Source organism: Malania oleifera, chromosome 1, assembly GCF_029873635.1.
Source record: "Malania oleifera isolate guangnan ecotype guangnan chromosome 1, ASM2987363v1, whole genome shotgun sequence".
NCBI classification, from domain to species: Eukaryota; Viridiplantae; Streptophyta; class Magnoliopsida; order Santalales; family Ximeniaceae; genus Malania; species Malania oleifera.
Genome location: NC_080417.1, coordinates 116921534 through 117065712, shown reverse-complemented (window position 1 = coordinate 117065712; position 144179 = coordinate 116921534). Strand labels below are relative to the sequence as shown.

General features: G+C 36.8%; 1 protein-coding gene and 1 pseudogene across 2 annotated transcripts; one reads left to right on the top strand and one right to left on the bottom strand.

The window, feature by feature from the left end:
- Positions 1–34961: 34961 nt before the first annotated feature.
- LOC131148425 (leucine-rich repeat extensin-like protein 7) lies at positions 34962–37234 on the top strand (annotated as a pseudogene).
- A 797-nt stretch (positions 37235–38031) lies between these two features.
- Positions 38032–108015, bottom strand: LOC131164107 (exocyst complex component EXO70A1). 2 transcript variants are annotated; one of them, XM_058121075.1, is made up of 11 exons: positions 107648–108015; positions 107416–107511; positions 101757–101962; positions 96325–96570; positions 69921–70059; positions 69635–69847; positions 56803–57008; positions 52192–52389; positions 52002–52101; positions 38460–38713; positions 38032–38383 (listed from the first exon to the last, which is right to left on the bottom strand). In XM_058121075.1, the coding sequence occupies exons 1-11, from the start codon at positions 107804–107806 to the stop codon at positions 38266–38268; spliced, it is 1935 nt and encodes a 644-aa protein (XP_057977058.1). In that variant the 5' UTR covers positions 107807–108015; the 3' UTR covers positions 38032–38265. The 2 variants fall into 2 exon arrangements, with proteins under 2 accessions (XP_057977058.1, XP_057977066.1); XM_058121083.1 differs by lacking the exon at positions 96325–96570 and having other exon boundaries at positions 107648–108005.
- Between the last annotated feature and the right edge of the window lie 36164 nt (positions 108016–144179).

Here is a 144179-nt window from a genome sequence, read left to right as displayed (position 1 = left end):
TACAGTATAAGTAATAAAAACCACCACCATTTCCATGTTACTTAACATATCAGTATTTTAGGTAACTATTCAAGATACTTCTAATGTACATAAGTATATTCTCTATCTCTTTAAATCTATATATACATAATAATAACTGAAAACTTCCCTGTGGATAATTGTGAGTCGTGATTTAACCCCTCATGACAGGGTTGTGCGGCCTGTAGGCGGGATCTACCCTGGCTGGCTGACCAGGGTAAACCACTATACTCCCTCAGTCAGATCGACCACTCCTCGACCCATATCTGATGGGGAGCCTATCCACGTAAGGGCACGATCGACCTACTACCACGCATTATCTAAATAGGTGGTTGCACTCTGAACTGAAATATCTGTAACTACGGTACCGTGCTCTGTAACTGTATGGTCCAACAGAGTCTGATACTATACAATACATCTCTATATACAACTATCTGATTTACCATGATTCTAAAATAACTGTATTAACCATAACACTAAAATAAATTGTAACTGTGTCAACTATATTTCTGAACTAAACTGTAATCAGTAGGTCATGGTACTGGAAACTGTATAATCATGGTACTAAAAACTACATAATCATGGTATTCTATAATTACTATAAAACATATCCACTGCTATATATTCTGTAAAACATACCCTAAAAATATTGTAAAACATGTTTATGTACTATATTTATATTCTCAAACCACACAGTAATTTAATACATAATATTCATAATTAATAAACTGTATAAAGTCCTGCTATAAATAATATCTTGGTAAAAATATACATTTCATACTGAAAATCATTTTAGAACTACCTAGCATATCACATTTCCCTTACCTGATTTCTGCTAAAATCCCCCTACTGAGACGGGTCCTACACCCGCAGGGCTCTCCACTCAATACTCTGAAATCAACCTTCACCAGAATAGAATATCAATATTTCTTTGCTTACATAATTTTCTACAACTGCCAGAAGGCCAAAAATCGACTAAAAGGCCTTACCCTGATTCTGGGAAGAAATTCGACTTGATCCCACTGACGATCCGCCCCAGCAAACTTGAAGAGAACTCCACCAGGAGTATCGTGGTGGCCTCAGATCGTCGATCCGGCAACTGACAGAACCGAAATCGGAGAGAGATGGAGGAGGAGCCGTAGAGGAGAGAGAGAGAGAGAGAGAGAAAGGGTTTCGGCTGAAATTTCTGCGTAAAAATCTGAGTTAAACACTATTTATACTACGGCCTTCATCGACGAGCCACGTCATCTCATCTTTGAGTCCTTAAGTAATTTCGTCGACAAACCTTACTTCCTCTTCAACGAATTTCAGAAGGTCTAATACCCCTCTCGGTATTTTTTCGTTGACAAAGCTCGCCCTCGTCGACGAGGTCCTGCTGTACCCTTGTCGATGAATCCCTTGTATTCATTGACGAGAACCAAGGAAAAAGTTTTGGGTTATTACCCCCCAATGTGCAATGTCGTCGACGAACGCTTACCGCCTCCTTCTGTTTCTGTTTCCTCCCCCCCCCCCCTTCTTTATTATTTAAATACCATTATTCTTCGGGTCATTACATTCTCCCCTCCTTATAAAATTTCGTCCTCGAAATTTACTATCTGTATTACCTTTTATCATCCCATAAAGGCAAATGGTCTACTTATTTTATTACCTGCCCTCACTTATGGCGGAGGAATACCGTGGTTACATGGGTAGTTCTGGGAAATTACAACTATAAAACAAAATTTCTCCCAAAACCAAAATACTACCTAACTTATACTCTACATTACAATTACACTAGACTCAACAAAATAAAATTACCATCCTAGCATATAGATCAATACTATAATTCATCAAACAAGTGGGGATATTTCCGTCTAATTTCATCTTCAAGCTTCCATGAGGCTTCTTCAATCGCGTGGTTTCTGCATAGAACTTTTACTAATGGTATCTTTTTACTACGCAATTCTTGTTCTTTTCTATCTAAAATTTGTATTAGAGCTTCTTCATATGCTAAAGTCTCACTGACTTCTAGTTCTGCATGGTTAATGATATGGGAAGGATCTGGGACGTATTTCCTTATCATGGAAACATGAAATACATCATGAACCCGAAATAAAGATGGCGGTAAAGCTAACGGATAGGCTACTGACCCAATCTTCTCAAGTATCTCAAATGGGTCAATAAACCTACGGCTCAACTTACCCTTCTTCCCTAATATCAAGATCCCCTTCAGTGGAGTTATTCTTAGAAATACATGATCACCCACTTCAAATTTCAGTTCTCGGAGGTGAGTATTCGGGTAGCTTTTCTGCCAACTCTGCGCTGCACTGATCCTGTCTCGAATAAGTCGGACTTTATCACACACTTGCTAAATTATCTCTGGCCCCAATACTCACTGTTCACCTACTTCATCCCAAAAAAGAGGAGATTGGCATCTTCTACCATATAATGCCTCGTAGGGTGTCATGTCGATGCTAGTCTGATAACTGTTATTATAAGCAAATTCAACTAGCGGCAAAGACTGAATCCAACTACCACCAAAGTCTAGCACACAGGCACGAAGCATATCTTCTAATACCTAGACTGGTCTCTTAGTCTGACCATCGGTATGAGGGTGGAAAGCAATACTGAATGCTAACTGAGTCCTCAAAGCCTCCTGCAGACTCTTCCAAAATCGTGATGTAAAATGAGGGTCACAGTTTGAGACTATGGATACCGACACTCCATGGGGTCGAATAATCTCATGTATATAAATCTTTGCTAACCTGTTCATAGGGTAGCTGACTTTAATGGACAGAAAGTGCGTTGTCTTTTTCAACCTATCAACAATTACCCAGATGACATTCTGACCATGCGGCACCGGCGGTAGCCTCGTAACAAAATCCATGGATACGTGGTCCCACTTCCATTCAGGAATGAAAAGTGGCTGCAACTAACCAATCGGTCTCTAGTGCTCAGCCTTAACCTGCTGGCACGTCAAACAATGCCGCACAAACTCTGCTATTTCCCTCTTCATGTCATTCCACCAGAAATAATCTCATAGATCCCTATACATTTTCATACTGCCAGGATGAATAGTGTATATAGATATATGTGCCTCTTCTAGAAACGTCCTTCTGATGCTGACATCTGCAAGCACACACAATCTGGTGCAAAATCTGAGGGGCCCATCATCAGCAATACTGAATTCCTCTCCCTGACCATCCTGTATTCTGGCAAGAACCTCCACTAACTCTGGATCATCTCTCTGAGCAGCTTTAATTCTCCCATACAGTGCAGGTGGTATCACTAAACTGGCGACAAACACCTAAGGATCATCCTTTACTAATTCCACACTGAGTCTTTCCAAATCCATTTGAATTGGATGCTGAACTATTGCTGCTAGCTATGCTATATTTTCTGATTTACAGCTCAGTGTATCAGTTACCACATTTTTTTTACCAAGGTGGTAACTGATGGTGCAGTCGTAATCCTTGATGAGTTCTAACCACCTCCTTTGGCACATATTCAACTCTTTCTGTGTAAAGATGTACTTTAGGCTCTTGTGGTTAAAAAATATCTCACACCTCTCACCATAAAGGTAATGCCTCCAAATCTTCAGTGCATGTACAAACGCAGCTAATTCCAGATTATGAGTAGGGTAGTTCTTTTCATATTCTTTCAACTACCTGGACGCATATACTACCATCCTACCATGCTGCATCAGTACACAACCGAGCCCTTTCAAAGACGTGTCACTGTAGATAACATAATCATCACCTCCCGATGGAATCGTCAGCACTGGTGTAGTGACGAGCCGCTGCTTTAATTCCTAGAAGCTCTCCTCGCACTCTTCATCCCACACAAACCTGGCATTCTTCCTGGTCAAACGCATGAGAGGTCCTGATGAAGCTGAAAACCCCTCAACAAATCGATGGTAATAACTTGCCAGCCCCAAGAAACTTCTGACTTCCTGCACATTCTTTGGCCTGACCCAATTCACTACTGCATCAATCTTGCTAGGATCCACTGAAATACCGTCTCTTGAGATCACGTGGCCTAAAAATGCAACTTTCTCAAGCCAAAACTCACACTTTCTAAACTTGGCATAGAGTTTCTCTTCCCTGAGTGTCTGCAGTACCTACCTCAAATGCACCTTATGATCCTCAAAATTCCTCGAGTACACCAGTACATCATCAATGAAAACTACTACAAACTGGTCTAGATACTGGTGAAAGACTCTATTCATCAAATCTATAAACACAGCTGGGGCATTTGTCAAACCAAATAGCATAATGAGGAATTCGTAGTGCCCATACGTGGTCTTGAAAGCTGTCTTTGCTACATCCTCTGCTTTTACCCTCACCTGATGATAACCTGATCTGAGGTCGATCTTGGAATATACCCGTGTACCCTAGAGCTGGTCAAACAAATCGTCTATACGGGGTAGAGGATATTTATTCTTAATAGTAACCTTGTTGATTTCTCTATAATCGATACACATCCTCATAGACCCATCTTTCTTCCTTACGAACAACACTGGAGCTCCCCACGGCGATACACTAGGTCGAATAAACCCCTTTTCCAGCAAGCCTTACAACTGTTCCTTTAATTCTCCCAATTTGGTTAGAGCCATACAGTAAAGAACCTTTGAAATCGGTGCAGTCCCTGGAGGTAAATCTATAGGAAAATCCAGCTCGCGTACAGGAGGTAACCCAGGTAACTCATCTAGAAAAACATCTGGAAATTCTCGTACCACTAGGGTGCTGTCAATCTTCAATTCATTTTCAGATACTTCTTTCACAAACGCTATAAACCCCTGACCTCCATCCAGGAGTAATCTGCTCCCCTGCACGGCTGACACCAGTTGCGTTGGAACACGTACCCGTGAACCAACGAATCTGAATTCTTGCATACCAGGGGGTCTAAAAATTACCCCTTTCTAACAACAATCAATGTTGACGTGATTGGTAGCCAACCAGTCCATACCTAGGTTTATATCAAACCCACACATATCAAATACAATCAAATAAGCTGGTAACATTTTTCCTTGAATTTCTATCGGATAGCCCCTAAATATCCTCTGACATCTGATCACTGACCCTGATGGTGTAGCTACTGAAAGCACTATATCTAATGTCTGGGTCTCACTCTCAGATAATTTAACATAAGATATAGAAATAAAAGAATGAGTAGCACCCGAGTCAAAAAGAACAATAACTAGATATGATAAAACAATAAATGTACCTGTCACCACATTTGTAATAGCCTCAGCATCACCTGGTGTCAGAGCGTATACTCGCGCTGGGGCGACATTCCTCTGCTGGCCACCACGAGACATCTATCCTCCCGAGCTACCTAATGTCCTCCCTGATAAGGCTTGGGAGCTGGGACCTGGTCTGGCTGACCTGGGCATTCACGTACCATGTGGACGGGTCTCCCACAGCTATAACATACACCTCAACCTACCTGGCATTCCCCCAGATGATGTCTCCTGCATGTTTGACACACCGAGTAAGTCAGCGTACTTCAATTCCCACAAGGTCTTGTCGTCTATCACTAATTTCTCCTATCACGACCTCCTCTCCATGGACCCCTACTGGAGCCAGCCTGAAAACTCTAAGACGTCAGCCTCTTCCTCAAATTATGAGCTGCTAAACCCCTCTGCATACCACTCTCAATGACCGCAGCTCTGTCTACAACTTCCGTGAATGTCTGAACCCTGAAACCAATCACCTGCTCAAACAAGTTCTGCCTCAGTCCTTCTTCAAAATTCCTTACTTTTTCTCTTCATCAGGTGCTAGATGTGGAGCGAAACACGACAACTCCATAAATTGAGCCGCGTACTGAGATACGATCATTTGCCCCTGTACCAGATGCATAAAATCTGCTACCTTCACACTCCAAACGATAGCAGAGAAATATCGCCCGAAAATAGCTCCTTGAATCGATCCCACGTTACTGGCACTGGAACTGGCCTCTGCACATCTATCAATCGCGTTAATCTCCACTAGCGCTTCGCATCCGCTATCAACTGAAATGCTACAAATACTACCTTTTGCTTATCCATACAAGGAAGCACTGCCAACAACTCTTCGACGTCTTGGACCCAATTCGCAGCTACAATCGGGTCATCTCCTCCAGCAAAGGATGGGGGCTTCATCCGCGTAAACTACTCGATCGAACAGCCACGCTCCCCAGAGCTCCTAGCCATCTCAACCATCACCTGCTGAGTGACACTACGCAGTATAGCATCTGTATCTCCTCCACCTATGCTGGAAGGTCCTGACCTATCCTCCCCAGCATTCGTACGACTGCTTCCTGGGTCCATCCTAAAACAAGAAACACATTTAAGTACCTTATCTCCTATATAGACCTACCCTATACCCATTCATAATTAATTACCTTCCCTGACCTTAACTCAATATCCAGTTCTATCACCTAGATACACGACCCAACAATAGTTTACTATGGTTTTCCTGAAATCGTCACCCCAGGAAAAACACATAAATCACCATGGAAATCCTGTAAACAAACAACCGAACAAACCTCAATCCTTTCCTATACTCTGTTATTGCTTCTGCTGCACTCTAAAGTCTACAAAACCTATCAACCTAGGCTCTGATACCAAATTGTAACGACCTACTATTTAACTGGGTTTATATATATTGTAAAAATTACAATGCTCTGATACCAAATTGGATTAAACTCAACCATTAACCTAAACAGCGAGAAGTAGAAATCAAATAAACATAACCGTATATAATTATATACAAGACCAGAGTGCTAACATGTTTCCCAAAATATACATATATGACTATCTCCAAATATCCTCAACTGGTGAGGGATATACAAAAATTCTCCCAAAAATATACTCACTCTCTACTAAAAGGGTAGTATTGAGGCCCCTCTATTTGCGAGCCTAGTCTGCTCACCTACCTGGATCACTTGAAAAATGTTAAAGTAACGGAATGAGTCAACGCTTAATAAGATGAAATATGTTATTGCTAATGTGTGGCAAATGAGTTACAATACTATGAAAATCTGTTGCTATATAATCATGTATAATTGGATCTTTGAATATAGTACAAGTAATAAAAACCACCACCATTTCCATGTTACTTAACATATCAGTATTTTAGGTTACTATTCAAGATACTTCTAATGTACATAAGTATATTCTCTGTCTCTGTAAATCTGTATATACATAATAATAACTGAAAACTGCCCTGTTGATAACTATAAGTCATGATTTAACCCCTTATGATAGCGTTGTGCGGCCCGTAGGCGTGATCTACCCTAGCCGGCTGACTAGGGTAAACCACTATGCTTCCTCAGTCAGATTAGCCCCTCCTTAACCCATATATAATGGGGAGCCTGTCCACGTCTGGGCATGATCGACCTACTACCACGTATTATCTAAATAGGTGGTTACACTCTGAACTAAAATATTTGTAGCTACGGTACCGTGCTCTGTAACTGTATAGTCCAACAGGGTCTGATACTATATAATACATCTCTATATACAACTATCTGATTTACCATAATTCTGAAATAACTATACTAACCATGACACTGAAATAAACTATACAACTGTATTCTAAACTGAACTGTAATCTGTAAGTCATGGTAGTGGAAATTGTATAATTATGGTACTGAAAACTATATAATCATGGTATTCTATAATTACTATAAAACATATCCACTGGCTGTATATTCTATAAAACATACCCTGAAAATATTGTAAAACATGTTTATGTACTATATTTATATTCTCAAGCCACACAGTAATTTAATACATACTATTCATAATTAATAAAATGTATAAAGTCCTACTATGAATAATATCTTGGTAAAAATATACATTTCATACTGAAAATCATTTTAGAACTACCTACATAGCATATTTCTCTTACCTAATTTCTGCTAAAATCCCCCTACTGAGACGAGTCCTACATCGGTAGGGCTCTCCACTCAATACCCTGAAAACAACATTCACCATAACAGAATATCAATATTTCTTTGCCTACATCATTTCCTACAACTTCCAGAAGGTCAAAAATCGTCTAAAAGGCCTTACCCTGATTCTAGGAAGAAATTCGACTCGATCCCACCGACGATCCACCCCAGCAGACTTGAAGAGAACTCCGCCATAAGTTTCGTGGTGGCCTCAGATCGTCGATCCGGTGACTGACAGGGCCGAAATCAAAGAGAGATGAGAGAGAGAGAGAGAGAGAGAGAGTTTCAGCTAAAATTTCTACATAAAAATCCGAGTTAAACACTATTTATACTACAGCCTTCGTCGATGAGCCACTTCATCTCGTAGACGAGTCCTTAAGTAATTTCGTCGACGAACTTTACTTCCTCATCGATGAATTTTAGACGGCCTAATATCACTCTCGGTATTTTTTTCGTCTATAAAGCTCGCCCTCGTCGACGAGGTCTTGTTGTAGCCTCGCCCTCGTTGACGAGGTCTTGTTGTACCCACGTCGATGAATCCCCTATATTCATTGACAAGAACCACGGAAAAATTTTTGGGTTATTACCCCCAAAGTGCAATGTCATCGATGAATGCTTACCGCCTCCTTCTATTTCTATTTCCTTTCCCTGCCCCCCCCCCCCTATTTATTATTTAAATATTATTATTCTTCCGGTCGTTACATAAGGATTCAACCTTCCGAGGGTATTCTATCTGTTTTGTATTCCTTCAAGAAATTATTCAACGGACTAAATTAATTCTTCAATCTTCTGAAGAAATTCTTTAGTAGACTGAATGAAATCTTCAGTCTTCTAGTAATGTACCTCAGTCGTCTGGACAAACCATTTTTTGGTTTTGAATTTTAGTTTTCAAAAATTATTTTTACTCTCTTACTTTCATTACTTATAAAACATTTTCTGGGGTTTGAAATAAGGTCTCTAAGTCCATAATTACCCCTAAAGAGCTTCAACATATTTCACAAGATATTTAGACATGAAGCACTTACATCAATGTTCTTAAAGTCTAAGACTCTAGTCTTCAAGTCTTCCATGATCTATTTTGCTTTATATCCCTTTTGACTTAAGCTTGAGTTAGTTTTAATTTTTCACAAGCACTTTATTCATGTTGGTGTTGCTTGAGCTTCTTTTGGATCACTCTACATATGAATGTGGCTTTTTAAGTCATTGAACTTTCCATTGCTTTTCTTTTGAACTTTGTTTTTCCTGAAACATCACCACTTAACCAACACATATTAAATCATCATTTATTTGTTATCATCAAAACAATATTGAAAATTCGTGTTAGTCCAATAGCTATGACAAAGGTCGTCAAGCCACCAAACTAGATAGAAATAATAATTACTTGTTCAACATCGCTGAGGAAATTTCAAAGTCAAATCCAAAAAGATTATAACTCAACACTTAAAAGGTGGGAAACCCTAAAAAGTTGAAAAAGGTTTGGATCGAAGACCCAAATTGTCGAAAGCCTAGGAAGACTATATCGACCTAGCTTCCAGGGCATAGAAGTTGTATAGAGGAAATTATATTGCATAGGCTTTTTTGAAATTACATACCCAAGTAGTAACTAATAAAAGACCCCTTTGCTTATGTGACATGAGGAAAACCCATAAATGGACAATAGTATATCTTGTGATACACCTTGTGAATGCGACTTAATGGTTGATCTAAGAGGGTATCAGCTGATCAAAGGAAAGTAAATCGAACTTTGAAATAATAAAATTGAATTCAAGTCAACAGAAAATCAAAAGGTTAAGCAGCATAAGGGAAGGACAACTTTAACCAATTTCAAAGGCAACCATCCAATATCCAAGAATCGATCGCAATGGTGTAGAAAGTCATAAGAAGGTAGTGTGGGGAAAAGGAGTTTAATATACCTTATTCTGAAGTTCGTAAGCAAGGTTTGTCAAGATTTCGACTCCAAAATTTATAAGATTGAAAACTAAGGTGTAGTCCCAAGCGGGGTGAATTGGGTTTTAAAATTTTCCTTTTACTTCTTTAAATGAATTCTTAACCTCTTTTAATTTTTTTAAAGACTTCAATCCACAACCACACAATTCAAGTAAACAACCAAATAAAACTCAATCAAACAAAATATATTCAATCAATCAAGATGCAACAGTTTTGATAGATTTAGCTTTGTTGTATGTAGCCTTGAGTATATGATTTATATTCACACCCTATAGTGAATGTGAATTTAAACCAAGCCCTATATATATGAAATCATTCCTTCAATGCATACCACAACTCAATTCCCAAACAACTCAGAATTTAAATAAACTCTTTAGTTAATATTTCTTTGGGTGTTAACCAACCAACATACTTCCTTTTGAGGTTTCCACAAATTTTTTATCAACCAACATACTCCCTTTCGGTTTCTGCAATCCCAAATTAAAATTAAACTTTAAGCTTATTTAACTTCAAAATTATGTAGTTTGTATAATTAAGAAAATTAAATCATCCACGCAGTTTATATGTGTTGAATTGTAAAGAGAGTAAGGGAAAGAGAGAGTGAGACCGAGTTTTTACAAGGTTCGACTTATCCCCAACCTACGTCCTTGCCTTTGGCAAACCATGAAAGGATTCACTAAACCAGTTCCTTTGCAGGGCAGAACAACACTGTTACACACACCTTCAGTAGGCTAGAGCCTGCCTCTTCAAGTGATATCCCCTCACTCGATCACTCCTTCAATAGGCTAAAGCAACACCTCTCCAAGAGATACCCCACACTTAGCCAACAATCCAAACAATCCTTAGAGTCATTAATTTACAAGAAAATCAAAAAGAATTTATCTGTACAAGAAACACTCTCTAAAAAGAGCACGTTAGTACAAGTTCAACACTATATACTTCAATGTAAAAATATCAGTATGAAATAGAATGAACCTCAAGTGTAGAATTCACCAAATTCTTTCTTAGATGAAAATTAACAGTTGAAACTCAGAGTAGTAAGGATCAGCACTTCAGAATATCTTGGCAGAAGAGTTTTGCAATGAGTGAGTAAGAGAACTTTGTAAGAACAAAAGTGCTTTCAGCTTATCAATTAGATTTTTCAATTCTTGGTGTGTTTTGATTTGCAAAATCATGTATTTATAGGCTTTCAAAAATGTTTTCGTGTTGCCCAAGTTTACTTGGAGTATTTCCCAAGTTTTTAAAAATTTTGGGGTACAAGCAACTAATATTTAAACTTTAAAACATTTAAAATTTTCGACCATTAACAATGTACAGATGTCTGAGGTATCGGGTTCAGACGACTGAAGTTCCTTAATGCTTTGAAAATATTGAACTGGACATAGGGTCAGACGTCTAATTTTGCGGTTCAGACCTCTAAAGTCCTGGGTTTATACGACTGAAGTCAGGGTTCAGTCTTCTGATGTGCTTCTGCCTGTTTCTAAGTTTCACCAATAAATCTTCAGACGGCTGAACTTAATCTTCAATCTTGTGAAGTAATTCTTCAAATGACTGGGCTTAAACTTCAGTCTTCTAAAGTTGATACTCTTTAGTCTTCAGGGCAGTGACTTCAGTCTTCTGAACAGTTCATTTTCTAGTTTTTTATTTTTAATTTCCAAAATCTGTTTTGCTCTCTTTCATTGTTCTTTTATAAAACATTTTCCAAAGTTTTAAAATAGTTCTCTAAGTCCATGTATTACCCCTAAAAAGAGCTTCAAAATATTTCAAACAATATTTAAATATTAAAAATACTTACATAAAGACTTCTATGACTTTTCACATTCTAGGTACTTGAGTCTTCATGCTTTGTCTTTCTTTGAGCTCTCCTACTTTGCTTTTCTTTGACTCTTTTGACTTCTATCTTTTCTTTGGATTTCAACAAATCATCCATGTCCTCATTTTCTTCAAGCTTTAAGATATCATCTTTAAATTCATGTTTTGACTCTTTTAAGTTTCATTTGATCCTTGTGAACACTTTGACCTTACTTTCACATATGTGATCCTTGTGAGTTCTGAAATATCACCACTCAACAAAAAATGTTAAGTTCCACTTGTTTGTTAGCATCAAAACAAGATTTTAAGCCTTGTAATGTCAGCAATCTCCCCCTTTTTTATGATAACAAATAAGGAGCAAAAATTTGAGTACGCCTTAAAATGGCTCTCCCTTTCAATGAGCATCATCTTAACAATATTTGCAATCTCTAGGTCATTTTCAAAAATATTTTCACATATCATGCTCATATATCAAAATCACATTATTCAATATCAATATCAATCAATATCAAGTACTTCTCCTCCTTTTGATATATCATTTCAATAAACATCATTTTAACAATATTTGCAATCTCTAGGTCATTTTTAAAAATATTTTCATGTATCATGCTCATATATCAAAATCACATTATTCAATATCAATATCAAGTACTTATCCTCCTTTTGATATATCATTTCAGTAAGCTTTCAATTTTTAATATCATACTCAATTTTTGCCCAAAACTTCTCCCCCTTTTGACATCAATCAAAAGGAGTAAGATATCAAGTAAAACATTAAATATTAAGGCTATGAGCAACCATAAAAAGTATAGAACTTTAAAATTCATCATGCACATGAATTCATGATACCAATTGATTATTCCATGATACCAATTAATCTTTTAAAGTGTGACACCAATTAATAATTAGGAAAAAAATTCATAGTATAGGCAATAAGTCATAATACTCCCCCTGAATTTAATACATTCAGATTTGATACCAATTATTCTTTTAAGTTTATTATCCATGCTTTAAATATTAATTCATATTCTTTATGTTCTCATGGATACTATTATCAAATGTCAATATCATATTAATCATCATTAATGTCATATCATGCTTATGTATATAATTATGCTTACCAATTGAGCTTTTTAAATGTTGATACCAATTACAATATTCATGGATATCAAAATTAGTTTATAAATACCAAAGTTAATATCACATCAGCCATAGCTCATGGATTCTAAGAATACTAAAATTATATCTTTCATAGCTCATGGATACCAATATGAAGAGCAACACAAGACAAACAAATTTATTCACTATTCATCATTAGTGTAACGACCTGCTTAATTAAATGGATTTTTTTTTTCCATACTATAATACTTTACATGCTCTAATACCATACTGGGGAAAAACCCAATCATAAACCTAAGCAGCGAAAAGCATAAACTGAATAAACATGTCCATATCATACGATATCAATACCAGAGTGCTACTATGTTTTTCCCAAAATATACACATATATCTGTTTTCCCAAAAATTTCCTCAACTATACTGGGATGTACAAAAACACTCCCAAAACATACCCACTCTCTGGCAAGGCACTACTGAAGTCCCTCTATTTGCGAGCCTGGTCTGCTCGCCTACCTGGATCACCTAAAAAATATATCAACACTAGGATAAGTCAATGCTCAGTAAGGAGAAATATGTTATTACTAGTGTGTGGCAAATGAGCTATTATATATATCATGAAATCTGTTTTCATATAAGCATGAATAACTGAGTACAAAAGTATAGTACGAATAATAAAATACACCACCCCTTTTCCCTATTGCTTAACATAACAGTATTATGGTTATAATTCAAAGTACTTCTAGTGTACATAAGTATGGTCCCTGTTTCTGTAAATCCGTATGTATGTAATAATAACTGAAACTGTTCCCTGTGGCTATTTGTGTGTCATGACTTGCCCCCCTTATGATAGGATTGTGCGGCCCGTAGGCTGGATTTACCCTGACTGGCCAACCAGGAATAAATCACTAAACTCCGTCAGTCGACTTGCCCACCTCAACCCATATCTGGATGGGGAGCCTAACCTCTTTAAGGGCCTATGTGGTCGACCTTACCATGTATTATCTGAATAGGTGGTTGCACTAAATAAGTAACATAGTATTTATAGCAACGGTATCGTGCTCTGTAGCTACAAGTCCAACAGGGTCTGATATCATAATATATATATATATATATATATATATATTTGATTTGTCATGATTTTGAAGTACTGAAATAATCATGATGCTGCATAAACTGTAACTATAATTCATACGTAATACTAAGAACTGAATAATCATAATACTGAAGCTGCATGATCATAATACTGAAATTCATGTAATCATGGTACTCAGATCCGTATAATCATGATACTAAAATCCATAAAATCATGATACTGAAATTCACATAATCATAATACTGAAATTCATAAAATCATGAAACTAAATTCGTAAAACATATCCCCGTACCATATACATATTCACAACCCACACCATACTAAATACATAATTTTCGTAATTAAATAAACTGTATCATATTTTAAGAAATGCCTAGCATAGCATATTTCCCTTACCTAACTACTGGAAAGCCCCTAGGGAATACAAGCCTAACACCCACAGGACCTCCTACAAAACACCCTGGAACCAACATATGCCAGAACATAATATCAGTATTTTTCGTCTATATCACTTCCTATAACTATCAGAAAGCCAAAAACTAGCTAAAAAGTCTTACCCTGAATTTGGGATGAAATCCAACTCTATTTTCCCGACGATCCGCTCTGGCATATTTGTAGAGAACTCCGCCAGGAGTGTCGCGGTAGCTTCGGATTGTTGATCTGGCGATTGGTGGGGTCGGAATTGAAGAGAGAAGGGAGAGGGAGACGTAAAGAGAGAGAGAGAGAGAGAGAGGAGAGAGAGAGGTGCGGTGAAAATGACAAAATATCCCGATTTCCCTCCTTTTATACTGCCAAATTCGTCGACGAGACATGCCACCTCGTCGATGAGTCTTTCATAAAATTTTTCGATGAATCCCTGTATTCGTTGACGAAATTCAGAGCAGCCGGATACCCCTCTTGGCATTTTCTCGTCGACGAAGCCCTGTGTTCGTCGACGAAATTCTGAAGACATTCATCGACGAGACCCTGTGTTCGTCAACAAAGTTGGGCAATTTCCTGAAATTATTTTTATTCTCCAAAATGCAATGTCGTCGACGAACGCTACGGCCTCCTTCTGTTTCTGTTTCTATTTCTCTCTCTCTTATTATTTAAATACTATTATTTTTCGGGTCACTACAATTAGCATACATGGTTAAACTTCGTATCAAAATTCATGCTTATGCACAATAATATCATGCTCAAAATTCATACTTCTTATGATTTAGCTTCAAAATCATGCTCAAATTTACAATATAGTGAACCATACATTATCAATATGAGTTAAGTCATGATTATACACATGTAATATATGGCAAATTAGCACAACATTTATTTCATTTTCATTTTCTTTGTAATATTGCTCAAGTTGTCTTCAAGTATCTCTCATTCTTAAATGTTTCTTATTTTGTTCAAAAACTTTTCCTTAATCAAAATATTCATGTAATAAGCTTTGATTTTTGCTTTCTTTTGATTCCTTAAGAATTTTAAAACTTCTTTTTTATTTAATTTAAGCTTGTATGATTCATCCAATGATTTTGGCCAACAATGTTATTTTTTTGTCTCATACAAGGCTATTTATCTAGGCACCCATATCATTTTGGGTCTGGTAGGTTTCATAAGTGATGTTTCTTTTATTCTCCATACTTGTTTAATTCTTACATCCTTTCTCTTTAATGGACATTCAAACTTTATATGACCCTTTTTCTTACATAGGTTGCATATGGTGTTAGTGTAGGCATTAGAAGATGTGCTAGCATAATCTTTGGATGCTATTGAAAAATATCATATGTAAAGATTATTTTTCTTTTTATTTTCAACCCCATTAAATCCAATGTCTTCTTTGTTTAATGACATCCTCTGTGAGCCTATCATTTTTTCAAAGTTTTCCTTTTCTTTTTATGAAGTTGTAAATGATCTTTTCTTTATCTATAATTTGATTTTTGAGATCATTATCTCAATATCTTTCTTGTCATCAACTTTATTTTGCAATTTCTCTAATTCTTGAGATAATTTTCTAATTTTATCCTCTAATTCAAAAATATATATGTCTTTTTAATAGTCCTTTTTAATGAATTCTTGTTTTCTTGTTGTTTTAACAAATACACAAGAACTTAATTTCTTTTATACAATCAACAACACAACTATGTAAACATCCAAGTAATCATTCAATCATCCAAGTAATCATTCAACCAAACCCATCAACCACAATTTGAAAGTAAACAACCAAACCAAGCACGATGTTCAAACCAAACAACCAATTTATTTGCCAAGTATAAGTTAACTGTAGCACTAATAGATTGATGAAAGATTCAGCACTCTTTGGAATATAAACACAATCCACTCAATGACAAACTTTAAACCATTCAATCACAATATAACTTTTGTTGTCAGCCTTGAGTATATAAATTTGAATCAAGCCTTGTAGTAAATGATAATTTGTGTTTGCTGATGTAAAGCCTTGTATTAATTGATTTGCTTAATATGATGTGTAATATAAAATCCAATACTCTTTCCAAAATTCAGAATTAAAATAAACTCTTAGTTAATTTATATTTGAGATGTTTAACCAGGTAACGTACTCCCATATGGTTTCCGCAAAATATGGTTTAACCAACGAACTCCCTTTCGGTTTCCACAACCCAAATCAAAATTAAACCTTAAGTTTATTTAACTTCCAAATTATGTAGTTTGTATGATTATCAATTAAACCATCCATGCAATTTAAATGTGCTGAAAATAAAGAGTAAGGGAAAGAGAGAGTGAGACAAGATTTTTACGAGGTTCAGCTTATACTCAGCCTACGTCCTTGCCTTTGACAAACCACCAAAGGATTAACTAAACATTTTCCTTTAATGGGTGGAACAATACCTTTACACACTCCTTCAATAGGCTAGAGTCCGCCTCTCCAAACGATGTACCCTCGTTCGGTCACTCCTTCACTTAGGCTAGAGCCCGCCTCTCTAAGGAACCAACAATGAATAATATATAGAAACACAATCACACATAGGTAATTATCAAAGACATAAAGCACACGATGCAAGAATTTATGTGGTTCGGCAATGTGCCTACGTTTACAGGAGCAAGCGACTGAATTTCACAATTAATCATCAAAAAAGGGTTATAATATTGTTTATATGCTAACCCTACACGTACAAAAAGACTTAAAAAGTTCCTAAAATATCCTTATAGCAATCCCTGGAGGAAAATTCTCTAAAATCTCAAACCTACTGATCTTCCAAATTCAGAATTTGAAATCTGCGCGAACTAAAACCGTCGACGATTTCAGGCAAACTGTCAACAGTTTTCTCCCGATGATAAACTGATGAACAAACCATCGATTGTCTTCTTCCTGCAGCTCAAATCCTTATTTTCCTCACTACGCTTTCCCTGTGCATGTGTTCCACTAAATATGAGCCACATACTCCAACACATGTGTTTTTGCCTAATTTTGACCATCCCAAGTGATACGAAGCTGTCCGAAATGGTTAGAATGTTTTTGGTGATGTATCAAGTTTTGCACACAAAAATCGAGACCAAAACTAATTTTCTGTGTTTTTACTATATTTCGATTCATTTTTGATAATTTTTTACCATCCCATGTGATCAAGAATGGTCTAAAATGGTTAGGTCGTGTTTGGTGGTGTGTCAAGTTTCATGCACAATAATCGAGAATGGAGTCGTTCCTCTATGTTTTTATTGCATTTCGGGTCTTTTTTTTTTTACCAATTTTGACTTCCCCAAATAATCCAGAGTCCAAAATGGTAGGGGCACTCCGGGGAGATTTTGGATTTTTTACACAAAAATCGAGAAACCCCCCTATCATTTTTTAGACTTCTCATTTTTTTTGCTATTTTTGGGGCTTTCATATTTTTCTAGAATTTTTAGGTATTTTTTGGAGGTCCCACTAGTCTTTTCCTTCATTTTGGTAAATTATATTTTTTTCAAAAAAAATATATATTAATCAATTACTTAATTAATTTTTTAAAAAATGAAAAGGAAAATCAATAGTCAGCACACACGTGCGCACATGTTGTTGTCCATGCATGCACGCACGTGACACGCACGTAGACACCCCCTAAAATGGCATCATTCAACTAAACCCCTCCCTGAATTTTTTTAAAATTTACCTTCCAAAATGACACTGTTTCATCCCTTTTATAGGTGGAAAAGGCAAATAAAAGACAATAAATTAGGAAAGAAAAAGGAAAAAATAAAATAAATAGATAAATAAAAAGGGTTGGCAAGGGGGTGGTCGAACATGGGACAAAAGGAAGGGAGAAAGAAGAGTTTTTAATTTTTTTTGTATATATTTATCTTTTTTTTTTGGTTGAGGGATGGGGATAGGAGGCCATCATGGCCTGAATAGGCAGGTAGTTAGAGCTGACAGCCACTAGAAAAGCCTGGTGAAGCTAGGTGTCACGGGCCGACTATTTTTACACCTTTGTGAAAGGACCGTGCGGTACTAGTTAAAGCACTTTTGCTAAACTAGCCAGCCTATCGTCTATCACAAGTCATCCACGAAACACTTTCATTAGCATTCATATGAAAGCAGTAAGCAATTATGAAAGCAGTGGCAAGTAAGCAGTAAACATTGAAGCAACGCAATTCATTAACAACACCTTTTTTTAACATTGTGTGTTTAGCGAGGGAGGCAATTAAGCTAAACACGTTAACAATAGATAGTGAGTTTTACAATATTGATGAACACTCATCCTCTCCTAAAGAGCTTTATATGCAAATATCATCTTGGAACTAGGAAACATCAAAGTGACCGAGGAGTCATACTGTCTTATTTGGCATACAGAGAAACAAATATTAGAAAATAAGCCTACCCTAGCATTTGTATGATGGAAACTCATCCCAAACGCATGAGACAAGTGGTCATAGGCAAGCATAATGCCCTAAACAAGATAGGCTCGTGAAGCTCCCCCACTTATGCGATCGACATCCTCGTATACTTTGAAACTAGGTACACTTTAACTTTGTCCATGAATAGTTGCATATCTTCCATAGAAATCCAGCTAATTTCTTTATCACCAAGGTCATTCCCTTTCACTAAGAACTCTCGCCGCTTCTTCCTTGATGATATGAACTTTATGTCTGCAAGGATATCTTCAACTTCACGTCTATTAGGTTTCACTATCTTCCCCCCTGATCTGTCCACTCCTTCATCTACTTATAAGATTTCTCTAGATATTTTTATTCAATCTCTACATTTTGTCTCCATTCTCGGGTGAAGATGGATGCCATGGGACTCTTTTCTCTGTACGACTCATCCATTGTGTGAGGTAACAACGGCTGCTAGCCTGTAACAAGCTTAAAAGGGCTCTTGTTGGCTGTTGAGCTCCTTTGGGCATTGAAACAAAACTAAACCACATCAAGTAGTTGTACCCGATTCTTTTGGTTGTCGTTGATGAAATGGTGCAAGTACTCTTCCAGTAGCCCTCTAAATCTCTACTTTTGTTTATCTGTCAGTCAATGATAACTCAAAAAGATGTCAAGATGTGAACCAAGGATTTTGAAAAGTTGTGTCAAGAAGTTGTCAGTGAATATTGAGTCTCAGTCACAAAAAATATCTTGGAGAACACCCCAATATTTCACAACATTCATAATGAATAATTGTGTCATCTCCTTTGTCAAATAGTTCTTGGGTGCGGTTATGAATGATACATACTTCGAAAACCTATCTGTAACCACAAGTATAGACCTTGCATCTCTCACTCTGGGCAGGTTGGTGATGAAGTCCGGTGAAACACTTTACCACGATTTGGATGGTACTGGTAGGGGCTCCAATAGCCCTACACTCTTCCTCTTCTCCACCTTGTTTTGTTGACAAGTGAGACAAGTTCAGGTATAATCAACCACATCATCACGCATGTGCAGCCAATAATACCTCTACTTCAGGAGTTTTTTCATTGGAGTCACTCTCCGCAAATACTCCTCTACGAACTTCCTGTAATAGTTGGTAATGCCAATAAATGAACACAACTCCTTCACTATCGTTGGGATCTTCCACTCTTGAATCGCCCTTACCTTCTCCATACCCCTCTGGATATGACCTTGCTCAATCACATAACCAAGGAATTTGATGCTCTGTTGAACAAAAGAGCACTTCTCTTTCTTCATATACAGATTATTTCCCCTCAACCTGTCGAACACCTTCCATAGATGCTCTTCATATTTCCTCTAAAACAACACCAATGCTCCCAATGGTGCTTTTAAGGGCAAACATATCCTGCTTCCAACTCATCAAGTTGTTTCCCCGACTTTATTAGCTCTGAAGGCACCATCTGATGTGGCACTGCAGCAGGTGGTTTCACTCCTAGCAACAACTCGATCTCATGCTCCACAGCCCGTCATGGAGGCAAGTTATGACACATCTTATCCAACATCACCTCCTCGTACTCATCCAACATCACTTGGATGGTTGTAGGCACCCGCTCTTGGCCTACTTCTTCATCTACCACCACCATGGCTATACATGTCTACTCACCCTTTCTATATACCTTCTTGAGTTGCATGGTTGAAAGGAACTTCCCATCATCTCCTTTCGTTGCAACAACTTGCACCATGCACAGGTAATCTCCCATCAGACACAGGGAACCAGCCTAAGGCATCAGCACTGCCTTCGTCCCCCTCAGGAATTACATTCCCAAAATGACTAAAAAGTCATCTAATGGCACCATTGTGAAATTCGCATGACCTTCCCACTGTCCAAGCTTCACAGTTACTTGCTTGACTACTCCCAGAGTAGGCTAGGCTACAAAATTAATTGCTCTCATGCATCTTATATCATTCTCCAAGGATAAGTTGAGTCTCTATGCTTCTAGTTGTGAAACAAAATTATGAGTAGCCCTGGTATCCACCATAACGCAAGTACTCTTCCCATTGATCCTTAAGTCCAAAAACATCAGTCCTTTTGCTCATGTAACTTTCGGTACTTTTTCCTGCTTCTCCAATGCGTTCACCTATTACATTGCATCCATCCTCGGGATATCATCCTCTTCCTCATCGCTTTCCACTACCTATTCCGAAGTGGAAGCTTGTAAGGCATTGAGTGCTCCCTTGTGTGGGCACTCACTAACTCTATAAGGGTCTCAACACAACAAGCATAAAATTTTACCTTTTCCATTGGGTGTGTAGAACCTTCGAGATGATGAAGCTTCCTTTGAGGTTGATGCCTTATAATTGGCTCCCCCACTCTTGGGTTTGCCCTTCTTGAAAGACTTTCCACTATTTCCCCATCTGTCAAACTCTTTGGACGAAGCGAGGTTATCACCAGCGTAGTCAGTCAAGCATTCCAAGGCAGTTTGTGCGATAGACAAGTCTTGAACTCTTTGCCTATGAAGTTCAGTTCTTGCCCACGGCTTCAATCTCTCAATAAAATAGAACAGCTTGTCCTTCTCCGACATGTACCTGAAATCCAACATCAAAGCAAAAAATTGTTTCACATTTTCCCTGATTGACCCAATATGCTTAAGGTCTCTCAGCATTTTCCTAGCATTGTAATCAACATTCTCAGGAAATAATTGGGACTTAAGCTCTCTCTTCATGTCTGCCCAACAATCCACAACACAGCTTCCATTTTCAATTTCATTGTACTTGGTACGTCATCACAGTTTGGCATCACTAACTAAGTGTATGGTCGCAGTATCCACTTTCACATGTTTTGAGACCATCCTCACAACACGAAAATACTGCTCCATATCAAACAAAAAGTTCTCCAACTCCTTGGCTTCACAGGTACCCCCATACATCCTAGGTTCTAGTACCTTTGTCTTGCTAACTTTCGAAGTGTTGGAGTTCCCCATAGCAAGAACCATCAGATTTTTCTTTGCATCCAAATCAACCATTCGATACTACAAATTTTCCACAGTGTGGTGAAAGTCCTCTAACATTTCACCTATCAAACTTGCTTGATTCTTTTTTGATCCCATCACTTTGTTAACAAGTCCCCACAATTGGGCCATCTCATTGGCCACATTGTTGGTTGTTGTCTCAACCTATGCTTCTAGCCCGTTGATTCTCTCAACATTGTTTGGTGCCATGGTCACTTACCAAAGCTTTCAAAATCCCATAACAAAGGTAATTGAATTCACGTAGCAATTAACCGAGCTTTGATACCATGTGTCACGAGCCGACTATTTTCACACCTTTTTGAAAGGATCATGCGGCACTAGATAAAGCACTCTTGCTTAACTAACCAACCTATCGTTTACCATAATTCATCCACGAAACACTTTGGCATTCAATCATATAAACTTATCCTAACATCTACATGATGGAAACTCATCCCAAACACACGAGACAAGTGATCATAGGTAATCATAATGCCCTAAATAAGCTAAGCTCATGACAAGGCCATGCAGAGGGGAGGGGGAGAGAGGGAAGGAAGAAGAAAGAAGAAGAAATGGAGGAAATAAAAGAAAAAATAAAAAAAAAAAAAAAGGTGCAGAGGGCCTAAAAAACAACACAATTTTAAGTACTTCTTAAAAAAATTTCAGGGAGGACCTTAGTGAAATAGCCCCATTTTGAGGTGCTCCTTACTCCGAATTTTTATTTTTATTTTTTATTTTTTTTAATCTCTGGATGAAATGGCACCATTTTGGGTGGAAACCATTAAAAATTGTTGGGAAGGGCTTAATTGAACAATGTGTTTTGGCACCATCCACCCCCCCCCCCCCACCCCCCCCCCCCCCTCCTTTTTTTTTTTTTTCCAAAATCTAGAACCAAAACAACATCATTTCAAGGGGTCCGTGCGCATGGCGTACACACGCATGTGTGGATGACCGTTGACTCCCTTTTAAATTTTTTTTTTAAAAGCTAATTATTTATTTTAATATTAATTATTTTTTTTTTAAAAAGTAATTCACCAAAATAAAGAAAAAGACACTCAGTTCTAGTCTTGATTTTCATGCGCAAAACTTGAGACATCACCAAGCACCTCCTAATCATTTTGGACCACTCTGGATCACTCATGATGGTCAAAATTAGTAGAAAACAAATAGAAATATAGTAAAACACAAAGAATCGGTTCATATCTCAATTCTTGTATGTGAAATTTGAGATATCTCCTGATACTTCCTAACCATTTTGGACCACTCCAGATCACTCAAGGCGATCAAAATTGTTTAAAATGCATGAAAATGCAGTAAAAACATAGAGAATCGATTGGTCTCATATTTGTGCGCAAAACTTGAGACATCACTAAACACTTGCTGACCATTTGGACCACTCTAGATCACGCAAGATGGTCAAAATTGAACAAAAGTGAACAAAAATACAATAAAACACAGAGACTTGACTTTAGTCTTAATTTTCATGCTCAAAATTTGAGGTATCACCAGATACCTCCTAACCATTTCGAACCACTTCAGATCACTTGGGATGGTCAAAATTGGTCAAAAATAAATATAAACACAATAAAATACAAAGAATCAATTTTGATCTCAATTTTCATGCTTGAAACTCGAGACATATTTAGACACCTCCTAACCATTTTGGACCACTTCGCATTACCTGGAATGGTCCAAAATGTTCAACAAGAATGAAAATGCTTCACTATGCCAAAGTTAAATTGAGATACTAAAAAAAAAAAAAACGAGGGGGGTAGTGGGAGGGAAGTGAAATGCATCCTGTGTTTTTGGTCAATTGAGACCCAGACAAAATATGTTGTCAACCTCTATTATTAGGATAGACATTTCATAAACCAAACTAACCCAAGTTCTTGATGGTTGCCCTCAATTTTAGTTTATTCCTTGATGACTATTTCATTGGGTTCATATACAATTATACACTATTCTTGATATTTTCAACAAACAAAAAGGAAAATGGGGAATATCTATTTTGGATTACTAAGTTTTGAATTTGGTACATATGCAAACATTTCGTATGAAAATGCCTATCAAAATCTATACAATTAGCAGTTATTGTTCTTTTTCTTTAGAGAATATTACTACCTTTAGTTGAATTTAAAAAAAAAATAGCATATCATATTGAAAAACAAGTGTGGTAAGCTATTTTTTGTAAAGAAAACTTGAAATATCTTGAATCATGTGACAACATCAGCCAATTACATAAATCCATGAATTTTATTTTACTCCTTAAAATTAAATCATTAAGAAAATTCTTATTCAATAGCCTAAACTCCATGTCTCTATGTCCTTCTAATGGCTTCAACTTAAGTCAAAACACTACTTACTAAGGCAAACATTATTCTCCCTTCAACATAACCAAACACATTCTGCTAACTTGTGCTCCAACCAACTTTCAAGAATATAGTCATTTTCAATACCATCATTTTCATCCATGCAACTCATATATCTCAACATCCTTATCAGTTGTATTCATTCACTACACTTATTGTGCCTCAACCACTCAACATTCTACCATGTGACAATTAGTTTTTCACACGTCTAATAGGGATTCTCATTCAAGTCCATTATACTAAATCAACCAAAAAAGATTCTAAAGTTCAAAGTTACATAAGTGACATCTCTCTTTACTACCAAATATGGAAGGTCAAATATTGGTGTTTCTTGAATCTTGATCATAATGTTAGTCTTAAATGTCCATTCTAACTTCCTAAGTGATACAACATATATTTTAACGTCTATCACATCCTTTGAATTTATTAACTATCCCTTAGTTCATCTATTGAAAGTTAAAACTATATTGACAGTAAAAACACACCCACTATAATAAACTATCTTGTGCATGCCCAACAAACTCATCTTTGTCAATCATAAAGGTAGCATACTTCAGTATAGAAAAAATGAAATAAAATAATCATCAGTACTCAAGTGTTTAAGATGTTAATTAGAATTCCACTTAGCTCTTTAAAAAAAAGTTACTGATTGAATTTCCAATCAAGAATATACTAAACATACAATATATCTAACTAGAAAAATCACTCATTCAAGCAATACAATTGCTATAATCCTTAATGTTATTTAATTAACATGAATTTTTAATTAATATGAATTTTTTTAAGACTAGAAAAAAATATGAAATAACATGGACAAAGTTAACGCACCTTTTAAGACGTCCATTGCCTCAAATTCTTAAACTACACTCTAACACAGTAACACTTTTTAGAAAACATCATGTGTTTCTATATATAGTTTGATCTATCAAGATATTAATGTTGCACTATATACTTCTATGTAACAAAGCGCCTATTTCATTAACCAAAAAATTGAAAAATAGAGAAATTAAAAAATACATCAATCAAAAAAACACAATCAAAATGCCAACATAACAACACTAACAGTAAGGAAACCTTCCTAGATTTGCACCACAAGGACTAGGTCCTATTCCTCCTTGACCCCGATCTTGGATCATTTGTCTATCCCTTGGTCTTGGCCCCTATTTATTGCCAGTTCTGGCCTTTCTTTTACTGATATTATACAATTTCTTAGACTGCACAAGCTCATGCCCCTTATTTTGTGCCTCTTCCTTAATCATTGTGCTTATCATGCTCTTAAATGAAGAATCTAAAGTTGAAGAAGATTTAGAAGAAGGATTTCTACCCTTGGCAATAAATGCTGAAGACTCTATCGAACACAATCATCTCCCACCAATGAACCCTCTTTAGATTCACTGTTGGCCTAAGGAGCAAAAAATTGACCTAACAAATTAGCAGATTATCCGAGGCTCTTCAATCTATATATAGCATCGTCTAAACCATTATTTATATTGGCAACTATAGCTTCAAAGAGATTTCTGGAATAATCCCTTTCAATAAATCATTCACTTGATTCTAAAATTAATGGATGTATACTTTTATCAAGTCTCTATTGCTGATCAAACTTAAGCTACTACATGCATTCTCACCCGATACAGATCAGTCTTGCATATATCCATTGATCTATCTACAGAAAGTTGGTCAAAGTGTTTTGTGAAGCTCATAATCTATAGGAAACTTGAAAGAATCACTCGCATTTCTATGGGCTAGCTTCACCACCAACCTTGTTTCTATATGGTTCTTCTATCATATCTCAACCATGATTAGAATTGAAATTTTTAGTAATGGATTCTTCAAACACTAGTAAAGTGTAATTGTTGGGCTCAGAAAATATACGAAATTCTTCACTGAAATAAGGCAATTTGAATATGTAACTTTCCATCACCTTAGACTCAGAAACATTAATGAATAGATTTAATGAAGAGTTAAAACTTCGTAAAGGAGAGGAAGTAGTCAAACATGGCATTTGCTTCGCGCTACATTTTAAGTGATATGGACTTACTAAAATTGACACTTGATCTTCCTTACAATCTTTCATACATCAATTTTATCCTCTGCTTCTCACCTTATCGTGTTTTCTTGGAATAACAGTTGGTTTTTTCCAATTTTTTCTTTAATTTTTTCATTGAAAATATTAAATTAGACAGTGAATATGCATTTGGATATGCCAAAGCATAAATAAGAGTGCACATACTAGTGCAAATTTTGACGAAAAGCACAAAGATACTTTATTGCTGATGTTATTGTAATTCCCATCTTGTGTGATGCACTTTCCCACATACAAATTAATGAATTTTATATTTTAATTGAGCTTCGTTTTAGAAGAATAGGTACACGTACAACATGCTAATACAACTAAATGAAAAAGTAAGTTTTTTTTTTCTCTAAGTTTTTGTTTTCTTTCTTTTGTCTGGTGTGTAATAAAGAATTTGATTCCTTCATATTTTGTAAATTTTTTTTGTAAATTCAAGTCCGCAACATCAAAATAAAGGTTAGGTATAGAATGTATTACAATCTCAAATATACCATCATAAGATGGCTCACCAAGGTAAAGAATGCAAAAGAAACATAATTCCTCACAAAAATCAATTGAAACAATCGAATACTCAACTATGAGCTACATGTATGTTCAAGGTACCATTTCAATGTACATAATATCATTTATAATCCTACAGTTTATAAATTAAATGTTCAATTTTTTTCTTGCAAACTTGTTGTTACTTGAGGATCTTTGAACTAACTATGAGGTCTCAAAACCTGATTATGTACTTGAGCCAGACCTTCATGGCTTCATCTTGAGAATCACTAAATCATTTTAGCCAATTTTGTGCTATCAGCAAAAATCTCAAACAAGAAGATTTTTCAGATTTGTGGAGAATTATAGTTGAGACATTTGTTTTATCCAATATTTTAACAAGTGAAAATAAATTGTTCAATAAAGGGCTGGAAATTAGAGATTTTCATGTGAATGTATGCAAGTCTTAACTCAAGTGATTGAATACAAAAAATATCAACACGCGCAACACACGTGCACTTACTACACTAGCAATTTGAAAAAGAACCAAGGCTCTATTTGGCTAAGGAATATTTTTTCTCAAAAGTAATTTCTTTTTTTTTTTTTTTCCCTTTGGTGTTTATGCACACAAGAGAAAAATATATTTGAGTGAAAAATATCTTCCACCAAAATGTTTACAAAGAATGACAACTCTTTAAAAAAAAAATTTTAAATTATTGAAATTTCTTTCATCCAACAAGATCAGAATTTAAGCAAGAAATCAATTTTTATACATAAAAAATTTTAAGCAAAATAAATATATAAGATTGTTTTCTTTAAACATAAAAAGGCAATACTTTTTGAAACTCCCACAGTCGCTCAATCTAAAAGCGATCACAAAAATGTAATGAAAAATACAAAACAACCTAATTCTTTCATTTGAAAATTAATAATTTATCCTGATTAATTGATTGATCTTACTATACAATGTCAGGAATTTTTATCAATTAATTTAAAATTTGAATATATATATATATATATATTATTGACCTTATAGGTCATATCCCATTTTAATTATGATAAATACTTTAGTATTTAATGTCTAACAAGTTTGTGTGCAAGATCAAATTGGATGTATCATATGGTGCACATGAAGTTGAAAGAAAATGAAGACCCAAAAGCTCTTGTTGTAATTTATATTTCATTTTATTAAGGGTCTATAATATTTAATTAATAATGGTCTGTAATAATTAATGCATTGCATGCATAGTAGGACAGATAAGCTTAAAGACTTTAAACTGACCATAGGACCCAAAATATTGAATGAAAAGTCCCCCATAATCTTAGAATTAATTATCATGTGAATAGGGGTGACTTCATAAGAAGAATAAGACTGAATTGCACAAAGCTGGTGTGTTCGGTCGACCGAACCCCAACACACAGAGCACTTCGGTTAACCAAACCTCTCTAGGGTCAATGGTTTGACCAGTTGGTCGACCATCCTTAAAATGAGCGTCAACGCCCTGGTCGACCGAACTCCTAGTTGTAAAATGGTCCGATAGACCAAATGTTCAACTTTGGTCAACCGAACTTAGCCTGATCGACCAAACCTCGAAGGTTCTAAAATCGCCTCAAGTCTGGTCGACCATCTCCTTAGTTCAAATACACCCTGGTCGACCGAACTGAGCAATCAGGTCGACCAAACCTTAAAAATGGTCAACTGACCCTCTCGGTTTGCTCGAATTTTACCGAGGTTAAAACGAGGTTAATTTTTATTAAACCTATTTAAACTTTTTCAAAAATACCAGATAGGTCCCAAACGGTTATAATTCTTGAGGTGTCTATATATACCCCCTCATTTGCATGGATTAGTAACCAATTAGCAAATTCTCTCTGAAATTCAAAAACCCTACTTCTCACATTCAATCTCTCCTCTTATAATCTTACTCATCCTCATTGCAAAAATTGTTTAGTAAGAGTGTTCTTGTGATTATCGTATAAGGCTTACACTCTTATCTGTTCTATTTGATTGAGATTTACTTTTATTTGAGAGTAAGCTTAGAGTTTTTCTTAGAGACTTTGTCAATAAGTCTTCCTTAGGAAAACTCTTTAGAGCTTGTGAGTTTTGCATCATCATTACTATACTCAAGAGCTTATATTATATTTTGTTTGTGAAATAATTTTTGCAAACTGATTTCAAATATCTCTTGTGCTTACTTTTGAGAAAAATATTTTTGAGATATTTGCTTGAGTACTAAAGATCTTTGTTGCTACATCTTGTGTTTGATATTATTATTTTGACACAAAGATCCTAACACATATACTTTCACATTCTGATTGGTATATTAGCATTACATTTGAGAGTAGATATTAAGACAACATTGAGCTTATCATATCCTATCATACTGTAGTGTGTTGATTATATTGGTACAAATCTGCTTGCTTGAGAAACATATATTTTGTACACAAATTGTATTATGAATCTGTTGTATTCCAGGCGTGGCTTGAAGGGGTGATAATCTACCCCGGAATGATTGTATAGGTTGAGGTCAGCCCCGTTAATTGACTTGCTTGTATTAGGTGCCGCTTCACTTGTTAAGTGAGCTGTAGTGAAATCATTGTGCTTGTGAGCCAAGGCGGGGGACATAAGCAAATTTCCCGACCCTCTATAACATATCTGGTGTCCTACTTGATTTACTGTGCATGCTTGAGTAATTTATTTACGCAATTTAATTTCAGATGCATTAATTGATTCATTTTATTATTTGCTTCAGATTGACCCCAGGGTTGTGTAATACTGGTGCTGGATATCTAACCTAGGAGAGAAAAATTTTAAAATACCAATTCACCCCCCCCCCTCTTGGGATTATAGTAAATCCAACATATATATATATATATATATATATATATGTGTGTGTGTGCTATATAAATAGTATAATACTCGAATCGTTTTCAACACTCTGTCCTTAATATCTTTGCCAAAAAATTTTAAGAAATAAATCTCTCATTTTCCTTTCCTTATCCAAGGATCAGATGGAATAATGATGTCCAATATTTTTTTCCTTTTTGCCCGCCAAACATAACCTAAAAACACCACCACACCACTAAACCTGGAAAAATAGATAAAAATCTATTAATCCGATCCGCATCCGACCCGTTTTAATCGACTCATAATCAATCGCTTATTAAATGAGTCGAATATGGTTTTCAATTTTCATATCCGCCTCCTTAGCAAGTGGGGTTTGTTTTATTCGGCGGATTTCCGCCAAACCACTTAAAAACCCATTACTAATTAACCTAACCCAAGTGAAGTGCCCACACCCCACTGCCCAAGTATGGAAAGCCTTGTGCACCGACGGTGCCCACGCGGCCCATTATTTGTGCCAAGTTTTCACAGCTTATGGCCAGTAGCCCACACAGCCACAAGCAGGATTCAGGAAGTAGCCCCTCTCAATTCTCAAATCTTAGGTTTCACCTTCATAATTTTCATTGTTTTAATTTGCAAAGTTCAAACTATCTGCTTCAATGCTTCTGCGCAGCCACATCCCACGACCCACGGCCACTGCCGTCGCCGACTGCCACCAACGGCCACGATCCCACAATTCCCTCGCAGCCTCGCTGGCTCACCCAGTCTTCTGTCTTCCCTTGCGGCTTGCGGCCTCACCAGTTGTCCTCGTCTCTTGCCAGTCATGATTTCCTCGCGGCCAGCGACCTCATCCAATGACTTCAAAGTCCAATTAGTCAATTTTTGGTTTGCGTTCTATTGTATCTCTTTTCTTTTACTCTTTCTGAATTTTTTTTTTTTTTTAAATATAGATAATGGAAATCTACACCTATTTTGAGCTTTTGGTTTTCATTGCATTAGTTGCAGGTTAAATGGTTAATGATATAAGTAAATTTTTATTTCTAATATTATTTGATCTTGAGAAAAAATATAATGGAAAATACATTTTTTTTCTTTATCTCAAATAAAGTTCTTAATTCAAATAGGGCCTTAAGAGTTTTTTTTTTTTATAAATGAAATTTACTGAGCTTTGCATTGTGTTAAAAATGCAATTTGAATACCTCAATCCCCCATTTTTTTGGGAAAAATTTACATGAAATGATGAGATTTATTAGTTCTTGTGGCAAACACCCATTTATGAAATTATTTACATCCATCATTCACACAATCAATTACATTTTTTTTTAAGAAAAAAACAACTTTAGTTAGTTGTTTCTAGCTTGTAAATTTGATGCAAGTTTTTTCTTATTTTTTTTGTGCAGTCAAATTTTAATATAAATATTATGGTCATTTGACTCATTATGTTAAATATAAATATAAAATGAAAATATTTAATCCCATTTCTTAATTTTTTGTAGTGCATTACAAGGATTTGGAAAAAAAAATATCTCGGTCAATAGCGAATTTAATTGATCAAAATGATGAAATGAGTGAAGTTCAGTTGCTATATTCATCAAACATAGAGCTCACAAAAGAAACAACTCCACGGGTAAAAAGAGTTGGGAAAAAAACATCTAATATTTGGACATATTTTGAGTTGATTGAAAGTGGAGATAAACAATATGTCCAATGTAAGTATTGTCCTAAGAAATATCTCTACCATAGTAAGAACTCTAGGACATCAAACTTATATTGTCATATAAAAAAATGCATAAGAAAGAAAAACAATGATCTGAAACAAATGCTAATGAATAAAGAAGATGGAAAGTTGTCTTTGCATACACAAAAACTTGATTAAGCTATACAACGTAGGAAGTTGGCAATGGCAATTATGAGACACAATTTGCCCTTTTCTTTTGTTAAGTATAAAGGAATTCATGAATGGGCTTAGAATTAAATCCAGAGACAAAATTTGTGACGAGAAATACTACAAAAGCATATGTTATGAGGATTTTTTTCAAGAAAAAAGAGCACATTCATGAACTTCTATTAAATAATTCTTGTAGAATTTCTCTTACTTCGGACTTATGGACTTCATTAAATACTGATGGTTAATTATATTTAATTGCACATTTTTTGAATAAAAAATTGGAAGTTTCAGAAGAAAGCGTTAAGTTTTTCAAACATGTCTCCTCCACACACTGGCCTAGCACTCAGTAACAAAGTCATAGACTTATTGGTGAATTAGGGTATAAACAAGAAACTATTTTCCTTAACATTAGACAATGCTACATCCAATGACTGTTTTGTAGAGTTTTTGAAGTCTAATCTGAACTTGAAAAATGCTTTGGTAAGGGAAGGAAAGTTTTTTCATGTTCGTTGTTGCACTCACATATTAAATCTCATTGTTCAAGATGAACTAAAATTATCTCATTTGACTGTGGACAAAATAAGAGATTATGTCAAATATGTGATTCACAACATCGGAAGTTTAGATTTCAGGAATGTTGTGAAAAGGTGAGAGTGTCACGTGTGAGAGGATTTCACCAAGATTGTCCTATTAGGTGGAATTCTACTTATATGATGCTTGAAAGTGTTTTGTACTATAGAGATGCTATTTGTCAATTCAAGTTTAGTGAGAAGAATTTCAAGTTTTGCCCAAATGATGATAAAATGGAAGGAAATTGAGAAAATTGCTTGTTTTTTGAAGGTTTTTTATGACTTTACGAATATTTTTTCTTGGACATCTTATCCAACTGCAAATTTGTACTTTCAAGGAGTATGGAAGGTACAAGTAACTTTACTTAATACGGCATTGGGTAATGATGTCTTTTTAAGGAATGTGACTAGTCAAATGCAAGGGAAATTTGACAAATACTGGTCAAATAATAGTAAATTTTGACAATGGCTATTATTCTGGATCCTTATTTCAAGATACGATTTGTATATTTTTGTTTAAAAGAAGTGCAACCAATGTCTTGGAAAAATCGAGTAAACGACATCCAACGTGAGATGCATTCTCTTTTGATGAGTATGTGAAGCACCACTCCCCTTCGACTTCTAAGAAAATGTCTTCCTTTGAAGCAACTACTATTCATGATCATGGTCATATGACACATATATATGACACATATTACAACATCAGTTGATGTGACACTAAAAGTAAGATGTTTTTTTAAGTACAACTTTTATTTTACTTTTATTATACATCTATAAAATCTTTATATTTCTATTGTTATTTACTTGTTTTTAGGGTTTCAAAACTTTTGCTAAGGAAGATGAAGAAACTACAATGTCAGAACTAGAAATATTTTTTAGAGAGCGAATGGTAGATTGGATAAAGAATTGGATATTTTGAACTTTTAGAGGAGTTATGAATATGAGTATCCAATTCTTTCTCAAATGGCAAGAGATACCTTATCAATTCCAATATCAACTATTGCATCGAAATCAGCAATTAATATTGGAGGAAAAGTGATAAATATGTCATGTAGTTCTCTTACGCCTGATAATACTGAAACTATCATTTTAACTCGTGATTGGTTGTATAGTCGAGGAGGTATGCTTATTTAATTATATTTCTATGTTATTATAATTACTATGTATTATGCAATATTTATTTATTTATCTTTTGAATTTTGAATGCAGTTTTGTAGATGAGGAAGAACTTGCTAAAGATATTGATTAAGTTTAAAGAGTAGGTCATACCTCATTTAGTGTATCATCTTGCTCTGTTTGACTTTATTTGAATATTACTACACTAGCACAAGCTGCGCAGATAGTGCTTTTATTTATCTTTGAAAATTATGCCGTTAATAAATTATTATTTATTTGTTATTTTAACTTGCAGTGTTGAATAAATTATTTGTAAATATTTTTTTCCAGATTAATAACTTGTAACTTTTGAGATGCTAATTAATAAGTTCAATTTATGTTATTCTATTTATAACTTAAATTATATTTTAAATTCTTTCATAATAGGCACACGAGGAGTAGAAGATGAAAGCTTTGATGTCACAAATGAAAGCATTTCAATTAATTTAAAGCATTCAAATGATTTTGAAGTTATTTGAATGATGGATTGAGATTTTTTTTTTTAGTTTGTTGATAGTTTTAATTTGAGAGATTCACATGATTTGAAAATAATTGTATTTAAAGAAATTCACATACTTTAAGAACAGTTATAATATTTAGATTTTAGATTCACACGAGTCACACGGTTTGAGTTTCTATTTTGAGTTGGATTGGGATTAATTTATTATATTTTATTACTTATAGTTTTACTTGCATGAATCAAAAGTTGTTAATTAGTATAAATGATTGAATGATTGATATGATTACTAAAAAAGTTAATATAAGCTATCGTATACAACTTAAATTAATATGATAAAAAATAAATTATTAATAAAATTATATTTGAGAATGACGGATTATCCGTCCATCCGCCATGAATTATTCGACCTGAAACCGTCTAATTCGCCACTTAAACGAGTCGAATATGGATTATAATTTTTTCACCTGATAATCCATCTTATCCACACGGATAAACCTACCCAATCCACTTTGTCGGGTCTACACACCACACACCATGTGAAGGCGGAAAAAATAAAATAATGGAAACATGAAGGCAGGGAAGTCCATTTAAATTATAACGGCACAGGATCTGGAACCCCCACCAGAGAGTGACCCATTTCCTGTTCCAGGCCCAACCCCCATTTCCAAATTTAAACACACTACGGTGACATCAAAGGACATTGCCATCCATCCCGACTTAAACGCACCGGCCACGTCGATTCTCAAATCCACAATCAGCGTGCCGCCGCTCTTCTGACGCTGGGCCATCTCCTGCGTGCTCCCTGCCTGCAGCTCCGGCTTATCAGCCGGCGAGGCCCTTCTGGGGAACTGCACATGGATCACATCGTGCTTCCCTCCTCCCAACCGAAGAATTTCGGAAGGAACCCCCACCGCCTCCGCCTCCGAAAGGAGATTGATCCCGTTGTAGATGTAACAGTCAACTTTCTGAACGAGAATCGTCGGCCGCTGTATATTGGGGTTCAGCGCAATTATGTCGGCCTCCCAGCTGGCGTCGTTGACGGCGGAGAGATTGAAGTTGGAGACGGAGAGAGATTCCAGCCGGAACGCCGGCGGACGCTGGTCCTGAAACATGTCCCACAGGATGACGCTCGCCAAGAAGCTGAGGAACACCACCAGGCATATACCATAAAACAGACGGTCCCCACTGGCAGGGCTGTTGCCGAACCGCTCGGGTGGGTCTGGGGGTGCGGCGTAGGTCGCCGGCGGCAGGGTGTAATGGTAGCTCGGCGGTGGTTGCTCCGGTGCGGCCCTCGGCGGATCTTCAGCCGAAGAAGCCATGGAGAGAGAGAGAGAGAGAGAGAGAAGATGAAGGTAGGAACCAAGAAAATGCGCGGCTACGGTGATGGGGGGAATGTAAATGGGGCGGAGGGGAAGGCCTATATGCGACCGGAAAGCTAAAAGCGGCGTTTGGGTTGGGAGCAGCTGGATGCGGTAATTGCTTTGACGGGAGGGAGAGAGACCGTTGCTGCCTAGGAATAAAAGGTAACTGAAAATGAGGACTGGCAGTTAGTTTATAACGGGCTTTGCTGCTGTTCTTGGAAGAAGGGGGGTGCTGAGCTGGAGCCTGGAAGGGAGAGGTGGCAACTTGGTCGACGACGGAGGCAGCATTGGATTAGCTGGTTTTGTACACATCCCAATCAGAAATATTGCATATTTTAGGTTTGGAATTGGGATGGACATGCACCCATTCCCAATCACTCCTGGTGAGAGGTCAATGGGACACGTGCGTCATTCATACTCCCATCTACAAACCTTTGGCCCAAGTAGACCTGATAAAGCGGATCGGATCGGATAATCAGTCACGGATAAGGCGGATTATCAGGTTAAAAAATCATAATTCATATTCGACTCGTTTAAATTACAGATTAGGTGGTTTCGGGTCAGATAATTCATGGCGGATGGGCGGATAATCCGCTATTCTTAAATATAATTTTATTAATAATTTATTATGTATCATAATAATTTAAATTGTATACGAAAACTTGTAATTAGTCTGTGTATTAATTTTTTTTAGTAATTATATCAATCATTCAATCGTTTCTATTAATTAACAACTCTTGATTCATGTAAATAAAATTGTAAGCATTAAAATATAATAAATTAGTCCCAATTCAACTCAAAATAAAAACTCATACGTGTTATATAAATTATGGTATTTTTTTAGTAAAAGGATATTAATATATATTGAAATGCATATTACGAAAAGATAAAACAAAGAAACAAAACTATAAAAGAGCTACAATTTTACTATCATTAATTAGTCTAAAATTTGTACAAACAACATTTTTTGGCCCATGAACACTTCACCAATTGCCAGTCAACACTTTTTGCGTAATAGTTAAGACCCCCCCAACTGTTTAGTACAATACTGATAAAATATATCAAAATATAATCAAAACACATTAATGAAGACCAATCAACCCCACCATTCATCTTCTATCTTCAATGCTGCAGCCGTCTTTGCCTAATCCTACAAGCGAAACCATCAAGCAAGCTTCTTGTGCCCTCACCTGATCAAAATTCTTCTGGCTTTTCTCTTCCTCCCAACAACCATAACACAAGCTGCTGTGAGTGTGGGTGGTGGTGGTGGTGTCAGCATTGGCATTGGCATTGGCAGTGGCACTAGTGGTGGTGGTGGTAGTGGTGTTTGGATTGGGGGAGGAATTGGCAACCCAACTCCATCTTCAGCAAAGCTTGAAGATGCTTATAGATCTCTCCAAGCATGGAAATATGCAATTAAAGAAGACCTACTTGAGGCTTTAGCCACCTGGGTTGGTCCCAATGTGTCCTCTTACAAAGGGGTCTTCTGTGGAGTCAAACAAGCACCACCGCCATCGCCGGAATAGATCTCAACCGAGAAAATCTCCGGGGAACTCAAGTAAATGAATTGTCTCTGCTCAGAGACATGTCTCTTCCTCACCTCAACAGCAACAGCTGCTTCGGCACAGTCTCTAAAACTTTCACGGACCTCTCTTCCCTCCAAGAATTAGATCTTAGCAACAACCTCCTCTCAGGTTCTTTCCCCACGACAACCCTGCTCATGCCAAATCTCGTCTACTTAGACCTCAGATTCAACAGCTTCGCAGGACCAATTCCAAAGGACTTATTCAACAAGCACCTTGATGTGATCCTCAATAATAACCAGTTCAAAGGCCAAATCCCTTCAAACTTAGGCAACTCCCCTGCTTCTGTCATAAATCTTGCTAACAACAGATTCAGCGAGAGCATCCCATCTAGCTTTGCTTACTCAAACTCTAGTGTGAAGGAGATTTCATTCCTCAACAACCAGTTAACGGGTTGCATACTTGCATTCCAGAGGGAGCAAGGTTCTTGATGAATATGCAAGTGCTAGATTTAAGCTTTAATTCGCTGACAGATCATTTGCTGGATTCTCTGTCCTGCTTAAGCGACATTGAAGTGCTCAATTTAGGGCACAACAAATTTGGTACTGGGCTAGCCTGGGAGTGGCTGGCCAAGGGGGGCTGGAGGGTGTGGTCTGCGTCCATTATCCGTGTGGTCGTGTGGGCTGTCTGTGTGGCATGTGGGTCGTGCAGGCACTGGACTCTAGGCACTTTGGCAATGGGTTGTGGGCTATTGGGCTTTTATGGGTTAATTGTTATAGGCTTTTAGCGGGTTTTGCGGATATCCGCCGGATAAACCCGACCTGACCCGCTAAGGAGGCAGATATGAAAATGGAAAACCATATTCGACTCATTTAACAAACGGTTGATTATAAGTCAGTTAAAACGGGTCAAATGCGGTTCGGATTAACAGATTTTTATCCATTTTGTCAAGTCTAGGCCCGACCCGATCTGTAACTTGGAGCTCCAATCTAGTCCAAAACATGACCCAGTTTCCCTGGTAGGTTAAAAATACCAAGGGCAAGCATTGCTTCCTGATGCCAAGAGCAAAGGCAGCGGCAACCTTGCCAATTTAGAGGAAAGGGTTCCAAAGAATTACTGTTGACCTCGAGCAAATGAGTTCCAAACGGTTACTGCAGTTCACTTGACTCTTAACGCAATAGACTGGTCCTATTAGGAGAACAATTAAGTGCAAATAAACAGCCTGCCTTAAAGGGGCATCCTTACAGTTCCAACCATAATTATTGAAGCCTCACTGTATTTGTGTAGCCATGTAAAATGTATAGTACCATTGATATTCCACTCGTGCTAAACTTTGATGAACTTCACCGAATCTCCTTGCAGTCATTGTGCGTGGTATGGTAGTAAAAGTGGAATGCAACAACACTGTCACACTAGATTAATTTATTTGCAGAAATAAGAAGTCACCAAATAAGCCATAATTAATCCATTTCAGTTACTAATCTCTATGCTAACATGAGTCAAATTTTGATTCATGGTCTAAATTAATAAGTAGAAACATCTCAATATGAATTAAAGAATAATATTTATTATGAACAATCCCAGTTAGAACTATAAATAAAAAATTTATTATAACCATCACTGTTCTCCAACCCACAAATTACACATGTGGATGCTAATTTAATAAAAATGGAGCCAGGAAAATAGAAATGCAACCTTAACTCAACATGTACACACTCGACCACCTATTCTTTAATCACATCATTATACAATAAATAAATTAAATAAAAAAAATGTTGGCAAAATTAAGTTTCAGACCAAAGAATTCCATACAAATATTTACCGCTTTGGTTCGCTCCAGGTCTTCCCCTCAAAAAATTCGCTCAGCATGCGCTCAAGATCCTCTGGAGCAAATCTGATGTACTTCTGGGGGTTTTTCCCATTCTCGATCATAGACCTGTAAAACCCATTTGCATAATCCATATAAAAAACTGAGGATTTACAAAGAAGAAAAGATACCACACAAAACATACCCAAACCGTTTGATAAAAGATCTGTATGCAGGCAAGAGGACTTCAGCGACAGCCAGCCTTAAAGACTCTCGCAACTCGCTGTCAGGAACAGTCCATTGTGATTGCCTTTGATGAAGCTCCTCAAACTGGACATTAAAAGTCTTGAATCTGTCTTTTACCATTGCCCTTGAAGCATTGCTACTCCCGCCATCACCTCCCATCCCACCACCGCCACCTGATGAAGCAAGGCCCTGGATAGTAAGACACTGCAAAATCTGCAAAGAAATGAACATCAGCTGCCTAGGATGAAGTTTAACTCCATAAAATTCTTTTTTTGATCAGTAAGGGTGAGATTTGTATTTACAGGACACCAAGGGGCGCCTACCCAATGAACAAAAAACCACCAAAAGGTCAAAAGAAACAGAAAACACAATTGAATAATGGAGGTCTGGTGTAAATTCCAAAAATTCAATACGAATGGGTATGCATAGTCAAATTCTTTTGCTTCTGTACATTTCCTTAATTCTCCTCAAAAGCCCTCCTATTTCTCTCCCTCCACATGTGAGAACACACACAAGAGGGCCAACACCCAAATCCTGTAGAACTCCAGGGCCTTTATGTCCTTGCATATAAGTTTCAAGCAGAAGAGAATATGACCAGAAAAAAGTCACATCACCTGGTTAACTTTGAACCACTTCAAATGCATCAAAATGTGGCTAGGGCTCTCCCCTACGGCTTTGTACATACAGCATCCGTGAACAAGCACACCTCTCCCATTCTCACATCCAGTTGGTTGATCATGCTTTTATTCCACATAACCAGGACACTCCCACAGTGCCCCTTACTGCAATGAGGCCCACCCCAACCTTTTACCTCGTCAGATTAATCAACATCTAGGTAGATATCTTCCAACTTGATTTCCTGAAGGCGTATCACTTCCCACTTCCATCTTTTAAGACAACCTTCAATCACCACTCTCATCAGGATCATGTAATACTCCTAGCATTCCAAGCTACTATTTGCACTTAATAGGCTTTCCAGTGCTGCTTACTCCACTGCTACTACCACAGTTTCCTCTTTACAGCCACTTCACGAGCAACCCAATGACTTTAACTCCTTTCCTTCTTGTGTTTGGGGCTCCTGCCCCTCTCTTCGCAGTTCTCCCTCCTCCTCTCATCAAAGGCTCCTTTTTTGTAGCTAGAAATAGACAAACCCAAGAATTTTCCAAATCACTTCAGTAAGTTATTCACTCATTTCAACAACTCCCAATTCTGTAACCAGATCCTCTTCATTCCTTTCTACAATTCCTTTACTGGGATCCACTGGCTGCAGTGAGATGCCGCCAGTCTAGCAACAGATCACTTTTTCCCTTTTCCAATTCCCTTTTTCAAGTGCAAGATGAACAACTTTCTTTGACGGCATCTCAAACAAGAACAAAGTCTCGCATATCTCCAACACACTAATGCTTGTTGCAGCCTCCCAGGGCTTATTCAGCCATCTTCTACAGTTTTACCTCCTCTCTTCAGACTCCATCCTCTCCCAACAAACCTGCCATCTCCAACAAGAACAAAGTCTCGCATATCTCCAACACACTAATGCTTGTTGCAGCCTCCCAGGGCTTATTCAGCCATCTTCTACAGTTTTACCTCCTCTCTTCAGACTCCATCCTCTCCCAACAAACCTGCCATCCAGAGAATGCCCTAGAACTGAACCTTAGATAGACACAATCTAGGCTCACTCATTATATCAGCTGAGGCTTCTCAGTGTCTCACTTTCAGCTCATCAGTGTTCCTTACGTGCAGCTTCCTAAATGATCCTCCTGATCAAAAGGAGCTTCCAAACCCACTTTTTCACAAATTCTTTGAATGCTTTCTCCAGATGCTTCTTCGAGTGATTTGCATTAACTCATCAAAGCTATGCAAGGTAACGCTATTCCCATTTCATCCTTTCTAAGCTTTCCAAAACTCCTAAACTACATCTTTTTTTTAATAAAAAAAAATGTATTAAAAAATAAAGAAATAAAGGAATAAATGAAGAAGAGAGATGACAACCTAAACGAGGACAAGATATCCTCAAAAAAATAAAAATGAAGGGGAAGAAAAATTAAAACCTGACAAGAATTAACCAAGAAAAAAGACCCTTTTAAACCCTTTCCATTGTCGTTACCAAGCACTTCAAATTTTCTCTTACCTCTGGCCCTTCTTCAACTTACTCCTTACATAGTTGCTTTTTATCCATTACATCATCCTCAAAAACAGAAATCCCTCCAGTCCTTCCATTGGAGATGATGGCACATCTGATATATCCACAAGTAAATCAGATGTGTCAAAACCATATCCATACTTTTCCCAAAATTCATCCAAAACATATTTCCCAACCCCCCCCCCCCCCCCATTTATTCTTCTCCTTACCTTTGCTAACCCCATCATCTGCAGGACCCTTCCAAACATTTGGATCTTCTGTAATACATAAATTACCTTCTGTATTTCTCCTTAAAAATTTTTTTTGTTATCCCACCAGAATAATCTTGCTTCTCTTCAAATCTTCTCATTTCAACACACATCTTTACCACTTTCTGATGAGCATAATTCTTCTTGGCCCTAAACTTATCAGAGTTGGCTCTTACCAATAGATTTTTCCCTCAAAACATCAATTTTACAATGAATCTCATCCACACAAGCTTCATGGTCCTTAGTAAAAACCCTTTTTCAACAACCGCTGCTGGAGGTTCACTTGTTATTCTCTCCTCACCCCAAATTTCTTCCCCAACTTAAGGTACAGAAACATCAACCATACTCCCTAAGTTGTCGATTCTTGCCCTACAAAACTTAGTTGATGTGTGTTGCTTGTGACAAGGAAGTAGCTGACTGATCTTCTCATTTCAACTTACCACCATGATGAGCATAAATCTTCTTGGCCCTAAACTTATCAGAGTTCATTCTTACCAATAGATTTTTCCCTCAAAACATCAATTTTATGATGAATCTCATCCACAGAAGTTTCATGGTCCTCAGTAAAACACTTCTTCAACAACCACCACTGGAGGCTCACTTGTTATTCTATCCTCACCCCATAGTTCTTCTCCCACTTAAGGTACAGAAACATCAACCAGACTCCCTAATTTGTTCGCAATTCTTTCCCTTCAAGACTTACAGGATTGATGCGTGTAACTTGTGACGAGGAAAGACTGATTTTTTCCAACTGTTAAAAGGAAGTATTTGGGTTCCATGACTTTATGCTATGGTATGTGGTTCTTGAGCATGTATTACTCCCCCTGCACATTAACTGAGCTAACTTTCGCCCCACCTTGCAAAGTTGGAGGAGGATATTAGGCCTGCTTTGAAGAAATTAATTTGACTGAAACCATGGGGTGCCCATTAAATTATTTGGATCAACCCTTGCAAAGAAGATGTGCTATCTGAGCGCACTCCCAATTCCAAAAACTTATCTATGCAGTTAGTTTTATTCACCACTCAAAATTGATTTTTTCCAAAAAAAAAACATTAACAAGTGAAACAATCCAATTTGCAGAAGGCCGAAGACAAGTCGCAAACCCATTTTGAAGCTGATACATTGATCTAATCCACCAACTCTTCATGATCTCCCCCCTCCAAATGAACAAAACCTCCTTCAAAAACCTTTTTCAGGCATAGACTGGAAGTCTTTCTTTTGATCCACATAGATTTGAGGAGATTCTCCTCAATAACTACCTTTGATAACATCCATGGAAAAAGGAAGAGGAAGGAACAAGCAGGAGAGCGAGAAAATGAGATAAGAGACATTTTTTCCTCTTTATTCTCACCAAATTTATATTCCAAACACTCTGCGCCCTCCTTCCAGCCTAAAGCCACTAGGTTCCAGGATTTCTCTTCAAAATTCTAGTTTAGAATTTCTACATCACAAATACCATGTCACTAGCAAATAATATACACTTTTCAAAGTTGCATTTGGTTTGTGAAATCCAAGAATGTCTCATGGGAATATTCTTGTTTAGTTCATGTTCTTGCATATACGGCAATGATGCCCACCCTGTTTGTTTTGTTTCAAATGAAAATCCTATAATGGATTTCAATAAGAGTACAAAGATATCCCTTGACCAATGTATAAAATAACATATGATAATATTCCTATCTTCATAATACTAGTAAATACGCCATGTGCATTGCACATTATTGCATGTGAATAATTTTATGTAAAGATACTTCTATGTTTCTTGAAAATGTTTAGATATATTTTTCAAACAAATTAATAATATATTGTAAAAATTTTGTGATTACACAAATATTAAAGTATAAATATTTAAAGGTATTTATAATAATTTATATTTTTTCAAAACTAAAGACACAAACATAGACATGAGATAATATTATGACACCACATAGATACTAACACACGAAAAATCTTTAAAATATAGGATGTGATATGACATGAATGCTCTAATTGATATTATAGGAAATATTAAATTTCAATATTTACATATTATATGTTATATTATAAATAAAAATTTAATGAACACATGTACATTTCCATTTTTTACATTTTAATAAATGAAAAAAAGGGGGGGCAACTGGTGCACAAAGCTCCTGCATATGCAGGGTCGTGGAACATGATGGGTCTATAATATAAAGTCTTACCTTGCATTACTACAAAAGGTTGTTTCCACGCCTCAAACCCATGACCTCTCTAGGTCACACGGCAACCACTTTACCATTGCACCTAAGCTCCCTTTCTTTTAATGAATACATATACATTTCATTTTCTTAAGCTAACGGAGGAAAATGCTCTCAATTGGTGAATTAGAAGGATTCACATAGTTGACCGACTTAAGGCTTGTTGCTGTTGTTGTTATTGTTGTTGTTGTTGAATATAAATTCTTCCAATGAAAACATCAATAAATTTATCACAATTTCTAAATTGTGATTTACTACCTAAAATGTTTATAATTATTATATTTATTTACTTAATGGTCAATTAATGAGTTTTAGAATTTTCAAATAAATTAAAATTTTTATTTGGAGGTATGTCTAGATCTATAATTTCATTTATAAAATTTATCTTTTAGAATTTATATTATTATTTATCTAAAATGAAGTTAGCCACTTCACAATAATTTTAAAAGAGATAAAAATTATACATATTTTAGTTTGGGATATTCCTTCAATATGATGAGTGATATAATATTAAAAGATAAATTAAGAAATGAACATATTCGAAATAAGTTAGGCATAGCACCGATAGAAGATAAGGCAAAGGCGGCTTATATGGTTTAAGCATTTGAACATAGACAAATTACTATATCAATAAGGAGGAGCAAGCTAGTTGTTGTAATGGTACTAGAAGAGGAAGAGGTAAACCTAAAATAACTTGAAATGAGGTAATAAGGCAAGATTTAACAGCTCTCAATAGTAAAAAAAAAACGCCCTCAATCGCATGAATTGGTGAATCTAGCCAACCCCACATAATGGGACTTAAGGTTTGTTATTTTTTTTTTTGGGTAACGCCGGGTATCCACAGCCGTCAACGCGCGTCCGTTTTACGGTCCGCACGCATGTCACGGGCTAAGCTTGTTCAGGGCATTATGCTTGCCTATGACCGCTTATCTCGTGTGTTTGGGATGGGTTTCCATCATGTAAATACTAGTGTAGGGTTATTTTCTAGTATTTCTTTCATTGTAAGCCAAATAAGGCAGTATGACTCCTCGGTCACTTTGATGTTTCCTAGTACTAGAGTGAGAATGGCCTAGAAAGCTCTTTAGGGGAGGGTGAGTGTTCATCAATCATTGTAAAACTCACTAGCAATTGTCAACGTGCTTAGCCTACTTGCCTCCCTCGCTAAGTACAACATGTCAACGGAGGATTTGTTAATGAATTACGTTTGCTTCAATATTTACTGCTTGGTTGCCACGGCTTTCATGAATTGATTATTATTTCTGCTGCTATCTGATTGAATGTTAATGAAAGTGCTTCGTGGATGAATGTTGGCAAACAAAAGGCTGGCTAGTTAAGCAAGAGTGCTTTAGCTAGCGCCGCACGGCCCTTCACAACGGTGTGAAAAAGGCGGACCGTGACATTTGGTATCAGAGACAAGTCGGTGACACTTGGTGAGAGCCCAAGGTTGAGTTGCTACGTGAATTCGATTGCCTTCGTTGTTGGGTTTGGAAAGCTTTGGTAAGTGACCATGGCACCAAACAATGCTGAGAGGATCAGCGTGCTGGAAGCACAGGTTGAAGAGTCAACCAACACTATGGCCGCGGAGGTGGCCCAGATGAGGGAACTTGTTGATGAAGTGAGGGGATTACAAAAACATCAAGCAGGTTTGATAGGCGACATGTTAGAGGACTTTCGCCACACTGTGGAAACTTTGCAAGCCCGGATGGCAGATCTGGATGCAAAGGTAAATGTAATGGTTCTTGCTATGGGGAACTCCAACACTTCGGGAGTTAGCAAGACCAAGGTGCCAGAACCCACGACGTATGGGGGTGCCCGAGATGCCAAGGAGTTAGAGAACTTCTTGTTTGATGTGGAGCAGTACTTTCGCGTTGTGAGGATGGCCTTAGAACAGGCAAAGGTGGATACTGCAACCATGTACTTGGTTGGTGATGCCAAACTGTGGTGGCGTACCAAGTACAGAGAAATTGAAAATGGAAACTGTGTGATTGATAGTTGGGCAGACTTGAGGAGAGAGCTCAAGGCCCAATTCTTTCCTGAGAACGTTGAGTATAATGCAAGGAGAAAACTGAGAGATCTCAAGCATACGGGGTCAATCAGTGAATATGTGAAACAATTTTCTGCTTTAATGTTGGATATTCGGGATATGTCGGAGAAGGACAAGTTGTTCTATTTTCTAGAGGGGATGAAACCGTGGGCAAGAACTGAACTTCATAGGCAAAGGGTTCAAGACTTGTCAACTGCACAAGCGGCTGCAGAGCGCTTGACAGACTACGCTGGTGATGAGACCACTTCGTCCAAACGGTTTGGCGGAGAGGGAAACGGTGGAAAGTCTTTCAAGAATGGCAAACCCAAGAGTGGGGGAGCCGACCCTAATTCATCAACCTCACAGGAAGCTTCGTCGTCTCGAGGGTTCAACACACCCAATGGAAAGGGGAAGAGTAAAATTGAGTGTTTCTTGTGTCGAGGTCCTCATAGAGTTTTTGAGTGCCCTCACAAAGCATCACTTAATGCCTTACAAGCTTCCATTGTAGAACAGGCAGTGGAAGACGATGGGGAAGAGGATGATGCCCCGAGGGTGGGTTCAGTGCGGTTGGTGAACGCATTGGAAAAGCAGGCAAAAACACCGAAAGTTACACGAGCAAAAGGGTTAATGTTTGTGGACTTGAGGATAAATGGGAAGAGTACTCGCGCTATGGTGGATACGGGAGCTACTCATAATTTTGTTTCGTAGTTGGAAGCAGGAAGACTCAACTTATCCTTAGAGAAGGATACAGGACGCGTGAAAGCAGTTAACTCTGTAGCCCAGCCTACTCTAGGAGTAGCCAAGCAAGTGGGTATAAAGCTTGGACAGTGGGAAGGTCATGCGAATTTCACAGCGGTGCCATTGGATGACTATCCAGTCATTCTAGGAATGGAGTTCCTAATGGGGACGAGGGCAGTGCTGATGCCTTCGGCGGGTTCCCTGTGTCTGATGGGAGATCACTCGTGCATGGTGCAAGTCGTTGCAACGAAAGGAGACGAAGGGAAGTCCCTTTCAGCCATACAACTCAATGAAGGATTGGGTCAGGGTGAGCAGACACGTCTAGCCACGGTGGTGGTAGACAAAGAAGTAGGCCAAGAGCTAGAGCCTACGACCATCCAAGCGGTGTTGGATGAGGATAAGGAGGTGTTGCCGGATAAGCTGCCTCACAATTTGCCTTCACGACGGACTGTGGAGCAAGAGATCAAGTTGTTATCAGGAGTGAAACCACCTGCTAAAAGGCCATGTTGGATTGCGCCTAGAGAGATAGTAGAGTTGGGGAAACAGCTTGATGAAGTGGAAGCGGGATGTGTTCGCCCTTCCAAAACACCGTTGGGAGCATCGGTGTCGTTTCAGAGGAAACATGAAGAGCATCTACGGAAGGTGTTCGACAGGCTGAAGGGAAACAGTCTGAATTTGAAGAAGGAGAATTTCTCTTTCGCTCGGTGGAGCAACAAATTCCTTGGTCAAGTCGTTGAACAAGGTCGTATCCGGAGGGGTATGGAGAAGGTAAGGAGGATTCAAGAACGAAAGATCCCCACAACAGTGAAGGAGTTGCGTTCCTTTCTTGGCCTTACTAATTACTGCAGGAAGTTCGTTAAGGGGTATTCGCGGAGAATGACTCCAATGACAGGACTACTGGGGAGGTATTATTGGCCGCTCACGCGGGATGATGTGGTTAATTATACCAAAACTTGTCTCACTTGCCAACAAGACAAGGGGGAGCGGAAGAAGTATGGTACTTTCATGGCCGCACCAAAGTACTGTTCGGCAGAGGGGACGACACAATTGTTCCTTGTGACTATTGTGAAACTTTGGGGTTTTCCCCAAGTTATTATTTGTGACCAAGATTTAATGTTCACTGACAACTTCTTGACAGAGTTTTTCAGGATATTCAGGTCACACCTTGACATCTCTTCGAGTTATCATCGACAGACAGACGAACAGATGAAGAGATTTAGAGAGCTACTAGATGAGTACTTGCGCCATTGTGTCAATGACAACCAGAAGAATGGCGTGCAACTACTTGTTGTGGCTCCGTTCTGTGGCAACGCCCAAAGGCGCTCAACAACCAACAAGAGCCCTTTTGAGCTTGTTACAGGCCAGCTGCCACTGTTACCTCACACAGTGGGCGAGCCGTACAGACGAAAGAGTCCCAGGGCGTACAACTTCACCAGTGAAGGGAGACAGAATGCAAAGTTTGCCCAAGCCTATCTGGAGAAAGCTTTTGAGCAGATGAAGAAGTGGGCAGATCAAGAGAGAAGACCGCAGTCTCATGTCAACTGCCTCAAGCCATTCAACGCCAACACTAACGATCTGAGCAGAAGTCAGTCAAACAGCAGAGTTGAAGACAGTGCAACCTGACAGACATGATGGTGAAGAGATCCTTGCAGACAGAAATTTCCTATCCTCAAGGAAGAAGCGGCAGAAGTTCCTAGTGAAGTGGAAGTGCCTTGATGATAAAGAAATCAGCTGGATTTCTGCGGAAGATTTGAAGCCATTCGTGGACAAAGTTGAAGTGTACCTATCGCCAAAAGTCTACGAGGACGTCGACCGCATAAGTGGGGGAGAATGTCACGGGCTAAACTTGTTCAGGGCATTATGCTTGCCTATGACCGCTTATCTCGTGTGTTTGGGATGGGTTTCCATCATGTAAATACTAGTGTAGGGTTATTTTCTAGTATTTCTTTCATTGTAAGCCAAATAAGGCAGTATGACTCCTCGGTCACTTTGATGTTTCCTAGTGCTAGAGTGAGAATGGCCTAGAAAGCTCTTTAGGGGAGGGTGAGTGTTCATCAATCATTGTAAAACTCACTAGCAATTGTCAACGTGCTTAGCCTACTTGCCTCCCTCGCTAAGTACAACATGTCAACGGAGGATTTGTTAATGAATTACGTTTGCTTCAATATTTACTGCTTGGTTGCCACGGCTTTCATGAATTGATTATTATTTCCGCTGCTATCTGATTGAATGTTAATGAAAGTGCTTCGTGGATGAATGTTGGTAAATAAAAGGCTGGCTAGTTAAGCAAGAGTGCTTTAGCTAGCGCCGCACGGCCCTTCACAACGGTGTGAAAAAGGCGGACCGTGACACACCGGCATGTGACTAATCCCACGCCCTGTAGCAGGAGCCCCACCCACCACAGAGAAGTAATTCAGGCGCCCGCTGCAGGAATCGAACCCGGGATGCCAGGATTAGGCTCACCTCGTGAAAGGAAATCCCGGAGTCCGCCCTTGCCAACTGAGCTCAGCCCTGGGGGCGACTTAAGGTTTGTTATTGTTGTTATTGTTGGTGGTGGTGGTGTTGTGTATGCCTTCAATATGTTTATTTTATTTTTTAATCAGATTGATTTTTTTGTACAAATATTAAACTATTTAGAAATTTTCTAAATGTAAGTTTATTTAATTTTTATTGATTTGGATTTTTTTTAGAAATGACTTGTCTTACTTTTAAAAGAAAATAATATTTTTGTTTACAAAATGATTTACATTATTTGTAAAACACACATACACAAACATTACTATTTTTTTTCCTTGTATTTTCTTTATTTAGGTTCACACGTTTAACTTATCTCAAAACAGATTTATTTATATTGAAATATTTGGTAAAGTGGAAGACGTCATCACAATGATAGGTCTATCCCTCTATTTATAAGATATGTGAAGTACGCAACAATAACCATAATATTCCTACTAACTCACACTTACTAGCATAACAATAATACTTAATAATGCTAAACAACCAAAATAACAAGTAACACTCCCCTTCAAGCTGGAGCATAGATATCATATGCTCCTAGCTAGCCACACACAAATTTAACATGAGCCCCACACCCCCCACCCCCCAAAAGGCTTTAGTGAATAAATCAGCAAGTTGGAAATTAGACTTCACATAGGTAATTGTAATGAGCCTATGTACACATTTCTCTCGAACAAAGTGACAATCAAGTTTAGCGTGTTTTTTCAACTCATAGAAGACTAGGTTGGAGGTAATATGAATAGCAAATTGATTATCACACATCAACTATGTAGACCAAGAATGTGAAAATCCAAGTTTTCCAACATGTTCTTCAACCAAATAAGTTCACATGTAACATGATTCATAGTCCTATACTTTGACTTAACACTTGACCTAGCCACCACAATTTGTTTCTTACTCTTCTAAGAAACTAAGTTACCACCAAAAAAAGCACAGGAAATTGTGGATTTTCCGTTTAACGGTAACCCAGCCCAATCAACATTTATATATCCCTAAGTGTGCCCTGATCCCAATATAAGTGACCTCTCCCAAGTGACCTTTGAGGTATCTCAAGATGTGAATGACTGCATCCCAAAGACCTATTCTCAGAGAATCAAGAATTTGGCTCACAACATTTGTCGCAAAAGAGATATTCAATCAAGTGATTGTGAGATAATTTAAGGTTGAACAACAAATCACCCATATCTAGCACTCAATTACTATTAGGATCCATGGGTGCATCAACAAGTTTGGATCCTAGCATCCCAGTCTCATCTAAGGAACAAGAACATACTTCTTCTGTGACAAAATAGTTTTTGTACAGATCTGAATAATTCTATACCCAAGAAGTATTTCAATGGTATCAAATCATTTGTCTAAAGCCTAGTCAGTAGAAAATGCTTTAAGCTCTAGACACCTTGACCATTATCACCAATAATCACAGTATCATCCACATTCACAATAAGCATAAAATCCTACCACATCAAGTGTAACGATAAAATACAAGGTGATCCTCTGCACACCATTGGAGACCAAACTAAAGTACTATAGCACTGATTCAACCAAACCATGCTTTGGGAGACCGCTTTAGACGAAACGATGATTTCTTGATCCAACACACTAAGCCTAACTGCGCCTGAGCAACAAACTCAGGTGGTTGCACCATATAAACCCACTCTTGAAGATCACTCTATAGGAAGGCATGCTTTACATCTAAACAATGCAGAGCCCTTTGACAATTAGTGCTTATGGAGATGAACAAAGGCAAGTTAGGCGTCCAGGGAGAATGTGTCTGGATAATCCAAATCGTACAACTCACTATATTCCTTAGCAACGAGGCAAGCCTTCAAACAAGCCATAGAACCATCGTAATTTATTTTCACAATATATACCAACAACCAACCATAGACTTATCAGGAAGGTATATAAATTCCAAAGTATCATTATCCTATAAAGCACGCTTGTCTTCAACCTTTGCAATCCTCCCTCTAGAGCGGACCAGGGCTTCAAAATCAGATTTAGGAAGAGAATCATAGACAAATTACTAATAAAACAGTAATATGAGGGTGACAAGAAATCATAACAAACAAAGTTAGAGATGGGATGTTGTGTGAACACATGCTTTTACCTTTCCAAACAGCAATGGGAGCATTAACATTGCAGGAAATGGGACAAATCTTACAAGGAAACCAAAGGCATTACAGCAAAATCTTGATGGCCTCAAACTAGGACAATCAAGGCAACGAGAAGGACTCAAACTACATGAAGATGCAGGTGGATGACTAGGCGAAGATAAGAAGCTAGAACTAGTTAGATTAGGAGAGGAAGAGACTTGTCTAGATTAGAAGCACTTAAGAACTCAAAATAGCATGGTATAGACACACAAAGAAGGTAACATATACAAAAAAGAAAAAAAAATGGCACAAAGTAGGACTATAACAACCACATCCCTTTTGAATAAATAGGTAGCCCAAAAAAGTACATTTTTATGGCATGAGGATCCAACGTATCTACCTCGGGGGTTAATTGACGAACAAAGGACATGCACCCAAATATATGAGGAGGTAAAGAGAAGAAAGGAGCATTTGGAAAGACAGTAGAGTAAGGAATTTTGCCACCAAGAACAAAGGATAGCATTCTGTTGATAAAAGAACAAGCAGTGAGTATAGCATCACTCCAAAAAATGTTAAGAACATGCATTTGGTGAATTAAGGTACAACTGACTTCAAGGATATGTCTATTTTCCTCTCAATAACTCCATTTTGTTGTGGAGTCTAAGCACAAGTTGACATATGAACAATACCATACTAAGTCATGAGTAGTGAATTGGGCACTAAAAAGTATCCAAACAAGTAAATCAAATTGAGTCTTTGTTTCATAACAAAAGGCACAGAAGCTACGAAATAACTCAAAACAAACATGAAAGCAAGGTCTCAAATTTGAATTTCAACAAAAATTTCAAAGCTTCTAAAGTACAAGAATTTCAATGGAAATTTCAATTTTTGATGTCAATTTCGATTTCGATTTGAAAAATCAATGGAAATTAGTAGTAACGCATGGAATTCTTTTATGAAACTTTAGAAATGGTTAATAGACATAATAACTTAAGTTTTACGACTAATAGATTATAAATTAGATACATCTATATAATATATGAGGTGCAGTAATTGTAACATAATATGTGTACTATTGAATAATTGGGAAAAAGACAATCTCACTTCAAACAAACAAGATTTTGCATCTCCCAGCCCAATCCACTCCACCCCCCACCCCCCCCCCCCCCCCCCCACCCACAAAACAAAACAAAAACACAAAGAGCCAACCCTGCATTTTATCGTCTCATCAACTCCTGCGGTTAAAACAATCAGAACAGGCCAGCACACCCAGTTCAAGGAAAAGGGAAAACATAAAAAGAGGAGGGAAAGATGATAGTAAAACATGTGGCCAAAAAAAAGATAACATTCCAAAAGCAGGAGAGGCACGGAGCACATCTCCTGGTCAAACAGAATTTGGGTTGGGAAGAAAATGATGTAGATAACATAATATGGAAAGAAAGATAAGAAATAAGAATGAAACGATAATAATGGATTCAAGCACCACCATGAAAAATGAGCAGCCAAGTCAATAGAAACAAACCTTTGACCAAGACACCCTCTTATACTGATTTGCATGCTGCTGCACAATCCTCCGGTGTATTTGCACCCAGTCATCCCCAAGCAAATCCTTGGCTTCTGACCTAAAAAATAAAAATATTAAACAAAATGCATTCTAGCATATACAATACATAATTAAATCTTTACTAAAACAAGCACAAAATATTACAAACCTCCGGACAGATCTGACAATATAGTGAATGTTGTTCATGAGAAATAACTGAGTCAGTGCAGAATCCTTATATTGCTTCGATTTCCCATCCAGGTTATTCTGGAGTGCCTGCATTATCCTCGTTGTTACAGATGCCAACTGGGCATCTGCATCACCTTGATCAAACTCTTGGAAAAGTTGCCTCAGTGTAGATTGATAGCTGTACAAATTCAATACCCATATTCACCATCATTATAGGCCAAAGAGACGGCAACAGATGCAAAATTAAGAGGAAGGGGGTGCCGGCACCCAGAGCAAGAAAAGAGACACTAAAAAATTAAAACTTGGAAACATAATCCACTGAAAATAAGGATGTACCTACCCTAGTAAAAATAATTAAAGGAAAATCAATTGAAGACAAAATTCAACTTCCTTGTCCTATACTAGACAACTCAATGGTTTAATAAAAGATTCTATGTTGGGGATCTTGGGTTCGAACACTAAGATGGTGTGGGGAGGATTTGGGAAAAGAGGGATGGACTACACACAATTGTGTTGCCTGTGTACCCCAGGCCTGATGGGCCAGCAAATATATAGCCCCAAATACAGTAAGAAATCATGCATTAAAGTCAGCAATGAAGAGACACTATAAATGGCTATGGGAAAAAACAATCTATTAGATGTATCCTTTCTAAAGGAAGTAACCTTTCTTCAGGAGGGATGTTCATTCTTAGTCTTTGGACCAATCAGGTGTGTCTTCTTGAAAATATTTTTTTGAATCTCTGATTTGTTCCAACTCTCCTTTCCTGCCCTATTCTACTATTTGGAAGGCCAAGGTTACCCCTAAAATAAAAGCTTTCACTTGGTTGGTTATACTTAATAAGATAAATATTAATAACTTGCCCCAAAGCGACGCGCCGTGTCAGCGCCCGGGTACGGTGTCAAATATGCGAAGGTTCCTGCATCATTCTGGATGTGGACAGGTAAAGACGTTAGTTCAGGAAATTAGGATTAGATTAGCAACTTGGAATATAGGGACACTTACGGGTAAAAGCATGGAAATTGTGGATACAATAATTAGAAGAAGAATTAATATAATTTGCCTTCAAGAAACTAAGTGGGTGGGGGAGAAAGCTAGAGAAATCGATAAATCAGGATTTAAACTTTGGTACACTGGAAAAGAAAAACATAAGAATGGAGTAGGCATTATTATAGACAAAAATTTAAAAGATAGCGTTGTACATGTAACTAGAATAAGGGATAGAATTATAAAAATCAAGATGGTATTAGGACAAGAGATACTAAATATCATTAGTGTTTATGCTCCTCAAGTTGGCTTAACAGAAAATCTTAAAGAGAATTTTAGGAAAATATGGATAGTATTATACAAGGCATACCAAGGACTGAGAAAATATTTATAGGAGGAGATCTAAATAGACACGTTGGAAGAGATAATAAAAATTATAAGAGGATACATAGAGGATATGGATATGGATATGGAGACAAAAATGAGTCAGGGGAGATGATCTTAGACTTTGCTATGTCATATGATTTTAATATAATGAATACTTGCTTTAAGAAGAGAGAAAAACACTTAATAACCTTTAAAAGTGGACAAAATAGAAGTCAAATAGATTTTTTTTTCACTAGGAGGGTAGATCGTTTATCATGCAAGGATTGTAAAGTTATTTCAGGTGAAAGCCTAACCACACGACATAGAGTCTTAGTGTTAGATATATGTATTAAAAAATGGAAGAAAAATGATAAAATAAACTAGTGTAGGAGAACTAAATGGTGGAACCTAAAAGGAGAAAATATAATAAAATTTAAAGATAAAATTATCAAAGATGGGGATTGGACCTTAGAGGATGGGATAGATACAAATACTCTTTGGAATAGATTAGCTAATTCTATTAAAAAGATATCAAAGAGATTTTAGGTGAATCAATGGGAAGATTCTTGAATAGCAAAGAAAGTTTGTGGTGGGATAAAGATGTACAAAAAATCATAAAGACAAAAAGAATTTGGTATAAAACGTGGTAAAAATGTAGAAATAGAGATAACTTTGAAAAATATAAGGAGGCAAGAAAAGATGCAAAAAGGGCCATTAGTGAAGCTAAATATAGATCATTTAATAGTTTGTATGATAGATTAGGTACAAAGAAGGGGAAAGAGATATATTTAAACTTGCTAAAACTAGAGAAAGGAAGAGCAAGGACTTACGAAACGTAAAATGCATAAAAAGTGAGGATGATATTGTCTTGGTTAAGGACGAAGATAATAAAGAAAGATGGTGAAGTTACTTTAGTAAGTTGTTTAACAAAAACCAAATAGAAGGCTTAAACTTAGAGTTGTCAAATGAGGAAAAGACTAAAAATATAAGATTTATTCGCAAAATTAGAGTTAACAAAGTTAAGTTTGCTCTAAAAAAGATGAAAAATGAGAAAGCTATGGGACCAGATAACATCCCAATTGAAGTTTGGAAATGCTTGGGTGATAACAGAATTATATGGTTAACTAATTTATTTAATACAATTGTAAAAACTAAGAAAATGCCAGATGAATGGAAGAAAAGCAATTTAATACCTATATATAAAAATAAAGGAGATATTCAAAATTGTAATAACTATCGTGGAATTAAACTTATGAGTCATACAATGAAACTATGGGAAAGAGTTGTTGAACAAAGATTAAGGTTAGAAACGAAGATCTCAGAAAATCAATTTGGTTTTATGCCTGGGAGATCTACCACAGAAGCTATTTATCTTTTAAGAAGATTAATGGAAAAGTTTAGGAAAAAGAAAAGGGACTTGCATATGATATTTATTGACCTTGAGAAAGCATATGATAGGATACCTAGGGAAGTTCTATGGTAGGTTTTAGAAAAAAAGGGGTTGTAGGTATACCAATGTCATTAAGGATATGTACGATGGAGTAATGACTAGTGTAAGGACTATAGACGGAGAAACTAGAGAATTTCCAATTACCATAGGTGTACATCAAGGATGTGCTTTGAGTTCTTATCTTTTTGCTTTAATGATGGACCAATTGACTAAGAGTATTCCAAAGGAGGTTCCATGGTGTATGTTGTTTGCAAATGATATTGTATTAATTGACGAAAGTAGGGATGGAGTAGAGGCTGAGTTAGAATTATGGAGAGAAGCTTTGGAATCTAGAGGCTTAAGGATAAGTAGAAATAAAACAGAATATATGAAAAGTAATTTTAGTAATGATAGGAAAATATTGGAAACAAAGTTAAACTTGATGATGAAGAAATAAATAGCACTTGTAAATTTCGATACCTTGGATCTATTATGCAAACTAAAGGAGAAATTGAAGATGACGTAATGCATAGAGTTAAAGCAGGTTGGGTAAAATGGAGAAGTGCTTCAAGTGTGCTATGTAATCGTAGAATACCCTTAAAATTGAAAGAGAAATTTTATAGGACAGCTATAAGACCAACTATGCTATATGGATCGGAATGTTGGGCGACGAAGAAACATAATATCTAAAAAGTAAAAGTTGCCGAGATGAGGATACTTAGATGGATGAATGGTATAATATTGAAAGATAAATTAAGGAATGAACATATTCGTGGTAAGTTAGGTGTAGTTCCTATAGGACGACTCAGATGGTATGGACACTTGCAACGTAAGCCTTATAGTGCACTTGTGAGGAAGAGTGACTTAGTTACTGTGGGGGGCAGTAGAAGGGGTAGGGGTAGACCTAAAATAACTTGAGAGGAGATAGTGAGTAAGGATTTAATATCCTTGAATCTATCAAAAGAAATGGTCCATGATCGCATAAATTGGCGGAAAAGGATTCATATAGCCGACCCCACTTAGTGGGACTAATGCTTGGTTTTGTTGTTGTTGTTGTTGTACTAATAACTTGATGCAAATTAGGAGACCTTTGAAGGGTCTCTCTTCCAATGTATGTGTCTCTGTCACAAGAACTCTAAGACAGCTTCTCATCTTCTTTTAGCAATGTGAATTTGCTTGGAAGACTTGGAATATGCTTTTTGGTATTATGGGAGAGAGCTGGGTACGCCCTCCTTCAGTGGATGAAATGTTAGATATATCCTTCATAGGCCCTGGTAGAAGGAAGGATAAGGCAACTTCATGGAAGTGCGGATTTTTTGTAATTTATGGGGAATATGGATGGAACGTAATACTCGGATATTTTCTAGGAAAAAATTAAATTGGATCCTGGTTGGGGTACTTGGGATCACTATGGCATGTTGGTTATGGATTTTTTCCAGAGGGAGCAAGCTTTCGGGAGTTTCAAAGAGATTGGAGGAACATGCTGACTTGATGACCTCTTCTCTCTTGGATGTTTTTATCTGTCTATTTTTGGATTATCCCCAATTTGTCATGGGAGATATTCTCCCCATTGTAAACTCTATATCTATTAATGAAATCTTCTTTCGTTATCAAAAAAAAATTCTATTAGAAGCAAAAGAACATATTACACGATGCTAAATCCACAACTACTGTTACTGTAACCTTGTCAAAAAAAAACTACTACTAGAAGTTAGAGGCAGAGTATTAAAGAATTTAGGGAAGGGGGAGTTGAGGGGGTTGACTGTATAAGAAAAGAATCAGCAAAACGTGGAAAGCAAAAACTGACTTACTCAAATAAGAATTTCACATAGTTAATTACGTAGCTAGTCAAAGGATGGACAGTTCCATCAAGGACAGCAGTTTTTGTGGCATCTTTTTCAACTGCTTCCACAAAATCGCCAAAGGTCTCTTGAGCAGTCTGTGCTAGCCGTTTTGTCAAAATCATTGCGGATTCCCTCATTTCAATGCAAGCTTTAGATCCAAATATTGTTTCAATCTGTAATTAAACCACTCAAAAAGAAAAGAGGTAGAAATCAATCAAACCACATCAATTGTTTCTTGAAAAATCAAATAGAAAACAATGAACTAACAAGCAGGTAACATTTCATGGTTTTCAGGAAAGTCTATGCAAGAAAACAAGACTATCATGAAACCATCTGTCATTCCCTGGAGGTAGATAATAGTCGCAAAATTTGATTGAACTCAACAGCTGTCCCACATGATTTTCAAGTTTTCTTAAACTTCTTCCACTATATTACAACTCAATGAATTTTTCAAAATCAACACTCACCCACCAAACAGAAATTTTACCTGTTGGCATCATTCATTTATTGATAAATCAAAACAAAACCCATAACTGTTTAACGAAAGCACTCAACATGCATGCATGAGCTTTTCCCAATGGCACACCTCCTAGCCACCCCATTGAGGTGACCAAGTTTCAACTCTCAATGGTAGTAGGTTTTGTGAGCTGGGTGCATGGAAAGCATCAACTTATAAAATTAAAAGAAAAAAAGAAAAAGTATGCTGGTGTGAGAGGCAATAAAGGAGTAACCAAATTTTCAACCGAAAAAAATAAATAAATAAATAAATAAATAAACAAGACAATATGCTTAAGTATCTAGATAAATTTGGTAAAACCAGACAAATTAGAAGTGCTTAGAAGCAAACACTTTCAAAAGTTCTGACAACGGTTCACAAAAATAGAACCTATTTATTGCAGTGAAAGAATCTCAAAAGTTTTAGGCATCATTTATATATCGATAAATAAAAATAAATTCCATAAATGTCCAACAAAAGCACTCAACCTACATGAATAGATGTCTTAGGCCAAACACTTCACACCATGAAAAGGGTCATGCCGCACTAGTTGTAGCACATAAGCTTAACTAGACAGCTGAAAGTAAACCTTAGATTCACCACATGAACAAGTTCATAGGCATCAAACACAAATTACACAAATGCAATAATCAAGTATGAAAGTAAACATGAGTGAAGTGGTAAACCATAAGGAAAGCATATCATATTATCGCACCTTCATAGGCTACATGTGTGTAGCAAGGGAGGCAAGTAGGCTAAACCGCTAAACACGTTTACAATAGCTAGTGGGTTTTACAATGATTGACAGCCTCCCCTTAAACAATATCCATGCAATTCCTACTCTACCACAAGGAAACATTAACATGATCAAGGAGTCATGCTCCCCCTTTTCCTGAAGGCATTTGTCTACCCAATGAATAAGCCTTACACGAGTATTTACATGATGGTCACCCACCCAATAGGCACAAGAAAAGAAGCCAGAGGACAGCGGCCCTGAAGAAGCTTAGCTCGTGACATTCTCCCACATTTATGTGATCGATGTCCTCATATACTTTGACATTAAGCACCTTAAAGCTTTGCCCATGAATGGTTACATCTTCTACTAACATCCATCTAATTTCTTCATCTTCAAAACCCCTTCACTTCACTAAGAACTCGTATAGTTGTCACCTTTATGATGTGAACTCTCAATCTAGAAGGATCCCTTCAATTTCTCGAGTTGCAAGGTCTTTAGTAACTACTCAATGTTGGCAATGAATGGCTTGAGGCAGCTTATGCAAAACACAGGATGCACCTTCATCCAAACCGGAGGATCAACGTTGTAAGAGACTTTCTCAACTTTGGCCAAGATAGGGACTAGTCCTTCATATTTGCAAAGTAATCTCATATCCTAACCCCATAGCAACTTGGTTTGTTCTGGATGGAACTTAACAAGCACCAAGTCACCCATATTTAAATGCAACATTCTTCTCTCTTGATTTTCCCACTTCTTCATCCACTAAAATCTTTTCAGATAGGCTTGGGCAATCTCCACTTTTTTCTCCATTCTTTGACAAAGATAAACACTCTTGGACTCTTTCCTATATATGGCTCATCTATTATATGAGATAACAATGGTTTTTAACCCATAACAAACTCAAATGGACTCTTTTTGGTTGTTGAACTCTTCTAAGCATTGAAAAATAACAAAGTCACATCAAGTAGTTGTGCCCAACTCTTCTGGTTGGCAGTGATGAAATGATGCAAGTACCCCTCTAATAGCCTAATGAATCTCTCAGTCGAGCCATCAATTTGCAGGTGATAGATCAAATAGATTTCAAGCTATGAACCAAGAATTCTAAAAAGTTTTGATTTGAAGTTTCTATGAATCTCATGCAAGAGAATCTTAGGTATTGATCATTAATGATGTATGGAAGAACACCCTAATACTTCACAACATGCTTAAAGAACAAGTGTGTTGTCTTTTTTGCCTAGTAGTACTACTGTGCTAGTATGAGAGTATGGTACTTGTTAAACCCATTTATAACCACAAGTATAGACCCTAACTGTCCAACTCTAGGAAAATTTGCAATGAAATCAAGGAATACAGTATTCCACAGTGTCATCAATATTGAAGAGGCTCCAACGATCATACATCTTCTTTTGCTCGACCTTTTCATACTCGCAGGTGAGACAAGTCCGAGTATATTCGCTACTCTGCTTCAACAATGCCTAAGTTTGTTGCCATCTAGGGTGGCTTGGTGTCATGACACTCCTACAATAGCATCTTCCTCACATTAGCAAAAAGCAGAAAGCTATCCTCTAACCAGAATTGGCATGCTTTGTCCTTTTTAACCAACTTCACAAGGTTTTGGACCACTAGATCTTTGACAAGGTTCTTCTTGGCGTGCTTTTGTATTGTCGTGGTAACTGGTAACCTTACTCTCAAGTGGGTTACCCAGGTCACTGTCAAATAATTTGTGAATGGCTGAATGAATTGGCCTTGAGTTCTGTATATTATATAAAGACTTTACAAGAATGCTATACATGGAAAGTAAATAAGGTCTAGCATGATTCTAGCCCTATACAAGTAAACTATAATCTATCAAGCCCTATACATGTAAACTAAATATATGCTAATTGTACAAGATAATGAATTGAAATATAAGGAAATAAATGTGAGCTGAAGTAAGGAAAGAAATCTTTTGCTTTGCTGTTTGCTATTTCGTTGCCAGCCCCCCTCAAATTGATGCGGGTTGATCAACAAGCATCAATTTGCTACTTAGGAAGCAATGTCGATGACGAGTAAGAGCCTTGGTGAAGATATCCGCAATTTGTAATTCAGTGGAAATGTATGGAAGAGTGATAACACGAGCTTCAAATGTTTCACAGATAGAGCGACAATCGACTTCAATATGCTTCGTGCGCTTATGATAGACAGGATTGGTTGTGATTTGAATAGCACTCATATTATCGACATGTAGAGGTGTAGGATCGATCTCCGAAAAATCTAGCTCAGCAAGCAAGCCTTGAAGCCAAATAATTCCAGAACAAACAAGAGACATCGCCCGGTATTAAGATTCTGTCGATGACTTAAAAACTCTGTCTTGCTTCTTACTCTTCCAAGAGATCAATGCATCAAATAAGAACACACACCAACCAGTGATGGAACGACGTGTATTCGCACAACCAACCCAATCAGCATCGCTATAAGCAGTAAGGCAAGTAGAATTTCCTGCAGGGAAGAATAAACCACGGCCAGAAGTGACCTGAACAAAGCATATGATCCTACAAACAACAACCAAATGAAGATAACAAGGAGTCTGGAGAAACTGGTTGACTTGCTGTACAGCAAAAAAAATGTCTGGTCTAGTAATGGTGAGATAGACAAGACTACCCACCAACTTTTGGTATAAACCAGGATCAGCAAGTAAATCACCCTCCTCTTTGCGAAGCTTGACATTTAATGCCATGGGAGTATCAACAAAAGTACCCTTCTGAAGGCCAGCTATGGCCACCAAGTCACTAGCATACTTACGTTGATTGAGTGAAATACCTAAGGGACTACAATTCACCTCAAGACCAAGAAAATATGTGAGAGACCCAAGATCTTTCATATGAAAGGACTCTGAGAGATGAATCTTGAGCTGAGCAAGTAAAGAATAATCGAAACCAGTAATCACAATATCATCAACATAAACCAAAAGAACAACAATACCCATGTCTAATTTCCGAAGAAACAATGAAGTGTCATACTTACTCCGCTTGAATGAAAATTGTAATAAAGTGGTGTGGAATTTATCAAACCAGACCCTCGAAGCTTGTTTGAGACCATAAAGAGAACAACGAATTTTACACACATGTGTAGTCAAAGAGGGAAACAAGCCAGGGGGTGGCTTCATATAAATACACTCTTTAAAATCCCCGTGAGGAAAAGCATTCGACATCCATCTGATGTAGTGGCCACTCACTAGAAGTAGCAATAGCCAAAATCGTACGAACAGTAGTCATCTTAAGCACAGGAGCAAAGGTCTCTTCATAATTGATACCATATTCTTGATTATTCTCAAGTGCAACAATACGAGCTTTGTAACGATCCAGACTTCCATAAGATCGGACCTTGACTGAGTCAACCCATTTACAACCCAGAGGAACAATGGTGGGAGGACAAGGCTCAATGTCCAAGGTGTGATTGACCTTTAGAGCGGCAATTTCTTCCTACATAGCTTGTCACCAACAATCATGCTTGGCAGCAAGTGAGTAGGAAGTGGGAATATCTAAATTGGACAATGCAGCAGTAAGAGCTGAAACAAAGCTACCAGAACTTGAAGAGGGAAACCCATACCTGTCCAGGGGTATAGACACTCTTGAAAAGCGACGTACCAAAGGCTCTGGAGGTGCTGCAACTGATTGAATCTGGAGCGTAGTAGGATCAAACATCGGATGAGCCACAGGAAGAGACTATGGGCGGGGGCGCCGCGTATACTCAATGCCTGGTTTAAAACGAGAACTGACTAGATGAGGATCCGAGAACTGCTCCTCAAAGGAGGGGAGAATCACAGTAGAAGAGGAGGGTAGAGAGGACACAGGAAAGAAACGTTGATTTCCAAAGAAAATAACATTCCTAGAAATGCGTGTACGATGTAATGTAGGATCATAGCAAACAAATCCCTTTTGAAACACATTGTATCCCAAGAATGCACATTGAACAGATTTAGCAGATAATTTATCTCGCTCATGAGGAGGTAAATGAACAAAACATACACAACCAAAGGTATGGAGGTTATCATAACTAGTTTGCTCAGCAAATAAACGGAAATAACGAGACTCCATGAGTAGGACTTGAGAAGGTAAACAATTAATCAATTAAGTAGCCTCAACCCAGAACAAGGATGGAACAGAGGATTCCAGCAAGAGAGTCAAACCACATCGAGGAGATGAAGATTTTTCCGTTTGGCTACTCCATTCTGTTGGGTAGTAGCAAGACATGAACGTTGATGAATAATGCCTTTAGAAGCCAAAAATGCTTGAAACTCAATACACACATATTCACCACGAGAATTTGTGCATAATGTCTTAATAGAAGTAGAAAATTGATTGTCAACATACGCTAAAAACTCAGTGAAAGTATGAAAAACCTCAAATTTAGAGCAAAGAAAGTAGACCCAAGTAAATCTTCCATGATCATCAATGAAAGTCACATAGAATTTAAATTTTTCATGCGAACTAACCGAGGAAGGTCCCCAAACATCACTATGGATAAGCTCAAAACACTAATAAGCTCTACTAACATGCAAAGGGAAGGGAAGAGTTTTGCTTTTACCAAGTTTGCAAGAGGCACACTCAAAAGATAAAAAAGAACGTTCTTTATTACCAAGTAAACCAGAGTTCAATACATGAGATAAGATCTGAGTATTGGGATGGCCTAAACGACGATGCCACACCATACTAAGATCTGAAACATTATTACAAGCAAAAGACTTAATATAAGAAACTGGCGAACGTGTTGAACAGGCAAAAGTAGTGGAAACAAGTGCCCCACTTTAGGTCACTTCGCGATCAGCTCCCCCGTTACCTAGTCCTACACAACACAACCATTACCGTAAAAATTAACAACACAATTGTTATGAACTAATTGACCAACAGAAATAAGATTCGTGGAAAGCTGAGGAGCAAGAAACACATTAGTGAACTTAGAAGAGGCATCTCCGACAGCAGCTATTGGCAAAGAACTTCCATTGGCAGTCTAAATAGCAGATTGACCAGCGTAGGGCCGAACATGACACAAGGAAGTGGGATTATTTGTCATGTGATTTGAGGCACCCAAGTCCACATCCTAGAGATTAGTATAATTGTTACCTTGGAGCCCCATTGCTGATAATGTAGAAATTAGCATCTGTTGCACCATTTCAAGTGTGCATTAATTCACTGGAGGAGGTGCAAGAACAGAGAAGTCACCTGAAGAAGAGCCAGGAGCCGCACAAGTCACTGTGGGGGGTACACTAACAGAAATCTGGAATGTTTGGGCCTAATGATTCTGAGGTCGGATATGACATTCTTTGATAATGTGACCCTTCTTGCAATAAGAGCGGAATTTCTTGGAACAATTAGCAACGATATGTCCAAATTCTTTGCAGCAAAAACACTACAAAGTGCTAGAATGCGCAAACGGTCCTTGTTGTTGAGCAGCATAAGCCATAGGGACAAACCCAGAACTACCATGAGATTGTGTCAAAGTAACTTGAGTACTAAGTCATTGTTCTTCATGAAGTAACTCACCAAAACAAACATCCGAAGAAGGAACAGGAGAGCAATTTAGTAGAGACAAGCGAACAGATTCATACTCGGGGCGGAGTTTCATAAGAAATGGATCACGACGACTAGTCTCGTGAAGACATTGAATAATGGGAAGAGAAGCCACAAGAACATCCGTAGTAACCAGATCAAAATATTCATTCCAAAGAATCAAAAACCCCAAAAAATTGTCTTGGATGGAATGATTGTCATGTTGAAACATGGCAATTGCATGCTCTAACTGAATACGACGGGCACCGTTATCTTGATGATATACTATTTTTAAATAAGTCCACATAGATTGAGCGGTGTGATAAGGTCGCAAGTTGGGGACAATATGTGGCTCAACCGAGCCAAGAAGCCAAGACATAATCCAAGCATCAAGCACAGCCCATGAAGGACAAGCTGCGGACTCCTTGGATTTATCAAGATTGGGTGCACAATCCGTGCCATCAATATGACCCCAAAGATCTTTTCCCTTCAAGAAAAGTTCAAACTAAAAAACCCACGTAGAATAATTGTTGCCCGTAAATTTGGCACACACAGGTGCGGAGTCCATGCTAAATAATGGAGAAAATCAAGAAGCCCGAAAAAAAAAACTGTGCTGAAAGAAACAGACCACCAGAAAATCTAGAAGCCCAAAAAAAACAACGCAGGTACAAAGAAAAACCAAGAACAACCTCTCTGCACTAAAAAATTAAATCTTGAACCAAAAACCTGCTGTGCCGAGAAGATAAGTGCCAGAAACAGCAACAGAAAGTTGTTGCCTGCTTGCCGAGAGTCACAAACAGCAACAGAAACTGGAGAAATAAGTGGCAACCAGAATCTTGCTATGCCTGCTTGCCGAAAGTCACAAACAGCAACAGAAAATTGTTGCCTGCCTGCCAAGAATCAAAAGGATATAGACTGGAGGAATAAATGGCAACCCAGAAACCTGCTATTCCGACAGCCACGCAGCCACAGAAGTACCAAAAGAACAGAGAAAAAAAAATCCAGAAGAGAAAACAAAACCCCAACAGCCACAAAACCAAGAAGACAAAAAATTGAAGGGGAAAAAAAACTTAGTAGTCGGCTCGCTCTGATACCATATCAAATATTTTGTGAATGGCCGAATGAATTGGCCTTGAGTTCTGTATATTATATATAGACTTTACAAGAATGCTATACATAGAAAGTAAATAAGGTCTAGCATGATTCTAGCCCTATACAAGTAAAATATAATCTGTCAAGCCCTATACATGTAAACTAAATATATGCTAACTGTACAAAATAATGAATTCAAATAGAAGGAAATAAATGTGGGCTGAAGTAAGGAAAGAAATCTTTTGCTTTGCTGTTTGCTGTTCCGTTGACAGTCACGAGCTCAGATTTCCTCCTCAGTGGACCTGAAACTTGGATCATTTACCCGTCTCTCACAAACCAAGCTTGTTGAAGGCATTATGCTTGCCTATGATCGCATTGACCGCTAGTCTTGTGTATATGGGTTGGATAACCATGATGTAAATAGTAGTTTAGGCTTTATTCTTTAGAGTAGGATATTGCCAATTTAATTTCTCCTAATCCAAGAACTAGAATAGTGTAAAAAGCTCTTAAGGGTGGTTGAGTGTTCATAAATCATTGTAGAACTCACTAGCTTTTACAAACGTGTTTAGTCTACTAGCCTCCCTCCCTAAACACAAACTGCCTACAAAGGTGTGAATATTGATGTTGCTTTATACTTTACCATGTGACCCCTCCTACTTTCATGGTTGTTTACTGCTTTTGTTTAACATTGAATTCCATGGTTGAGAATTTGTTCATGTGGTGAACCGGAGTACAGTTTTGGCCCATGACAGTTGGTATCACAACTTGGTTAATTGCTTCATGAATCAGTTCCCTCGTACTGTGGAATGAGTGAAGCATCAGTAAGAGACCATGCCCTTAATATCGAGAGAATTGAAGCATTAAGGTCACAAGCTAAGACAGCCAACAATGTAGCTGTGGAGATAGCCAAACTTCCTAAACATGTTGATGCATAAAGGATCACAAAAAAATCAATAGCATTCCACTATGAAGTTTCCATAGGACTTCCAAGATATGGCAGAACTTTATAGATCTAAATGAGTAAGCTTACTGTCAAAATGAACCTAATTGTTCATGTTGTTGAAAATACCAACTCTACAGTGGTAGAGTATGGAAGAACAAGGGTGTCAAAACCCTGAGCATATGGGTGCCAATGATGATTAGGAGTAGGAGAACTTATCAGACATGGAGCAATACTTTCGCGTGGCAAGAACCAACTTAGACAAGGCGCAAGTACCCATGGCGACAATGTACTTGATTCGTGATGCAAATTTGGGGTAACATACCAAATCCAATGAGATATAAAATGGATGATGCGTAACTAATAGACTTGAAAAGAGAGATCAAGGCCCAATTTCAAGACGATAAACACATTGGTACAATAAGAGATTATATGAAACAATTCTCTGCTTTAATGTTCGATATCTGGATATGTCAAAAAAGGACAAGATTTTCTATTTCCTCGAGAGATTGAAACTATGGGCAAGGGTGAAACTTCATTGACAAATAGTGCAAGACTTGCCTACTACACAAGCTACCATAGAATGCTTTACTGATTACACTGGAGACAGTTCCACCATGTCCAAAAAGAGTGGCAGGTTGGGTGGAAACAATGCAAAGTCTTTCAAGAAAGGCAAACCTAAAAATCGGGCAAACAATAGCAAGGTGTCAATTTCAAAGAAAGCTTCATCGTCTCAGCCTTTTAACACATCCAATGGTAAGGGTAAGCTAGCACGCTTCTTATATCAAAGCCCTCATAGAGTTACTGATTTCCCTCACAATTCATCAGTTAATGCCCAAGACAAGGATGCTGCCTTTGAAGTTGATACCTTGGTGTCGAAATTTTCACTTTCCATCACCCTCGAAATCGAAATGGCAATTGATTTTCATCTTACTTAATTTCCAACTTGAAATTTTAGCAAAACTTGTCGACATTTTGACTATAGAATGAAATTTCATTAGAATTCAAATGCAATATTTAAACGCAAAATGAAATTTCTCTTTTAATTTCTTTGTTTTATTGAAACAAAAGATTATTACAAAGGCCTTTGATATTACATAAAACATTCAACAACATTTTATTTAGCCATTCATGTCTAAATTATCATTATTTGTATAATAAATAATATTTAATTGATTTATGAATTTCATTAACCTAATATGTTTAATACATATATTATATTACAACTATTGCACCTCATACACTAATAGATGTATTTAATTTGTAATATATTAGTCCTAGAAGTTACATTATTATGCCTATTAACCTTTCCTAAATTTTCACAAAAGAATTCCATGCTTTACAACTAATTTACATCGTTTTTTAAAATTGAAATCAAAATTGACATCAAAATCAAAATTTTTGTACTTTTGGAGCTTCAAATTTTAGTTGAAATTGAAATTTAAGACCTTGGGTGTGAGCTCCCTTGCTTTGGTTTTGCCCTACTTGAAAAGACATTCTATTATTTCCACACAACAAGCCACTCTCCTTAGACATAGGGGAATTCTCGCTAACGCAGTCAATCAAGCACTCCATGGCATCCTGTGCAGTAGGCAAGTCTTGAATTCTTTGTCAATGAAGTTCAACCCTTGTCCACTACTTCAAACTTTAAGGGAAATAGAACAACTTGTCTTTCTCTAACATGTCCATGATATCCATTATCAACAAAACGAATTGTTTCACATATTCTCTCACCAACCCCATGTACTTAACAACTTAAGAGATCGCCGTTCATGTTAAGAATTCTACTCAACATTCTCAAGAAAAAATTGGGCCTTAGCTCTCTCTTCAAATCTATCAAAGTATCAACTATACACCAACCATTCTAAATCTCATTGTACTTATTACATCATGGCATCTTGCAATCCCCATACAAGTACATATTAGCCAATAGCCATGAATGCTATCACCTCCTCCAGGTTCATCCTAACCACAAGAAAGTATTGTTCCATGTCAAATAAGAGGCTCTTCAACTCCTTAGCATCACCGCCATCATTGAATGCTCTTGGTTGGTACCCTTGCTCTCCTATATCCTAGCCTTGTAGAATTAGCATTCTTGGGAGCATGATGAGGTTCATCTTCGCAGTAAACTCATTGTAATTTCTTCTATCGTACCACAAAAATTTTCTAAAAATTCAACAATAACCTCATTGCTGTTTTTCATATCCCTCCAATACGTATTCTCCAGTGCATCAAATCTCTCTGTCTTACAACACAGCATGATTCTCTCACCAATGCTTTACATATCCCACAATCCAAAGGCAATCAAATTAAAAAGCAAGTGATCAAGATCATATAATAATTGTCACAAGCTGGCCACTTCACACCAAGTGAAGGATTGTGCAATACTAGTTCTAGCATACGAGCTTAACTAGTCAACCAAAAGTAAATTGCGGACTTTCTAGACAAGTTCACAAGCATCAAATACAAATTAAAGGGAAGCAGTAAGCAAGGATTAAAGTAAACAGTAAACACGAGTCAAGCAATAAACAGTAAAACAATGCAATTCATATTATCACACCTCGTTAGGTAACGTGTGTTTAGCAAGGGAAGAAAGTAGGCTAAGCTCATTTCCAATAGCTAGTGAGTGAGTATTCACTCTCCTTAGGGAGCTTTCTATGCAATTCCGACTCTAGCGTGAGGGAACATCAATATGACCAAACAAACACACTCCTTTTTTTCTTCCTAAGACATCTCCTTCCCAAAGAATAGAACTGACATTAGTACTTACATGATTGTTACCCACCCAATGTGCACAATAGAAGTGGTCACAGGAAGGAATAAGACCTTCAATGAGCTTAGCTTTGTGATACCATGCCTTTGGCCAAATGGCTCACCTCTTGGCCCCCAACTAGGCAGCCAAGCTTCAAGTCCCAATAGGAGAGTTGGTGTTGTGAGTTGGGTGCAAGTAAAGCACTAAGAAAGTAAAATAATAAAGGCATTCAATATGCAAGTGATGCCCCAATAAAGGAATTGCAAAATTTCAATGAAAAAAAAAATTATTCACAGCAAACATCTCAAAAACTTCATATAATCTTTTGCAGTGAAATATTCAAAACTTTTTAGCATTATTTATTTATGGATACACTAAAAAACCTATAGCATAAAATAGCCAATGAAAGCCCTTCCAAATGCATGCACTGGCCTTTAGCCTAATGGCTTGCCTCCTACCAGCCCCCTGCCCCCCACCAAACAACAATAGGTGACCATGCTCCAACTCCAAATAGGGGAATCAGTGTTGTGAGTTGTAAAATAACTTTTTTAAATAAAAAAAGACATTCAACATTTAAGTGTATGACGCAATACAGAAGTCGCCAAAGTTTCTCAAGAGGTTACGGTTAAGTGCAGATAAAATGTCCAACAAAAGCATTCCAAATGTATGGATCAGAACATAAATAAAACTGCTTAGCAGCAAACACCTCAAAAAACTTTTAAACAAACAGAAATGCAATCAAACTTCACTCGCAAGTTTATTAAAGCTAATGAAAATTAAGGTAATACGTGGATAGCATGGATCTGCAAATTCATCAAAGATGTACAAAAATAAAAAGAATAAGTACGTTGATTGAATTCCCCAGTAATCAGAAAAATAAAAATAAATTTAACATTATGCAAAAAATGCAGCAGGTAAATTCAGAAATTGCAGTCATAGCTAAGCTAACTAGTGATCAGAAAATAAGTTTACACTTCTTCCTTATAAACCTCTATGCCACTGATTTATGCTATATATTCTCTAACTAAAACTCAAGATGGCATCCACAATTTTTTTGCAGAGAAACTTTTGTCCACCCATCAACAATCAAAACCATTCAATACTTACACATTCACATCAAAATGAATTTACATAAATTCCATCAAATGCTAGAAAATATTTTTAAGACTCTACATAAATGAAATCAAATTTCAATGAGACAGATAATTATGTAATCACAGCTTAGTATTCGAGGAGCAAGAGACATAGAACATACATCTGAATGAAGTTCCCTCATTATCTCATACATGTCTAAAAGAACAAATAATTTTTCTGGGGATCTCTTGCTTTTGGCTATAGCCTCTCCAAAACTGAGGAGCACAGCCACACAGTTTGTGGTCACTTCAGCAAAGCATTGATCCCTGAGAGAATCAACTCCATCAAATATTTGATCACAAACTTTCTTTTCTGCAGCAAATAGTAGTTTGACCTGTTTCAAGCATGAAGCTGTCAGAAAAATAGAAATTTCTAGCAATCATACCAAATTTTGTGTAAAACCTTACAGAAATTCGCATGAAATGAATCCAATTCCCAATTTTTGACTCCAAAACCTCCCACTGCATCTTCTGGACATCATCTTTACTAAGTTTTTCCACACCTAATTTCCTTAGAGACTGCTCCAAAACTGAAGCACGGGTTTCCCTGAATGAATGAAAAAAGAAATGGAATAGGCAAGAAAATTAAAAATTTAGAAAGTTCTACCCTCAGGAATACAGCCATTCAACATAACAATAGAGCAGGAGCTGTCGAAGCTACATGGATTGATTTTATTGTGCCAACCATGATCAACCAGGGAGAAATATAGAATTAGCAATGTGATATTATTAACCCAACCAAGTCCTCCCGTTTCAAGAAAAGATTCCAGCTAGATGCACACTTAGTGTAATGTGCTTCTCCACAAGTATTCAGTGACCATGCATATAGGGGTATAGTTGGTGATCTGAAAGCAAACTGGTTTATAATATTATTTCAAACGCCATTGTAGTCTGTAGGATTGATTGGCTATAAGGTTTCAGGATTTTAAGTCACATATTTATAAATTATTTAACATCCTCTTTATAAATTATCAATGTTTTAGAAGGCAAACCAGATGGCTATCTGGTTCCCAGTTCATGCATTCCAACTGGTCCATTTTAAAATACAATACTGCAATACAATGATCGTATATGTTATATATATGCATTGTTTTATCATCCCTTATGCTGTTGTTTGGTAGTTAAAATCTGCATTTTTCCAGCAGCCACCAATGTTCAATTCCGCAAACTAATAGTTTTACACCTTCATCTAAAGCAAACTTTCACCTATTCAAGCTTCAACTCTCAAGTCAGCTTTTTCACTTCCAATGGTCAACTTTTACGCTTCCAATAATGCGTCCCAACTCCCAACAACTTTATTATTATCATGTATTTATTATATTATTTTAATTTTTAGCTTGGCTGGTGTGAAAAGCCCCTTAATTCAATTCCTCCTCCACCTTCTGTTCTCAATTTCTTTCAAACCAAGAGGACAGAAGCACGGCCATCCACTGTCCATCCCCTCCCTCCCCCCCCCCCCCCCCCCCCCCACCCCGCCCGCCCAGCTCTCTCTCTCTCTGAATCACAAACTTGCCCATTACATCTCCCAGGACCATGACAGGGCTGAAGGTATGTGTGGCTGAGATATTATAATATGATGAGCACATGAAATGGATGAACATTTGCAAGATATGGATAAACATTTTGCAGCAGCTGCTCCTCCTCCTCTCTCTCTCTACAAATTTCACTTTCATCCAAAAATCTAAATCCAACAAAATCAAGATTTGGAAAAAATGAGCAGTGTCTCATGACCCTAGTTCTATCTAGTTCTTTGGATTCATCCAATTTGTCCAGTTTTTTCAGGGTTTTGACTTGTTCAAAATTTGTTAAGATCCGCACTGCATGGGGAACCGGGTCCCAGTTTAACCGGTTGGACCAGCCAGTCTGGTCTGGTTTTCAAAACACTTTAAAGTACATAACACCCACTTTCTTAAGAAGACAAACCCTGACTCAATGGTGAAGGTGTTACATCCAAACCCAACAGTCAAGGCTCAAATCACGTAAACAGTCTTCCCAAGCATCGAGGTAAGACTGCATCCAGCATGCCCTATCCAGACCCTCATGGCATGGGAGGCCTGTGTGCTGGGGGTAGCCTTGACCCAGTGGTACAAGTGTTACGCTTGAACTACAAGGTGACAAGTTCGTGTCACAGAAACACCTTCTCCAATTGTGGAGGTAAGGCTGCGTACATCATACCCTCCCTGGACCCGTATATGGCATGGGAGTTTTGTGTACTAGGTGTTGCAATATATATACACAAACAACAACAACAAAACTAAGCCTTATCCTTTTGAGTCCTATTTTGCTCCACATATTAGCATATTAACTCATAAGACAACTTTAAACAAATCATAATTCATACATCAATCATAAGAGCCTGATTTAAAATAAATGCGTGGCTAGTCATCCTCCTTCCAGCCCTGCAACAAATGCCTATGCTGATTTGTGCCTTTAGTTCTCAAATTTAAAACAAATAAGTGTGAAGAAGAAATGTATATTTTTGCCACAACCACTCAATTGTCATCAATAAATTTCATTATTTCCCTAGCATGCATACTTCATTTTAATGACTGCTTTTTTCTTAAGTAATTTTTTTCTATTTTTATCAAAATCATCAACCAAATTCAAGAACAAAAAAATGAAAATGATGAAATTTATCAAGCCTCATATTAAAATACATGGTTATTTGATGATACATATCAAGATTTGTCACCAACCCATTTAGTTTGCCTTGCCTACTCACCAAGCCTGTACAGCTAATGAAGCTTTAACAGTTCTAGCTTCTCCCTCTTATTTAATGGCTAAAAGTTGCATTTTAGCTATTATCTACTCAAATTTTCAAAACCATCTGTTGCAGGACAGCATCAAGGTTCTGCTGCCAAGGGAGAAATTAGAAGAAATTGAGGAGAGAAGAGAGGGGAAACAAGAAAAAGAAGGAAGAAGAAAGGAGGGGAGAGAAGGAAACAACTGGGGGGAAAAGAACTCATGTTCACATGAATTCAAATTCATCAATCACCATCTCCTACATGGCTTTCACACGCTATTCTTAAGAAAGCCAATAACACAAGAAATTCCCTAAAACTACATGAAACTACAAACAAACCCTTAAATTACAAAAAATATTACAAACAAGCTCCCAAATACACATAGTTCTATACTAACTAAACTAAACACAATAAATTATTAACGTTAGACAAGAATATGTCATTTTAGTAATTAGGGTGTGTTAACGGGGGTATTTTTGTCCTTAAGACATTATTAATAATAATATATAAGAGGGCAGACTTGGAGCTGTATGTAGACTCCAGGAAACTGCCCTTCAGTATTTTCCCCTTTTTCTCCTCTCCTTCTCTTCACTCCTCTTCTCTCCTCCATCTCTAACTTTATGACATGTTATCAAAGCATGATGTCCTTCGAATCTGATTTATCTGATTGACACTCTGTTTTTCATAATTTTTTTCCTATCCTCCACTAATCAGTCCTCAAATCTGATTTTCTGGTTGGTTTGAGAGTCGTTTAAGGACACTTTCCCTCTGGGTTAGGTTATGCAGCACCCTTGGCAGGAAGCTGTGTGCATTCATGGTGATTTGCTGATGTGGAGTTAGTGACACTCTTGTTTCTAGTATGCTGCTGTTCCTATGTCGCTGTTTTTGGTTCGCTGACGATGCTGCTTTGATGATTTGCATTTGGGACCTATTGCTGATTGGTTTCAATTGGTGTTCAAATATTTATTTCCTGTTGTTTTCTGCATTTGTTTCTAGTTGCTGCCAGACATAATGCCTGGAGCTGCTGCCAGGTTGGTTATTAAATCCCTGCAGTACTTTGCTGTGGTCTGCCCTGGTCTTGGTGGTTAAATAAATCCTAGGATAGTAAGCTCAGTTCTGTAGTCATAGCTGCATCTTGAAGTTCTGGGTTTGGGGGAGTCTGGAGTGTTGTAAGTTCTAGGTTTTTGAAGTCCTGAAAGTGCTGTTTGTGCTAGTGTGAACTGCATGACTTCTCAAGCTCCTTCTTGCAACAACTCAGCCATGGATACTGCCTCTAACTGTAGTCAGCGAAATTTGGGAGGACAAGGAAAAGATTTAGATTCTGGTTGTGGCAGCGATTCTGCATTACAACAAGGATTTCATTGCCGCAGTTCTCACAGTTGCACGTATTGTGGCAAGGAAAAATCATGCTATTGATCACTACTGGGATCTCCTTGGGCAACCACAGCTTGGCCAATAAGTATCTTGCGAAGGATGATTCTACTATTAACACTTCAAATGCACCTAGCCACTCCACTAGGGAGTTGAGTACCTCATCCACCGTGTCCCAAGAGGAGTTTAATAATCTTTTTTGCATGGTTCAACAACTCCAATCTCGGTCATTTACATCTAGTGCTACTGCGGCCCATTCAGGTACAACTGGGCTTCTTGCCTCTTCATTCTCCTCAAATTAGATTATAGATTCTAGTGGCTCCTTCCATATGACAGGTAGTCCTAATTTGTCAGGTAGTCCTAATTTGTTTGAGTCCTTAAACCCCACTACTTTACAGTCTAAAGTTACCCTTGCTGATGGTTCAGTGACACCAGTTTCTCGGTCTGGCAATATCCTCTCAATTCCTTCTATTCCTATTTCGCCTACATTATATGTGCCTAAATTTCCCTTAAATTTGCTATTAGTTAGTAATTTAACTAAGTCTCACAACGGTTTTGTGAACTCCTTTCCTTCTCATTGTGTTATCCACGATCTTTGAACTAAGAAGAGGATTGCTAGAGGGCATGAGAAGGATGGCCTATACTATTTCGATGGTGGTCATGGTGGGTCCAATTCTTAAAATATTGCTTCCTCAACTAATATTCGTGGTGTTTCTACGTATCAATTGGAAAAGCACATTATGACATATTTTCCATCTAGAGTAGAACTTCATAGTAAATCATTGTTTTCTCTTAATCATTTAGATATTTGGGGTTCTTGTAGAGCAAAAAATTTGACTTGTCATCTATACTTTGTGTCCTTTGTGGATGATTTTTTGCGTATGACTTGGCTCTAATTGTTAAATGATAGGTCTGAACTTTTTAATGTACTTAGTAAATTCTACCAAGAAATAAAAATTACATTTGGCATCAACATTCAAATTTTTCGATCAAATAATGTGTAGACACCCCAATTTTAACCGGGCCATTTTAAGAAAACCCAGCACTCCGGGAAGTTGAATGAGTCCTTTAAAATGAGTCCCGGTCTTCTTTTCGAGCCTTTTATCTTGGGTCCCGATATTTTTAACTTGAGACTTTTATTTTAAAAAACGAGGCCCGGCATTTTTAAATTGAGTATTTTAAAAATCGAGGCCCGGCATTTTTGAATTGAGTCTTTTATTTTAAAATTGAGGCCCCATATATTTAGAATAGAGTCCCGTTGTTTTTTTTTAATTCCTGGGTATTTTTAGATCGAGTCTTTTATTTTTGAAAATTTTAATTGAGTCTCAGAATTTTTTTTTTTTTATGGAGTTTAGAGTCTTTTTTGGGCCTTATTTTGGTGATTATGGAAGAAAATAAAAAAAACAAAAGAAGGTTGAAGGCTTTGGCATGGGCCATGCAAGGCCCACGCGTGTGTGCTTCAAGTGAGGGGGGTGGCAACCCTAGGGTTCCTCTTCTCCCCCTTCCTCTTCTATAAAAAACAGCAGATCTCCCACACTCAAGAAACCACCAAGAGAGGACGGCAACCCTAGCCTCTCTTCCATCTCTCTCTCTCCATCCTATTCCCAGGCCCCCAGCAGCAGCTTTGCCTCTCACGCATACCAGGGCAGCCGCATCTCCCTCACGACTCCCCTGCTCTTTCCCTCACTCTCCCCAGCCCTTCAAGGCCTCCCTCTTCCACACGGCAAAACTCACAACAGCCGTGAGCTTCCACATGGCACTACTAACAGCAACCTAGCACCACCCAGAGCCTCACAGCCACTCAACAAAAAAAACCAGCAGCCCGTCTTCTCGAGTCTCTGAATCACCAACGCCACCGTCTTCAAGCCACAGCAGCAGCTCCGGCCATCACTATACCAGCACCCTTCCAGTAGTCACGTCTTCACGACCACCAACACTGCCAACTCCAGCCGCAAGACACCACACAGCCAGCTCTGACACACACAGCTGCAAACACCGTCGCCGTCGCCCTCTGGCCACGCACAGTTCCACAGCCATCTACCCTCACAGCTCCAGCCACCCTCCTAGCATCAGCAACCCAGCTCCTGCAACCCAACACCCGTCATCATCTCCGGCAACGTCAGTTCCGGCAGCACCCTGTGGTAAGTTCCATGCACACACATGCATGTATACACACACACACACACACACACACACACACATATATATATATATATATATATATTGATTTTTGTTTAGGTTTTAATATTTAAAGTTTAAGTTTTTATTGTATATGTATATTATTTTTATTATTTCATTGTTTATTTATTTAGGGTTGTGTTATATTAATTTTCAATTTTTTTTGTTTAATGTCTACATATTATTATTGTAGTTGTATTATTTAAGTCATATTTATTTAGGGTGTTCTCATTACCATGTTTATTGTTTACATGTTGTTTAGGGTTTGATTTATTTAGTATATTTATCATGTTTATGGTTTATATGGTATTTAGGGATTTTGGTTATTATTGTTAATCATTGTAATTATTTCATGTTTCCATTTGTGAGTTCAGAGTTTTTGGTTATTTACATTATTTTCATAATATTGTCACTTAAGGTTTTGATTATTGTTTTATTTTAGGGTTTTGATTATTTCACGTCATTGTCATTTAGGTGTATTGTTTAGGGTTTTGATTAATGTTTTTTTTTAAAGTTTGATTTGTTTCTATGTTGATTATTGCGTAACGATTTTAGGGTTTATTTGCCTCTATATTGTTATTGCGTATCGATTTTTGGCGTATTGTATATAGAGTATATTTATTTAGGGTTCGAATTATTTCCATGCTACTGTTTTTATGGATTAATTGCTTTTGCATATATTGTGTGTTAACTTTAGGGTTTGATTATTTCCATGTCTTTATTATTATATTTATAGTATATTATTGTCCTATTATACGATAGTGCATTATTATTGTCATTATAACATATGTATAGTTTTATCATTTTTACTATTATTATTGTAGGGTATTATTAAGGTGAGCTATATTATTATTATAGTAAGTATATTACTATTATAATTATGGTGTATTACTATGGTATGTGAATTATTGTTATTATAGTAAGAGTTATTATCATATGTATATGTACATTAAGATAAGTATTATTAGTATAAAGGTATGTTCTATTATTATATATACATTAAGTTATGGGTGGTGCTATTATTATCAAGGTATGTGATTTTGTTATCTTCATATGCGGTATTTATTTTCTTTAAGTATTTTTTTTTTAGTACTATATTATTATGCTTATTTTTATAAGATATTTTCTCGATTTTCCGATCTCTATGATTGTAACAAAAGGGTATGAGCTTTTCAAGCTTCATGTACCTAGGTTCTAAGGGAATATGTACATATTGTATATTATGTATACATTTGTATAATTTATTTATTTGCATTTTGTAAATTCATAAAGGGAGTAAAATAAAAAGACTTTTTGAATTAAATTTGGGATAATTCTCGATTAATTAAGTACCATTTGTAAGAACGGGTGCATAGGGGGTGCTCATACCTTCCCCTCGCATAACCGAACTCCCAATCCCTATTTTGGTTACGCAGACCGATTCTACCCTTAACTGGGTAGTAATAAAGTGTTTTAACCACACTAAAAGGTTAGTGGCGACTCCAACCATTCCTATTTTTTCCTGAAAATAATCAAATAATTTTTCATTCACCGACCCTTGGGCACCCTCGCTCTCGAGACGTCGCGAGAGCATGGCGACTCCATTGGGGACTTTAGAAAGTTAAGCCAGTAATTAATTAGGAATTATCCCAAAATCAAATTTGACGAGTCTATTAATTACTCCTTATTTTGTGAATATTTTGTTTCCGTAATTTTTGAATAATCATGTTTATTGTGAATATTTTGTTTCCATAATTTTTGGATAAGTATGTTAATTGTGAATATTTTGTTTCCATAATTTTTTAATAAACATGTTAATTGTGAATATTTTGTTTCCATAATTTTTGGATAAGTATGTAAACTGTGAATATTTTGTTTCCATAATTTTTGAATAAGCATTTTAATTGTGAATATTTTGTGTCCATAATTTTTTAATAAGCATGTTAATTGTGAATATTTTGTTTCTATAATTTTTGAATAATCATGTTAATTGTGAATGTTTTGTTTCCACATTTTTTTTTTTTTTTTTTTTGGATAAGCATCTTAATTGTGAATATCCATTTCCACATTTTTGAATAAGTATTTGAGTTGTGAGTATTTGTTTCTATACTTTTGAATAATTCATGTGAATATCTTTCTGAATATTTGCTTCCATAAGTATGTAAATGTCTTTGATCGAATTTGTTTCCATATATGATTGAAATAGCATGTGAATAAATGAGGGGAATAGAGGGATTAGGCTAAGCTTATAAATTCACACACTTTCGCACGCCCTATACCCAGGCTTTCCCTGCTAGGATTAGATAGGAGTATAATAGCATTAGTCCTTTCGTGGTAAAGCTTGATGGGACCCGCGAACCACTCCGCTCAGTGCGGGCTTTATCCGGACCCCTATGGGGGAGGATTGAAGTTCCATCTAGGGACCTTGCCATCAATAAGTAATAGAGCCTAGCCACACATGTTTATCCACAATCCTTTGCTTAGGATAAAGCCTCGGAGAACCCTCTAAATAATAGACCTACCTTGGGTTGGGACAGGAACCTCATCCTTCTCCATGTGATTTAATCTAGTCCTTTGTGTATATGTTTTTGAAATAGTTTGTATGATGTCATGCATTTTGCATCCATTTTAGGCATGCATGTCACCTGACCAATATTCTAGAAAAGCCCGACAGTGAGACCACGGCCCATTCTTTCAAAAAAAGAACTTGGCCTAAGCATTTTAAAAGATGGGTCGGTCCAATCCCTTTTCAAATAATTCGGGCCCAACTCTTTTAAAACAAACCCATACCCAACCTTCTTCTAAGCAAACAACCCGGCCCAAGCCTGATCTTCAAAAAGCCAAACCCAGATTTCAAAAGTGGGTTTCGGCCCTAATACCTAAAAATCCAATCCAGTATGTTTAAGCAATCCAAGCCCATGTTTTAAAACACTCGAGATCCTAATGCACATCTAAGCCTACAAGCCCACATTGAACCAACCCAATGGGTTGACTCGCCCAAGTTAACCCCAAACCCAGATTATAACCTGATTCTTCGTAGGATCTAGGGTACATGGACCGTCACCAGGGAAAGGAATGGTTGAGGGAGGAATTGAATTGAAATGGTGATCCATCAATGCTCGGCTTAATTTTGAAGTCTTCCATTAGTTGAAAAAGTTTTTTTTTTCAGAATTCTGGCAAAGTGGTTATTTAGGTTACATTGCATTCATGCACTTCATGCATAATTTCACGCATAGCCATGCACAATAGGCTATATGCAGGTTCATATCTCTATTTGTATGTATTTTTGCACTAATTACGTCTATGCATAAACACTCATTGCATAACATAAGCATGCATTCATTGTTCCAAAAGACGGGTTTTCTTAACTGAAGCAAGGAGTAAAACCAGATTGCAACAATTGAAACTTCTACCCACCAGTACAACACCAGAAGGAAGGCAAGAATTATGAGTGAACAGCTAGAAAGCAGGGTCCTGGGCATAGAACAGGGACAAGAAGAATTAAACGATAAAATGAGTAAAATCCTGGAGTTGCTAATGAAGAAAGGAAAAGCGATGCAGGTCGATCCCGAGACAGATGCAGATCCCACACATGCTCCAGGGTTTACCCCGATCCACAGTCAGACCTCAGCACCTACACCTAGTAACACAAAGGGCCCAATGCCAAACATCCCTCCGTTCATCCCTACCGTGACTGCACAGGGATTCCCAACAGCAGGGACACCTCCGATCATATTTTTTGATATGGGATTAAATAGATCTAAGACCGAGCGTCGCTGTGATGTGCTCGAGGAGCGTTTGAGAGCCATCAAAGGATCTAATACATTCAACTCCGTTAATCTTAATGACCTTTGCCTAGTGCCGAAGGTGATCCTACCACCGAAATTTAAAGTCCCAAATTTCAAAAAATTCGACGAAACCCACTGTCCTTGGACCCACTTGCGCCTCTATTGCCAGAAAATGGCTGCACACTCAGACAATGAGAAATTGATGATGCATTGCTTTCAGGATAACTTGACTAGAGCAGCTATCAGATAGTACATTCAACAAGACCGAGCCCGGATTCGCACATAGAGAGATCTGGCGAATGCCCTTATAGCTTAGTACCACCATATGACAGAAATGGCACCCAATCGCATGACCCTACAAAGCATGGAAATGAAGTCTAACCGAAACGTTCAGGGAATATGCGTACAGATGGAGGGACATGGCCATCCAGGTGAGCCCTCCGATGGAAGATAGGGAAGCTATCTCCTTATTCGTGAAATCATTGAAAGATTCCTACTTTGGGCATCTCTTAGGGGCAACCCCCCATGACTTTATGAATGTAGTTTCCATCGGAGAAAGAATTGAAACGGCAATCAAAACTAGGAAAACCAAAAGTAGTGGCACAGAAACCGGCCCAAGAAAAAAGTGGACCAACAAGAAGGAGGAGGAAGAGGCCCAGATGATCCAGGGGCAGTTTAATTGGAGGAATCAATACACAAGAGGTGGGAACCAATGGCCAAAGAGAAACTTTGTTTTTAAACTTGCGGTAAATCAAACAGTGCATACGGGCATGAGGCCCCAGTTAATGGCTCCTAGGCCCATGCTAGCCCCTCAGAATCAGCAAGCACGAGACAAAAATGTACCCAGAAACTTCCGAAGGGTGGATCCCATTCCTATGACATATGCCGAATTATTTCCTAAGCTACAGAAAAGAGGAATGGTATCTGCAACCCCTGGGATTCCTATTACGAACCCTCCCCTGCATTGGTATGATCCTGAGGCCCGTTGTGAGTACCATGCTAACTCTCCCGACCATACCATTGACCGATGTTGGGCCTTTAAGCATAAAGTGCAATCATTGAGAGATGCTGAATGGTTAGCCTTTGACAACAAGCAACCAGGGATCCAGAGGAATCCTCTACCCAATCACGGGGAAGGAAATGATTAATATGTTGCAAGAAGATCTAAGAGCCGAAATCAGACAAAGAAGCATATCAGTTATGGAACCGGGAGATTCCGTAAATAGCCTGAATCAATGGTTTTACCCATCGACCACAGGGGCAGAAATACCAAATTGGCAAACTTTTGTCTACCCAATCCTCTTCATGTAAGGTTTTTGTTTTCTTTATTGTTATTTTCCTTTTGTAATCCGTTGACGCTTTTGTCTCGGAAATTTTCTTCATCAATAAAATGAATTATGCATTTCCTTACATCACTTGTGTCATGAGATCAGTTGCCAAAACTTTGTTTGCTGATGTTTCGTGCAAAGATAAGGAAAATAATAATCCCAATATTCACGAGCCAAAAATTGATGTTAATTTTGAAAACCTAATCCAGGAGGCGGAAGTAGAATGAAGATGACACACTTTTCCTCACCCTATGAATTCAGATGTTGCAAAGAAGTATTAGAAACGTGTAGAATCTCGAAAAAATTCAATAAAATATCTGTGCTATCACTGCTATGCCAAGAATTTCATGTCAATTCGCTACTCATGTTTTGATCAAATGATAGATGACCATCTTTGGCCAACCAATTTTCCCAAAAAAGAACCAAATACTAAATTACCATTCGTTAAACTCTTTCAGCCTGCATCTTAAGGCAATTTCTTCAAAAGTCACTTTCTAAAAATTTTAATTGGGTTCGGGATTTCAAAGGTCTAACAGATCATATGAGACAACAATTGGCTAACCAAAATGACAGCAGGGCATTTTTCTGCTACAACACAAGAAATATAAAAGAAAAATAAGTCTCTTGCTAGCCCTGTTGAGCTTGAAAAAATTTCAATTCTTGATTAACCGGTCAAAGGATCACACCCCACACTAGGGCAATTTTAAAAAATTAGTCTCAAATGGAATCCAAATGAAAATAAAGCTAAATTCCTTCATGAAAGGAAAAACAAAAGGTGCAATAAAAGAAGAAGAAAGAAATAAGGGACATACTTCATATGTGATCTTTCGCCAAAGATTACCCTTGATAAGATCGACAATTTTGAGCCTCATTTAACCTTTTTCTTCTTTAACCTATAACCCCCCCAGCCTACATTACGATCCAAATGAAAGTCCTGACCAGATTGGTATCTATTGTTGTCTCAAATGAATTGTCAGACTCAATGTTGAGTTTGAACTACGTAATGACCTAAGGTACGTAGGCAGCTTATTCAAAAGACAAGTTCGGTCAATATCTTGCAAGCACCTCAACTCAAACTGGGGCAAAAAATGTTATTATGGATGGGATTTTTGAGCCTTAGTTTCCCTTTTCTTCTGAAAACTTGTATCCCTAAACCTACATTTCGTCCCGAGTCTTAAAGACCATCTTGAGAGCAAAACATGGGATGAACTTGACTAAACTAAAGGCAACAGTTAAAGGAGAGATTTCCAGTGGTTTCACAACAGAATAAGACAAAAGAGGAGAAGTGGCCCTCAATAAAACTGGGGCAGTGGGTAAAAGGTAAAAATCAGTCATTCAGTTTGGTAAATTAACATCAACGTCATATGGCTTTCGAATACTGGTGTGAACTTTCCTTGTAATAGCATTGAAACATGGTAAAAAAATTTAGCTTGTGCAGGAGATCTTTTGATTTAGTAAGTTGATGTCATAATTGCATGATCATTCCTTATTTCCAAAAAAAAAAAAAAACCATCTTATTCTTCAAAAGAGGATGGATGGTCAAAGGGTTTCAAAATCACCAATATGCTTCTTGAAAAGAAGGTCCCCCTTGGGAAGACACGATATAGGTAGAATCAGTCACAGAATAATCTAACTGGGGCAAATGTCACGTCAAGTTTAGGGAAAACCAATTTAGAGATTTTCTTATCCAAGTGGAATTGAACAACATGGCAGTAAGCGGTTACAGAATCCATGTTCAGGAGCCTTCATATCAGATTGGTAAACATGACCAGGATCAAAGATTAGGGATGCAGGGAAAGGAAAATTCATGCATTTCATGCATCACAAAGAAAAGAAAACAAGTGCATACTCATCATAAGTAGAAACATGCATACATATAGCAGCATAGTGCCATGCATTCATATTTGTCTTGTTGAAAATGCTTTTGAACTCCTTCCGACATCATTGATTGAGCAATTCTTGTCTTGCTAATAGTTGAAACTAGGGTCACTGATCTCAAGAACAGATTGACATACTTTGAAACTGGGGTAGTTGACCCCAGGAACAGATTGACATACTTTGAAACTAGGGCAGCTCACCCCAGGCAGAGAGTGACATACTTTGAAACTAGGGCAACTGACCCCAGGCACAAATTGACATACTTTGAAACTTGGGCAGCTGACCCTAGGAACAGATTGACATACTTTGAAACTGGGGCAAATCACCCCAGGCACAAATTAACATGCTTTGAAACTAGGGAAGCCAACCCTAGGAACAAATGGATTCATTCTTTGAAACCAGGGCATTGGCCCTCAGGTTCTACACCCAAGCACTTATTCAGAATCTCAGGACCTTGCACCAAATTGGATTTCCCTAGTGGAGTAACCATTTTCCAAACTTAGGATTTCACAACTTAGTAATCATTAAGTTGTTTTGGCTCAAATCATTGTATCCTCCGTGGCTCGGATTCTTACATTCGCAGCAAACCATATTGAGTTATTTTGGCTCGGATCATCGTATCCGCCGTGGCTCGGATTCTTACATTCGCAGCAAGCCATATTGTGTTGTTTTGGCTCGGATCATTATATCCGCCGTGGCTCGAATTCTTATATTTGCAACAAGCCATTTTGAGTTGTTTTGGCTCGATTCATTGTATCCGCCGTGGCTCGGATTCTTACATTCGCAGCAAGCCATATTGTGTTATTTTGGCTCAGATCATCGTATCCACCATGGCTCAGATTCTTACATTCGCAGTAAGTCATTTTGAGTTGTTTTGGCTCGGATCATCGTATCTGCTGTGACTCGGATTTTTACATTCGCAGCAAGTCATTATGTAGTTGTTTTGACTTGGATCATCGTATCCACCGTAACTCTGATTCTTACATTCGCAGCAAGTCATATTGATTTGTTTTGACTTGGATCATCATATCCGCCATGGGCAAGCCATTATGTAGTTGTTTTGGCTCGGATCATCGTATCTTCCGTGACTCGGATTCTTACATTCGCAGCAAGTCATACTGAGTTTTTTGACTCGGATCAATGTATCCACCGTGGCTCAGATTCTTACATTCGCAGCAAGCCATATTGAGTTATTTTGGCTCAGATCATCGCATTCGCCGTGGCTCGGATTCTTATATTCATAGCAAGTCATATTGAGTTGTTTTGGCTCAAATCATCGTATCCACCATGGCTCGGATTCTTACATTTGTAGCAAGCCATATTAAGTTGTTTTGGCTCGAATCATCGTATCAACCGTGGCTCAAATTCTTACATTCGCAGCGAGCCATATTGAGTTGGCTCGGATTATCATATACGCTGCAGTTCAGATTCTTACATTCGCAGCAAGTCATATTGAGTTGTTCTGGCTCGGATCATTGTATCCCCCGTGGCTTAGATTCTTACATTCGCATCAAGCAATATTAAGTTGTTTTGGCTCGGATCATCGTATTCGTCGTGGCTCGGATTATTACATTCGCAGCAAGTCATCTTGTGTTATTTTGGCTCGGATCATTGTATCTGCTACAGCTCAGATTCTTACATTCGCAGCAAGCCATCTTGTGTTATTTTGGCTCGGATTCTCGCATCCTTTATGACTCGGATTCTTACATTCGCAGCAAGTCATAGGTAGTTGTATGGCCTGACTAAAATAGGCGTCTTTTATCTTTATAGACTTGTTGCTACGGATAACGTAGGAGAGTTCCTACTGTTACCTTGAAGCAACAAAGCCCATAAAGAGGGACAGTTGAAGACACCCCAATTTTAACCAGGCTGTTTTAAGAAAACCCAGCACTCCGGGAAGTTGAATGAGTCCTTTAAACAGGGTCTCGGTCTTCTTTTTGATTCTTTTATCTTGGGTCCCGATATTCTTAACTTTGAGTCTTTTATTTTAAAAATCGAGACCCGACAGTTTTTGAATTGAGTATTTTAAAAATCGAGGCCCGCATTTTTGAATTGAGTTTTTATTTTAAAATTGAGGCCCCCTATTTTTTTAATAGAGTCCCGTTGTTTTTTTTAAATTCCCGGGTATTTTTAGATAGAGTCTTTTATTTTTGAAAATTTTAATTGAGTCTCGGAATTTTTTTTTATGGAGTCTTGAATCTTTTTGGGCCTTATTTTGGTGATTATGGAAGAAAATAAAAAAACAAAAGAAGGTTGAAGGCTTTCAAGTGAGGGGAGCGGCAGCCCTAGGGTTCCTCTTCTCCCCCTCCCTCTTCTATAAAAAACAGCAGCACTCCCACACTCAAGAACACACCAAGAGAGGACGGCAACCCTAGCCTCTCTTCCATCTCTCTCTCTCTCTCCATCCTATTCCCAGGCCCCCAGCAGCAGCTTTGCCTCTCACGCATACCAGGGCAGCTGCATCTCCCTAACGACTCCCCTGCTCTTTCCCTCACTCTCCCCAGCCCTTCAAGGCCTCCCCTCTTCCACATGGCAATACTCACAACAGCCGTGAGCTTCCACACGGCAATACTAACAGCAACCTTGCACCACCCACAGCCTCACGGCAACTCAAGAAAAAAAACCAGCAGCCCGTCTTCTCGAGTCTCTAAATCACCAACGCCACCGTCTTCAAGCCACAGCAGCAGCTCCGGCCATCACTATACCAGCACCCTTCCGGTAGTCACGTCTTCACGACCACTGACACTGCCAACTACAGCCGCAAGACACCACACAGCCAGCTCCGATGCACAGAGCTGCAAACACCGTCGCCGTCGCCCTCCGGCCACGCACAGCACCACAGCCATCTACCCTCACAGCTCCAGCCACCCTCCTAGCATCAGCATCCCAGCTCCTGCAACCCAGCACCGGTCATCATCTCCGGCAATGTCAGTTCCGGCAGCACGCTGTGGTAAGTTCCATGCACACACATGCATGTATACACACACACACACACACACATATATATATATATATTGGTTTTTGTTTGGGTTTTAATATTTAAAATTTAAATTTTTATTGTATATGTATATTATTTTGATTATTTCATTGTTTATTTATTTAGGGTTGTGTTATATAAATTTTCAATTTATTTTGTTTAATGTCTACATATTATTATTGTAGTTGTATTATTTAAGTCATATTTATTTAGGGTGTTCTAATTACCATGTTTATTGTTTACATGTTGTTTAGGGTTTTTGATTTATTTAGTATATTTATCATGTTTGTGGTTTATATGGTATTTAGGGATTTTGGTTATTATTGTTTTTCATTGTAATTATTTCATGTTTCCGTTTATGTGTGTTCAGAATTTTTGGTTATTTACATTATTTTCATAATATTATCACTTAAGGTTTTGATTATTGTTTTATTTTAGGGTTTTGATTATTTCACGTCATTGTCCTTTAGGTGTATTGTTTAGGGTTTTGATTAATGTTTTGTTTTAAAGTTTGATTTGTTTCTATGTTGATTATTGCGTATCGATTTTAGGGTTTATTTGCTTCTATATTGTTATTGCGTATCGATTTTTAGCGTATTGTATATAGAGTATATTTATTTAGGGTTCATTTGTTTCCATGCTACTGTTTTTATGGATTAATTGTTTTCGTATATATTGTGTGTTAACTTTAGGGTTTGATTATTTCCATGTCTTTATTATTATATTTATAGTATATTATTGTCTTATTATATGATAGTGCGTATTATTGTTGTTATTACATATGTATAGTTTTATCATTTTTACTATTATTATTGTAGGGTATTATTAAGGTATGTGCTATATTATTATTATAGTAAGTATATTACTATTATAATTATGGTGTATTACTATGGTATGTGAATTATTGTTATTATAGTAAGAGTTATTATCATATATATATATATGTATATTAAGATAAGTATTATTAGTATAAAGGTATGTTCTATTATTATATATACATTAAGTTATGGGTGCTAGTATTATTATCAAGGTATGTGATTTTGTTATCTTCATAATTGTGGTATTTATTTTATTTTAAGTTTTTTTTTTTTTTTTTTTTTTTGTATTATATTGTTATGCTTATTTTTATAAGATATTTTCTCGATTGTCCGATCCCTATGATTGTAACAAAAGGGTATGAGCTTTTCAAGCTTCGTGTACCTAGGTTCCAAGAGAATATGTACATATTGTATATTATGTATACATTTGTGTGGTTTATTTATTTGCATTTTGTAAATTCATAAAGGGGGTAAAATAAAAAGACTTTTTGAATTACATTTGGGATAATTCTCGATTAATTAAGTACCGTTCGTAAGAACGGGGGTGTAGGGGGTGCTCATACCTTTCCCTCGCATAACCAAACTCCCAATCCCTGCTTTGGTTATGCAGACCGATTCTACCCTTAGCTGGGTAGTAATCACGTGTTATAGTCACACTAAAAGGTTAGTGGCGACTCCAACCATTCCTATTTTTTCCCGAAAATTATCAAATAATTTTTCATTTGCTGACCCCGGGGCACCCTCGCTCCCGAGACGTCGCGACATAATGCACTTCAATTAGTTCAAGAGCTTCAATCATTTTTCTTGGCCAAAGGGATTATTCATCAAACATCATGTATACATACCCCTTATCAGAATAGAGTTGCTAAACTTCTACATTTACTTAACATAACACAGTCTCTACTCCTTCATATGCATGTTCCTAAAACCTTTAGGACCAATGCTCTTCTTAAAAATAGTTTTTTGCTCAACAAGATACCCTTAAGTGTTCTAGGGGGACAAATTCTCTTCTCCATTATGTACCCAGAAACATCCATATTTTCTATTGTGCCTCGTGTGTTTGGGAGCGCATGTTTTGTTCATGCCCCACTAGTCAAGACAAGTTCTCTCTTCATGCTATAAAATGTGTCTTTGTAGGGTGCTTAAGAACTTAGAAAGGATATAGATGTTATGATCCCCTCACTCTTAGAAAATATGTTAGGGCCAGTGTCACCTTGTTCGAGGGGACACCTATTTTTGAACTACTGGGTCCTCTTTGGATGCATCTATTTGATTCCATCAACGATTTATAATCCCCCTCGTGTTGATGCTTCTGTTCCAACCCTTATCCCTCTCAAGAAATCTTCTGCTCCTCTTCCAAAACCATCAGTTACTAATCGAAAGAAACAATGAAGGTTTATGAACAACAAAAAGTGAGCACAGACATCACTACCACCATGCAAGTGCCTTTTTTCCTTTCACTATTTTGATTTCTAATTCTGGTGATTCATCCTAACATGACTTGGATTTGCTCATTGCTCACCAAAACAGTAGTCAAACATGTGCTCAACAATCCTTAGTTGCTCATCCTATTACTCATTATGTTTCAACTCTTCACCTTCCTAGTCCTATACCTTCTTTTTCCTTGTCTATTTCCTCCGATTCTATCCCTTCCTCACAAGTTAAAGCACTTGCTAACCCTATGCAGAGGCAAGCAATGGATGTAAAAATGGATGCCTTGACAACTCAAGGGACATAGGACTTGGTGGTAAAGAGTTGGTTAGGGGTTGTTGGGTATAACACCAACAAATGTCTTCCTAAAGGCTCTATCGAACGGCTTAAGGCTCGATTTGTTGCCAAAGGGTACACCCAAACATATGGTATTCTCCAAAAACTCCCAATCTACTGATCTCGGATTTGAAAATCCGTGACGTCCACGAGCGAAACCGTCGATGGTTTGAAGCCAAGTAGAACACCTTGCAACACTGCCTAAAACCGTTGACGGTTACACCCCAAACCGTCGACCGTTTGCCCTCAAGGCTGCATCCTGCATCTCTTTCTTGGTCCCTCGCTTCACGGTGCTTTCCCTTGGTACATGTGTTCCACTCAGAATATGAGCCACATCCCCAACAGTTTCATCAATTAATACAACATCATTTGCAAATAAACATACACCATCGAACTGCCTTTTGAATACTCTTAGTCAATTAGTCCATCACTAAAGCAAAAAGATAAGGGCTCAAAAGCACATCCTTGATGTACACCTAGGGTGATTGGAAATTCTCTAATTTCTCCATTTATAGTTCTTACACTAGTCATTACTCCATCGTACATATCCTTAATGACATCAGTATACCTACTACATACACCCTTTTTTTTTCTAAAACCCACCATAGAACTTTCCTAAGTATTCTATCATATGTTTTCTCTAGGTCAATAAATACCAAATGCAAGTCCCTCTTCTTTTCCTTAAACTTTTCCATTAATCTTTTTAAAAGATATATAGCTTCAATGGTAGATCTCTCAGGCATAAAACCAAATTGATTTTCAGAGACCTTCGTTTCTAACCTAAATCTTTGTTCAACTACCCTTTCTCATAGCTTCATCTATGACTCATAAGTTTAATTCCATGATAGTTATTACAATTTTGAATATCTCCTTTATTTTTTTATATAGGTATTAAAGTGTTTTTCTTCCATTCATTTGACATTTTCTTAGCTTTTATAATTGTATTCAATAAATTAGTTAACCATATAATTCTGTTATCACCTAAGCATTTCCAAACTTCAATTGGGATGTTATCTGGTCCTATAGCTTTCCCATTTTTCATCTTCTTTAGTGCAAACTTAACTTCCTTAACTCTAATTTTGTGAATAAATCTCATATTTTTAGTCTTTGCCCATTTGATAATTCTAAGTTTAAGCCTTCTATTTGGTTTTCATTAAACAACTTACTAAAGTAACTTCACCATCTTTCTTTAATGTCTTCATTCTAAACCAAGACATACCCATCCTCACTTTTTATACATTTTATATTTTCTAAGTCCTTATTCTTCCTTTCTCTAGCTTTAACAAGTTAAAATATATTTCTTTCCTCTTCTTTTATATCTAATCTATTATACAAACTACTAAATGATCTGTATTTAGTTTCACTAACAGCCTTTTCTGCATCCTTTATCGTCTGTTTATACTTTTCAAAGTTATTCTTGTTTCTACATTTTTGTCACGTTTTATACCAAATTCATTTTGTCTTTACGGCTTTTTGTACATCTTTATCCCACCACCAACTTTCTTTGCTATTCGAGAATCTTCCCCTTGATACACCTAAAATCTCTCTTGCTATCTTTTTAATAAAGCTAGCTAATCTACTCCAAAAAATATTTGTATCCATCCCATCCTTTATAGTCCAATCCCCATTTTTGATCATTTGATCTTTAAATTTTATTATATTTTCTCCTTTTAAGTTCCACCACCTAGTTCTCTTACACTGGTTTCTTTTATCATTTTTCTTCCATTTTTTAATACATATATCTAATACTAAGACTCTATGTTATATGGTTAGGCTTTCACCTGGAATAACTTTACAATCCTTGCATGATAAAAGATCTACACTCCTAGTTAAAGAAAAATCTATTTGACTTCTATTTTGTCCACTTTTAAAGGTTATAAAGTGTTCTTCTCTCTTCTTAAAGGAAGTATTCATTAAACTAAAATCATATGACATGACGAAGTCTAAGATCATCTCCCCAGACTCATTTTTGTTTCTATATCCATATCCCTCTCATAATTTTTACTATACCCTCCAACGTTTCCATTCAGATCTCCTCCTATAAACCCAAAACAAAAATCACTTGATCTGATTCTTTTGAATGCCTCCAACAAGGGTTTGAACATGGTTCAACTTCTTGGCCTACATCAAATCTCCCTTAGTTAGAAAACTTCAGCCTTGAATTTTGAAATGTTGGAGGATCATAAGTAAGAAGCAAACTTGGACTCTTCGAAAGCCGGTGCTTGAGTGATGCAAGAAACCATATTCTGTTGGCAGTACTATAGTCTTGAATTGAGAATTGGCATCAATGAACACATCAAGAATGACAAACTCAACAACAAGAATGATTGAAAGACTTTGGATGTCTTCAAACACAAGCATTTCCTTGCTTGTAGTGTCTTCATGTTAAGTAGATTTGATAATGATCAATAATGTCAAATATGCAAGTCGTGTCAGCGCCTGGGTACAGTGTCAAATATGCAAGGGTTCCTGCATCATTCTAGACGTGGGTAGGTAAAGAAGCTAGTTGAGGAAACTAGGATTATATTAGCAACTTGGAATATAGGGACACTTACGAGTAAACGCATGGAAATTGTGGCCACAATGATTAGAAGAAAAATTAATATAATTTGCCTTCAAGAAAATAAGTGGGTGGATGAGAAAGTAGAGAAATTGATAAATCAATATTTAAATTTTGGTACACTAGAAAAGAAGAACATAAGAATGGAGTAGGAATTATTGTAGACAAAAACTTAAAAGATAGTATTATTGATGTAAATAGAGTAGGGGATAGAATTATAAAAATCAAGATGGTATTGGGCCAAGAGATAATAAATATCATTAGTGCTTATGCTCCTCAAGTAGGCTTAGCAGAAAATCTTAAGAGATAATTTTGGGAAGATATGGATAGTATTAAACAAGACATACCAGGGTTTAAGAAAATATTCATAGAAGGAGATATGAATTGACACATTGGAAGGGATAATAAAGGTTATGAGAGGATACATAGAGGATATGGATATGGAGACAAAAATGAGCCTAAGGAGATGATCTTAGACTTCGCTATGTCATATGATTTTATTATAATGAATACTTGCTTTAACAAGAGAGAAGATCACTTAATAACCTTTAAAAGTGAACAAAATAGAAGTCAAATAGATTTTTTTTTAACTAGGAGGGTAGATCATTGATCATACAAGGATTGTAAAGTTATTCCAGGTGAAAGCCTAACCACACAACATAGAGTCTTAGTGTTAGATATTTGTATTGAAAAATGGAAGAAAAATAATAAAATAAATCAGTATAAGAGAACTAGGTGGTAGAATCTAAAGTGAGAAAATATAACAAAATTTAAAGATAAAATTATCAAAAGATGGAGATTGAACTATAGAGGATGGGATAGATACAAATACTTTTTAGAGTAGATTGACTAATCTATTAAAAAGAGAGCAAAAGAGATTTTAGGTGAATCAAAGGGAAGATTCTCGAATAGCAAAAAAAGTTGGTGGTGGGTTAAAGATGTCCAAAGAGCAGCAAAGACAAAAAAGAATTGGGTATAAAACGTGCCAAAAATGTAGAAACATGGATAACTTTGAAAAGTACAAAGAGACGAGAAAAGACGCAAAAAAGGTCGTTAGTGAAGCTAAACACAGATCATTTAATAGTTTGTATAATAGATTAGATACAAAAGAAGTGGAAAGAGATATATTTAAACTTGTCAAAGCTAGAGAAAGGAAGAGTAAGGATTTAGGAAATGTAAGATGTATAAAAAGTGAGGACAATATTATCTTGGTTAAGGACGAAGACATAAAAGAAATATGGTGAATTTACTTTAGTAAGTTGTTTAATAAAAACCAAAAAGAAGGCTTAAGCTTAGAATTAACAAATTAAGAAAAGAATAAAATATGAGATTTATTCGCAAAATTAGAGTTAACGAAGTTAATTTTACACTAAAAAAGATGAAAAATGGAAAAGCGATAGGACCAGATAACATCCCAATTGATGTTTAGAAATGCTTAGGTGATAACTAAATTATATGGTTAACTAACTTATTTAACATAATTATAAAAACTAAGAAAATGTGGAGGAAAATCACTTTAATACCTATATACAAAAATAAAGGAGTTATTCAAATTGTAATAATTATTGTGGAATTAAACTAATAAATCATACGATGAAACTGTGGGAAAGGGTAATTGAACAAAGAATAAAGCTAAAAACAAAGGTCTCAGAAAATCAATTTGGTTTTATGCCTGGGAGATCACCATAGAAGTTATATATCTCTTAAGAAGATTAATGGAAAATTTTAGGGAAAAGATAAGGGACTTGCATATGGTATTTATTGACTTAGAGAAAGCATGTGATAGGATACCTCGGGAAGTTCTACGGTGGGTTTTAGAAAAAAAAAAAGGTGTATGTAGTAGGTATACTAATGTCACTAAGGATATGTGCGATGGAGTAATGACTAGTATAAGGGACTATAGATGGAGAAACTAGACAATTCCCATCACTATAGGTGTACATCTACTTTGAGCCCTTATCTTTTTGCTTTAGTGATGGACCAACTGACTAAGAGCATTCAAAATGGGGTCCCATGGTGTATGTTATTTGCAGATGATATTGTATTGATTGATGAAACTAGGGGCGGAGTAGAGGCTAAATTAGAATAATGGAGAGAAGCTTTGGAATCTAGAGGCTTTAGGATAAGCAGAAATAAGACGTAATATATGAAATGTAATTTCAGTTATGGTACGAGGAATATTGGAGACAAAGTTAAACTTGATGATGAAGAAATAAATAGCACTTGTAGGTTTCGATACCTTGGATCTATTATGCAAGCTAAAGAAGAAATTGAAGATGATGTAATGCATAAAGTTAAAGCAGGTTGGGTAAAATGGAGAAGTGCTTCAAGTGTGCTTTGTGATTGTAGAATATCCTTAAAATTGAAAGGGAAGTTTTATAAGACGGCTATAAAACCACTTATGCTATATGGATCAGAATGTTGGGCGACGAAAAAACATAATATCCAAAAAGTAAAAGTTATCTAGATAAGAATACTTAGATGGATGAATGATATAACTACTAAAAGATAAATTAAGGAATGAACATATTCGTGGTAAGTTAGGTGTAACTCCTATAAAAGATAAGATAAGGGAGGAATGACTCATTGTTTGGACATTTGCAATGTTGGCCATATAATGCGCCAATGGGGAAGAGTGAGTTAATTACTGTGAGAGGTAGTAGAAGGGATAGGGGTAGACCTAAAATAACTTGGAATGAGATAGTGAGGATTTAATAGCTCTGAATTTGTCAAAAAAAAATGCTCCATGATTACATAAATTGGCTGAAAAGGATCAATAGCCGACCAGGCTTGGTTTGGTTTTTATTTTTGCATCAATAATGTCAAATTCTTTGTCTTGGTTGGTCAAGCGGGCGGCTTCAAAATGATCTTATCGACATAGTGAAAGATGTATTTTCATGTCCTTGAGTCACACCCAAATCATCCAAACAAGGAGAATGAAGGAGTACATGGTCAATATTCATGGGTGTGATATCACACCAAACATTATCAAAATAGTCACTGTCACCCCTTTGGACAGGAACCAAACATCTTTCACAAACATGTAAAGGAGCTTTATCAATCCAAGATAATAAGGCTTTGAGTGAGGTTTCAAATGAAGTTGCATATGAGTGACCCCATTTATAGAAACCACATTCATGGAGCATCTTCCATCAATGATGATTTTGCAAACATTTACTCCATACTTTAGAAAGGTGTGAAAAGGCTTTGAAATTGTGCCCAAAAAGTTTGAAAAATGGCATTCCATTTTCCAATAATTTGTCACCATGTCACAACTATATATCACCAAAAATCCTTAAAACAATTTGCTAACAATCCTCAATCTATTAATGCAAATCACAAACTTCCCCCTCAATTTCTTAAGAACAATCTTGAAGTGAAACAAATCCTTATAAACAACTTACAAATAGCAGCAATTGGGTCTAATTTTAATGTTGGCAGAGCTGGTAAATCCATCAAAAGTGTACCAAACTCAAGTAATCAACCTGTCCATAGCTTCACAAAATTGCAGGTTTTTGAAGGAAAAATCCGCAATACAGCGGCTGGAAGCAATTCATTATAGGTTTAGAAGTTGCACGATAAGGGGAGGAAAGTTCCACGTGCGCCAGCGGTGAGTCTCCGCCAGCGAAACTCCAGCCAAAGCTAGATCAAGGGTTGGTGATTACCATGGTAGTGGTGGTGTGATAAGAAAAGCACAAGAAGTTAGGAATTTAAAAGGGACCAACAGCTGGAAATTCTTGCCTGGTGCATGGGACTTCATCAGTGATCAGATGGTGATGAAATTTCGGGGGGGGGGGGGGGGGGGGGGGGGGGGGGGGGGGGGGGGGGGGGGGGGGGGGGGGGGGTGGTGGGTGTGGAGAATCTGCTTTCAATAGTATGGATGGAGTTGTAAAATGTTGGCTGGAAATTACGGTTCGAATTCAAGGGGCGTGAATGTCAATTTTGAAGAAGTGCAGAACTGGCCTCAGTTTTTCTGCCAGATCTTATTGTCTGCGGAGAGAAAATTACAGGGCTAATATGAGAAAGAAAAGAAGAATAGGGAGAAGAGATAATAGTAGAAATAGAGAGGAATAGAGAATTGAGTGAAAGAAATAGAGAGAAGAGGAGAAAAGGAAGAAATAAAAAGGGAGAAGAACAAGGGCTGCTGCAGGCAGAACATAAAGCAGACCAGAATAGAGGACAGGGATAGAAAGAGAGAAGAAAGTTCAGATCAGAAGCAGAGCAGAGAGAGTGAGAGAGAGAGGCTACAGAGCAGAGGAGAAAGTTCGAAAGGAAAATCAGAGATGGAGAGAGAATAAGAGGAGAAGAAGAAGAAAGAATGAGAGTGGAAAATGGGGATTGAAGTGGAAGAATAGACATCGATTTTGGGCTCTGATACCAAATGAGGCACAACAGCATCAAGGCTCTGCTGCCAAGGGAGAGATTTGAAGAAATCGAGGAAAGAAGGTGAGGGGAAGAAGGAGATACACGAGATACACTTGGGAAAAAGAACTCACGTTCACTTCAAATCAAATTCATCAATAAACACCTCCTACATGACTTTCATGCACTATTTATAAGAAAGCCAATAACACTAGAAATTGCACATATAACTCCAAAATAAATGAATTTATAGACAAATATTACAATTAAGCCACCAAATTCACATAATCCTTACAACTAAACTAAACACACAATATATTATTAACTAAACCAGACCATCCTTTGACCCGATTCTTCTAAATGAGTCTCCAACAAGGGTCTGCCCATGGTCTGGCTTCTTGTCCAACATCACCATCTAATAGAAATTTTTGTGCAGAAGACAAAACTATTAAAGATCTCCCTTGAGAAGTCTAGTTATGAGTCCTAGTCTGCACTTATTTCCTTCTAATATTTCCAATATTCATGCAAAATAATATTTCTAAAAAAAATTATCTTTTATTCTATATCAACTTGAGCTACTCAGATAAGGCCAAAAACTTTTTTCCCAATTCAAGGATAAGGCTTTAATGGGTAGAATTCTCCTAATTTAGAGTGGGGGTAAGATCCAAAAACCATGGCTGAAGGTTGTAAAGTTTATCCTTCTAACCACCAAGAAGTCAAGCAACAAAATAAGCTCATCCTCAACCATAAACTACCAAAAGATTTTAATTATGTTCACCTGTCATGCTCGCAGATCATTTGCTCATCAGCTTCTTGATTTTATTGAGCAGTCCATGCATAAATCATACAACATGCACATAACAAAATCTTGAAATACAAGTTAATGAAATCAATTTTCTAATATTTTCCTACATATTTATCCATTAAATATATACTTCAATAATTAACAAAATTCATGATTACTGATAACAGAGAAAAAAAAAACGAAACAAAACAAAACAAAACAAAAAAAGTGTTGAACCATGACTGTGTCTAACTAAACAAAAGAATGAAAATCTTCACCTGTAAATTCTAAATAGCTGCTGTTGGTTGCCAGCTTTAGCCATTTGTTGGGCTAAATCATGCAGCAATGGTAGAATCCTGGGAGGAATAAGAGTCGGAGGTGTATAAATAACAGTTTCTAAGTTTTTGTTATGCTGCCCAGATGACATCTTGCCAGTAGAATCACCGTGATTCCCAGGTGATCCTGACGTCGGCCGTAGAGAGTTTGGCAGACAATCAAAAAGACGATCAGGTTCCACAGGTTTGCTGAATAAGAAAATATATATATACGTCAATTTGAAACCTGTAATGTCATATCATTATCATAAGTTATCCAAACCCTAAATCGTGCACCCAAATGTGTCATCCAGTTTTAATTTAGATATACTAAAAGAAAAAAAAATTAAAATTATAATGACATCATGAACGGCATAGTCTAATCAATTTTTTTTTAAAATGAAGTGGCAAAAGGTTTAGCCATCTTTGACTGAAGTTATTATTTTTCTCTCGATCAGTACTAGACTGCTAATACAATAATTTAATGGCAGGGTGCTCTCTGAAGACAGAATTTCTTTTTCCTACTACAGTATCAACCTAGAAATCAGCCTAATAGAAGCTCAAGGTTTAATTGCTAGCAAGGAAAAGTTAATATAAACTATAAAGTTCAACTTGGTAGCTTCTAAAAAACACAACAGATTTCCTCCAAATGGGACAAAAAGAGAGAAAACTTCGCAGGAGTTCCAAGTCCACACTTGGAGCAAGTTCAACCAAAAGAAAAAAAAAAGCATAAGAAAAATTCCCAGAGAAGTTTTGATTTTAAGCCCAAACCACATGAAGCCAAAAACAAATGAAATTCCCCAAAGGAATTCCATTTTAAGCTCATCATGAACTGAACAACATAAGAAATAAAGAACAACCAAGCCTTCATCCAAAATATTTGAGGGCTACATGGATACTTTTTCTCCATTAAACTCAGTTTAAAACTACTCCTACTAAATTAAATTTTATTAAAATTCCTAGTTTTTACAGCCGCAACCAGTCAACCAGCTTTTTACTTGACCTTCCTCTTGTCCTAACAAAAAGTAGGGTAAATAACACAAAAAGATATACATTTTGATACAGCTGCACTTCTTTATAGGCTTAGTGCAATTGCACTCAACTCCTAGTTTTTTTATCTTGACATTAGATACTGGATCAGACTAAGGAACTTGGAGAGATTTAATCTTCAAAATTGAAACATCAATGAATTAAGTGCAACTAGTGAAACTTCAGCGACTTGTGTGACTTTAGCACTTGACCTACAAGGTAAAAAGTAAGAGGACAAAAAAAAAGTGATGCAGCATTGAACCAACCAAGTAGCATTCAACATTTCTCCAGAAGCAATGGTGGATCCAGGACCTGTAGTTAGTGGGGGCTGGAGCTCAAGCATAAAGTAAAGTACTTTTAAATTTTTTTATTTTGTAAAATTAATTTTTTTATAATTATTCACTTATAAACATAATTTATTATAATATAAACTTAAACATAACATTGTAGCTCTAATCAAAACAAAAACTCAAACTTTCACTACATTGGGTTTCCTTCTCAATTTTTGGTTTTAATTTTGAAAGCGTCCCACAAATTTTATTTATTTGAACTTAGTTCTTATACAGCAGCAAGTTGAGTGGATGCAATCCCAAAAAAAAATCAACTTTTAGCATCTTTCATATAATATAGGGAGATTTTTGTCAATTGAGTGGGGGCTATAGCCCACATTGAGCCCAATGTAGATCCACCCATGTCTAGAAGTCAGACAACTCTTCATCTTGTTACTTGTTAGCTGCAATGCTATGTATTATTTATATGTTATGTAAGTGTCAAACTGTCATTATTATGGCATAGTTACATGTGTCATTTCTTAAGTCCAAGTTTCTTATTTACAAAGTTCATTTCTGAGTCAAGTTCCAAAGTTCACTTAGTTCTCTTGAGTCTGAAAAGGCTTAAAATAAAAAAATAAAATAAAGTTGTAGTAAAGAGTAGTCATTTTCCAAGGCACATTTAATGTGCGCAAGGCTACCATCTACTTATATATAAGTAGACATGTTAAATGGGTGGGCATGGGTTAAGATGGGAAGGATCAAAATGGGTAGGGTCATTTATGACCCATTGACCGATTTATGACTCATGCCCATTTAGGCATGGGTCAACTCATTTACCCATTTAATTTTAAAGCATACAAAATTAGTTGTTGAATAAAAATTGAAACTTATAACTATCGTCAAACATTATCATTGTCACAACTTACCGTCATCTTTGAAGATTATTTGATCTATTACTTGATTGAAAAATATGTATGTAATTATGTAAATTACATACATGCAGGCATTCATATTAATTGGTTTGCATAACCGAATCGAACCAATTGTGTATGCTCATAATTGCATAATCACATACATATTTGAATCAACATGTCAATAATTACAAATTATATAAAGATGGATGGAGTTACGTAATTATGATTCATGTAACCGGCCCCATGATCGCATAAATTGGCAGAAAATGATTCATGTAACCAGCCCCACCTAGTGGGGCTTAAGGCTTGGTTTTGTTGTTGTTGTTGTTGTTGTATGTATCTTAACCAATGAGTTACGTAATTATGTACATGTATGCATGCATATTAATTGGTTTGCATAACCAAACTCAACTAATTATGTACACTCATAAATAATTACGTACATATATATTTAAACCGATGTATCGACAATTGCAAAATTATTTATATAGAATTCCGAATTATAATATTGATTTCATCATTAATTATATAGTTTAATTTTAAGAGGTAGTTGTAACAAATACTAATGATTACGTACATATCTATAAATTACAGATATATCTTAATCAACCAATTATGTAATTACGTACATGCATGCGTGCATATGAATTGATTTGCATAAACGAATCCAATCGATTGTGTTCACTTATAATTGTATAATTACGTACACTCATAAGTAAAACAAACCAATTATGTACATATAATTACATAAGTACTTTCATATTCGAACCAAACTATTAACATATTACAAAATTATGTACATATATATCCGAATTATAGAATCCATTAGACATGAATTTTAATTTCAAATGATATGCATAACTAACTCTATAATTATATATTTATATAATCATGAAGATATCTAAATTGAATCAACTACGTAATTACGTACATACATGCATATTAATTAGTTTGGAAAACCAAACCAAATCAATTATGTACATACATAATTGCGTCATTGCGTATATACTCAAATGGAATTGTCCATGATAATAAACTTATATTCATACATTTCCAAATTATAACAATGCAATTGTGTTGTTTAATTTCATAACTACATAATTACGAACATATTTAAACTAAGCCAGACATGTATGCATGTGAACCAAATCAATTGTTTACATTTATAATTGCTCATAATTACACAATATGTAAATAGATTTTTTAATAATGGTATTTATTATGTAATTATGCAGTTTAATTTCAAATGATAAGTGTAGTCAACAATTAATATAATTACATACCGATAAAATTACAGACATCTAAATTGAACCAATTATATAAACTAGGGGTGTAGGTAAGTCAAGTTTACTCGCAAGCTACTCGGACTCAACTTGTCCCCTAACTTGGCTCGACTCGACCCTACTCGAGTTCAAGTTGAGTTCGAGCTACTCGAATATTTTAACGAGTCGAGTTCACACTCAATTTTAGTACTCAAGTAAAATTTCAAACCAAATCGAGCTTTTTAATTTTATTATTTTTATATTATATACATCATGCAATATATATTTTATAAATATATTTAATATTATAACTACATTATATAATTTAATATTAGTTTATAATTGAGTCAAGTTTAATCAAGTCAAGCTTGAGTTTTATGAACTTGTAGTTGAGTCGAGTTCAAGTTTAACAATTATGAAATCGATCGAGTTCGAGTCAAGTTTCAAACTCAACATTTTCGAGTCGAGTCGAGTTCGAGCATTTTACTGTGTCGACTCGGCTCAACTTGAATGCACCCCTAATGGCAACTAGCACCGATGCAAGTTTCTTTTGAAATGGGAGGAGTGATGTAGTGTTGAACCACTCAAGTGGCAGCTAATGTTCTCTAGAAGTCAAACCACTCTTTGCCTTATTAGTTGCAATAGTATTTATAAGCTATTGTTATCCAAGTGTCATTAATATGGTCTAGTCAAGCGTGCCTTTTCTCAAGTCCAAGTTCATTATTTACAAAGTACATTCAGGATTCAAGTTCCAATGTTCATTTATAAGGTCATCTGAGCCTAGAGAAGATTAATAAAAAAATATTAAAAAATGAAAAATAAATAAAAACAGATGTAGACCAGGGTAATCATTTTCCTGGACACATTTAAAGTACAAGGATGTCATGTACTAGTATTTATGTTAGTCCAAATAATGAATAAGTGGTACAAATTTTCTCCTTCATTTTTGCTAAAATTCTGATATGCTCAGAATTTTCCTAAAAAATGAAAAATAAATAAAAACAGCTGTAGACCAGAGTAATCATTTTCCAGGACACATTTAAAGTACAAGGATGTCATGTTCTTGTATTTATGTTAGTCCAAATAATGAATAAGTGGTACAAATTTTCTCCTTCATTTTTGCTAAAATTCTGATATGCTCAGAATTTTCCTAAAACCTAGAACAATGGGTCGAGGATTACCCAGTGGCACCTTCCATAGCCTCCAAAGCTGCATTTCTTTCCACACAAGAGAATGTCTATTTGTCAATGGTTATCCTTGGGGTTAATGATTGTTAGATTACCACTTTACCTAAAAGCGTATGAGATGTTATGTCATGAGCCAACAAATTAATATCAAGCTTTAACACACCACACGCATGCAGCCCAATTGCATGTGGAGAGATAAATAGAGATAAAGGGAATAATGTTACTGTTAACCACCACACTTTAAACATGGGCAACAAGGCTAGAACCTATAGGACATCCTAGCAACAAAGGAAAAAATTTTAAGAAAGTGAACATACAATCATGGACAATACTAAATCCTCAAAAAATGAGAAAAGACAAAATAAAACTCAGAAAAAGAAAAAGAAAAAATAAAAGTAAATAACCACTTAACCTAAAAGCTTAAGTTGTTAGGCCAACAATATATAACAAGCTTTAACAATGATTATTCATCTAACCCTACTCTGTCAGATTCCTAAACTAATGGATGCTACAATCTTATCTCCACCATGCATGCTGAATCAAAGAGGAAAATAAAAAATCCTCCAAGGCATGATTAGAACCAAATTAATTTACATAATGACATTCTAATAAGAACCACAAAAAAATAAATAAATAAATAAATAAAGGAAATCATGAAGATTTCGAAATGCCTAGCCTTCACAAATCATATCAAAAGCAACAATGGGGGTACAATAAAGCAAAACAACAAACCTGTAAGATGTTAAAAGCTGCCTAAACTCATCTTCAAGCTTTGAAATAGCCTTTACAAGTAAATTATTTGCATGGTTTAGCACCCCATCACTACTTTTGAAGCTTTTGTTGCTGCTGAAAAATTCAACATTGCTTCTGAGCTGATCAATTGCTTCTAGGTAACTCTCTAAGTCCTCATGTGGTCCTCTCAGTATTTTAGCCTCTGCCTGAATATGGAGGTCAAGTTGTGATCAAAAATTGAGAACCAAACCACATATGCTAAAAAAATACGTTTAAGGTATCATAATTAAAATGTTACATTAAACATCAAAAATTAAGAGAGAGAAATAAGTAATCCAAAAGAAGCATACAGTGACAATCAATAGTCGACTGATCATGCCTTCATAAAATTAAAAGGCTTCAGTAACGAGTGCTCTACAAATCATAATTTATTTAGGCCACAGATCAAAAGTATTTATTTTTAATTATTTAAAAATAGTTTAACATTCTACACAGATTTCGATTTAGTCAGCAAGAAGATGCTCAATATCGAGAATGTCATAATTTTTTTTTTTTTGGGGGGGTGGGGGTGAGATAATGATTTTGATCATTGTTGGAAACCCAGGTCTGATGCAGTTACCCGGTCAGTCCAGATCAGTCCTGTATTTTGGTTTTCAAAGAAAACCAAGGTCTTCCCAACCAGCCTGACCTGACTCAGCCTAACCTGGCCTGATCCAGCAAGCCTATAAATGAGCCTATAAAATAAACTTTTCATGAGCTTAAAAGAGCTGAGCTCAGCCTTGTTAACGCCCAGCTCGTTTGTTAATCGAGCCTTGAAATAGGCCTAGGAATCACTCAATTCTGCAAACGAATAAGCCCAAATGAGCCTTTACTAAGCCGAGGTACCAAGCTCTGCTCACAAATGGCTTGGTTCTTTTGCAGCCTTACATTGGAACAAATCATATATTTATGGGCATTTTATTGATTTCCAATAATAAAAAGAAAATGAAATAACATGTGTATATAAAATATAAACAAAAACCAAAATTTTATATTATATGTGTAAGCAATTGAATATTACAGTTTTCCCCATAAATAAAGTGTGTTTGTGTGTATTTTTGTAAACAAAGAAATTTATTAGAAAAGATAGGACAAGTACAGAAAAAAGAAAAAAAAGAAAACAGTGAGTATAAGATATCCTACCAAAATAAAGGGAAAAAAATAAAACAAAAGGCTCCAAAAATTAAATAATTACGAAGTAGCTCTACTGGTGCAAAACAACCCTATCTCGTTGCACATCTGCCATAGATAAATGCCAAAAGAAACCATTCGCTAAAACCCTAAACAATGCAAGAAACATCACTCTATTCCAAAGCAAGTTGGGAGGAGAAAGCATACTCTTTGAGGCTGTCTGGAATCAATATTATAAAATTATAATTATGAAATAAAAAACAGAAATGAAAAAAAAAAACCAAAAATAAAATCTAAAAACCAGAAATAAGACTAAAAACCCAAAACCAGCAACCTATTTGGTTAATATTTGTAAACTTGATTGAACAAATATGCTCATTTTTGTCATCAAATAATAATTTAAAAAATAAGGTTAAATTAATAAAAGTACAAAACATAAAAAATAAAAATTATTATATTATATTACTTAATTATTATATATCAGTCATTTTACAAAAACAATCTTATTGTACATGACAATTGAAAATTTGTAAATATATTTTTTAAATGCCTATTATTATTTTATATTTTTTGAAATTGTATAGATATTTTTGTTTTAATAATATTTTAAATTCATATGATCTTTGTAATTTTAGTTAAAAAAGTTCATTCTGGGCATTAAAAAATTCTGGCAAAAGGAACAACAGAAAACCATAAATCCAGTTCTCAATTTAAAAAAAAAAAAAATAGCTGAAAACCAGCAATGCAAATAGAAAACAGGCAACATAAATAAATTGCATTTTTGTAATCTATTTTTTCACTGAATAGAAATGAAAATAGAACACATGCAAAAAGAAAAAAAAAATACCAAACAAACCCTTAAAAATTATGGCATTTCTGTTCATCCAAATGCACCAAAGATAACCATAATCAAGCACACCACAAAACCTAAAAATGCAACCTTAAACTCATTTACTAGATCCTCAAAGCACTGCATAATTTTCAAATTAAAATGTGTCAACCCTAAAAATCAGCTCATTCAATTGTTGAATATTCCAACACACTTGACCTCAATTGGAACCTCCATTATTTTCTCAATAATCACCTCATCCTGAATTTCAAAATTTTCTTCAATCGCTAGCACAATAACTGCTTTAGGAGAGTCAAATGGTGATGCGTTTCCATATTCAAGTCCTTAGACTCTGGAAAAGCATAATCATGTCGAAGAACTTCAAACTCATTGCAGATTTGAATCTTTCTTGGAGATTTGATCTGCATCCTGATCCTCAATGATTATTGACTAACGCTGGGTGGTTAAGTATAGGGTTGATCAAGATAATTACCTACATCAAAATCAACTAGGCAAACATATTGACTAGCATAAGAGAAGATGACATCAAAATCATAAGGAAAAGATTTATGGACAACAGCTTTTTCATTTGAAACCATGATTTAAATCTACTTTTGCTTTGATGAACCAATGTAACAATATCTGATCCAATCAACTGCATAGTGAATCAGTATATTTGAAACAAAGGACTCAGCATGTAATAAAAGAAATATTCCAAATCAAGTAATAAATTCAGAAAATCTTCTTTACAAAACAATCCATCAGAACTTGCAATTTTACAATAATATCAGAAATTCTTACATCCCTCAACACTCACACGAGCATAGTGCACAAGGTTTCAAGGGTTCTTATCATGATCAATTGTGAGTTTACAACTACTGATTCACTGCACATACGCCATGAACTCGACTTTTATGAGAGCGTCAATGCCTAGACAGTCGTTATTACCTTTTCGATTGTTAATCATTGGTCAGGTAAGTAGTGTCTTCCAATACCAATTAACACTAAATGGAAGCAAAAAGCTTGGTATCATTCAAGTGGACAAGATAAAACCCTAGAATCCTCTTGGGGGGGGGGGGGGGGGGGTGGTGTGAAAACCATCAGAAAAATAACTAAACAGTATAAAATTTAGTCGAATAAGCATGGTATAGATGCCCTTTCATAGATGCAATAAAACTTACAGCACCTTAAAATCAGCAAATAAAATTCAAAAATTACAATTAAGTCAATAAGAATACAAATCTGAATTTGATTCATCCCAACAATGTGGGATGAATCTTCTATTCTCTCTCCCTACTCCTACCATCTCACATCACTTGGTGACCTCCCTTTGGGCACTCTAATGAACACTTTGACTCTTTCTTATTGGGGAAAAGAAAAGGTCAATGTGGCATTCCGTGGTCGGAAAAATAATTGAAACTGAATTTTATTAAAAAGTGACAAGCAGTTGGCACTCATTTTAAAGGCACTCCTTTAAGATAAGAAACATTTAGCATATTAGTCGAAGGGTTCTCTAAATGCTTCCACTCACTTCAAAAGCAAGCTCTGCCTTCTGGCAAAGTCTATGTTAAATTGTTAACATACTATATAAAAGGAGGCTTTCTTCTCATTAAGTCATTATCTAGCCTAACTCACCACAGTGTATCATATACATAGACAATGAAACTATAGAATAAGTTATCAGCAACCGATGGAAAATGGACAGTTCTCTAATGCATATTCACATCAAGTTCCTTTAATCCTATAATAACAAATTAAATAGTCCCTGCCAAAACCACATCTCTTGTAAATCCTATTCAATATAGGAACGTCAAATAAGTTTCAAACAGTTCTAAGAACATTAAGCAAACATTGATGCATTTCCTCATTTTTTTAAACAGCTCTAAGAATAGGATTTGAATCCTGATATATTACCATGATGGATAGTATGAGTTTCGTAAAGGTTTAGGCATTTTTTATGTTCTCTTGAATTTAAACACAGGAATTATAGTTGAAAACCAGTTAAAAAAAAACTGGGGCGGGCGTTGGGGGGGGGGGAAGATCCCAGTGCACAAAACTATAAACAGCTCTCTCAACTCAAGTAGAAGTTGGGAAAAGATCAAGAGTCAGGACCTCCCTTGTCTTATCCCTCCAATTACCAACATTAAACTTCCTTTACCCTCCTGTTCTTACTTTGTCTTTAATGCTACTTTATTTCCATCATCATTATGAACTATGACTAAAGTGCAGGCCTTCTTCTTGTTTTTCCTGATCATTTCTTCTAATTGTGCTTCAAGCTCAAACTTTAACTCTTTACTTTCTAGTAATTTTTTTATTTTATAACAAGATATATCAATCATGCGATGAGAAAATGAGCCTTGAAATTGCTATGACGGCCAATACTGTCCACATTAAACTTTGAGATCATGAGTCAACAGTAATGGTGGCGCCACTTCAAGAGATTAAAGGACATGCAAGTGTGTCCATTTTCAAGTTTCTGTAAAAATCATCAAATGAATGTAAGAATGTCAACAAATAGGAAGACCGTGATTAGTCTATTCTAGGGAGTGATAGGAAAAGAATGTAAAAACATAGGAATATGTTATGTTAATTCACGTCAATTAGTCATGATGCAACCTCTAGGACAAAACATGCATCAAACTTCATATGCATGTCGTAGAATACTTTATACAAACAATAAAATTGATGAGAATATACCAGTATTCTGACATTTAATTAAAAAAAGTATTAAATAACTAAATGTGCATCAATTATTAGAGGCCATTTTGAGCCTTCATGTACCATTATGATGGATTAGATGAAGTTTGGAAGCTTTCCATACTTTTTGGTTTTACAAAGCCTACAATAATGTTCAAGTAGTGTTCCTCCTCTAACAAATGTAATTTGAGTAGAAACCTAGACTCTGTTGAAATTCTTTTCATTGTTTTCTCACTGAAGAACTCTAGCACAAAGATCAGTCTTTTGTGGTTCGTGTCTGCAAATTATAGTTTGCCTGGTAATGATAACCCTAGTGTGATGTTGCCATTTTTATACAAACCTAAATTCTGTTAAGATTCTTTTAGTTATTTTCTTACTAAATAGCCCTAGCAGAAGGGATGCATCTCTCTTTCGTGGTGCATGTTTGTAACTTATAGTTTGCCTTCTAAATCCTAATGATATCCCTATCGTTGTTTTGCCATTTTTCATTCCAACGAAAGATATGCCTTTAAAAGAAAACAACATTTCATTTATCAGACAATACAAAGTTAAAGGTAGAACAAAAACCAAAAAGACCCTGACAGGATTTGTAAAACCTAAATTATCAAATTCATCAAATATAATTGACCAAAAAAGCAAAATTCAATCAGAAATTTTTATTCAAAAAAAAAGGGGGTTGCCATTGGCTATTATCATACATTTATCCAAATCTTAAGCTGGACCCAGTTTTATGAAACAAACGACTGAGCTTCACCCTGAGCTCATAGTAACTTCTGCCCACCAAATCACAATGCATTTCAGTCGATACTGAGAGGTCAATGCCCAAAAATAAAAAATAAAAAATTTTATCACTTGCATATTCGAAAGGCCATATCAACAAACACGTAAAACAATTAAGCGCGGACTGATTGCTCGAGGAACAAGTTTTATGAAAAAGAAAAAAGAAAAAAAAAAAAAGGTAACCTGGCGTGAAAGATCAAATCGGCCCAATATAACCTCCGCAGCCTTCAATGTCTTATCGATGTTTTCGTGCGCTCTCCGAATCGCGTGAGTTCTCAACTACAGAACCCAAGCCATAAAATTTTTATTAAAAAAAAAAATCAAACAAATCAAAACCCCAAGAACGACAGTTTCGAATCAAAGCTTTAGACAGAGCAAGAGAAAACGCAAAGTCCCGAGCAATGGAGGACAGGACCTGAGTGGGGCGCATGGCGGTCTCGAGAGCGGAGAGGCGGTGATCGAAGGAGCCAAGAATGGCGACCATATTGTTGGTGATGGTCTGGCTCTTCTGCAGAGACTCTCTCATGAACGCGGCCCTGTCGCTCAGAGTTTCCATGGCCAGCGGGACCCCCATCTTTTTCCCCCTCCCCGCGAGAGATATATGACAATGCAATGTGAGGAAAACCAATGAATTGAAAAGGAATGCAATCAATCGTCAGTTTGAATTTTCTCTACTGGTTTTCCCCTCTCGTCGAACTCCACACAACGAACAAGCCCTCCACAGGGGAACATTTCCCCTGCCATGGAAACCAAACATTAAAAAATTAAAAATCAGTTAAAAAGAAAAGTGAATAATTATATAATATTAATATATTATTATATTTTTTGGATACAGGAGGTTTTAATGAATAATACAAAACCTGTACGCTATTTTTAAACATCACAATTAATGTATGTGATTATGTCTTTCTCGCGAAGGTATGAACGTACACGTATAATTATAAATAATAATTTTAAAAGCATGCAGCTCTAACAAATTCAATTAATTAATATTTTGAATAAATGAGGATTTAATGAGAAACACACTAATTAGCACAAAATATGTAGTTATATTTACGTTTTGTCAAGAATTTTGTTACAACTAATAAATTTGAAATTTTTTTATTATATTCACTACGTCATGCTTCCCCCCATGGTCGAGATTGTGCGACCGAAAGCTGAAATTAACCGCGGTTGGCCGACCCGATTAGATCAAAATATCATATCATATATCCCGCATCTGTAGTACGACTGGCTAGCCTATAACCTTGATCCGGACTCAGAGGGCACAACAACTCTACTATACAATTCAGTCGATTGTCACGCCACACGCTCCACGAGTTCGTGTGGTTACACTAACACCACTAGTAATGGTACCATGCTCAATATCACAACCCATCATTAGGGTTTCCATATCCATCCATCAGGGTTATCTTACCACATACCCGCAATCATTATGCGGTATTGGCATTTTATCAATTCATTTTTCAATGATCCCATTGTAACTTTCGCACTTTACAATATTCACATTTCCCTAATATTAACAATCAGTATTCTCATTTCAATCATCAAATTTCAATTTCCATATTGCATTTCATATTTCCCATATTCACATTCCAGCATACACATTTCAGAATTCATGTTTTCATTTTCACGTTTCAATATTTTCATATCAATATACACAATTAATCTCATATTAGTATATCTCAATTCATTTCAATAAAAATGTTCTCATCATTTTCTGTGCACATTTCATCACCTCATAATAGTATATATCATGTTTCACGTATTTCAACATTTCTCAAAATACTCATATTAGTAATTCACACATTCTCATTTTCATAGAAATCATTTCTATTCACATATAAATACCACATTTCATCATTTTTCACTAACATATCAATAATTCTCATTTCATTATTTTCTCATAAATTACCCATCATTATATTTTACATTTTTCAGTATACGTCATATGTCACAGAGTTTTCATCTAATATTCATAATATATAATACCATAACTTTATTTTCCACATATTCATTCAATCAATAATATCAAAATACTACTATAATTTATTCCTCTTACCTAACTTACTGAGAGTTTCGTTAAAACCCAAATCCTACGCCCTCGGCGCCCAAAACTCAAATCATGTAATTCGCGTTTTCCCCAGATTAATTAACTCATTTCCCAAAATAATACTCATATAACATTCCCTAGATTCCATATACTCCAAATTAACATTTAAACTAATATTTAACACCCTTACTTAGTTTCCTGAACTATACTTGTAGGGTCTCGAAATTACAGCCGCGGCGCTTACCTAAGCCCTGAATTCAATAACTCAAATTCAACCTCAGAATGCCTAATATTCTAGCATTTCTAAATCTACATTACTTAAATAATAATTAGTCTCTTAATAACCTCATTATCCTAATTTTGGGGTTATGTCTACGACGGCCCCACTAAAAATCCGCTCTACGAGACTTGTAGAGAATTATCCCTAGATTCTCGTGGTGGTGTCCGATCGTCAATTAGACTTAAGATTTACGAGAAATTAAGGTAAGTGTGAGAATTTAACTTATCCTAGGAGATATACTTACTCCTACGACAAATCCGCTCCGGTAGAAATTTCAGTGGCAAAGAATGGAGTTTAGCGATATTTTCTGATTTTCAATCGGCACCCGTTTTGCCGAAAAAATCGAAGAGAGAGAGAGAGGCAGAATGAAGGAGAGAGAAAGAGAGGTCGCCTAGAGGGGGGCGCTGCCTGCTGAATTCAGAAATCCCGAAGTTTGTGATATACTTATGTTATATATATAATATAAAATAATATTAATATTAATAATAATATAATATTTAATTAATAATAATAATTTATTTATTTAATAAAAATAAAAAAAATTTAATTATTATTATTTTTTAAAATTAAATTAATAATAATAATAATTATTATTATTATTATTATTATTATTATTTTGAAATCATCCCACTAATATTGTATAACCATTTTTGGGGTTATTACAGGGAGAGTGCATGAGGGTGAGAGAGTTGAGAGAGATGGCTGCGGCAGTGCTGTATATGCATGTCTATTTGTGTGTGTTGTGGAGGCTCCCAGTAGCCGTGAGTGCCTCCCCCCCTCTGCTGCTAACTTGCATGGCTTTTTATAAGCCCCTAAACCCTAATAAAACCCTAAACTATGGTGTGCACCGCCCCCTCTTTGCATGGGTGGGCCTTGATTTGCAATGATCCATATATTTAAATGCCCAATAATTGAGAGACCTGGTAAAAACAAAAGTGAACTTTAACTCCTAAAAACAAGCGAACCTAGACTCAATTAAATAAAAATGACTCAAAATTAAAAGGGACTTAATTTTTAGGGACTCAATAATATACTTAACTGAAAGAACTCAATTTTAATAGACTAAATTTAAAATTTAAAAGACACAATTTAAAAACTAAAAAATGGCTAAAGTTAAACATAAATGGGACTGAATTTTTTTTAAAAAAATCTGGCATTTAATTTTAAAATATCTGGGATTCAATTTAAAAATACTAGGACTCAAGAAATAATTTTTGAAAAGGACTCAATTAAAAATGACTAGGACTCAAATTTGAAATATAACGGGACTTGATTGGATCCTCCCATTTCCGGGATAAAAATTCAATTTGTAAGTACACTAGGTTTTCTTAGAAAGGTCTAGTTAAAATTGGGGTGTCTATAGCTGCCCCTCCTTATAGGCTTTGTTGCTTCAAGGTAATAGTAGGAATTCTCCTACATTATCTGTAGAAATAAGCATATAAAGACAAAAGACACCTATGTTAACCAGGTCACACAATTGCCTAAGGCTTTCAGGTTAATCAAGTGTTGTTTGCCTCTGCCAACTAGGGATGATTTGCACTGAATGTAAGAATCTAGGTTGAAGAACATAGGGAGGACTTACACTAAATGTAAGAATCCAGGCGGAAGTACGCAAGGTTGACTTACACTGAATGTAAGAATCTAGGTCGAAATACACAGGGGTGACTTGCACTGAATGTAAGAATCCATGCGAAAGTACGTAGGGTTGACTTGCACTGAATGTAAGAATCCAGGTGAAAGTATGCAGGGTTGACTTGCACTAAATGTAAGAATCCAAGCCGAGGTACACAAGGATGACTTGCATTGAATGTAAGAATCTAGGCGGAAGTATGCAGGGTTGACTTGCACTGAATGTAAGAATCCAAGTCGAGGTACACATGGATGACTTGCACTGAATGTAAGAATCCAGGTGAAAGTATGCAGGGTTGACTTGCACTGAATATAAGAAACCAGGTCGAGGTACACAGGGATGACTTGCATTGAATGTAAGAATCTAGGCGGAAGTACGCAGGGTTGACTTACACTGAATGTAAGAATCCAGGTCAAGGTACACAGGGATGACTTGCACTGAATGTAAGAATCCAGGCAGAAGTATGAAGGGCTGACTTGCATTGAATGTAAGAATCTAGGGCGAGGTACACAGGGATGACTTGCATTAAATGTAAGAATCCAGGCAGAAGTACGCAGGGTTGACTTGCACTGAATGTAAGAATCCAAGTCGAGATACACAGGGATGACTTGCACCAAATGTAAGAATCCAAGCGGAAGTATGCAGGGTTGACTTGCACTAAATGTAAGAATCCAAGCCGAGGTACAAAGGGATGACTTGCTCTGAATGTAAGAATCTAGGCGGAAGTATGTAGGGCTGACTTGCACTGAATGTAAGAATCCAGGCCAAGGTATATAGGGATGACTTGCACTGAATGTAAGAATCTAGGCCGAGGTACACAAGGATAACTTGCACTGAATGTAAGAATCTATATGGAAGTATGTAGATACAAGGATCCAAGTCACACGACACAAAGATGACTTGCTACCAATGTAAGAATCTGAGTTGTAGCGGATACAAGGATCTGAGCCACACGACACAAGAATGACTTGCTACGGATGTAAGAATCTGAGCCGTAGCGGATACGAGGATCTGAGCCAGATGACACAAAGATGGCTTATTGCAAAAGTAAGAATCTGAGTCGTAGCGGATACGAGGATCCGAGCCACACGACACAAGAATGGCTTGCTACGAATGTAAGAATCCGAGCCGTAGCGGATACGAGGATTCGAGCCACACGACACAAGAATGACTTGCTGTGAATGTAAGAATTTGAGTCGTAGCGGATACGAGGATCTGAGCCACACGACACAAAGATGGCTTGCTACGAATGTAAAAATCTGAACCGTAGCGGATACAAGGATCTGAGCCACACGACACAAGAATGACATGCTGTTAATGTAAGAATCCGAGCCATAATGGATATGAGGATCCAAATCACATGACACAAAGATGCCTTACTGCGAATGTAAGAATCTAAGCCATAGCGGATATGAGGATCCGAGCCACACGACACAAGAATGACTTGCTGCAAATGTAAGAATCTAAGTCGTAGTGGATACGAGGATCCGAGCCACACAACAAAATGATGACTTGTTTCGAATGTACAAATCCGAGCCGTAGCGGATATGAGGATCCGAGCCACACGACACAAGGATGACTTGCTGTGAATGTAAGAATCCGAGTTGTAGCGGATATGAGGATCCGAGCCACACGACACAAAGATGGTTTGCTACGAATGTAAGAATTCGATCCGTAGCGGATACAAGGATCCGAGCCACATGACACAAGAATGGCTTGCTGCGGATGTAAGAATCCGAGTCGTAGCAGATACGAGGATCTGAGTCACATCAAGCAGTATTATGGTGTGAAATCAAAGTTTGGAAAATGGTTACTCTACTGGGGAAATCCACTTGGGTTTAGGGGTCCTGATTTCGATGAATGGATCCACCTGTTCATGGGGTCTGCTGTCCTATTTTCAAAGTATGTCAATATGCACCTGGGGTCAACTGCCCCAGATTCCAGGTAAATCAATGTGTGCCTGGGGTCGGCTGCCTCAGTTTTAGATATTAGCACAACAGTAATTGCTCAGTCAAGGATGTCAAATGATCATTCAAAAGCTTATTCAACAAGACAAGTGTGAAGCGTACTCTATTGTTATATGTATGCATGTTGCTAACTTGTGATGCCAATATACAAGGATAGGTTGCTATATGCATGCATGTTGCTAACTTGTGATGCCAAAATGCAGGGATATGCAGCTATATGTATGCATGTTGCTAACTTGTGATACTAGAATGCGGGAATATGTTGTTATATGTATGCATGTTTCTAACTTGTGATGCTAAAATGTAAGGATATTTTGTTTTATGTATGTATTTATTTTTCTATGCAATGCATGAAATGCGTGAGAATGCATGAATCTTCTCTCCCAACGCGCCTGTGATTAATAACCCCATTTTTTTATTCTGACCCTATTTTCAAATTCCAATTTGTTAGGAAGGCGCCTAAATGGGTTCCAATGAAGCTCAACATGAAATTTGCCCCAGCTAAATGGATTTGCAACTCATCTTGGCCCTATTTTCCATTTTCACTCTGAACATGGGACCCGCCCTAGTTAAATGCATCTGCAGCCGCTTACTGCCATATTGTTAAATTCTACTTGAACAAACAAATCTTTGAAACCTGACATGACATCTGCCCTAGTTAGACTGCTATTTCTCCACAAAGACCTTCTTTATAGGAAACCACTGGTGATTCTGAAACCCTTTGACCGTCCATCCTCTTTTAAAGCTTTGAAGGGTACGAAGGTTTTTTTCTTTTTTCTTTTTTTGCAATGCATGAAGTACGTAATTATGTGTGAAAATTCTTTCTCCAACATGCTTGTAATTAACATAACACTCTGATCTTGGCCATGGATGCCCGTAAATTCGTTCCCTTAAAACTCGGCATGACATTTGCCCTAGTAGATGCATTTGTGGCTGATCCTATCCATCTTATTTTCTCAACAAAGACCTTTTTTGGATTACATCCTTAATGTTTTAAAATCACTTTGAAATTTAAATAAATAAACATGCAATTAGATAATTCAATCTCATTTGGGATATGAATGGAATGCTCAAACTTGCTTATCTTTGCTTGATTTTCTAGGCTTACTTAATAGGAAACAACTTTACCAATACTTTGTAGATTTACTACTGGCTAGGAGAATCATATCAATGAGCAACCATCTTCTTTTTCTCCCCCCCCCCTTTTTTCTTTTTTTTTTTTATCAACCTCCTTTGGCAACAAAACATAACTCCTCCACTCCAAGATACCTTCTTGCTTGGTATTCCATGACTTATTTCGAATTTTCTATCTTAAGTCATAACTGGTGTCTTATTAAGTAGTCTGATCAATATTCCAATCTCAGGATGGACTTTAAGACACGAAACAAAATATAGGCTTAAGGTGACAGATTTCCAAAAGAAAAGGAAAACTAAGGCTCAAAAATCTTATCCCTTTATAACGTTTTATGCCCCAGTTTGTGGCAAAGTATTCGCAAAGTATTGACCAAACTTGTTATTTGAACAAGTTGCCTACGTACCTTTTCATGATCAGGTCATTACGTAGTTTAGAGTCAACATTGAGTTTAACAAATTATTTGAGACAACAATGTACACCAATCTAGTCAAGACTTTCATTTGAACTGTAATGTAGGCTAGGGGTATGGGTTAAAGAAATAAAGATTTAAATAAGACTCAAAATTTATCAATCTCATCACGGGTATTTGTTAATCAAAGATCACATATGAATCATGTCCCTTATTTTTCTTTCCTTCTTCATTTTCTTCTTTTTCTTTTTCTTCGTTTACTGGACCTTTTGCTTTTTCCTTTTGTGAAGGGATCTTAACTTCATTTTCATTTAGACTCCATTCGAAACTAATCTTTTTAAAATTGTCCTAGTATGGGGTGTGATCCTTTGATGGTTAAATCAAGAATAGAATGCTTCAAGCTCAAAAGGGCTAGCAAGAGACTTATTTCTTTTGAATTTCTTTTGGGTAGTAGAAAAATGGCTTGTCATCCTTTTGATAGTGACCATTGTCTTAAATGACTTATCAAACACTAGGAGACCCACACCCAGGTTAAATTTCTGGTGAACTGATGTTTAAGAAAAACTGGTTTAACATTTAGGCTCAAATGGGTTAGTAAATGGTAAATCAATATTTGGTTCTTTTAGGGATACTGGTTGACCAAAGATGACGACCCCTCATTTGATCAGAATATAATCATTATACTCTTAAAACACTAATCATAATTTAGATAATAAAGACAGGAGATTTTGTTCATCGATTTCATCAAGCAAACATATGGAAAAGCTTGATAAGTCATTTATGTCTACTTCTCCTATGACTCTTCATCATTTTGAAATCCACATCCCAACCAGGCTCCTTGACAACATCTTGAAGTGGGTTGCTTACTAAACTCCAGCTTGGAGGCTTTTCCTTCATCCTCTTTTTTTTTTGGCTACCACATTGAATAGATTCCCAAAACCAGCTACTAGTTCCAACTCCTTTGTACTGGCAAAACCACTTCCTATGTCACTTACACAAAATGCAAGCAAAAATAGAAAAATTTTGGCAAAGGGTGATGATCCGAGGAGGATGGGATAAAATGAGACTGATATGCACTTTTATTTTATTCAAATTCAAAATAATTTAAACAAAAAGGATTCATGGATGTATTCATCTCATTATTACCCTTAGGTAATCAAAGACATGACTGACTTTCCACCATCACTTTTGTATTATGTGAGCTTACTTCTATAGTTGAATATCAACCAATCTTCCAACCCGATGGCATTTATTACATTCATACTGTGATCATGCAATGGGTTCCCATGATTTTAACCTTTCTCTTGGAATTACAAGGACGTGGAAAGATCGTCTTACTTTGCTCAATGCTGGAATCCCATATCTCAATTCTACCACCTTGGCCCATGGTTTTACAGACAATTGGAATGTGATTACTGACCATTGGAGATGACTATGCATGCACGACTATGTGTGAAACCGTGTATGAATGCATGAGTGCAATGCAGCCTAAATAACTACTTTGTTAGAATTTCGGGAAAAAAAAAAACCTTTTCAACTAATGAAAGATTTCAAAATTAAGCTGGTCATTGATGGACCGCCATTTCAATTCAATTCCTCCCTCAATCATCCCTTTCCCCGATGATGGTCCGTGTACCCTAGATCCTACCAAGGATCGGATTATTATCTGAGTTTGGGGTTAGCACGGGTGAGTCAACCCATTGGGCTGGCTAAATGCGGCCTTGTAGGCTTAGATGTGCATTAGGACCTCAGGTGTTTTAAAACATGAGCTTGGATTGCTTAAACATATTGGCTTGGATTTTTCAGTAATAGAGCTGAAGCCCACTTTTGAATTTTGGGTTTGGCTTTTTGAAAATCAGGCCTGGGACGGGCTATTTGCTTAAAAAAAGGTTGGGCCCAGTTTTGTTTTAAAAAGAGTTGGGCCCGAGTTATTTGAAAAGGATTAGACCGACCCATCTTTTAAAAGGCCTAGGCCAAGTGCTTTATATTGTGAAAGAATGGGTCGTGGTCTCACTGTCAGGATTTTCCAGAGCATTGGCTAAGTGGCATGGATGCCTATAATGGATGCAAAATGCATGACATAATACCAAGTATCTCATATATACAAAAGACTCGATTAAATCATGTGGAGAAGGATGTGGCTCCTATCCCAACCCTAGGTAGGTCTATCATTTACAAGGTTTCTTCATGACTCTATCCTAGTTAGGAAAAATTATAAACAAGTATGTGTGAGTAGGCTATAACCCTATTGACAATAGGTTCCCAACCCGAACCCTATCTTCACCCAATGGGCTTGGACGAAGTTCAAACTGAGCGGAGTGGTTCACGCGCCCCCAAGGACTTTGTCCCATGAGGGCTAACAGTACCGTACTCCTTTCCAATCCTAAAGGGTGAAACCGGGGTAGAAGGCTAGTAAAAGTATGTGAATTTAAGTTCAGCCTAATCTCGCTGTCCCACATGTAACAAAATATTCAAATATTCACACTTGATCCCATATTCATAATTACATCTCTGAACATATATACAATTAAATTTTCAAAACTATATAAACAAATCTATAATATTCACATGTTTGCATAATTTAGTCAAAGATATGTGCATGCTTATGGAAACAAACATTCATACTTAAAATATATTCATACATGTACAATATTAACCACAACACTCACAAAGTATAAGTAAATACATGCAAACAAATAATCAAAATTATATATGCACAATATTCAAAAAATTAAGGGTATTCACAAATTATGAAAACAAAATATTAACAATTAACATGTTTATTCAAAAATTATGAAAATAAAATATTCACAAGTAATCAAGGTTATTCACAAATTATGGAAACAAAATATTCATAATTAACATGTTCATTCAAAAATTATAGAAATAAAATATTCACAATTAATCAAGATTATTCACAAGTTATGGAAACAAAATATTAACATGTTTATTCAAAAATTATGGAAATAAAATATTCACAATTAATAAAGGTTATTCACAAATTATGGAAACAAAATATTCATAAATAATTAAGGTTATTCACAAATTGTGGAAACAACATATTCACAATTAAAATATTCACAAAATAAGGAGTAATTAAAAGATTTATTAAATTTAAATTTGGGATAATTCCTAATTAATTACTGGCTCGATTCTCTAAAGTCCCCAGCGGAGTCGCCGAGCTGTCGCGACGTCCTGAACGAAATGAGGCGAATGAAAAATTTGTATTTGATTTTTGGGAAAAATGGTGTAATGGTTGGAGTCGCCACTAACCTTTTAGTGTAGTTAGAACACTTGATTATTACCCAATTAAGGGTAGAATCGGTCTGCGTTACCAAAGTAGGGATTGGGAGTTCGGTTACGTGAGGGGAAGGTACGAGCACCCACTACACGCCCGTTCTTACAAACGGTACCTAATTAATTATAAAATTATCTCAAAGTAAATTTGAAAAGCCTTTTATATTACTCCTTTTGTGAATTTACAAAGTGCAAATGTACATGAATGAATCACACAAATATTTACATAATATATATTTATTCTCTTAGAACCAGGGTACACGAAACTTGTAAAGCTCGTACCTTTTTGTTGCAATCATAGGGATAAAAATAAAAAAAATATTTTAGGAAAATAGCTCCCAGATTTATTAAAAAAATTTATAGAAATTTTCTAAATATTAAATAATACTTTAAAAACTTTCTGGGGTTTTTAAAGATAATAAACATAAAAGATAAAGAAAAAAAAAAGGCTAAAACATAGATGTAATACTAAAATACCACAATATTCATAATAATAAATATCTACCAAAATATTACAACTACCATAATAAGTAAAGAAAAGCACCATAATACTATATATACTAAGATACCAAAAATACTATAACAAATAATACCATATATAAACATAATAAAATACCATAATAATATAATATAATAACATAATATCAAAATACTAAAGTTACCAAAATAAATAATATTGTGTATATTAAAATACTAAAAATATCATAATAATAAATATATAATATAATAATGAACATAAATACCATAATAATATAACAATAACATAACAAAAATACTTATCTCAACCTAATAATAAAAATAAACAATATAATATAAACACAACAATAAACAAGAAATCCTAACAGTGATATCCATGTGATGATAAACATAAACCTAAAGCATGATAATATAAACATTAGAATAAATATAAACACAAAATCCTAATATCATAACAAAGATCAACATCATAATAAACATAAACAATATAATATAAGCATCACAACAAACTAAACATAATAGAAAAAGGATAAACGAAATAAAGATAATAATAAAGAGCAGCAATTATATACTCCCTAGAGTGCTCTGGAACAGACGAACCTAGGAAGAGGGAGACACCTGTGATGAAGAGGTTCCTCATTGAATTCCTGCATGTTTGTAAATGGTAAAAATGAGAGTCCACACCGAAGCAACAAAATCAAACAAAGCACAATATACAACAACCAACGTATTGAAAGGTATAGATGCAAACCGAGAGCTCAATATTGAGAAAAAAAAAAACATAATACCGGCGGAGTGTGTGTGTGCTGAGTGTGTTACTGTGGCCGTGAGTGGTGTTGCTATGTGTGTTACTGTGGGTTCGTGCATGCGTAAAGGTATGTGTTTCAGTGTGTGTTTAATATGTGTGTTTAAAGTGTGTGCGTGTGTGTGTGTAAAAGTGTTTGTTTAAAGTGTGTAAAAGTGTTTGTTTAAAGTGTGTGTGTAGTGTGTATAAGCTGTTAGTGGTCGGAGAAGGGCTCTGTAGGAGAGATGGCTTGAGAGTGTTGTGGCTGTCCATCGTGGGAAGAGAGGAGTTGCAAGGATGAGGGTTGCAAGAACCGCTGGCGATGAAGAGGGTAGACAAGATTAAAGCGTGGAAGAGCTGTGTAGTCTGCTGTCTAGAGGTGACAGGGGTGATGACAGAGATGACGGAGAGCGGCGTGGGCGACGGCAACAGCGAGTGGCAGGGGGCGACGATGATGGTGGTTGACGGCGCTGTCAATGGCTGCGTTGTCTGTATGGTCACGGTGGTGAGGTGGCTACGGCAGCGGGGTGGCCGGAGAGTGCATGAGGGAGAGTACGAGAGGGTGAGAGAGTTAAGAGAGATGGCTGCGGTAGTGTTGTATGTGCATGTCTATTTGTGCGTGTTGTGGAGACTCCCAGCAGTCGTGAGTGCCTCAATAATATACTTAATTGAAAGAACTCAATTTTAATAGACTAAATTTAAAATTTAAAAGACTCAATTTAAATATTGAAAGACTTAATTTAAAAACTAAAAAAGGCTAAAGTTAAAAATAAATGGGACTCAATTTAAAAAAAAATATGGAATTCAATATAAAAATATCTAGGATTCAATTTAAAAATATTGTGACTCAAGAAATAATTTTTGAAAAGGACTCAATTAAAAATGACTAGGACTCAAATTTGAAATAAAACGGGACTTGATCGGATCCTCTCATTTCCATGATAAAAAATCAATTTCTAAGTACACCGAATTTTCTCAAAAATGCCTAATTAAAATTGGGGTGTCTACAAAAGAAATGAAAAATCCTACTTATAGGTCGTTGATCCAGTCGCATTCATCGACGAAATGGTGCCTTCGTCAACGAACTGCAAAAGGATGTTCATCGACGAAAGGAGGAGTTCGTCAATGAACCCTAAGCCTAAAATTCTTCTCGGCATTTCCTCGTCGACGACTCCAGAACTTCGTCGATGAATTGCAGAAGGGACTTCATTGACGAAAATGGGGAGTTCGTCGACGAATCCTGCTATTGTTTGCCCTTAAAAAATTTCCTTACTTCTTTTCTTATTTATTTATTTATTTTTTGAGTTCGGGTTTCTATAATCCCCTCCCTTATACAAATTTTGTCCTTGAAATTTGCTAACTGCCACCAATCACATCCTTAACTCACAATCCATCTCTACAGAAGAGTCGGTAGCCAACCACATAGGGGCCTCATCCCAAGTTTATTAAATACCCTCACTTATGGCGAAAGAATACCGTGGTTACACACAATGTCTTGGGAGATTACAATATCATACCAAACTCTCCCAAAGACCATTCATATACGAAATTATAAACAACTAACAAGCTAAACACACCTACCTTACCTGACCAACAAATAAAACTAACACTTACCTGTTTTGCCTACTGATCTGCCTAGGGTCAAACCTCTCTGAAAAGATGTGGGTATTTCTAGCGTATTTCTGTCTCTAATTCCTAGGAAGCCTCCTCAACTGCATGATTATGCCACATCACATTTACTAACGGTATATCCTTGGTACGCAGTTCCTTCCAAAATCTGAACTGGTACCTCCTTGTATGCCAAAGCATTCCCGATCTCCAAAGGCTCATAACTTATCACGTGCGAAGGATCTGACACATACTTCCTCAACATTGAAAAGTGGAAAACATTACGAGCTCTAGACAACGTTAGGGGTAACACCACTCGATAGGCAACTGGACCAATCCTTTCCAGGACCTCGAATAGCCCAATGTACCAAGGGCTTAGCTTGCCTTTCTTCCTAAACCTCATCACCCCCTTCATCGGAGCAATCCTTAAGAATATCATATCACCGATCTTGATCTCTAGCTCCTGTCGGCGAGTATCCGCATAACTTTTATGCAAACTTTGCACTGCCTTAATTCTTTCTTTAATAAATTGAACCTTCTCATAGGCATGCTGCATAAGCTCCAACCCTAAAATCTGTCGCTTACCGACCTCGTTCTAATACAATGGAGATCAGCACCTGTGACCATACAGTGCCTAATACGGCGCTATCTCGATACTGGCCCGATAGTTGTTATTATATGCGAACTCAACTAATGACAGATATTTAATCCAACTACCCCCGAAATCCAGTACACATGCCCGCAACATATCCTCTAAAATCTAAATGGTCCTCTCTAACTGACCATCGGTCTGCGGGTGAAAAGTAGTACTGAAAGTGAGTTGAGATCCCAAAGCTTCCTGTAGACTCTTCCAGAATCGGGAAGTAAACCGCGGGTCCCTATCTGAAAAGATAGACACAGGTACCCTCTGCATTCTGACTATCTCCTGCACATAGAGCTCTGCCAACCTATTTATAGAGTAACTAACTTTAACCGGGATGAAATGAGCCGTTTTTGTTAGCCTGTCAACTACTACCCAGATAGAATTCTGTCCCTAAAGTGCCGATGGCAGTCCCGTGACAAAGTCCATGGAGATGTGCTCTCACTTCCACTTAGGGATGAGAAGAGGTTGCAACGGTCCCGCTGGCCTTTGGTTTTCGGCCTTCACCTGCTGACACGTCAAACATTGCTCAACAAAATGGGCAATCTCTCTTTTAATGTTAGATCACCAAAAAGATTTTCGCAGATCCATGTACATCTTTGTGCTCCCTGGATGCATTGTATATAGAGAGCGATGTGCCTCTTCCAAGACGGTTCGTTTAATCTCAGCATCATTTGGTACACATATCCTAGTGTGAAATCTCAACACCCCATCATCTGAGACATTGAAATATGCATTCAACCCATCCTGTATTCCACTCACAATCTCTACCAGCTCTGCATCTTTCATCTAAGGTGCTCTGATCCTTTCCCGTAAGGTCGGTTGTGTAATGACCCGAAATATAATGGTATTTAAATAATAATTAAGAGAGAAAGAAAAATGGAAAAAGTAAAAGAGGCACATTGTATATTGGGATCATCGACGAAGGTGCGCTTCATCGACAAGAAAATATAGAGAGACTATTTGCCCATCTCTGAATTTCATTGACGAAGGGGAGAGTTCGTCGACGAATTTCCTCTTGACCTCGTCAACGAGGTGACATGGCTCGTCGACGAAGGCTAGTGTATAAATAGGTTAAACTTCATTTTTGGGCTGGAAAACGACGTGTCAAGCCTCTCTCTCTCCTCCCTTCGGTTTCTCCTCCTTCTTTCTAAGTTTCTAAGCCGGATTTACGCCGGTTCGACGATCAGAAGCTACCACGACACTCCTAGGGAAGTTCTTTGCATATCTGCCGGAGTGGATCGTTGGTGGGGCTAGTTCGAAATTCATCCCTGATTCAAGGTGAGGCTAAATATTCAGAATTTGGTATTCCCGTAGTTATAGGAAATGTTATTCACAGGTAAATACTGAAGTTTAGTTCTGGGAATTGTTGGTTTCAGGGTGTTGAACGGGGAACCCTATGAGTGCAGGACCGGTGTATTTAGGGAGGTTTCTTTGCAACATCAGGTAAGGGAGTAAACTAAAAAAGTTATTTTCCATGCATATTATTATTATTTATCAGAAAATTAATTTTTAGAAAAACATGTATTATATCTTAATATTATTGAGTAAATGCATATTTGGGAAAATACTGCTGTTATACAGGAATTACAATTTTAGAATGAAAGTATGATTTTATTCAGCATTGTGTGGCATGAATATTATTTTTACATGGTATGTATTATATTATGGCTGATTTACGAATAAGCATGTTTTCAAGAATTATGAAATAATGTAGTATATGATGATTTTGAAATACATGATAAATGACTTATTTACTCAAAATGATATGTATGAGATTTTCGGCGCAAGGTCGTGTATGTTATATGTTTCTGGTGCAAGGTCGTGTTTACGAAATGTTCGACGCAAGGCTGTATTTATAAAAGTATGGAAATGCTATCAATCCGTTTATGTTAAATGTTGTATTATCATGTACTATATGTTATCAGAACCCGGATGTTAGTTTAGTACAGTTTCAAAAGCACGGTACCGTAACTATATAAATCAGATATCTATGTTCGGATGTGTGCTAATCGCCTCACAAGGGGGTGAGAGATGGATAGTTGATGTGACTTTCAGTGTAGAGTTGTAGACGTCCACCTCGTAGTCCGGACCTGGGTGTGGTGGGCCTATCGTACTTACATACGTTTTTGACTCGGCAGTGGTCGGCCAGCCATTGTCAGGTCCCACCTTCTAGCTGCACAACCCGTCATGGGGATAATATATGACACCAACTTGCTATTCATCCTGGGTATGTTTTTAGTATTATCAGCTATATCGGACATTTTATGAACTATATGATTTATTAGAAAATACGAAAGTATATGATTATTTAGCATGTTATGATGAATATTTCAGGTATAAGAAATGTACTGCATATGTATAATTGCATCAAATATTCATGTTGTCACACATCTGTATTTAGTTTATTTTTCCTTACTGAGAAGTGTCTCACCCCTGAACATTAAATGATTTTTGAGAAACCCAGAAATACCAGCAGAGCGTGACTGCCGTTGAGTCAATTGTACTACTCTGCTAGGAGGGTAAGTTTGGACTAGGATCAGGAGATTTTGATGGGAGATCCTAGGGATGTTTTGTATTTTTGGGAAATTGTATATAAACACAATATTTAAGATATACTTGACTCTGTATTATGTATCTTGTGGTTATGAGTTTGTGATTTACATTTACTGCTGCTTAGATTCCGTTGCGTATGACAAGTGTCCCCGTTACCCACAGTGTTGGCCAAATTAGGCCTTTCAATCTTGTTTTGATGATAAAAAATGAAGTCGGTATAACTTGTCTGTTGAGTGACTACATATCTTAACACAAGAGAAAAAAGCTATGAGTTAAAGCATCATCAAAAGAACAAGTTGTGCATTAAAGTTATATTAATAGAACAAGCTATGAATATCAAAAGAAAGAGAAAGCTTCACCAAATTTTTTCAAGTAGTAAAGAAAAAGACTTAAAGCCTCAGTACTTAAAAGCTTAAAGATAAAAAGGGACTTGAAATCAAGAGGCTTATCAAAGACTTGAAGCATCATGTTTAAGAAAAGCTTGATGTAAGTACTTTGTATCAAGTGACAATTTAGAAAATATGAAGCTCTTTAAGGGACCAATATGAACTTAAGAAACTCATTTTTAAATCTCTGAAATATTTTATGAAAAATCAAATCATAAGTGTAAAGATGAAATGGAAAAATCAAAAAGAAAAACTAGTCTTTTGTCTGTCCAGCCAACTGACTTAACCAAGGCAAAATTACTCAGCCGACTGACCCAAAATATACTGTGTTTTGCCAGTCGACTAACAATTTCTTGAAATAAGTTTTGGAAAACAGAATGGTGCCAGTCGCCTGTCCAGCTGACTGACCCTGTGATTTTTGAACTACCCAATCGCCTGTCCAGCCGACTGACTCCACGGGTTTTATTTTTTAAACCCCAACGGGAAAATTTCAAATTTTGGTTTTCAAAATATGAACGTTGTAAAAACTTGGAAACTACTCTAAGACTCTTGGGAAACAAGGAAACTAAGCCAAGAATACCTGTAAATACTCCTTTAAACTCAAGAATTATCTATCCAAGCAATTGCTCAGCTCTCTTGAAATTTAAGCATTCAATCTCTCAAAGCTTTCTATTGCTCACACTCCATCTGGGAGAAAAGTTCCGAAACTCTGCTGAAATATCAAAGCCAACATTCATACTCTGAATTTGATTATTCAAAACAAACTCTTGGTGATCTCTAAACACTTGAGCTTCATAGTTTCTTTATTATTTATTTGATTGAAGTATTGATTGCGCTCTAACTTGTACAACTCTACTCTGTTTTGAGAGTCTCTTTTGTACATAGATCATTATAGCAATCTTGTTATTTTGTTGATGGTTCAAGGCTTGTTTGGATTGTTGTACCGAGTGAGGGTTGTTCACTTAGAGAGGTTTCTCTACTTAAAAAGAGGGATTTTTGTAAAGGCTTGCTCTGCCTAGTAAAGAGCATACTTAGTGGAATCCTTTGGTGGAATTGACCAAAGGCGAGGACGTAGGCTGGGGATAAGCCAAACCACGTAAATCTCGGTGTTCTTCTTCTCCTTACTCTCTTTACTTTCCGCATTATATACTGTGTATATCAAGTCCAGGTTGCAGGCCTTATATATCATATTCAAGGAAATCTCTTGATTTAAGAAAGTACGTTTTAGTTAACCGTTTGCGGAAACCCACAAGGGAATACGTTGGTTAATTTGCCGAAATCTTGGTTAAGAGATAAAGTAATAAAAATTCATTCAAAATAGGTTTTGCAAAATAGCTGTAGGGCTTCTATCAAAGGGAAATATTCTTGAATGGTTGGTTGAGTTTTTAATTGGATTGTTTGTTTTTGGTGTGATTTGGTTTAGATTGAAAATTGATTAATTTACTTTTATAGTGTTGAATTAAAACAAGTAACAATTATAAAGGGGTAAGTTTAATATAAAAATTCCAATTCACCCCCCCTCTTGGCAGCTATTCTAAATTTCAATTGGTATCAGAGCCTAATTATAGTAATTCTTAACAATAAACTACAAAACGATCATATGGCCAATATAGGAATAGCACCCTTCGGTGAGGGCCAATCCTTAACCCGTCCACCAATCTTCTGTGGACATAATTACAACTTCTGGAAAAAGAGAATGCAAATTTATCTCCAGCACGTGGATTGGAAAGCATGGGAAGTAGTTATAGATGAAGATTTTATTCTCACCAAGATAGTAGATGGAAAACAAACTCCAAAAGAGAAAAAGGATATGACCGATTTAGATTATAAAATGCTTCAAATAAATTCAAGCGCTATAAATGCCTTGTACTGTGCTTTAGATGCTAACGAATTTAATAGGGTCATGGCCTGCAAAACGACTAAGGAGATTTGGGACAAACTAGAAGTCACATATGAAGGAACAATAGATGTTAGAGATAATCGGATAGACATGCTAACAAGCGAATATGAAGCATTCAAGATGAACTCAGATGAAACAATATCAAGTATGTACACAAGATTTACCCACATAATAACTTCCTTAAGTGCTTTAGGAAAAACTTATACTACCTACGAAATGATTAGGAAAATTCTAAGAGGCATTCCCTCCATTTGGGAACCAAAAGCTAGAGCTATCATTGAAGGTAGAAACCTTAAGACCACCTCTTTAGATGAACTCATAGGTTCACTCCTTACCTATGAAATGACCTTAAAAGAAAGGAATCCTGAACCAAAGCTTAAAAGATCCATTGCACTAAAGCATCTAGTCATAGCTCTAATGAAGAAGAAAGTGAAACAAGTGACTTAGATGAAGATGAATTAGCATTCATCACTAAAAGACTAGGTAAATTTTATAGAAGGAATAAAAGATTTCCTAGAAAGTTCAATAAAAAGAAACCTGAAAAATGAGAGACAAGTAGGAAATAAAAGTAAGAATGAACCTCCAATATGCTATCATTGCAAGAAACTAGGGCATATCAAATGGGACTGTCTGTTACTTAAGAAAGAAAAGAAGAAAAAAAAGAAAGCTTTGAAGGCTACTTGGGATGATTCAAGCTCAAGCAAAACAAAAAACGAATCAAGCGGACAAAAGATGACAAATATATGCTTCATGGCGAATGAAGAAGAGGTAAACTCCTACTATTCCTCTATAGAATCTTACAATGAGTCGTGTGATGAGTCATGTGACAGCATGCCTTCCTATTAGGAATTGCAAGCTGAGTTATTTTCTTTGCATAAGAGATTCATAAAAATTTCCAAGAGAAATATAACTTTGAAAGATCAAAATAAAGAACTATTAAAGCAACTTGAATCATTCAAAATCATTGAAAAAGAAAAAGACACTTGTATTGAGAAGTTAGAAGAGGAAGTAAATAAAGTAACACAAGATTTAGGCAAAACTCATAAAGATAGTTTGAATAAAAAGGATTTAGAAATAAATGAACTTAAGAAATTAGTAGAGGATAAAGAGAAAATTATATATAACTTTACCAAACGTAAAGATAATTTCGAAAAGATGATTGGACAGCAAAGGCTTCATGGAAATAAGGAAGGAATAGGATATAATGGTAAAACAAATAAAAAGAATAAGAAATTATACAAGGGATACTTTGTCTAGGAAGCCAAGCACTATGCAAGCACTTCCTCAAATAATAAACATGAACACACCACTTGCTATATGTGCAAGACTAAAGGTCATGTAATGTTCAATTGCCCACTAAATAGAAAGTATGTTAAAGTACAAGGAGAATGGAAAGTTAATAATGGAACTAACAACAAAACAAAGAAAGTTGAAAGAATTTGGGTTCCAAAGACTAACACAATGAATCCTCCATTGTAGGTATGTTTTAGGACAACACCATCAACGGATAAGTGGTACTTGGATAGCGGGTGTTCAAGACACATGACCGGTGATAAGACCAACTTTTCCTTTCTAAGAGAAAAGGATGGAGGATATGTCACCTTCGGCGACAATGCCAAAGGAAAAATTATTGGCATCTGGAAAATAGGTAAATAACCTTCTCTCACTATTGATAATGTGTTATTAGTAGAAGGACTAAAACACAACCTTTTAAGTATTAGCCAATTAAGTGATAAAGGGTTAGAAATAACCTTTAAGAAAGAAAAATGTGTTATCCAAAGTCCTAAGGAAAATAAAACCTTGTTTATAGCTCATAGGATAAATAATGTTTATTGTATAAACCTTGAGAATCTAGTAAATCAAAACGTAACTTGTTTGACAGCAATGAATGAAATAAGTTGACTATGGCATCGAAAATTAGGACATGCTAGCATGGACCTATTATCCAAATTATCAAAGAAAAATCTTGTAAAGGGACTACCAAACACTAAATTCATAAAAGACAAAATGTGTGATGCATGCCAAAAGGGAAAGCAAGTAAAAACAAGTTTTAAAAAGAAAAAATACATCTTTACTAAAAGACCCCTAGAACTCTTACACCTAGACCTATTTGGTCCAATGAGAGCCTTAAGCCTAGGAGGTAAACAATACACTTTTGTAATAGTAGATGACTATTCTAGATTTACTTGGGTAATATTCTTAGCAAACAAAGATGAAGCATGTGACATTCTAATCTCTCTATGTAAGAAATTACAAAATGAGAAGGGCTATAATGTAACAAGTTTTCGGAGTGATCAAGGTAAAGAGTTTAAAAACAAAGAAGTTGATAAATTTTGTAATGAGCATGGAATAAATTATAAATTTTTAGCACCCAGAACTCCACAACAAAATGGAGTTGTAGAAAGAAAAAATAGAACTCTACAATTAATGGCAAGAACATTACCAAATGAAAATAATCTACCCAAATACTTTTGGACAGGAGCTATAAATACAACATGCTACATTATAAATAGGGTATCTATAAGATCAAGTATAGACAAAACACCATATGAACTTTGGAAAGGGGGAAAACCCAATATTTCCTACTTTCATGTATTCGGATGCAAATGTTTTATTCTTAATACTAAAGATGATTTAGGAAACTTCAATGCAAAATCTGATGAGGGTATCTTCTTAGGTTATTCTACAAATAGTAAAGCTTATAGGGTTTATAATAAAAGAACTCTAACAATTATTGAATCAATACACATAACATTTGATGAGTCAAACAACTATGATAATAAGGCTAAGATTGATGAGAAAGAAGACAATTCACAAAAAGAAGAAATCCTTGAAATAAAAGAAGAAAACAATGAAGAAGCTTCAAATGAAAACATTGTAGAAAATTTAGAACTACCTAAAGAATGGAGATATGCTAAAAGTCACCCAAAAGAACAAGTTCTTGGCGAAACATCAAAAGGAATAACTACTAGAGTCTCATTGAAAAATATTTGCAACCATTATGCTTTTTTTGTCTCAAGATGAACCTAAAAACATTGAAGAAGTTTTAAAAGATGATTCTTGGATTATAACTATGCAGGAAGAACTAAATCAATTTGAAAAGAGTCAAGTGTGGGAACTTATACCTAAACCCAAAGATAAATCAATCATAGGAACTAAATGAGTGTTCAGAAATAAAAAAGATGAAAATAGAGTAGTTGTAAGAAATAAAACTAGACTAGTAACACAAAGATATAATCAAGGAAAGGGAATTAATTATGAAACGTTTGCTCCCGTAGCTAGAATGGAAGCAATTAGGATGCTATTAGCCTATGCAGCCTATAAGGATTTTAAATTATACCAAATAGACGTAAAAAGTGCATTCCTAAATGGTTATATAAATGAAGAAGTATACGTTAAACAACCTCCAGGTTTCGAAGATGTAAAAAATCCAAATCATGTATTTAAATTGACAAAAGCTTTGTATGATTTGAAATAAGCTCCTAGAGCTTCGTATGAAAGGCTAAGTAAATTCCTACTTAAAAATGAATTCTTAAGAGGAAAGGTTGATAGCACCTTATTTATTAAAAACAAAAACAAAGACATGCTAATTGTCCAAATATATGTGGATGATATTATATTTGGGGCTACAAATAAAGTTTTATGTAAAGACTTTGCCACATGTATGCAAAAAGAATTTGAAATGAGTATAATGGGGGAGTTAAATTATTTCCTAGGACTTCAAATTAAACAAGCTAAGAATGGGACGTTTATAAATCAAACTAAATATATTAAAGATATGCTTAAAAAGTTTGATATGGAACAAAATAAACCAATAGTAACTCCAAAGAGTACTTCAACAAGCTTTGATAGAGATGAAAAAGGAAAACAAGTAGATACAAAACACTATAGGGGAATAATTGGTAGTTTACTATATTTAACCGCTAGTAGACCCGATATTATGTTCAGTGTATGTATGTGTGCAAGATTTCAATCAGCACCTAAAGAATCACATCTAACAGCAGTTAAAAGAATACTTAGGTACTTACTAGGAACACTTGATCTAGGTTTATGGTATCCAAAAGATACTGATTTCAACATTATAAGTTATTCTGATGCTGATTATGCTGGATGTAAAGTTGATAGAAAGAGTACAAGTGACACATGTCACTTTCTCGGACAATCCTTAGTGTCATGGTTTTCAAAGAAACAAAACTTCATAGCTTTATCAACCGCTAAAGCTGAATATGTAGCAGTCGGAAGTTATTGTGCACAAATACTATATATGAAACAACAATTAAAAGACTTCAATCTAGATTACAAAACAATACCAATAAAGTGTGATAATACAAGTGTGATTAATACATCAAAAAATTCTATCTCACACTCAAGAACTAAGCATATAGATATAAGACATCACTTTTTAAGAGATCATGTTCAAAAAGGAGACATAATTCTCGAATTTATAAATACACATGATCAATGGGCGGATATATTTACTAAACCTCTCACAGAAGATAGATTTATAAATATTAGGAGAGAGCTAGGTCTATTGCACAATAGAGAAATTGAGTGAAGAATAAACAAACAGGATGAAGTCAGCTAACTGGCTCTAGACCCAGCCGACTGACTGAATGATTAATATTCGAGACAGAGAGCAGTCAGCCGACTGGCTCCAGACCCAGCCGACTGACTAATGGAAAACCCTAACTTTATTTATATAAATATGAGTCATTCACGTGGTCAGCCAACTGACCTAGGGTTTCCTCTCAGCCTTACATTCTACCCCATCCCCTCCTCTGTTATTCTTTCTCAAAATATCACCAAAGATCATCCTCCAACACCGAAAAATCATCAAAATGCCGAGGATCAAATCCGTTGGAAACAAGAAAGCATCTACCTCTTCGCAGCAACACACTGAAGATCCAGCCATTGAACAATGGCTCGTGGCTCCTCATGCCAAAACCTTCTACCATAATCAACTAAGCATGAGGGAACCTCTTCTTGGTAAAATTCTTGACACTTCTTTCTTTTCCTCTAATTTTCCACACATCCTTTCATTATTCGAAACTCTTGGATGGAAAAACTTCATACTATTCTAAGCTAAGGGTCACTCCCCGACTCTTATCAAACATTTCTATGCGAATTTTGTTCAAGAAGCAAACGAGCTTTCAACAATAGTCATGGGGAAGTCCATATCTCTTACACCGGAATCACTTGCAAAAAATTTTCACATACCAAATGGCGAGTTTAGATGTCCTACTTTTGGAACGTCTTGGATTTACGAACAAGACTTCACTTCAGAAGAATTTCTTCCTTTGGTATTGGACCATGCTCCTGTTTCATTTGAAGGTCCTCCCTTATATAAACACCTAAATTTTCAGGCACAAATACTGCGAAAATCATCACATATAACATCCTTCCTCAAGCAGGATCTCATGCCTATATTTCTTATGCTAATTGCTTCGTTCTTTGGTGCCTGCTCAAGGGCAAGAAGCTGGACTTACCAAGCCTTATGCTTCAATGGATGATCACGCGTGTAGAGGAACGACGAGTTACCCTGCCTTATGGAGGAACTCTAAATATGTTTTTTGCCAAATTACATATATCCTTATCATCCGATCTTTTTGTCAAACGAATGCACTATGATATTTTTAATTCTACTACCCTTAAGTTGATGGAATATGAAAAACGCAATGATGAATGAATTCTTAAAGGAAGTGGAGGTCAAGCACCTCCTCCTCCTCCTACTGCTGGACCTCTTGCTTGGTTCAATCCATTTTATCAACAGTTTACCAGTTTTAGTCACAACGTACAAACCGGACTTCACTCTCTTCAAACCAACTTCTCCGCTCTTCAAGCAAAATATTCCTTACTTGATAAACGTGTTGGTCGCATTGAAAACACCTTATTAGTTCATCTTGTTCTTCAGATCCTATGGATATTAGTTCAGCTCCTGCAAGTAATGTTGGTAGTGATGAAGAGATCCCTCAAGACGGCAACGGTGATGATAAGGCAAACATAGAAGAAGAACATGAGGAAGGTGAAGTTGATGAATCAGGTGAAAAAGAAGAAGAAGAAGAAGATGAAGATGAAGCTGATGATAACTGATTTCCTTGAAAAACTGTTTTTTTTTTTATATGTACTATAATTTTGGATGGTAGCTTTGCTTGCTTATTTCCCCTACTTTTTGATTGATGTCCAAAGGGGGAAAGTTTTTGTGACAAGCAAAGATGGAAGTACATGAGTACTTCTGTTATGTTATGATTATGCACTTTTCCCTATGAAATGATTTTGTGAATCTGATGCTTATGTGAATGTATATCTATGGATGAGTATGTGCATGAGAATTATAAGATTTGATACTGGATACATATGCATATAGTAAGGGGGAGCATATAGTAAAGGCGAGTTTATTTTTATCCTTATCTTTGCTTCTTATTCGTCATCATAAAAAAGGGGGAGATTGTTGGCCACATTAGGCCTTTCAATCTTGTTTTGATGATAACAAATCAAGCTGGTATAACTTGTTTGTTGAGTGATATTGTTTCAGGAATACATATCTCAACGCAAGAGAAAGAAGCTATGAGTTAAAGCATCATCAAAAGAACAAGTTGTGCATTAAAGTTATATCAAGAGAACAAGCTATGAATATCAAGAGAAAGAGAAAGCTTCAACAAATTTTTTCAAGCAGCAAAGAAAAAGACTTAAAGCCTCAGTACTTAAAAGCTTAAAGATAAAAAGGGACTTGAAGTCAAGAGGCTTATCAAAGACTTGAAGCATCATGTTTAAGAAAAGCTTGATGTAAGTACTTTGTATCAAGTGACAATTTAGAAAATATGAAGCTCTTTAAGGGACCAATATGAACTTAAGAAACTCATTTTTAAATCTCTGAAATATTTTATGAAAAATCAAATCATAAGTGTAAAGATGAAATGGAAAAATCAAAAAGAAAAACCAATCTTTTGTCTGTCCAGCCGACTGACTTAACCAAGGCAAAATTACTCAGTCGATTGACAATTAGCCGATTGACCCAAAACATACTGTGTTTTGCCAGTCGACTGACAATTTCTTGAAATAAGTTTTGGGAGACAGAATGGTGCCAGTCGCTTGTCCAGCCGACTGACCCTGTGATTTTTGAACTACCCAGTCACCTGTCCAGTCGAATGACTCCACGGGTTTTATTTTTTAAACCCCAATGGGAAAATTTCAAATTTTGGTTTTTCAATATATGAACGTTATAAAAACTTGGAAACTACTCAAAGACTCTTGGGGAACAAGGAAACTAAGCCAAGAATACCTATAAATACTCCTTTAAACTCAAGAATTATCTATCCAAGCAATTACTCAGCTCTCTTGAAATTAAAGCATTCAATCTCTCAAAGCTTTCTATTGCTCACACTTCATTTGGGAGAAAAGTTCTAAAAGTCTGCTGAAATATCAAAGCCAAGATTCATACTATGAGTTTGATTATTCAAAACAAATTCTTGGTGATCTCTAAACACTTGAGCTTCATAGTTTCTTTATTGTTTATTTGATTGAAGTATTGATTGTGCTCTAACTTGTACAACTCTACTCTATTTTGAGAGTCTCTTTTGTACACAGATCATTATAGCAATCTTGTTGTTTTGTTGACGGTTCAAGGCTTGTTTGGATCATTGTAGCGAGTGAGGGTTGTTCACTTGGAGAGGTTTCTCTACCTAAAAAGAGGGATTTTTGTAAAGGCTTACTCTGCCCGGTAAAGAGCATATTTAGTAGAATCCTTTGGTGGAATTGACCAAAGGCGAGGACGTAGGCTGTGGATAGGCCGAACCTCGTAAATCTCGGTGTTCTTCTTCTCCTTACTCTCTTTACTTTCTGCATTATATACTGTGTATATCAAGTCCAGGTTGCAGGCCTTATATATCATATTCAAGGAAATCTCTTGATTTAAGAAAGTAAGTTTTAGTTAACCGTTTGCGGAAACCTACAAGGGAGTACATTGGTTAATTTGCAGAAATCTTGGTTAAAAGATAAAGCAATAAAAATTCATTCAAAACAGGTTTTGCAAAATAGCTGCAGGGCTTCTATCAAAGGGAAATATTATTCTTGAATGGTTGGTTAAGTTTTTAATTGGATTGTATTTTGTTTTTGGTGTGATTTGGTTTAGATTGAAAATTGATTAATTTACTTTTATTGTGTTGAATTAAAACAAGTAAGAATTATAAAGGGGGTAAGTTTAATCTAAAAATTCCAATTCAGCCCCCTCTTGGTAGCTATTCTAAATTTCACACGGGTTCGGGTTGACTATTTTATTTATTATGTTTTATTATATGATAAGATAAGCAGGTCGTTACAGTTTGGTATCAGAGCCTAGGATTCTAGGTTCTGTAGACTCTATAATGCACCAGTAATAATACTCGAGTATCAGATAAGGGGATTTGAGATCTAGTTTTGTAGTCTAGATGCAAGACTTCCTTGGTGGTTTGTGTGATTTTCCTAGGGTGACGATTTCAGGAAAGTTATGGTAAACTATCGTCGGGTTAGGTATCTAGGTTGCAGGATTGAACCTTAAATTAATATCAGAAGTGATGAATTAATTAAGGAAGTATTGTACTAGTTGGATGATATGTTATGGTAATAAGGGTTCTAAGTTAAGTTCTTTGTTTTTCAGGATGGACCCTAGAGACAGTAGTGTCCATGCTAGTGGAAATGAGGGTGCTGGACCCTCAGGCACTGCGGGTGGTGATTCATATGCAGTTTAACGCAGCGTGGTACAGTAAGTTATGGTAGAAATCGCTAGAAATTCTAGGGAGCTGGGTGGTTCGTCTGTAGGCCACAACAGCTTGATCAATAAATTCATTAAGATGAACCCTATGGCTAACAGCTTGATCAATAAATTCATTAAGATGAACCCTATGGCTATCTCAGAAGGAACTGATCCTACAGTCACTGAAAACTGGGTGCAGGAGATTGAGAAAGTGTTTGCAGTGCTACAGTGTACAAAGGAACAAATGGCACTATTTGCTACATATAAATTGACTGGAGAGGCCGAGAGATGGTGGACGAGGGTGAAACTCTTAAAGTAGCAGAGAATAGTACCTGTGGAGATGACGTGGGAGCGGTTTAAGGAGATATTCTTCGACAGGTATTTTCCAGCCTCATCTAGGGAAGCTAAGATAGAGGAGTTCCTGAATCTGAAGCAGAGACAGCAAACAGTGCAGCAGTATGCAGCAAGGTTCATCGAGCTATCTCGCTTCGCCCCATACATTATTCCAGATGAGGCGAAAAAGGTACGGCAGTTTGAAAGAGGTCTAAGGAGAGAAATATATAAGTAGGTGTCGATACTGAAATTGCAGGATTTTGCTGAGGTGGTTGATAGGGCCACTATAGCAGAGGTTGGGGAGCGGTTGGAGGCTAAGGAGCAGAGGCAGAAGAAAAGATCCGATCCTTCCAGTTCCCAGTAGGGAGTTGGCCGTGGTTTGTGGAAGAGAGGTGGCTACTACAGAGACCGGAGGCAAGAGACAGGGACTCGCAGTTTCCAGGATATGTAGCCACTTCCACCTTGTCCGACTTGTGGGAAGAGACACTCTGGGGAGTGTCGTGCCGGGTGAGGTATCTGCTATCGGTGTGGGGAGGCAGGGCATATAATGAGGGATTGTCAGGCTTAGATTGGTGCTACTCCTACTCCTAGACCTACTTGAGGAGGCTACCAGGCGCCACGTGGAGGCCAGCAGAGGAATATGGCCCCAACTAGGGTTTTCGCTCTGAAGCCGGGTGATGCTGAGACAGCCAGCGACGTGGTGACAGGTACAGTTAATATGTTTTCAATTAAAGTTATTACACTATTTGACTCAGGGGCCACGCATTCGTTTGCATCTGTGGAATGTGTTAAATTGTGTGGGGCTGAAACACAATCACTAGATATTGAATTGTTAGTACCTACGCCGACCAGGTCAATCGTGAGGTGTAGTAGGATACTCCGAGGTTGTCCAGTTGATGTTCAGGGGAGAATTTTATCTGCTGATTTGGTGGTGTTGGATATGTATGGGTTTGATATCATATTCGGCATGGATTGGCTAGTAGCTAATTTTGCTAGTATTGATTGCCGCGCGAGAGAAGTAATATTCAAACCTCCAGGGAAACCATAATTCAGATTTGCAGGGTCATGAGTGCAATCTTTACCTCAGATGATCTCAGCTATCATGGCGAGGAGACTACTCATAAGTGGTTGTCAAGGATTCGTGGCTTTTGTGAAGGAAATATCAGAGAATGAAATGAAGCTTGTTAACACGCTAGTAGTGAAAGACATTACAAACGTGTTTTCAGATGAATTACCAGGTCTGCCACCTAATCGTGAAGTAGATTTTCCCATTGATCTACTTTCAGGTATAGTGCCGATTTCTAAAGCACCGTATCGAATGACACCGATAGAATTGGCAGAACTGAAAGATCAGCTGCAGGATTTACTTGATAAGGGTTTTATACGACCTAGTGTATCTCCGTGGGCAGCTCCAATACTATTTATGAAGAAGAAGGATGAGTCTATGAGGATGTGTATAGATTACAGGGGGATTAATAAAGCGACAATCAAGAATAAGTATCCTCTACCCCGTATAGATGATTTGTTTGACCAGCTACAGGGTACACGGGTGTATTCTAAGATTGACCTCAGGTTAGGCTACCATCAAATAAAGGTAAGAGCAGAAGATGTATCAAAGACGACTTTTAGGACCAGGTATGGACATTACATGTTCCTTGTTATGTCATTTGTCTGACGAATGCTCCTGCGATATTTCTAGATTTGATAAATAGGATTTTTCATCATATTTAGATCAGTTTGTCATTGTTTTTATTGATGATGTGCTGGTCTATTTGAGGAGTTATGAGGAGCACGAGATACATTTGAGGTAGGTCTTGCAGATGCTCAGGGAAAAGAAGTTGTATGCAAAGTTCAACAAATGTGACTTCTAGTTCGAGAAAGTTATGTTTTTGGGGCATGTTATCTAAGGAGATAGAATTTCTGTGGATCCTAGTAAGATTGAGGCGGTAGTGAATTGGGCTAGACCAAGGAATGTTCAAGAGATTAGGAGTTTCTTGGGGTTAGCTGGTTATTACCGTCGTTTTGTTGAGGGATTCTCAACGTTATTAGGGCCTTTGACACGATTGACTAAGAAGAATGTCAGATTCGAGTGGGACGACAGCTGTAAGCAGAGTTTTCAAGAATTGAAGCAGAGGCTAGTCACAGCACTAGTACTGATCATCCCGTCAGGAGGTGAGGGTTATGTCATTTATAGTGATGAGTCCTTAAAAGGACTTGGTTGTGTATTGATGCAGCATGGTAGGGTGGTGGCATATGCGTCCAGACAGTTGAAAGAATATGAAAGGAACTACCCTTTTGATGATCTTGAATTTGCTATAGTGGTACACATATTAAAGATTTAGAGGCATTACTTGTACGGCGAGCAGTGTGAGATTTTCTCTAACCACAAGAGTTTGAAATATTTCTTCACTTAGAAGGAACTGAATATGAGACAAAGAAGGTGGTTAGAGCTTATTAAAGATTTCGACTGTACTATCAGTTACCACCTAGGGAAAGCAAATGTGGTAGTTGATGCATTAAGTAGGAAGTCTGGGGAATCAGCGTTGGCGGCTATGGGGACCCAGCATCTAATTATGATGGATCTAGGGAGACTCGGCATCGAATTGGTAGAGAGTGATCCTCAGGTATGTATCGCCAATTTAGTAGTGCAACCTACTCTGCAAGAGAGAGGAATTCCGCATTTCAGATGACGGAAATACGTCCGTCACCCTTCTCATATAATCAATTATGGTGAATTAGAGCTCAGCGATTCACTGGTTTATGAGGAGATACCAATACATATACTGGATAGAAGAAAACAGGAACTACGTAATAAGAAGATTCCTCTAGTAAAGGTTCTATGGAGGAATCATGCAATAGAAGAGGCTTCTTGGGAGCTCGAGGAATAGATCAGACAAAAGTACCTGCGATTGTTCCAAGAAGTTCAGATGTAATTAGGAAATGTAAGTAGATATGTAGTATTTATTTTAAACGTACATGTAATACTTTAGTTAGTAAGTGGTATTTTAATTTTGGGGAAAATTTTCTTTTGGTATATGTAATCTCTCAGGACTTGAAATGTAACCACGGTATTCCTCTGCCATAAGTGAGGGTAAGTAATAGAATAAGTAGACTGTTTTGCCTTTAAGGGATGATGAGTTGTATGAGTAGTAAATTTTGAGGACGAAATTTTATAAGATGGGAGAATGTAATGACCCAAAATATAATGGTATTTAAATTATAATTAAGAGAGAAAGAAAAATGGAAAAAGTAAAAGAGGCATGTCGTATATTGGGCTCGTCAACGAAGGTGTGTTTCGTCGACGAGAAAATATCGAGAGACTATTTGCCCATCTTTGAATTTCGTCGACGAAGGGGAGAGTTCGTCGACGAATTTCCTCTTGACCTCGTCAACGAGGTGACGTGGCTCGTTGACGAAGGCTAGTGTATAAATAGGTTAAACTTCATTTTTGGGCTGGAAAACGACGTGTCAAGCCTCTCTCTCTCTCTCTCCTCCCCTCAGTTTCTCCTCCTTCTCTCTAAGTTTCTGAGCTGGATTTACGCCGGTTCAATGATCAGAAGCTACCACGACACTCTTAGGGAAGTTCTTTGCATATCTACCGGAGTGGATCGTCGGTGGGGCTAGTTCGAAATTCAATCCTAATTCAAGGTGAGGCTAAATATTCCAAATTTGGTATTCTCGTAGTTATAGGAAATGTTATTCATAGGGAAATACTGAAGTTTAGTTCTGAAAATTGTTGGATTTAAGGTGTTGAACGGGGAACCCTGCGAGTGCAGGACCGGTGTACTTAGGGGGGTTTCCTTGCAATATCAGGTAAGGGAATAAACTAAAACAGTTATTTTCCACGCAAATTATTATTATTTATTAGCAAATTAATTTTCAGAAAAACATGTATTATATCTGAATATTATTGAGCAAATGCATATTTGGGAAAATACTGCTGTTATACAGGAATTACGATTTTAGAATGAAAGTATGATTTTATTCAGCATTGTGTGGTATGAATATTATTTTTACATGATATGTATTATATTATGACAGATTTACAAATAAGCATGTTTTTAGGAATTATGAAATAATGCAGTATATGATGATTTTGAAATACATGATAAATGACTTATTTACTCAGAATGATATGTATGAGATTTTCGGCGCAAGGTCGTGTATGTTATATGTTTCCGGCGCAAGGCCGTGTTTACGAAATGTTCGGCGCAAGGCTGTATTTATAAAATTATAGAAATGCTATCGATCTATTTATGTGAAATGTTGTATTATCATTTACTATATGTTATCAGAACTCAGATGTTAGTTTAGTACAGTTTTAGGAGCACAGTACCATAGCTATATAGATCAGATATCTATGTTCAGATGTGTACTAACCGCCCCACAAAGGGGTGGGAGATGGATAGTCGATGTGGCTTTCAGTGTAGAGTTGTAGATGTCCACCTGACAGTTCGGACCAGGGTGTGGCAGGCCCATCATACTTACAGACGTTTTTGACTCGACAGTGGTCTGCCAGCGATTGTCGGGTCCCGCCTTTTGGCTGCACAACCCGTCATGGGGGGTAATACATGACACAAACTAGTTATTCAACCTGAGTATGTTTTCAGTATTATCAGCTATACCAAACATTTTATGAACTATATGATTTATTAGAAAATACAAAAGTATATGATTATTCAGTATGTTGTAATGAATATTTGAATATTTCAGGTATATGAAATGTACTGCATATGTATAATTGCATCAAATATTCATGTTGTCACACAACTATATTTAGTTTATTTTCCCTTACTGAGAAGTGTCTCAGCCCCGAACATTAAATGATTTTCAAGAAACCCAAAAAAATCGATGGAGCGTGACCGCCGTTGAGTCGGTTGTACTACCCTACTAGGAGGGTAAGTTTAGACTAGGATTAGGGGATTTTGATGGGAGATCCTAGGGATGTTTTGTATTTTTTGGAGATTGTATATAAACACAATATTTGAGATATACTTGACTATGGTATTAGGTATCTTGTGGTTATGAGTTTGTGATTTACATTTACTGCTTCCTAAGTTCCGCTGCGTATGGCAGGTGTCCCCGTTACCCACGGGTTCGAGTTGACTATTTTATTTATTATGTTTTATTATATGATAAGATAAGCAGGTCGTTACATGTTGCACTACTAGGCTAGTTATGAACGCCTGGTGATTTCCTTCCACTAATTCTACACCCAACCTTTCCAAGTCCATTCCAATCTCATGCTGAACCCCAATTGCTAAGATTGACTCAAGCACTGATTTCCGACTCAAAGCATCAGTTACCACATTAGCTTTTCTTGGGTTGTAACTAAAGATATAGTCGTAGTGCTTTATCAACTCAAGCCATTTTCACTAGCTCATATTCAACTCCTTCTGAATGAAAAAGTACTTAAGACTCTTGTGGTCAGTAAAGATTTCACACTTTTCACCGTAGAGGTAGTGCCTCTAGATTTTTAATGCAAACACCACTGCTACCGGCTCCAAGTCATGCGTAGGGTAGTTCTTCTCGTACTCCTTGAGTTGGCGAGAAGCATACGTGATAACCTTTCTCTGTTGCATCACGAGACACTCGAGTCCTTTCAGGGATGCGTCACTGTAAATTACAAAACCACCATCCCCTGATGGAATGGTCAACACTGGGGCCATGACTAATCGCTATTTTAATTCCTAGAAGCTCAGCTCGCACTCCCTAGTCCACACAAACTTACTATTCTTTCTTATAAGTTGTATCAAAGGACCTAATAGCCTAGAGAAACCATCGACGAATCAGTGATAGTACCCTGCCAGACCCAAGAAACTTCTAATCTCATGCATGTTTTTCGGTCTCGCCTAATCAACTACCGCCTCTACTTTGCTCAGGTCCACTGAAATCCCTTCCGTGGACACTATATGTCCCAAAAATGCCACTTGTTCTAGCCAAAACTCACATTTATTAAATTTAGCAAATAACCTCTTCTCTCTGAGTACCTGAAGTACCAACCTCAAATGAGCTTCATTGTCTGTAGGACTCTTCGAATAAACCAGGATGTCATCAATAAATACCACCACAAATTGATCTAAGTACATGTGGAACACCCTATTCATCAGGTCCATGAATGCTACAGGCGCATTCGTCAAACCGAACAATATAACCAAAAATTGTAATGGCCATATGGGTGGTGGAGACCCTAACGCAGTATTGCATAGCATCACTCAGCAGGTGATCGTTGAGATGACTAGGAGCTCAGGGGAGTGGAGTTGCTTGATCGAACAGTTCACGCGTATGCGGACCCCATAATTTGCTAGAGAAGCGGACCCACTAGTAGCAGAAAACTAAGTCCAGGACATAGAGGACATACTGGCAGTCCTTTCGTGTACAGACAAGTACATGGTGTTATTTGCCACATTTAAATTGACTAGGGAAGCAAAGCGCTGGTGGAGATCGGTGAGATTATTGGAGGAGTAGAGGCCTGACCTTATGGCGATAATGTGGAGCCGCTTCAGGGAGATCTTGTTCAAACGGTACTTTCCTGCTACTGTCAGGAGTGTGAAGGCATCAGAGTTTCTGCATCTGACACAGGGGTCTTTGACGGTGCAGTAGTATGCAGCGAGATTCATTGAACTGTCCCGATTCGCCCCGTATCTGGTACCAGATGAGGAAAAGAAGGTGAGGAAGTTTGAGGAGGGCCTAAGACAGAATTTATATGAGCAGGTGGTACGCTTTCAGGCTCAGACCTTCTCAGAGATAGTTGGCAGAGTTGTGGTGATTGAGAGTGGCTTGTAGAGAGGTGCTGCAGCATAGAGCCATGGAAAAGGCCCGTGCCTTCAGATTTTCAGGCAGGGTCTAGTCGAGGGCCGTGGAGGAGACATGATAGCATAGGGGGACGACGATAGGGAGGAGAACGAGAAGTACATTGTAGACAGATGCCCCTTTCTTGCCCCATATATTTCAAGAGACACCTGAGAGAGTGTCGGGTGAGGGAGGTTGTCTGTTATCGGTGTCATCAACTTGGACATATGACGAGAAACTGTCAGGCCCCGCTAGCGATAGCGACTACTTTTCAACCATATAGAGGAGGCTATCAGGCACCTCGAGGCGGACAACAGAGGAATACTGCTTCGGCACGAGTTTATGCACTAACGCCGAGAGATGTTGAGGCGGCAGGAGATGTGGTAACAAATCTTGTTTCAATACTGTCATTTAAAGCTACCGCTTTGTTTGATTTCGAGGCGACTCATTCTTTTATTGCCCGGGAATATGTTAAATTGTGTGGGTTTGAACCTCAATAGTTAGATGTTAGCTTGTCTGTCTCTACACTGATTGGGGCTGTAGGGATATGCAGAAAGGTACTCAGGGATTGTCCAGTAAGTATTCAGGGGAGGTCTTTTTCAGTTAATCTGGTGGTTTTAGAAATGCATGAGTTTGAGGTAATCTTGGGATGGGTGACCTTCTAGGAAGTTTTCTCAAGAAGTGTGTGAGTGAGGATAAAATACACTGAAAATGACATGTGTTGGTCTTTGGAGCCAATCATTAGTCTGAAAGGCCCGCCCCCTATTGCCTAGTCCGGGTGGAGAAGGAGAGACTTAGTGCTCCCTGGCAAACCCAGGTTGGGGCATTACAAAATGGTATCAAAGCTTAGGTTGCTAGGTTTTGCAGACTTTAGTAAACAGAAAAATACAATACTAGAGTATAGAAATGGATTTTGAAGAAAATAGGAGATGGGTAGATTGAAATGTGAGTCAGTCATTGTGGAGGATGAGGTGAAAATTTTAGGTTCTATCTTACGGCCTAGAGACAAGAGTACAGAGGTTGATCTGTGTTTTTCCTAAGGTGACAATTTCAGGAAAACCAAGGATCGTATACTGATTTATCCGTGTTTGTACTCATGGCTACCCTGAGGATCTTACTCCACGTCATGCATCCTCCCATGAATAGAGTTGTGCGGCCTGAAGGTTGGACGTAACCGCAATTGGCCAACCCAGTAGGTCAAATGTCATCGTATATCTCATGTCTATAGTATGACTGGCTGGCCAAAGCCCTGATCCAGACTTAGGGGGCACAACAACTCTACTAATTGGCTCAGTCTACTGTCACGCCACACGCTCCACGAGCCGTATGGTTGCACTAACTCCACTAGCAATGGTACCGTGCTCTCAATATCACAACCCATCGTTAGGGTTTCCTTATCCATCCATCAAGGTTTTCACTATCACATACTAGCAATCATTATGTGCTATTGACATTTCATCAATCACATGTCTGTATTCCCCTTTCGGAATTCCACATTTCATTTCTCACAATTTAGTATTCATATTGCAGATTTAAAAGTGCAATATTCGCATTTCCCATAATCATATTTCACATATTCACATTTCTCATATTTATATTTTAATATCAGTATTGTAGAATTTTCCATTGCAATACTTACATTTCACATATTCACATTTCTCACGATCATATTTCTCATATTCACATTTTCTCATTTTCATATTGCAGAATTAACATTGCAATATTTTCATCATGTCAATGATATTTTTCTTAATTCATGATTCATCTCATCTCATACTATTATATACATATCTCATTTCACAATTACACAATATTTCTCAAAACACATTTTCAAATTTCACCTTTCCTCATTTTCTCAGAAAATACATTCCCTACATATTTCACTTTAATCATTTTCCCACAGTTCAATTTTCAAATCATAACACAATTCATTATGCCATATTTCATAGAGTAATTCATCTAACCCAGTTTA

What these genes read in the sequence shown, in the direction of transcription:
- LOC131164107 (XM_058121075.1), bottom strand. Translation starts at nt 107,806, where the DNA reads ATGGGGGTCCCGCTGGCCATGGAAACTCTGAGCGACAGGGCCGCGTTC. An exon ending in TTCATTTCATGCGAATTTCT is followed by an intron (nt 69,848 to 69,920) that starts GTAAGGTTTTAC and finishes TGCTTGAAACAG; the next exon opens with GTCAAACTACTATTTGCTGC. An exon ending in TGAGGGAACTTCATTCAGAT is followed by an intron (nt 57,009 to 69,634) that starts GTATGTTCTATG and finishes GTTTAATTACAG; the next exon opens with ATTGAAACAATATTTGGATC.